General features: G+C 45.4%; 6 protein-coding genes and 1 long non-coding RNA gene across 14 annotated transcripts; 6 read left to right on the forward strand and 1 right to left on the reverse strand.

Annotated features, from left to right (window-relative positions):
* Positions 1–11,519: 11,519 nt before the first annotated feature.
* On the reverse strand, positions 11,520–13,127 carry LOC141585659 (uncharacterized). Its single transcript, XR_012519270.1, has 2 exons — positions 13,042–13,127; positions 11,520–12,297 (listed from the first exon to the last, which is right to left on the reverse strand). It is a non-coding gene; the product is annotated as an uncharacterized LOC141585659 (long non-coding RNA).
* A 1,729-nt stretch (positions 13,128–14,856) lies between these two features.
* Positions 14,857–19,332, forward strand: RPL14 (ribosomal protein L14). Its single transcript, XM_010341471.3, has 6 exons — positions 14,857–14,929; positions 15,448–15,549; positions 16,016–16,110; positions 18,486–18,585; positions 18,684–18,737; positions 19,016–19,332. The coding sequence occupies exons 1-6, from the start codon at positions 14,927–14,929 to the stop codon at positions 19,292–19,294; spliced, it is 633 nt and encodes a 210-aa protein (XP_010339773.2). The 5' UTR covers positions 14,857–14,926; the 3' UTR covers positions 19,295–19,332.
* A 4,233-nt stretch (positions 19,333–23,565) lies between these two features.
* On the forward strand, positions 23,566–39,870 carry ZNF619 (zinc finger protein 619). The gene is made up of 4 exons (XM_074406068.1): positions 23,566–24,360; positions 28,908–29,061; positions 29,533–29,649; positions 33,556–39,870. The coding sequence occupies exons 1-4, from the start codon at positions 24,337–24,339 to the stop codon at positions 34,959–34,961; spliced, it is 1,701 nt and encodes a 566-aa protein (XP_074262169.1). The 5' UTR covers positions 23,566–24,336; the 3' UTR covers positions 34,962–39,870.
* Positions 39,871–39,971: 101 nt separating this feature from the next.
* ZNF620 (zinc finger protein 620) lies at positions 39,972–54,472 on the forward strand. Its single transcript, XM_074406073.1, is given in 4 exon segments — positions 39,972–42,346; positions 47,408–47,534; positions 48,337–48,444; positions 50,965–54,472. Coding segments are annotated over 4 exon segments (1,269 nt in total). The 5' UTR covers positions 39,972–42,322; the 3' UTR covers positions 51,975–54,472.
* Positions 48,362–70,635, forward strand: LOC101033600 (zinc finger protein 621). Of its 3 annotated transcripts, none has more exons than XM_074406069.1 (5): positions 48,362–48,450; positions 58,401–58,485; positions 64,128–64,281; positions 65,331–65,438; positions 68,475–70,635. In XM_074406069.1, exons 2-5 carry the CDS (start codon positions 58,462–58,464, stop codon positions 69,551–69,553), a joined length of 1,365 nt encoding a protein of 454 aa, XP_074262170.1. In that variant the 5' UTR covers positions 48,362–48,450; positions 58,401–58,461; the 3' UTR covers positions 69,554–70,635. The 3 variants fall into 3 exon arrangements, with proteins under 3 accessions (XP_074262170.1, XP_039317718.2, XP_039317717.2); XM_039461784.2 differs by lacking the exon at positions 48,362–48,450 and adding an exon at positions 57,667–57,941 and having other exon boundaries at positions 64,155–64,281; XM_039461783.2 differs by lacking the exon at positions 48,362–48,450 and adding an exon at positions 57,668–57,941.
* Positions 70,636–74,741: 4,106 nt separating this feature from the next.
* Positions 74,742–84,960, forward strand: LOC101033284 (uncharacterized). Its single transcript, XM_074406072.1, has one exon. The coding sequence runs from the start codon at positions 81,038–81,040 to the stop codon at positions 81,752–81,754; it is 717 nt and encodes a 238-aa protein (XP_074262173.1). The 5' UTR covers positions 74,742–81,037; the 3' UTR covers positions 81,755–84,960.
* Positions 84,961–90,033: 5,073 nt separating this feature from the next.
* Positions 90,034–108,464, forward strand: ZNF621 (zinc finger protein 621). 6 transcript variants are annotated; one of them, XM_039467313.2, is made up of 5 exons: positions 90,059–90,363; positions 90,823–90,907; positions 97,096–97,249; positions 98,312–98,419; positions 100,502–108,464. In XM_039467313.2, exons 2-5 carry the CDS (start codon positions 90,884–90,886, stop codon positions 101,560–101,562), a joined length of 1,347 nt encoding a protein of 448 aa, XP_039323247.1. In that variant the 5' UTR covers positions 90,059–90,363; positions 90,823–90,883; the 3' UTR covers positions 101,563–108,464. The 6 variants fall into 6 exon arrangements, with proteins under 6 accessions (XP_039323246.1, XP_039323252.1, XP_039323247.1 ...); XM_039467315.2 differs by having other exon boundaries at positions 97,123–97,249; XM_074406070.1 differs by having other exon boundaries at positions 90,080–90,146.
* The last annotated feature ends 33,321 nt before the right edge of the window (positions 108,465–141,785 follow it).

The following is a 141,785-nucleotide window of genomic DNA, read 5'->3' on the forward strand; positions in this document are numbered from 1 at the left end:
CCAATAAATAAAAATTACTTTGCACCAATGTACAATGCTATAAAATTTCACAACATTAAAAGAAAAAGAATACCCCTTATAAAACTTCCATGAACCCATATCATGCTGAAAAATGTCAGAAAAACAACAACAACAACTTCCAGAGAGAGAGGAAAAAACCAAACAGGCCACATACAAATGATCAAGATGAGAACAGACTTAGTTTTCTCAACAGTAACTCTGGAGGCAAGATGCCAAGGGAGTAATGGGAGTAATGCCTTCAACATTCTGAGGGAAAATCACGTCCAAGCTAGAGTTCCATATCCAGCCAAATGATCAATTAGGTGTGAGAACAGAGGAGGCATTTTCAGACAGCTTCGTTTTACAGGGAGCTAACTGGAGGATGTGTCCCACCAAAAGAAGAGACTAAACCAAGAAAATGAAAGGCATGGACTCCAGGAAAAAAGATCTAATGTGGGAGAAGAAGGGAAGGAAGTCTCCAGGATGGTGATGAAGGGGAAGCAGGAAACAGCCAGAATGAAGCCACTCATCATCTCTAAGGTAATTATCTTGAAGAAGATGAAGTTGATAGAATTTTACATCTGGGCAAGGAGTGGGGGCTCATACCTGTAATCCCAACACTTTGGGAGGCAACCTAATGAGACCCCTGTCTTTACGAAAAAAAAAAAAAAAGGAAAAAGAAATTAGCCAGGCGTGGTGATGTGTGCCTGTAGTCCCAGATCCTCAGGAGGGTTATCTGGAGCCCAGGAGGTTGAGGCTGTAGTGAGCCATGATTGCACCACTGCACTCCAGCCTAGAGGACAGAGTGAGACACCATCTCAAAAAAAAAAATTATGATATATTCATGCAAAGGAATATTACTCAGCAATAAAAAGGATTGAACTCCTAATACCTAGAATAACATGGGTGATTCTCATAGATATAATGTTGAACTGAACAAAGCAGACCCAAAAGAACACACACTGTATGATACAGTTTATACCATGGCCAAGAATAAACGAGATGAGCCTATGGTGAGATAGAGGCACAATAGTGGTTGACTCCAAGAAATGAGGTGAAGAAGGAGGAAACTTAATTCAGCCACAGAAATGTTCTGTATTTTGGTCTGGATGGTGGTTATGAAGTGGTTCATGCCTGCAATCTAGCACTTCGGGAAGCTGAGGCAGGTGGATTGCTTGAGCCCAGGAGTTTGAGACCAGCCTAGGCAACAGGTGAGACCTCACCTCTACAAAAAAATACCCTCCAAAAAATTAGCTGGGCATGGTGGCTGCACCTGTAGTCCCAGCTACTTGTGAAGCTGACGTGAGAGGATAGCTTAAGCCTGGGAGGTGGAGGTTGCAGTGAGCTGAGATCATGCTACTCCCCTCCAGCCCGGGTGACAGAGTGAGACTCTGTCTCAAAAAAATAAAAAGTAAAAAATAGAAGGGTAACCTCTTGACAAGAACTTCCAGCCCAGGATTTTATAAGAGAAGGTTGTTTTCTATGTAAGCAAAGCAGTTTCTTTCAACATTTTATGGTTTCTCCTAGGAATATGCCATTGATGAAATTATAGGAAAGTTTTAGGCCAGGCACAGTGTCTCACACCTGTAATCCCAGCACTTTGGGAGGTCGAGGTGGGCGGATCACCTGAGGTCAGTTCAAGACCAGCCTGGCCAACATAGCAAAACCCCATCTCTACTAAAAATGCAAAAATTAGCTGGGTGTGGTGGTGTGTGCCTGTAATCCCAGCTGCTCAGGAGGCTGAGGCAGGAGAATCTCTTGAACCCAGGAGGAGAAAGTTGCAGTGTACTAAGATTCAGCCACTGCACTCCAGCCTGGGAAACAAAGCAAGACTCCACAAAAAAAAAAAAAAAAAAAAAACAAGATACTTGGATGGGTTCAGTGGCTAATGCTTGTAGTATCAGAACTGTGGGAGGCCAAGGTGGACAGATCACTTGAGGCCAGGAGTTCAAGAACAGCCTGGCTAACTGGTGAAACCCAATCTCTATTAAAAATACAAAAATTACCTGAGCATGGTGGTACATGCCTGTAATCCCAGCTGCTCTGGAGGCCGAGACAGGAGAATCACTTGAACCCAGGAAGCAGAGTTTGCAGTGAGCCGAGATCATGCCACTGCACTCCAGGCTGGGTGACAAAGTGAGACTCCATCTCAAAATATATATACACATATATATATATGAAAATGTTTTAGACCCACATTTATACTCTCCATGTATACCTCTGCTTAGGCTAATTTGTTCCTCAGTTTGGTTTTTTTTTTTTTTAAATGTTGATTCTAAGAGAACACTATCTGCTCTAAAATAACATTTTTTTTAGTTTTGAACACAATCCCCAGCTGGAGTTTTGTGACATTGCAGGAACAAGCCCATGTTTTCCTGTATACGTTTCAGTGACTACTTATGACTCTCACTTCCACCCTGTTTCAACTGTGCTATTCCATATAGTCTTATGATTTACAGTTTCATTTCCTATAGCTTGCTGCTGCCCACATAACAGGTGTAAAGCACTACGAACCCATTTCCTGATATTTGCTTTTGCTTTTTTCCATAGCAATAATTCTAGAACATCTGATTTTTAGCAAGGCTCACAGCCGCCAGAAGTGGAGGCTTCATTTCCCAGCATTGCTTGTTGGTGTGGTAATGAGTTCTGGCCAACAGGAAGGAAGCGGAAGTGTCCTGATGCGGCATCCAAGACCCTTCCTGAGAAAACAGTGGACACTCACCTTTTGCCCTTTTCCTTTATCCTGCTGCGAAGCGTAAGGGCAGGATCTGTAGGCCTGAAGTAGTGAGAATAAGAGCCACCTCACGGATGCTAGAAATGTAGAAAGAGTGAGGTGCATCCCTTAGCTGAGGGACCAGGCCAGCCCAGGACCCCTACAGAAGAGGAAAATAAATGTTTAAGCCACAGGTATTGGGAGACTCTGTAACTCATTGCTAAAACTGATGCACACACCGGGCACAGTGGCTGAAGCCTGCAATCCCAGCACTTTGGGAGGCCAAGGTGGGTGGATCACCTGAGGTCAGGAGTACAAGACCAGCCTGACCAATGTGGTGAAACCCCGTCTCTACTAAAAATTCAAAAAATTAGCCAGGCATTGTGGTGGGTGCTTGTAATCCCAGCTATTCAGGAGGCTGAGGCAGGAGAGTTACTTGAACCTGGGAGACGGAGGTTGCAGTGAGCAGAGACTGCACCATTGCACTCTAGCCTGGGCAACAAGAGTGAAACTCCATCTCAAAAAAATAAATAAATAAAATGAAATAAAATAAAATAAAATTGATGCCCACTAACTCCCCTCTGTGGTTGTTTTCCAGATGCCTTTTCTTGGTCTGATGCCACCTCTAATGTGCCAGGTAACCAGAATTGAATGTAATCAACTTTTTGTTCAGATGTGACTCTGTGGTTTTTTTAAGTTTCCTGGGCTCTCCATGTCCTGCTCATGCTGAAGCTCCAATCGTGAATATATCTTTGAACTCATTCTTTCAAAATGGTCAGTAGAGATTTGTATTTTCAAATGCCCAAGGAGGGGCTGAAAGAATGGACTATCAAGAGTTACTAGCCATTAAAATAATATTTAATTTTTAAAGTCTTAAGTTTAAAAACCTAGATTTTCTTAAACCTTTTATTTCAACTTATAAATTTATTATTCTATTTTATAGGTAGTAATTTTCATGTAAATTAGAAACAATAACTTTAGCTTGCTCTATGATGAATGTTCAAATAAGTTTAAGAGATTAAATTTCCAGAAACATTAGCACCACTAAAAGTCATGATTAATTAAGTCCTCTGAAAACTTTAAATCTACTTCATTAATGTCATATTGGTGGCAGCAGTGGCCCATCTAGAGTGGCCACTGCCAAGACATCAGCTGCAGTGGGGAGGCACGGCTGGGATTACTCACTCCACCCGACAGGCAGAAGCCCCGCCCTTCCCAGGTGCCGCTGCAGCTGCCCAAGCCCGGCTGCAAACCCAGGCGTCTTTGTGCTCCAGGCTTCTCTGGGCCCAGGAAGGTCCTCCTGCGAAGTGCCTGCTCCCGCTGCCTGGCCTCTCCCTGCTCCCAGTGCCCGCTCCAATCATGGAGCAAGATTGGGGCCGAGCCTGGGTACTGTCCAGCACAGCCAGGTGGGCAGACACACTCAGGGCAGCGCTGCCACCTCGCCCCTCCCGGACTTCGGGCACCGACAAGTAGAGGAGGCAAGCCAAACAGGGGCTGAGGACAGATGAAACATGATGACGGTGTTAGATGCTCTTAAACATTAGAAATACTTCAGTAAGGCCGGGCGCGGTGGCTCAAGCCTGTAATCCCAGCACTTTGGGAGGCCGAGGCGGGTGGATCACGAGGTCAAGAGATCGAGACCATCCTGGTCAACATGGTGAAACCCCGTCTCTACTAAAAATACTAAAAAAAATTAGCTGGGCATGGCGGCGTGTGCCTGTAATCCCAGCTACTCAGGAGGCTGAGGCAGGAGAATTGCCTGAACCCAGGAGGCAGAGGTTGCGGTGAGCCGAGATCGCGCCATTGCACTCCAGCCTGGGCAACAAGAGCTTAACCCCGTCTCAAAAAAAAAAAAAAAAAAAAAAAGAAATACTTCAGTAAAAAATACTCAGAGATTGGTTACATTTAACAACAAAATGTTATTATTATGGGTTTGATTTACTTAACGATGGCTATGTTTTCCTCTCACCTAACTTTAGAAGTATAGCCTGCATCACAGGTGAGCTGAGACGAATGGGTCAAATATAACTGCCCACAGGTCAGATACCTGAGTCCAGGACACAGGACCCGGTTCCACATGCACCATGGACACAACTTAAAACACAGAACATCTGTTTGCTATTTCAACAAGCTGCTCTACACCTTTCAGATGGGATTCAGTTTCACAGTTAATAAACTGCTTAACCCACGTAGTCAACACATGTGACTAAGGGCAAGCAATTAATGAGGCAACGTTCGAGGCACTTGGGTTACAAGAACAAGACGTTTTCTCCTTTCCCAGAGATTAAGTTTTAGCGGAAACAGAAGGAGGGAGGACAAGAAAACAAGGGTATAATAAAGGGGTACGCTACTTTGTGTTAGAATTCAAACAGGGTGGCCAGGATGGGCCTCACTGAGAAGGTGACATTTGAGCAGACTTGAAGGAGATGTGGGAGCCAGCCAGGCAAGATGCAGGAAGCCTTGTCTGAGGGAAGAGTGTCCTAAGACAGGGGACAGTCACTGTGTGGACTCTGGGCAGCAGGTTGCTTGCCATACTGCACAGGAGGGACGCCAGCATGCTGGAAAAAAATTTGCAAGGGGAAGAGTGACAGGAAATGAGGAAAGAGAAAGGATAGGGAATCAGACTGAAAGGGCTTGCAGGCCACTGAGTAGGGAGGTGGGTGTCATGATGATCTGACTTATGCTTTAGAAGGATCTCTGACTGCTGTGTGAACAACACACTGTAGTGTGAAGGTCGAAGGAGGGAAACCATGTAATATACTGTATCAAGTATCCGTTGCTGCATTAACAAATACCTCAAAATGTTGTGGCCTCAAACAACAGCATTTCTTATCTCACTGCCTCTGTGGGTCAAAACTCTGGGCACAATTTTGCTGAGTCCTCTGGCTCAGAGTCCTTCACAGGCTGCAGTCAAGTTCTCAGCCAGGGCTGCAGACATCTCAAGGTTCCACTGCGGAAAGATCCACTTCCAGCTTTACTTGGGCAGTTGTCAGCAGGATTCAGGGTTTTTCAGGCTATTGTATTACCGTGGGCCTCAGCTCTTGTCTGGCCAGGGGCCCTTCATTTTCTTGCCCTGTGGGCCTCTCTACAGGAGAGCTCCCAACAGGGCAGCTTGCTTCATCACAGCAAGCAAACAGAAAAGAGAGGGAGGCAGAGAAATAGAAAGACAGATGCAGAGACAAACAGAGGTGTCACAGTCTTTTATAAACTCATCTCAGAAGTACATCCCACAACTTTTGTCATAGTCTATGCCTTAGAAGAAAGTCACTGGGTCCAGCTCTTTCTGAAGGGGAAGGGATGATGCAAAGGTGTGAATACAGAAGGCAGAAATCACTGGAGGCCATTTTAGAAGTGTCTACCACAGAGGCTACTGCAGTTATCCAAACAAGAGATGGTGGAGGCTTGCACAAGGTTGGTAGCAACAGGGGAGGAGAGTAGTCAGGTTCTCAATACAATTTTAAAGATAGAGCCAACAAGATTTTTTGTCTGACTGGATATGGGGTGTGAAAGCAAAAAATCAGTCAGGTGCAGTGGCTCACGCCTGTAATTCTAGCACTTGGGGAGGCCGAGGTGGGAGGATCCCTTGAGTTCAGAACCAGCCTGGCCAACATGGTGAAACCCTGTCTCTACTAAAAATGCAAAAAAAAAAAAAAAAAAAATAGCTGAGTGAGGTAGTGAACACCTGTAATCCCAACTACTTGGGCTGAGACAGGAGAATCACTTGAACCCAGGAGGCAGAGGTTGCAGTGAGCAGAGATTGTGCCATTGCACTCCAGCCTGGGCAATGAGCAAAACTCTGTCTCAAAACAAAAACAAAAACAAAAACAAAACAAAACAAACAAACAAAAAAACAAAGAAAAAAGCGAAAGATCAAGGGTGACTTCAGGATGTCTGCTCTGAAAACTGAAAGGATGGAGTTGCCATTGACACAGATGGGGAAAACAAAATAAGTAAGGTTTAGTGGATGAATAGGGAGGGGCTGCTGAAGATCAGGAGCTCTGTGTCGGTGTACTAAGTTTGAGATCACCAACAGATGAATGGATAAAGAAAATGTAGTACTTATACACAATGGACTGCTACTCAGCTATCGAAAGAATGAGATTCTGTCATTTGTAACAGCATGCATAGAACTGGAGATCATCATGTTAAGTGAAATAAGCCAGGCACAGAAAGACAAACATCACATGTTCTCATTCACTTGCGGGATCTAGAAATCAAAACAATTAAATGCAGAGAGAGAACAGAAGGATGGTTACCAGAGGCTGGGAAGGGTAGTGGGTGGTGTGGTGGGGGGAGGTAGGGATGGTTAATGTATACACAAAAAAATTAGAAAGAATGAATAAGATGGTATTTGATAACACAACAGTGGGACTATAGTCAATAAAAATTTAATTGTACCTTTAAAAATAACTAAAAGTATAATTGCATTGTTTGTAACACAAAGGATAAATGCCTGAGGAGATGGATACCCAATTTCCCATGATGCAATTATTATGCATTGCATGCCTGTACCAAAATATATCATGTACCCCATATACACCCACTATGTAACCACAAAAATTAAAAATAAATTTTAATAAAATTAAAAAATAAAAACCGTTTGAGACCACTATTTGACAACTAAGTATATCACAAGACCTTGAGCTGTCTTTCAAGTTCCCTTTAATTATTACCATAACTTCTTTCAACTCTTAGGTTTGAGTAGATGCAATTTTATTCCTCGACTAGGATCGGTGCTAATTTCTTCAACCTATTTGGATCAACCTAACAACGTTACACCCTCAGTGGATTCTGCATGGTTAAGAGCATGGACTCTGGGTCTGAACCATGTCACTGATTAGCCATCTGAGGGGGCACGTTATTTAGCCTCCCAGTCCCTGTTTTCTCACCTGAAAAGTCGGGACAATAATATCACCTCTATGCTAGAGGTTACACCTTGAGCGTTTGCAAGGATTAAACGATTTAATATTTGCAAGGCACTCAGAATGGTGGCTATTGTTAGAAGTGCTATAAGGATTAGCTAAACAAATGTTCTATTTGAGTATGTGTGTGTGACTGGTTCTCAGCCACAATTCTGTAGTTGTTTGATAAAAATTTAAATAGTGATCTTCCCCAACTGATGTTGTCTCTTGGAAGGCTTTTGACCAACTACAGATGCTCAGAAAATATGGATAAAGGGGCAAGGATGCCGGGCGCGGTGGCTCAAGCCTGTAATCCCAGCACTTTGGGAGGCCGAGGCGGGTGGATCACGAGGTCATGAGATCGAGACCATCCTGGTCAACATGGTGAAATCCTGTCTCTACTAAAAATACAAAAAAAATTAGCTGGGCATGGTGGCGCGTGCCTTTAATCCCAGCTACTCAGGAGGCTGAGGCAGGAGAATTGCCTGAACCCAGGAGGCGGAGGTTGTGGTGAGCCAAGATCGCGCCATTGCACTCCAGCCTGGGTAACAAGAGCGAAACTCCGTCTCAAAAAAAAAAAAAAAAAAAGGGTGCAAGGACCCCTTCAAAACTGGAATAAGTATTTGAAGACAATAGGGAATTTTTGTTAATTTTCAGGTGTGATACTATCGAGGTTATATTTCTTTTAAAGAAATCATCTTTTAGATACACATTGAGGTATTTATGGCTAAAATATCTTGAATTGGCTTTAAAACAAAACAGAAGAGAGGGTAGTAAATGAGCAGAAATGAAATAAGATTGGCCCTGTGTGGATAATTGTTGAGAAAGTGTAATGTGTACACGGGATTTTATTACATATTCTATTTTTGTATATGTGGAAATTCTTCATAATGGAAATGTTTTTGATCCAGGATCTATGCCAAGAGAAAAAACAAGCCCTAGTACTGCTTCCCATGGTAAATATTTGGTACAACTTGAGTTCCTAATATTTGTTTATTAGTACCAAGGTGACCTCTGAGACAGTGTCCTGCTGGTACAGAGATATACAAAGCTCAGGTTTTCAGGCCCAACATTGTCCTTTTTACATATTGCTATTGCATTTAACAAATGTTAATGCATTTAATCCTTAAAAAAAAAAAAAAAGCCAAGAAGTAACACCTAACACCCATCCAACTTGTCTCCAGCTACAATCTTGCCTCCTACAGTCTTAACCCAACACCCTGTATAATCTTTAAAAACATGTCAGATCAGGCAGGCGCGGTGGCTCAAGCCTGTAATCCCAGCACTTTGGGAGGCTGAGGCGGGTGGATCATGAGGTCAAGAGATCGAGACCATCCTGGTCAACATGGCGAAACCCTGTCTCTACTAAAAATACAAAAAATTAGCTGGGCATGGTGGCACGTGCCTGTAATCCCAGCTACTCAGGAGGCTGAGGCAGGAGAATTGCCTGAACCCAGGAGGCAGAGGTTGCGGTGAGCCGAGATCGCGCCATTGCACTCCAGCCTGGGTAACAAGAGCGAAACTCCGTCTCAAAAAAAAAAAAACAAAACATGTCAGATCATGTCACAGCTCCATGTAAAGCATCCGCTGGCTCCCATCTCAAGAGTAAAAGTGAGTCCTTCCAGTGGCTTCCAAGGTTCTGCATGCCCTGGCTCCTTCACCTCACACTGCCTCCCCCTCAGTCACCCACTCCAGCCTCATGGGTCTCCTTGCTCTTCCACACGCACGCTGAGAGAACCTGCTGTTCCCTTTGCCTGGAAGTGCCATCGCCCAGACATCCACATGAATTGCTCACTCATCTCCTGAAGTTCTCTATTCACATGTCACTTTTTCCTCAAGGCCTTCCTTCACGTTTCTATTTAAAATAACTACCTTTTCCTCCTAAAGCAATTCCGCCCTAGTTCTCTCCATCCTCCTTTTCATTTTCCTGTGGCATTTACCACCATAGGACACACTATTTGTTTATTTTCTGTATCTACCCACTAGAATGTCTGTTCCACGGCGGTAGAACTTTTGCCTGTTTCCTTCACTACTATGTCTTCAATGCCTTGAATAGTTTCTGGCACACGGGGCATTCAGTATTTGCTACATAAAATTTTTTTTTTTTTTTTTTTTTTTTTTTTTTAGACGGAGTTTCGCTCTTGTTACCCAGGCTGGAGTGCAATGGCGCGATCTCGGCTCACCGCAACCTCCGCCTCCTGGGTTCAGGCAATTCTCCTGCCTCAGCCTCCTGAGTAGCTGGGATTACAGGCACGTGCCACCATGCCCAGCTAATTTTTTTGTATCTTTAGTAGAGACGGGGTTTCACCAGGTTGACCAGGATGGTCTCGATCTCTTGACCTCGTGATCCACCCGCCTCGGCCTCCCAAAGTGCTGGGATTACAGGCTTGAGCCACCGCGCCCGGCTGCTACATAAATTAATTCACATTCATTCCTTTTAGATGGCACCATGTCAGCATCTCTCCTCCCTGAATGTCCTTGTCCCTCATTATGCATTCTTGTTTACCACCATGTTCACTATGCTGCATCATCCAGCACCTGTCCCTGTAGTCATTCCTTTTGGGGAGAGTCGTTTCCATGGTGATACAGGAGCATTTCACTACTTAGCAGGCCTCTCAGAAAGCTCTTTGCAGCATGCTTCTATTTCTAGTGTAATTAAAACTCCAACACACATGGAACTTTCCATTCCTATCCTGGAAAGCATTCTCAATCAGTACAGCTAGTGATGTGATTTGCCTGGTGCTTTTCAGCAGTTCTGTAGGCAGGTTTATTTAAACAGACCTCTTTTGATGGACATTTAGTATGTTCTTTTTTTTTTTTTTTTTTTTTTTGAGACGGAGTTTCGCTCTTGTTACCCAGGCTGGAGTGCAATGGCGCGATCTCGGCTCACCACAACCTCCGCCTCCTGGGCTCAGGCAATTCTCCTGCCTCAGCCTCCTAAGTAGCTGGGATTACAGGCACGCGCCACCACGCCCAGCTAGTTTTTTGTATTTTTAGTAGAGACAGGGTTTCACCATGTTGACCAGGATGGTCTCGATCTCTCGACCTCGTGATCCACCCGCCTCGGCCTCCCAAAGTGCTGGGATTACAGGCTTGAGCTACCGCGCCCGGCCCATTTAGTATGTTCTAAAGCTTTGCCTTTTTAGTCAGTCACTCAAAATATTTATGGAGGGTCTATTCTACTCCAGACACTGTTTTAGTCACTTGGCATACAGTGATTCAACCCTGGGTTCCTAGTTTTATTACCCCACCTATTGTTTATGTTGTTGTGAAGAGTGTCAAAGATCTTGATTTTGCTTGCTGCTCTCTAGCTACTGACTTTGCAGTCCACTGATGTGAAACAGGTATAGAAAAAAAAAAAAAGTGGTAGGGTGCAGTGAGAGGCCAAGGTAAGAGGATCCAGGAGTCTGAGACCATGCTGGACAACATAATGAAACCCTTGTCTCTACAGAAAATGTAAGAATTAGCTGGGCATGGTGGCATGTGCCTGTAGACCCAGCTACTTGTGAGACTGAAGTAGGAGGATGGTTCAAACCAGCAAGTCAAGGCTGCAGTGAGCTGTGGTTGCACCACTGCACTCCAGCCTGGGTGACAGAGCCAGATCTTATCTCAAAAAAAAAAATTACAGAAACCAACATTACCTCCTTGTTTGGTAAATAAAAGGGAAAGACCACACACACACACACACACACACACACACACACACCCTATCTAGGCATTTGGAGTGTTGGACAAACTTGTACTACTGAGGAGTTGGGCACTGCATCCCAAGAGTGCTGACCCATTCCCGAGTCTATCAGCCTCTTTGGGAACAGGAAGTTGGAAGTGGGCAATCACTGAGTTGCTCAGATAACCTTCATTTGCATCTCACTCAGATTTCTGTAATAGGCCAATGTTCCTCTTCATTATTATTTCTTATTCCAGAGTGTGTCATTGCCTATGGTTTGTGAGTTTACCTCCTGCTTTGCAAAAGGAAAGCTCTAGAACTTCCTCATTGATATAATGCTCAGAACATCTTCTTGCTATACCATCAGCATTCCTGAGTAAATACAAGTTCAGTTTGAAAAGAAAAATCTGCCTGGTTATTCGTCAGATTATATACAAATACAAATAAAGATAACTGCAAAGTTAACAAGAAACTATTGCTGCCAAGGACATGCTTAATCTAGAGTGTCATAATAACCCTCTTTGAGTGACTACGGCTTTCTCACTTTCTCACTGAGAAATGCTGTTCTCTAAAATCAAAGACCCTCAGAAACTTGCTGTTTGAAATTTTGTCAGTAAGAATAAAACAGCTTGCTTGGAGGGTCTAAGTCACTTTAACACAGAGACATAGCTTCAATTTACAAGCCAGTTGCAAAGGTGCAGAAAAGAGGTTTTCAAAGAAACAGGACCATGGGTCCACTCTGCAGACTAGGCCTGATGCTGACCCTTTTTCACAGTCCTGCTTTGCTCTGAGGCTATTAAAACTCTGCTTTATTGAAGTTCCATCTAAACTTTACAATTCCTCAAAATCCTGTAACTTTATCTTTTCCTTCCTTTGGCAAAATGCCCCCGTGGTGTCGCTGGTGTGCAATCTCCCTCGTTAAAAAAGTTCGACAAACCTGGTTTTGTTGACTACAGGTTTGTCCCTGGTGGTCTTAGGCTGACTGGGCTTGAACAGTCTCTTCAGGATGCCTCAGACTGCAAATTTCAAAAACAGAAACAGCAAACATCTGTCACTCCTAAATATAAATGCACCTGTCCACGTTGCCAGGTAGTTATGCACATGGCTACTACGTCAATTTGGTCAAACTAGGGTTGGTTCACATCTCGGGAGGGTTATAGGAACAAGAAAGTCAGGGTTCTGCACAGCTTTTAGTTCGATTCCTGCACTGGCTTAGATTTCTTTTTCTTTGGGGCTTCAGGTAAATACTTTGGCTGCTAAATTGACGCCCCCATCCCCAGTGCCTGAACAACGACAACAAAAAAGCCAAGACACAACTAGTCAGCTGAAGCTGACAGAAATACAGGGGTCAATCTGGTTACAGGTAGGCAGTCCTGGCTACGTCGACACCGCAGAGACCGTGGGACAAATGGACGTGCTACTGCTGTCCCTCGCATCCCCCATCTGGGCCCCGGCACCAGTGCCCCAGGTGTACGCCCCACAGCGAGAACCCGAGGCTCGACGCCCTCCCAGCCCTTCACATCCGCAAGAAGAGGGGCGCGGATTCAGGGGACGGGCGACGGCTTACAGGACAGCTCGCACACAGCACCAGCCATCTCCTAAGCCTGAGCGCCTCCACATTTAAGAGCGGATCGCGCTCCTCGGTGACTGCACGTCCGCCTGCACCCTAGTAGGGCCGCAAACTACTGAGCGCGTCCAAAACGCCATATTTGTGCCTGACGTCATGCTCATGCTGCCCTTCCTGTGACTGAAGAACCAACCGGTTGGGTGTAGCAGACGGGATGTGGTTCTTCAGGTAGAGACCGAAGTAGCTGAGAGCGGACTCGGGGCGCCATCTTGATTCCTGGCATTACCCTCAACGTGCCCTCCCTCTCGGTGATTGGACGAGCAGGGCGGGCCTTCCGGAGGCACACAACCGGAAAGGCTTGAAATACATCTGGGAACTGTCCCATGACCTTAATCAAGAGATAAAAGGTAACATCTCTCTACATTGGCATGGGTAAAATCTAAAAAATAGAATATCACCACGATATTGGGAACCCGCGTGTGATGGTGTGTCCCTGTAGCCCCAGCTATTCCGGAGGCTGAGGCAGAACTGCTTGAGCCCCTGAGTTCAAGGCTGTAGTGGGCCCCAATCAGACCTGTGAATAGCCACTGCCCTCCAGCCTGGGCAACAGAGCCAGACCCTATCTCTTTTAAAAAGGCATGGCCTGGTGCAGTGGCTCACACCTGTAATCTCAGCACTTCGGGAGGCTGAGGCAGGTGGTTTATGAGGTCAAGAGATCGAGACCATCCTGGCCAACATGGTGAAACCCCGTCTCCACTAAAAATACAAAAATTAGCTGGGTGTGGTAGTGCACACCTGTAGTCCCAGCTACTCGGGAGGCCGAGGCAGGAGAATCGCTTGAACTTGGGAGGTCGAGGTTGCAGTGAGCTGAGATCACCACTGCATTCCAGCCTGGGTGACAGAGCAAGAATCTGTCTCAAAAAATTAAATTAAATAGAATGTGTGTGTGTGTGTGTGTGTGTGTGTGTGTGTGTTTAGATAGGTGTGTTCTGATGTGATGCACAAAGGACATAGCATTTCTACCAAAAATTCACTATTTTAATCGAATGAGGAAAACTCCAACAAACCCATGTTACAAATTTAATGGTTAAATCTACAACTATCAGTTATAACACTAGAGATCTGATAATTAAATGCAATTGTAATCCTCCATTAGATCAAGAATCTGGAAAAAAGGTTTTTTTCCCGTTTGCTAAAAAGAACATAAGAGGGACAACTGATAATTTGAATAAGGACTGCAGGTTAGATAAGTAGATTTCCTACTTTTGATAAGTCTATTGATGATGTAAGAGAATCTCTGTTGTTTGGAAATACCAATTTTAAGAATGTATAGATAGGCTGGGCATGGTGGCTTACGCCAGTAATCCCAGCACTTTGGGAGGTCGAGGCAGGAGGATCGTCTTTGCCCATAAGTTAGAGTCTGCAGGGAACCGCCACTGCACTGCAGCCTGGGCGACTGGGCGAGACCGTCTCTGAAAAAGAATGTAGAGATAAAGGGACATCATGTCTGCAATTTTCTCTCAAATGGTAGAATGACAGAGCAAATGCAAAATGTGACATTTGTAGAATCTAGAAGGACTTATGGAAATTATTTGTAGTAGTTTAGCAATATATTTATAAGTGTGAATTACTTTAAAAGGCTAACAAAGTTACTGAGATCAATTAAGAATGTGAGGAGCCAACAGACCTAGTACTAAGCTATGAATAACCAACATTTAAATAAAACTCCGGGAAAGAAAAAGGAAGTCAAATGGCATGCGATCAACGGAAGACATAGCTTCCGTACTCTTAATCCTAAATTACTAAGAGGTGACGTTCCTGCAGCTCTCCAATCCAAATCACCAAAAACAATCTCGCCGCCCAACTCGACGAAAAGGCAATTTAGCTCCAGCCGGCTCCGCCATGTTTTCCTAGCGAGCTTGCGTGCGCAAACGCACGCACGCACACACGCACGCACGCACACACGCACCAACCAATCGGTGCTCACGTCAGTGCCTCGTTACCGCAGGGGCGGTGCATTCTTCTACGCATGCGCACGGTTGCGTAGGCCTTCTTCCTTCTCGCCTGACGCCGCCACCATGGTAAGTCTTACTCTTGCGGGCTCCGGGGATGGCTATCTTTTCTCTGTCCCTCCGCCTCCGCTGGGAAGCTTAGGCGCCGAACGGCTCCCGGAGGGTCCTGGGAAGCACATGGTGAGGGTCCCTGGGCCGGCTGTGCCCCGGAATCGGGCACTTCCCGGACTTAGGGCTGACGAGCGCGTGGAGGACCCGGCAGGCCTGGCGCTCCTCGGGCCCCGCGTGCGCGCGTCGGCCGCTGGAGCTGGACGGCTGAGGCTGCCCGTGGTCCGAGGGCCTTGTCCCGCCGTCCCGGCCTTGCGGAGCTGGGAGCTGGCAGGCGGTGGCTACGGGAGCCGGGCTTTAGTTACGGCGGCGCCCGCCGATTTCGTCCATTGATGGTGGCGCCTGGCTCTCGCGCGTGTGTTCCCTGCAGCATTCTTTTTCGCCGAATTTAACCATGTCGTCTCTAGCTGCAGAAAGTGACACGTAAACTAGCGAGTATTTTTAGGTAAGTCTCACTGTCCTTTCTCCCCAAATTTTAGGTGTTCAGGCGCTTCGTGGAGGTTGGCCGGGTGGCCTACGTCTCCTTTGGACCTCATGCCGGAAAATTAGTCGCGATTGTAGATGTTATTGATCAGAACAGGGTAAGTGTCACAGCTTTTTACTAAACATGGCAGTGGACGTGTGCACTGCAGATGGCAACCATAATTGTCTCGATGGCTGTGTAAGGGAAGTATGCTATGGGTAGTAACTTCATTTTACCATTGAGGAAACAGGCAATGTAGGGTAAGGGTTTTAAGCACAGCCTCAAGTTAGCTATTCATATTGAATTTTAGTATTATCCCAGCCACTTAAGCTAGAGCCAGTTATGGGCTGAAACGTTGGTTAGGTTTAAATGAGTTACTAGATCACGTAAAGTGAGTTTAGAACAGATCCAGCGCATACAAAGCACGTGACTCAAATAGAGTAATTATTGTCTTTTCTAAGCAGTTTATTTAAATAGTAGTGTGGGTTTGATGACCCTGAACAGATAAGTAATTGTACAGAACCATCTGACCATTTTAATTGCTATTAGATTTTGCACTGAAGTTCTTGATGTTGGCGTTCTAGGCTTTGGTTGATGGACCTTGCACTCAGGTGAGGAGACAGGCCATGCCTTTCAAGTGCATGCAGCTCACTGATTTCATCCTCAAGTTTCCACACAGGTAACTATTCACCAATCATCACCCCTTCCTAGCATCCCCAGATATGTTTATACTAGTAAAAACTTTGTTTTAGAGTAAACGGTATGAAAGATTCAGAGCCATCCTGAAGAGGGTTTTACATCGTAGAAGTAGACAGAGGTTATTTACTTTTAAAATGTCCTGGGCATGCACACCTTTAATCCTAATACTTTGGGAGGGAGGCTACGGTGGGAGGATCTCGAGCTCAAGAGTTAAAGGCCAGCCTGGGCAACATGATGAACCCCCCCCATCCCTGCAAAAAATACAAAAAAATTAATTGGGCATTTGGCACTCACCTGTAATCCCCAGCATGGGAGTGGGGGCAGGGGTGTGCTGAGTTGGGAGGGTGGCTTGAGCAAGATTGAGTCTGCAGAGAGTCCTGATCATGTCACTACACTCCAGCTTGGATAACAGTGAGACCCTGTCCCAAAAAAAATAAAATGTCCTAAGGTCACCTCTCTACCTTGATAATTTAGGGCTTTGCCTCTGTTCAGACTTGCCATCCTCCTTTCTTATGGTCTCTGCCAAACGTTTAGCTTAAAGTAAACAAAAATACAACATCATTAGGTAAGCTCTTAGTGTGTGTCAGTTGTACAGTATTTTACATGAGAGGCTGTATCCCTGGCTTACATTCAAATGAGGCAGCGAGTAGCGTAGCCGTTCTTTTTTGACTTATAAATTAAACCACTTTAGTGGTTGCTATACAGTTAATTCAACCCACAATGATGGTTGCGGTGGAACGTGTACTGAACGTGTCCTATCACATGGCCATTACAGATAAAGTAGATATAATGTAATTTTGCATGCTTTAAAATAGTCAAAAACTTGTATGCTGAGCACTACAGACACTGTCTGATGTATATTAACACATAATGGACTTTCAGGGACTGGGGGTTCGAAAGCATGCCACTTGAACAACCTGAAGTGATCATGGCCATGCTGCTGCTATGACATACCACTTGTTTGAAAGCACAATTGGGGTGAAGCTTGAGGATACATCAAAGTTCAAAGCAGTAGAAAATACCTGGTAACTTAGATTTTCACTGGGTACTCTTGTAATTCTGCCTTGGATCCCTGGACACCCTGGATTTTATTTTTAGGATGTTTGGCCATAAATTGTTACTGTAAAATTAAAAAATTAATTACCTTCTTAGGAGAATGAATGGGTTGGCTGGGTGTAGTGGCTCATACCTGTAATCTCAGCACTCTGGGAGGCCAAGGCTGGTAGATCACTTGAGGACAGGAATTAAGGCCAGCCTGGCTAACCCCAGCTCCACTAAAAGTACAGAAATTAGCCAGGTATGATGTGCAGTCCTGTACTCCCAGCTATTTGGGTGACTTGAGACAGAATGGCTTGAACCTAGGAGGCAGAGGTCGCAGTGAGCCAATGTTGCACCAGTGCACTCTCACCTAGGTGACAGAGCAAGACCCTGTCTTTTAATAAAAAAAGAAAATGAAGGGTTTTCAACACATTCACTGCCAAAGTGGAATTAGGTATGGTTCGAAGTGGAGTGGTTTTGGTTTTGGGGGATTTTTTTTTTTTTTTTGAGAGACAGTGTCTCACTTGGATGCCCAGGCTAGAGTGCAGTGGTTCCATCTTGGCTTACTGCAACCTCTGCCTCTTGGGTTCAAGCGATTTTCCTGCCTCAGCCTCCCAAGTAGCTGGGATTACAGGCACCTGCCACCATGCCAAGCTAATTTTTGTGTTTTTAGTAGAGATGGGGTTTTGCCATGTTGGACAGGCTGGTCTCCAACTCCTGACCTCACGTGATCCACCCACCTTGGCCTGCCAAGGTGCTGGAATTACAGGGGTGAGCCACCACTCTGGGTTGAGAGGTAGTTTTTAAATTCATAAAATGGACTGGGCTGGGTGCATTGGCACACGCCTGTAATCCCAGCACTTTGGGAGGCGAAGGTGGAGGGTTGCTTGAGCCCAGGAGTTGGAGACCAGCCTGGGCAATGTGGCAAAAATTAGCTGGGTGTGGTGGTATGCACCTGTAGCCCCAGGTACTCGGAAAGCTGAGGCAGGAGGATGGCTTGAATCCAGAAGGTTGAAGCAGCAGTGAGCCATGATCACTCCACTATATTCCATCCTGAGTGGCAAAGCAAGATCCTCCCTCAAAAAAAAAAAAAAAAAAAAAGGTGGGACGATTACAGTTTAGATTAAAATATGCTTGAAGTTACAAGCTATTCTGGCTTATGAAACAATAAAAATTTAGGTACATACTGTGCCAGATGTTGTCTTATGCAGACAAAGAAGTGTCACAGGAAGAATGGTTTTTGAGGAACAAAGGAAGTGTCCTTACTAATGAGTGACTTCAAAGCTGATTCCTGACTCTGGTCTTGGCTTGTTCTAGTGCCCGCCAGAAGTATGTCCGGCAAGCCTGGCAGAAGGCAGACATCACTACGAAATGGGCAGCCACTCGGTGGGCCAAGAAGATTGAAGCCAGAGAAAGGGTAATGTCTTAGGGGCGTTCGAATTCTGGCTTTGTCTTTTTTTTTGGAGGTTTCAAGGTATTGTGAGAGGGATAATTTTTATTTTTATTTTTTAACAGAAAGCCAAGATGACAGATTTTGATCGTTTTAAAGTTATGAAGGCAAAGAAAATGGTAAGATTTAAGATCTGTACTTTTGTGTAATTTAGCTTTAGAATAACAAGGGAACAGTAGCCGTATCTTATTCCAAGCTGCCAGCCTCTTGGGAGGTTTCTGTGAAAAGGGAGAATTTATCCTCTTTGTATTTCATGATGTTCTAATGGAATTGTTACCTTTATTTAGATTAGTTGTAGGGGAACAGACCACTTAATGGCCCTTTCTAAAACCAGCATAAGTTGAAGTTTATTTTTTGTATACACAATTAAGTGCTTTCATATATTGATAATTTTCAGAGGAACAGAATAATCAAGAATGAAGTTAAGAAGCTTCAAAAGGCAGCTCTCCTGAAAGCTTCTCCCAAAAAAGCACCTGCTGCTAAGGGTGCTGCTGCAGCTGCTGCTAAAGTCCCAGCAAAAAAGATGACCACCGCAGGCAAGAAGGCTCCTGCCCAGAAGGTTCCTGCCCAGAAAGCCACAGGCCAGAAGGCAGCGCCTGCTCCAAAAGCTCAGAAGGGTCAAAAAGCTCCAGCCCAGAAAGCACCTGCTCCAAAGGCATCTGGCAAGAAAGCATAAGAGGCAGTTACACAAAGTAATAAAAGTTCTTTTCGATATGTTGGCAAATCTATTTAAGTCTTTGGATTGAAAGCCTGTTGCTGAGGTTGGGGTTAGGAGACAGATTGATAGTAGGATTATAATAAACATTAAATAATCAGTTCCTTAATCTCACTCTCTGCCCATACTTGGATGGATAGTGCAAAATCATTGCAAAGTCATAACTGATCGTGTCATGGGAAATCATGATTACTTTAGAACACCAAGTGGCATTTTTTTCCTTAAGGTCACTTTAGCTTCAGAACATTTTTTTCCATTGTACAAATATGTTCGCCATAAGTAGGTGAAGTGATAGCCTCTTGATGCCCAATAATCTAGCAGATTTTCTTTATTTATTATTATTATTATTATTTTTTTTTATTTTTTTTTTTTGAGGCAGCCTTGCTGTGTCACCCAGGCTTCTTTTGCATTTTTAGTAGTGATGGGGTTTTGCTGTGTTGGCCAGGCTGGTCTTGAACTCCTGACTTCAGGTGATCCCCCTACCTCGGCTTCCCAGTGTGCTGGGATTACAGATGTGAGCCACCACGCCTGGCCTTTTCTTTTGTTTTCTTGAGGCAGTCTTGCTCGGATGCCTAGGCTAGAGTGCAGTGGCATGATTTTGGCTCACTGCAACCTCCACTTCCTTGGTTCAAGCCATTCTCCTGCCTCAGCCTCCTGAGTAGCTGGGACTACAGGTGTGTGGCAGCATGCCCGGCCAGGTTTTGTATTTTTCGTAGAGAGAGGGTTTTACCATGTTGGCAATGCTGGTCTTGAACTCCTGAGTTCAGGTGATCCACCCACCTTGACCTCCCAAATGTTAGGAATTACAGGCGTAAGCCACCATGCCCATGCAAATTTTCTTACAAAAATAAGTTAGGAAAATAAGCATAAAAATTACACAACACAGCCCCAGGGGATTCTGAGATCGTGTGCTCAAGGTGGTCTGGCCATATCTTGGTTTCGTATGTTTTTAGGAAGATGTAAGATAACAATACGTGGAAGATGTACATTGGCTCAATCCACAAAGAGGTCCAAGCCCGGAGTGTGGAGGGACCTTCCAGGTACATAGGTTGAGCATATTTCTAATCCAAAAAGTTTCAGCGTCTGGAACTGAGCTGTGACACTGCAATTGGAAAATCCCTAGCCTACCCTCTTGGTGGATTATAGTCATTGCAGTTACACAACAGTGTCTCTGAGGAAGACATAAGGATATGTGCATAAATGGATTTCCTGTATAGACCTAGGTCCCATCCCCAAAATGTCAACATCAGAATACGTCTCATCCCAAGCATTTCGGATAAGGGATAGTCAGCCTGTATATCATAGGCTGGACTTCTGGTTCTGTCTACTACAAGATTTAGGTGATCTGGGGCAGTAAAATATCCTGGATAGATTGGAATACTACAAAGCTGTACACGAAACAGCCTCGCTGTGTCTCCCAGGCTGGAGTGCAGTGGCACCATCTGCACACTGTGACCAACTCCCAAGTTACAGCGATTCTCCTACCTCGGCCTTTTGAGTAGCTGGGTTTACATGCATGTGCCACCACAACTGGCTAGTTTTGTATTTAGAGACGAGCTTTCGTCACATCAGCCAGGCTGATCTCAAACTCCTGACCTCAGGTGATCTGCCTGCCTTGGCCTCCCAAAGTGCTGGGATTGCAGGCGTAAGTCACCACACCTAGCCAGGAATATGTTTTAAATGAAGCTCATTTTCTAACCAAAAGCTGACTTCCAAGTTTTACTGAGGTAAAGGAAAAAGCACATTGAGTTGCTTGATAATAGGCAAGTGGTATGGTGTAATAAGGAAAATACGGGCAATTTGGGATTACTTGTTCTATACTGAGAAGCGAAACCCCATCTCTACTAAATAAAACAACCAGGTGTGGTGGGTGCCTATAATCAATCCCAGCCACTTGGGAGGCCAAGGCTGGAGAATTGCTTGAACCCGGGGGGTGGAGGTTGCAGTGAGCCAAGATTGTGCCACTTCACTCCAGCCTGGGTGAAAGAGCAAAACTCCATCTCACAAAAGAAGAGAAAGATTAGCCAGGTGTGGTGGTGCGTGCCTGTACTCGAAGCTTTTCAGGAGGCTGAGGTGGGACGATTACTTGAGCCTGGGAGTTAGAGAATGTAGTAAGCCATGATGGTGCCAGTGTACTCCAGCCTGGGTGACAAAATAAGACACCCCCCCCTTTTTTTTTTTCCTAAAAAAAAAAAACAAAAACTTAGGGGCAGCTATTCTCGAATCTGAAAAGTTAAGGGAACATAGCTAAAAGATACAGGTGCTTCTGAAGGGTTTTACAAAGCAGAACAATTCACATTCAGACTTGAATTTTAAATCATCCTGTCTGCAGTGTGGAAAGAAAGGATTTGAAGGGGTCTATACGGGAGACCAGAGAAATGGTTAGGAGGCCGACACAGTAATCCAGGGAAAAGAAGATGCAGAGGAAGAGTCAGTGATGACTACCAGATGACTGAGTGGCTTGGTTGGATGCAAACTGCTGCATTCACTGAAGTGGGGAACCCTAGAGGAGGAACGAGGGGTTGAGGGAAGGATGATGAGATTAATTTGGAACATTTCAAATTTTAGGCTCTTGTGGAATAATCAAGTAGAAATCAACAGGCAGTTTGAAATCCAGACCTCTAGCTCCAAGCTATCTGCACAATGCCTGGCCAATAGGAGGCACTATTGCCATGACTATTACTAAATCTGGACTGCAGAAAGAGATATGGGAGTGTCTTACAGGAGAGAGGCGAGATGCAAGAATGATAATGTCAGCAATAATAGCGCTTATTTTGACTTAGTTTGGTACAGAACTGGACTCTGTCCATAAAAAAAGAGTCAAACTAAAATATTTAAAGGATTTGTTCTGAGCTAAATATGAGGACCAGTGACCCACAACACAGCCCCAGGGGGTCCTGAGATCTTGCGCTCAAAGTGGTCAGGTTACAGCTTGGTTTTATATGTTTTAGGAAGATACAAGAAATCAATCAATACATGTAAGAGGTACATTGGCTCGATCCACAAAGGAGGGACAACTCCAAGTGGGGAGTGTGGGGGCACCTTCCAGGTCATAGGTGGATTCAAAGATTTCTAAATGGCACTTAGTTGACAGTTATTACTGAAAGACCTGGGATCAATAGAAGGAAATGTCTGAGTTAAGGAGTTTTAGAAACCAATGTTCTTATTATGCAGATGAAACCTCCAGGTAGCAGGTTTCAGAGAGAAACGATTGTAAATGTTTCTTATCAGACTTCAAAAGGTGCCAGACTCTTAGATGATTCTTTCCTGGATCAAGGAAAAGACCTCGAAAGTGAAGGGGATTCTTTACAGGATGTAGATTTTCACCACCAGAGACAGCTTTACAGGGCCATTTCAAAATATGTCAAAGAAATATATTTTAGGGTAAAATACTTCCATTTCTTTCAGGGCCTGCTATCTGTCCTGTGAGACTATAGAGTCAGGTTGGAATTTGGTGTCTTATTGCTATGTAGAGTTTGTTTTAGAAAGCCTCAAGATCTCTGTTTTAATGCTAATGCTGGTCTGTAGTGCCAGAATTCCAAGTCCAACCTCTCTACTTCCCATCAGATTTTCTTTGGAATGCTTTTGGCGGAGAGGAGTGGTCCGTTCAGTTAGTTGGGGGACTTAGAATTTTATTTTTGGTTTACAAAACTGTTGCATGAATTGACTCAGTTAATGCACTGAGTTTATAAATTACAAACTTTTACCATTCTCAATTGAGAAATTGAGGCAACGAGTTGAGTATGACTTGAGCAAGTCCATACAGAGTGGAGCCAGGAACGCAGACCATGAGAGTGCAGACCCCGTGGTCTTAGGTCGCAGTCATTAAGTGGGAGACAGAGGCTATAAACCATTAGGTTAAGTTAGGAATTAAGTAAATTAGGTAAGGACTTAGAAATTAAGTTAATTACGTTAGGAATTAATTGTTAAATATGGAGGAATTTATCAGGTAGTTGGGGTACCAAGACGTAAGAGAAAATGAAAAACCAGGCGCGGCCGGGCGCAGTGGCTCGCGTCTGTGAGGCCGAGGTGGATCCGCTTGAGCCCAGGAGTTCGAGACCAGCCTGCGCAACATAGCGAGATCCCCAATTTCAATAGAAAATAGCAAACAAACCAGGCGCAGAGCGGTTGTGGTGAAGGCAAGAGTAGGGTGGGAGTTTGGCCTCGGGGGAACCATAGAGAAGGGCCAGCCTCCCGGCTTCCTAGAGAGGCAGGAGGGCTCGGCTGCCGGCCCGCTGGTGCTTCCGCCTTGGCCGCCCGGCGGGCGCTCGGCCACGTTTCCCGGGCCTCCGTCTCTCGGCTGCCTGTTCTGGAGGTCGGGCGTCGGGCCCTGCAGAGGTCGCCGAGGGGCCGCGCGGCCGCCCAAGCCTGGGCCCAGCATCCCGTCCTCAGAGACGCGGTCGACCTTGCTGCTCCGAAGAGCTGGCCTGATGTCCTCGGGGCGGTATTCATGGGGAAGATGGGAGCTGTGACTGTGGGGTCCCCTGCTTCCCGGGGCGGAGCGTTCAGATCCCGGTTAGGTCTTAGGTCAGCATCACCCACTGGGACATTGAGCGTCCTACCCTTGTCACCCAGGGCCAGGTCACCACTTAATTTTGTGTGCAGCCTGTGGTTTGTTTAGGGGTCCCCATTATATCCTGCTCTCTCTCCAGAGGCTTCTTTTGGATTGCCATGATCACTAGAAGCATTCAGTACAAACTATTTAGCAATATATTCATAGTGGGGCCAAGAATATTTTTTTCTAGAGTTTCCAGTGTCACCAAGCAGATCCACAGGAGAATATGCAGAGGGAGCGTTTGCAGCATCCCATGAATCAGTGGAGAGGGTGAATGGGGGCAGCTAGTGTGCTAAGAATATCTGCAGTGCTAGTGGCAGGAGACAGAGGGAAGAGGTGGAACCACGTGTAGGAGACAAGACAGTCTCATTGCGGTTCTCTCTTAGCTCCACAGGTTCTTGCTTTTCCAAACCTAGAGGGCAGTGCATGAAGCCAGGGGTCATCAGCCATGCTCCAGACACTGTGGTTCCAGGTGAGCAGAGCTTGCTTTCTGCTTTCCATACTCAGAACAGATTTGGAAAGTCAGCACAGGCCTAGTAGCCTGACTTGGCCGGTCCCATGCTTAGTTTAACATCCTTCATAGAGTATGGCAAAAGAGTATGCGAGGGGTGTTGATGAATGAGAGTCGGTGAATTTGGGAGGGTCAGGTAGGTTGGAAAAGAAGGAATGAATTATCCTAGAAAGTGAGAGTCTGCATCCGTGAGAACTGAAAGTGTGGCCTGGAGATGAGCAGCTTTTGCGTTATAGAGGGTGCTTGATAGGCAAAATGTCTGATCTCCTGAATCAGAACCTACATTTTTACTAGATCCGGAAAATTTAGGGGCAAATTAAAATTTGAGGAGTCCTTGTCTGCGTGACGATACACAAAGAAAAGACACTTCTGAGGTCAAATAGACACTTCCAAGGGAGGAGTTTGCCCCGCAGACCATTCAGTTAAGGTACAGTGAAGGCAGAACTGGAAGCATTTGGAAGGTATGGATTGATGAGGCAGGTGTATTTTTGGAGGAATGATGAGTTTGGACCTGAAGCCAGAGACTTTAGCTCAGTGCAAAGACATCAGTCTAACTTCTGTGAGAATCCGCATCCTTTCTTGGCACAAATTCATGTAGCATTGGGAGCACTTGTCCCTCCAGAGTTTTCTTGGTGGTAGTTGATGGTTTTACTGGGTTTTTCTCCAGTGTCCTAGATTGCGTAATGAGAAAGCTGAGTTTATCAAGTAGTGGATGTATCACGTAATGAGAAAGCTCCATCCCAAGGACTGAAAAGCAATGTGTATGTCCTTCTTTTTGTGGATATTGGACCATCCACTACTGTTGGAGCACTTCGGCGAAAATTCATTTCTACAAGTCAGGAAGTGTTTAAGTATCTGGGGGTAGGCTGTGCTCTCCTGGTGCTTTGCCTGAAGTGCAGTAATCACTTAGGATTAGATTCCACAGAGAGGACCCCAAGTGACAGTGGATTAAACAACGTAAAGGCTTCTCTCTCATACAGAAGTGTCTAGAGCCAATCCAGGGCTAGTGTGGATGCTCTCAGGCTCTGTCTTTCTGCTCTACCATCCTAGCAGCATTTCATATGTTCTAGGCGACTTTATTGTTCAAAGTAGCTGCTTGATCTCTAGCCATCGTGTGTGCCTTCCAGCTAGAAGAGGAGCCGTCAAAAGAACGTGAACCTCTCTTGTAGGAACCTTCCCATAATTCCCCAACAATATTTCTACTTGGATTTCATTGGTCCCACTTTGTTGTCAGGGCTGAGTGCAACCTCAGGTAAAATTAGGGTTCCAATACTAAGAAAGAAAGGGGGCACACACACACACACACACACACACTCACCTGTCAGTCTTTGCTACAATCTCTAAGAGGAACATTGGTCACTTAGAATCTTCTAGGAAGTTCCTCCAATCTCATCTGTGGTTGTAGTAAGAGCTGAGATTTATATGATATGATGTGCCAGGTGATATCTCAGTGCTTTACAGATAATAACTTATGCCATCCTTGTAAGAGTCCTTTCAAATAGTTATTATTATTATCTCAGTTTTACAAATGGGGCAGCTGAGGCAGAGAAAGTTTTTAATTGTTTCTTCCAAGATTAACGGCTAATGAGTATTAGAGATGCAATTTGAACCTAGGGAGTCTGACTTAGAGCAGGATTTTTCAACCTTGGCAGCATTTACATTTGGGCCAGATAATTCTTTGTTTGTGTATTATAGGATGTTCAGCAATATTCCTGGCCTGCTATCTCCTGGATGCCAGTAGCACTACTGTTACCACCACACTGCAGCTGTGACAACTAAAAATGTCTCCAGACATTGCCACATACTCCCTGGGGGGTAAGATGGCCCCCATGTTGAGAACCACAGCTTTAACATCTGTGCCATTTGCCACTGTGTTGTGCTGCCTCTGTAACCCACTTCCATAGAAGGGAGTCAGCAGCCCCACTTAATGAAGAAAATGCCTGCAGGTAAAGGACAGAAGAAGAGTGACCACAGACAGAGCAGGATCTGAGTAAAGTACAGAAGAAGAGTGACCACAGACAGAGCAGGATCTGAGTAAAGGACAGAAGAAGAGTGACCACAGACAGAGCAGGATCTGAGGAAGCTAAGTGTTTCCGAAAACAAGGAACCAAAGAATGTGCTGATAATCAGAGCAGTGTTTCAGAGGCATGGAAATGTAGAGCACAGTGTGAAGAAAAAGTGAGGTCCACATTCCCAGCTGCTGCTTCTGAAGAAAGGCAGGCAAGGGTATTGACAGCTGTATCTATTCTGCACTGTCCAATAAGGTTCTCCTAGCTACATGTGCCTATTTAAATTAAAGTCAATTAAAGTTAAAAATTCAGTTCCGGCCGGGCGCGGTGGGTGGCTCAAGCCTGTAATCCCAGCACTTTGGGAGGCCGAGGCGGGTGGATCACAAGGTCAAGAGATCGAGACCATCCTGGTCAACATGGTGAAACCCTGTCTCTACTAAAGGTGCAAAAAATTAGCTGGGCATGGTGGTGCGTGCCTGTAATCCCAGCTACTCAGGAGGCTGAGCCAGGAGAATTGCCTGAACCCAGGGGGCGGAGGTTGCGGTGAGCCGAGATCACGCCATTGCACTCCAGCCTGGGTAACGAGAGAAACTCTGTCTCAAAAAAAAAAAAAAAAAAAAAAAAAAATTCAGTTCCTCAGTCATGCCGGCCACTTGAACTTCCTGGTTAAGGGGTTATCTGATTACTGTATAATTACTGTTTTCCTTTTGGAACTAATAAGCAGTCTATGAGAAGACATTTAAGATCATGCAAATATTCTGCTTCTTATCAAAATTTCCTCCTAGGTTTAGCATCCATTGATGATTTTTGCCATTGATGATCTTTACAATGAGGACTGCAAATCTTCTAATACTTTCATGTTATATTTCTTCACTCAGAAGAGACTTAAGTACAAAGGGAAGCTTGTTGACGTGATGGACTGAGAAGGACTACAGTGTGAGTCAGAGAGGTGTCATAGTGGGACTAATTTCTATAAAAGTGGTCAGCTCATTTTGACATTTTTGCTTCTGTATACAACCTTGTAATAAACACTCAAAGCGGACTCCTTTTAGTCTATTTCAAACTGCTTAATATTGCTGATTCCCATCATCTGAAAATGGAAATAATTCTTATTTCACAGATGTGCTGTAATGATTGAGCAAATTGGTTTAAAAGTGACTGACACAGGGACAAAGCTCTAAACAGCTTGTGATGGTTTCCTTCTTCCTTGAGAAGCTTGAGGTGGTTTTGGTGGGAAGCAGAAAAAGACAGACACAGTGATGAGGACAGTATTGGCCGGGCGCGGTGGCTGAAGTTTGTAACGTAATCCCAGCACTTTGAGAGGCTGAGGCGGGCAGATTGCCTGAGGTCAGGAGTTTGAGATCAGCCTGGGCAGCATGGTAAAACCCCATCTCTACTAAAAATACAAAAATTAGCTGGGCGTGGTGGCGGGCATCTGTAATCCCAGCTACTAGGGAGGCTGAGGCAGGAAAATTGCTTGAACCTGGGAGGTGAAGGTTGCAGTGAGTGGAGATGGTGCCACTGCACTCCAGGCTGGGCGATGAAACTGGACTCTGTCTCAAAAAAAAAAAAAAAAAAAGAGGACAGCAGTGGGCACATCTCTGCAGAAGGATGGTAGATTGCCATCCTGTCCTGGAGTGAAGTGCGTTAGGAGACAAAGAAGTAACACTGCACGTCACCTTCAAGGGAGGGAGAACTATTTTTTTTTTTTTTTTTTTGAAATGGAGTTTCAGCCTTGTTTCCCAGGCTGTAGTACAATGACACAGTCTCGGCTCACTGCAACCTCTGCCTCCTGGGTTCAAGCGATTCTTCCGCCTTAGCCTCCCGAGTAGCTTGGATTATAGGCATACACTGTCACACCCAGCTAATTTTGTGTTTTCAGTAAAGGCGGGGTCTCTCCATGTTGGTCAGGCTGGTCTTGAACTCCTGACCTCAGGTGATCTGCCTGGCCCGGCCTCCCAAAGTGCTGGGATTACAGGCGTGAGCCAACATATCCAGGCAAGGGAGAACTATTAATAGCTTCTGATAAGGCAAGATGATAGAAAGGGGAGAAATGTCCAGGATGAAAGGAACCTTATCCCCGTGAAATCACTCCCCTGTCTATAGCAGAAGACGCAGAGGAGGAAGACCAGAAAGAAGCTGAGTGGAAGGCCCTGATAGGTGCTTCAGGATGGATGGAGGCAGGGTGAGAGATGGTTACCTGCTATGGCTGACTTAGAAAGCATGTCAGAAAATCTGCCTGGCCTGTGGAACCAGACATGGGTTGACGCAGCCACCAGGCAGAGAACAGCAGGTGCTGGGCTGTGTGCTTAGGATGGTAATATTAGGGCCGCAGAGGTATGCTCATGGAAAGTTGGAATGGTGACTCAGGGCTGCCCCAACTGGGGTGCTGTGTGGCTCTCCTTGCCAGTAGAAACCTTCCGTGGGGCTCAGTGCCATGGATTCCAGTAAATTTATGCCTTTCCTGGAATTCAGGCCTCTCTCTGTGTTCTTACCTAGGGCTTGAGCCGGAACATGTCGTTTCAGGAGCCAGTGACCTTTGAGGATGTGGTTGTGTACTTCACTCAGAATGAATGGACCAGCCTGCAGCCTTCTCAGAGGGCCCTGTACAGGGAGGTGATGCTGGAGAATTACGCAACTGTAACTTCCTTGTGTAAGTCCTTCTTCCTCCCTGAAACTCCCTAATCCCCAGTGCCAGGAGTAGCTGGATGGAGAAAGAGCTGGGCTCACTTAGGTGTTGGACAGCACTGTCCTCTTCTCTGATTCCTAATGGAGACTTAATTGCAAAGGGCTTTCCTCTGGGTACAGAGAGAACTGAGAAGGTTCCTGGTGCACTGCCTTCATTCCTTCCATCTTCCAGTTCCCGGGAGGTGATTTTGGCCCTATCGCCCATCTGTGAGTCCCCTAGGGCCGTCGTGTACACACCTCCAGTGACTGTGGGAGCTTTCTGTCCTCTTAGAGGCCAGAGCAAGCTTCAGGCCCTCCTTAGATTCTGCAGATTCACTCCTCTCGGATTTCACTTGGTCTCCTGGGGCATCCTCTTTTATTTTTACCTGGCAAAGCAGAGAGAGGGAGGTTACTGGGGATTCTCCTCAGCTTCCTGTTCCTTTTCTTTCTCCTCCAGCAGCATTTCCATTCTCCAAACCTGATCTGATATTCAGGCTGGAACAAGGAGAAGCAGCCTGGGGCTCAGACCCCTGGACACTTGCTGGGGAAGAAGCCCCGAGAGGCCTGTGCACAGGTGAGCAGGAAAACCCACCATCCTCCTTTCCAGCTTTGCCTCCACCTTTCTGTTAACAATTTAGCATGAAAAGGGTTCTTCTTTGTCTTGTGATGGTTGTGGGATGAAAATAGTCACTCCTATTCAGAGAAGTGTTGCTTACCAGAACTTCATCCCCAAACTAGAAAAGACCAGTCCAGCCATTTTATTTTCTGCTATTTTTCTTTGTAAAGCTAAAGGATTTCAGGCCGGGTGTAGTGGCTTACACCTATATCCTGGCACTTCAGGAGGCCAAGGTGGGAGGGTGCTTGAGGCCAAGAGTTCAAGACCAGCCTGGGCAACATAGCAAGACCCCGTCTCTACCAAAAAAACAAACAAAAAAATTAGCTGGACATGGTGGCGTGTGCATGTAGTGCCAGCTACTCAGGAGGCTGAGGCTGGAGAATCCCTTGAGCCAGGAGTTTGAGGTTGCAGTGAGCTAGGATCACACCATTCTACTCCAGCCTGGGTGACAGAGCAAGACCCTCTCTGTAATCTATCTATATATATATGTACACATATACATATCTAGATAGATATCTATCTATCTCTATATACATATATATACATACACACACATATATGTATATGTATATATTTCAAACAGACTTCTGTTGGTTGGTCAGCTCAGGAATATAAATACAATATAGTAAGAACTTGGCTTTCTTTTTTTTTTTTTTTTTTTTTTGAGACAGAGTCTCCCTCTATTGCCCAGGCTGGACTATAGTGGTGTGACCTTGGCTCACCACAACCTCTGCCTCCCGGGTTCAAGTGATTCTTCTGCCTCAGCCTCCTGAGTAGCTGGGACTTAAGGCACACGCCACCATGCCTGGCTAATTTTTGTATTTTTAGTAGAGACAGGGTTTCACCATGTTGGCCAGGCTGGTCTCAAACTCCTGACCTTGTAATCCACCTTCCTTGGCCTCCCAACATGCTGGGATTACAGTCATGAGCCACTGCACCCAGCAATGAACTTGGCTTTTGATTGATTGATTGATTGATTGATTGAGACAGAGTCTTGCTCTGTCGCCCAGGCTGGAGTGCAGTGGCACTATCTCAGCTCATTGCAAGTGATTGTCCTGCCTCAGCCTCCCAAGTAGCTGGGATTACAGGCGCCCACCAGCATGCCCGGCTAATTTTTGTAATTTTAGTAGAGACAGGGTTTCACCATTTTGCCCAGATTGGTCTTGAACTCCTGACCTCAAGTGATTGACCTGCCTCAGCCTCCCCAGTTGCTGGGATTACATGGGATTACAGGTGTGAGTGACCGTGCTCAGCTGGAAGTTTTTTTTTTTTTTTTTTTTTTTTTTTTTTTTTTTGAGATGGAGTTTCCGCTCTTGTTACCCAGGCTGGAGTGCAATGGCGCGATCTCGGCTCACCGCAACCTCCACCTCCTGGGTTCAGGCAATTCTCCTGGCTCAGCCTCCTGAGTAGCTGGGATTACAGGCATGCACCACCATGCCCAGCTAATTTTTTGTATTTTTAGTAGAGACGGGGTTTCACCATGTTGACCAGGATGGTCTCGATCTCTCGACCTCGTGATCCACCTGCCTCAGCCTCCCAAAGTGCTGGGATTACAGGCTTGAGCAACCGTGCCCGGCCGGAAGTTGTTTTTGTAAGAACATTGTGTGTGTGTGTGTGTGTGTGTGTGTGTGTGTGTGTTTGTGTGTGTGTGTGTATAAAACTATGTATGTAATTGGAATTTTTCTGAATTCCTAAACACTGAATTTTACATTAGCTTTTGAAAGAAAGCTTGTTTATATATTGGGGAAGAATGGTTTTCTTTTATGAAAGATACTGAGTTGAGATAAATGTAAAGACCAATCAGAGATTTGGTATATAGCCTTCCTCATTCGATTGCTCGGTTCTCATATTCTGTCGATCTTTTATGGTATTTGGAGCCTCTATAAGGCAAATGCTCCTTTCTAATTCCCCTACTTCTGCCTTAATCAGTGCCTCAAAGTGACTTCAGCATTTGAGGTCATCTAGAGGCTTTCCCGGCATCCTTCCTGTGGTCCTTAGTGTTGCCCCCTTGCCACAGGTGCACATGGTCTCTTTAGCCAGAAGAATCACATGAGCACCTCAAGTGTGCCAAGGGCAACTGAGGAACTCAGTTTTTAGTTTTATTCCATTTTAATTCATTTAAATTTAAACAGCCACATGTGGCTAGTGGCCACCTTTTGGGAAAGTGCAGCCTTAATCAATGAAAAGAGCAGCCTCAATCTGTCTTTTGTAGTTTATAGAGTAGTAAATTTCAAACTCTGGTATGTATCAGAATGACTTGCAGAGCTTGTTAAAACACAGTTGCCAGGTGCCACCTCCAGAGATTCAAATTCAGTAGACTGGGGTGGGCCTGAGAATTTGCATTTCTTTTTTTTTAAGATAGGGTCTTGTTATTTTGCCTAGGCTGGTCTCAAATTCCTGGGCTCAAGTGATTGTTCCACTTCAGCCTCCCAGTTAGGTGGGACTACTGGCACACACCACCAAACCCAGCCCCAATAATTTGCATTTCTAACAGGTTCTCAGATGATACTGGCTCAGGGACCACCATTTGAGACCACTGTTCTTGAAAATCTAGAACCATATTCTTTAAACTCTGGGTCGCAACTCATCAATAAGTTGTTACCAGCATTTAAAAATTAAATTAGACTGTACTAGCTATAAATAAAGACTAAAATACTATAAAGCCTATTGTGAATGCATCACTTTTTTTTTTTTTTTTTGAGACAGAGTCTTGCTCTGTCCCCCAGACTGGAGTGCACTGGTGTGATCTCGGCTCACTGCAATCTCTGTCTCCCAGGTTCAAGCGATTCTCATGCCTCAGCCTCCCAAGTAGCTGGGATTACAGGCACCCGTCACCACGCCTGGCTAATTTTTTGTATTTTTAGTAGAGACGAGGTTTCGCAGGGTTGGCTAGCCTGATCTTGAATTCCTGACCTCAGATGATCCGCCCACTTTGGCCTCCCAAAGTGCTGGGATTACAGACATGAGCCACCGCGCCCGGCATGAATACATCACTCTTATTAAGGACATTGTTTCTGTTTCAGGTGTGTGTGTGTGTGTGTGTGTGTGTGTGTGTGTGTGTGTTTGTCTGTATTGGTTTAGGATCTAAAATGTGAGTCATGGTCAACAAGGCTTAAAAAACATGAAAATGGAAGTTTCATTTGTCATACTTTCGGTGCTTGACAAGGCAAAGAAGGTTTCTGTGTGATGGTGCTACCAGTGAAAGCATGATCCCCGTATCCCATCTCCAACTGCCGTCTCCATTCTGGGCAGGTTCTTGGCTGGGCCTTTTTTTCTTTCAAAGGTTAGTCTCGCAGAGGACAGCACTTAGGTTCTAAAATTGTGGCCTTCTCATGAACCCTCCATAAACAACAGTGTTACAAACTGCTTTCTGTCCAGCCAGGCTTGTGATAGAGAAGTAGAGAACGTTTCTTTAAAAATTACAGAGTATTTTAAAGTATTTTGACAGGGTTTATGCCTTGATTGGGCTTTGAGGTCCTCTGTCGTAGACAGCTCCCAGACCTCTGGATACTATGTGGTGCTAGAGCTGCCTACCCATCTTTCTCTTCTCTGGTTTAGAGATCGCTTTTCTCACCTTTGACTTCCTCCGCTTTTCTTCATTGCTTCCCCTTCCTGCAGTGTCACTCCATTCCCATTTTTCTCTATCCATTTGCCTCAATCAGTATCTTCTGCCATCCACACTGTTTTTATCATTCATATGGGACGGCTTACCTTCTCCACCTCCAGTTTTTTTTTTACTTTCCCTTTGAGGTACCCTCAGGTGGCTATGTCTCTCTCAAAAAATTAATGTGTCTAGGGCAAGTTGATACTGATTCATCCCTTTCCCTTCTGGCATTCTCTTGTGTTTTCCTTTTATCATGCTAGGTGGTAAAACCAAGACTAAGACTGAGGAACAAACTGCACAGCTAAACATTTCTGAAGAATCAGAGTCCCACAGACTGATAGTGGAGGGACTGCTGATGGACATTCCCCAGCACCCTGACTTCAAGGACAGGTTAGGGAAGTCACAGCTACATGATACAGGGAAGAAAACAAACATAGGAGATTGCACAGAGTTGACAGTCCAGGATCATAAATCTTCCACCATTGAAAGGGAAGAGAGAGCCAGGAAATTGGAAGAAAGTAGTGTCAGCACACATCTCATTACAAAGCAGGACTTTGCTAAAGAACGGGTGTTTTATAAATGTGGTGAGTGTGGCAGTTACTACAACCCACATTCAGACTTTCACCAGCATCAGAGAATTCACACTAATGAAAAGCCCTACAAATGCAAAGAATGTGGGAAAACCTTCAGATATAACTCAAAACTGTCACGGCATCAGAAAATCCACACTGGAGAGAAACCATATTCATGTGAGGAATGTGGACAAGCCTTCAGTCAAAATTCCCACCTTCTTCAGCATCAGAAACTCCATGGTGGACAGAGGCCCTATGAATGTGCTGACTGTGGAAAAACCTTCAGCTACAATTCAAAACTGATTCGGCATCAGAGAATCCATACTGGGGAGAAGCCCTTTAAATGTAAGGAATGTGGGAAGGCCTTCAGGTGTAGCTATGACTGCTTCATCCATGAACGAATTCACACTGAGGAGAAGCCCTATGAATGTAAGGAGTGTGGGAAGAGTTTGAGCTCTAATACAGTGCTGATTCAGCATCAGAGAATCCACACTGGGGAGAAACCTTATGAATGTAAAGAGTGTGGCAAGGCCTTCCGCTGCAGTTCGGTGTTTCTTCAGCACCAGAGGTTCCACACTGGGGAACAACTCTACAAATGTAACGAATGTTGGAAAACTTTCAGTTGTGGCTCCCGCTTCATAGTGCATCAGAGAGTCCACACTGGGGAGAAGCCCTATGAGTGCCAGGAATGTGGGAAGACATTCAGTCAGAAGATCACTCTGGTTCAGCATCAGCGAGTTCACACTGGAGAGAAACCTTTTGAGTGTAAGGAGTGCGGGAAAGCCTTCAAATGGAATGCGAGTTTCATTCAGCATCAGAAGTGGCATACTAGGAAGAAAGTCATCGCTGGAACAGGGCCATCTGCAGTTAAGCCCTACTGCCCCTCTGCCATCCTCTCTCCTCTGCCTCTCCAACATGCCTGCCCTACCCCGGCCCCACCAGAGCCTCCCTTATCTTCTTCGCATGCAGTGATACTTCCTCCCTCTGTGCCTTTCTTCCTGCTGCTTCCCTCATCTGAAAAGGCCAGCCCTTCACCTGTCCAAATAGTACATTTCTTTCAGGATCTCGCTTTTCCTGGGAAGTCATCCCTGTGAGCCCCCTCATGTTCTCAACATCCATTGCGCCTCACATTAAGGATTCCACTGGGCTCCTGGTTGTGTCATACTGATATTCTCCTGGTCTTGTCTTGTGTAAGTTGTTATTGTTTTCCTAACTTCATTTTAAGTGCTCACACTTGAGGACCATATTTGATTAGTTTCTTTTATCCCCCGAGTAGGAAAGGGCAGTACTTCCTCTTTTTCATGTCCACACTTGGGCTGTATCATCACTCTTCATCTGTCTTCTGGGGCTACTGGAGTTGGAAGAGTTGGCAGAACATTTTGGGGTTTAGGGCACATGGCATTGTGATTATGATGAGATGGGGCATTATAGTTAGACACTAGGAGAAATGTAAGGCCTGTGGGAGAAGATAATCACTTAAAGTGTCCAATATTGCTTTCAGGATTTTTTTTTTTTAGCTGGAGTTTCACTCTTGTTGCTCAGGCTGGAGTGCAAGGGTGTAATCTCAGCTCACTGTAACCTCCGCCTCCGGGGTTCAAGCAATTCTCATGCCTCAGCCTTCCGAGTAGTTGGGACCACAGGCATGCACCACCATGCCTGGTTAATTTTGTAGTTTTAGTAGAGACAGGTTTCACCATGTTGGCCAGGCTGGCCTTAAACTCCTGACCTCAGGTGATTCACCCACCTCAGCCTCCCAAACTGCTGAGATTGCAGGTGTGAGCCACCACACCCAACCTGCTTTCAGGATTTAAGGAGGGCCATTTGGTGGACCAGTGGCAAGGCTCACTGAAAGAATTTAGGACTTGAAATTTTTTATTACCTTAATAGTAATAAAAAATTATAAGGGTCCCGTTTATGCAAAAAGAAAATGAAGTGATGAGTTGGCAGCGTGCAATAATGTAAAATTATGTCTTTGAACTTTATTGGGAGGGGATTTGGTTTTTCAGTTTGGGTTCCTTTTCTACTTTCTTTTTGCGTTTTCCTATTTTTTGAGACAGGGTCTTGCTCTGTCACTCAGGCTGGAGTGCAGTGGTGTGATCATGCACCGCTGCAGCGCTGACCCTCAGGTCTCGAGCCGTCCTCCCAGCTCACCCTCTGAGAAGCCAGGAGGCTGGGGCGGGAGGCTGGCTTGTGCCCTGGGGCATACGCCAGCACACCCGGTGAATTTCCGTATTCTTTAGAGACAGGGCTGCTCCTCAGCCTGCTGGATGTGCTGCGGTGCTCCCGCTGCTCACCGGGCCGGTCCTCCAGACCCGGTCACTTCCTGTTTCTTCTTCCATGCTCTCGCCGCTGCTTCCCCACTTCCCCTCACTCTTTGGTAGCCTCCTTCCCATCCTGAAGGGACCTGCCCCATCTCCCTCGTCACTCTATTCTTGTCACCCCACTTGTGGGAGGAAACAGCTCCTCTTTTGACCCGCCCGTTCATGACCTGCGTCTTCAGTTTTCTGTCCCTGTTTCCTCTGGCCCTTATGCAGCCATTGTAGAGTCTGTTGGGAAGAAACCATACATTCAGAAAGTAAGCTAGTAACACTTGATTGATTTTCTCCTCTAGTTCAGCTAATGATTGAAATTTGGCTTTTTCTTTTTCTTTTCATTTTTGAGGCAAAGTCTCACTCTGTCATCCTGGCTGGAGTGCAGTGGCACCATCTTGGCTCACTGCAGTCTCTGCCTCCTGGGTTCAAGTGATTCTCAAGTCTCAGCCTCCCAGGTAGCTGAGACCACAGGCATATGCCTCCATGCCCAGCTAATTTTTGTATTTTTAGTAGAGACAGGGTTTTGCCATGTTGGCCAGGCTGGTCTCAAACTCCTGACCTCAAGTGATCTGCCCACCTCGGCCTCCCAAAGTGCTGGGATTACAGGTGCGAGCCATCATGTCTGGCCTTTTCTTTTCTTTTTGTTATATCACCAGATAAGACCAGAATTGTCATTAAGAAACTAACTCCACAATTGCCAACCTCTAAAGAAATAGAACCCCAAGGACAGCCATCAACAATGGGTACAGCCTGGCATCCTAACCACAGGGCAGCTTTGAGTGGCAGCAGGGCCATTGCACAGGGAAGAAAAACACAGAAGAGAGACTTCATAGATGTATCAGTCAGGTGCAGCCTGGCATCCTAACCACAGGGCAGCTTTGAGTGGCAGCAGGGCCATTGCACAGGGAAGAAAAACACAGAAGAGAGGCTTGATAGATGTATCAGTCAGGCAACATAGATCCCTCCACTGTTAGGAAGAGAAGCGTAAGAAATTAGGTAAAATCATTAGTGACAGCCAGCATCTTGTTACAAATCTGAGAGTTCATGTAGACCAGATGTCTAATGAATGTGGTGAGTGTAGCAGATGTTTCAAACTAAGAGCAGTCCTTCACCACCATCAGAGAATATGGGGAGAAACCATACTCATGTAGGAGGTGGACAAGCTTTTAGTCAGAACACCCACCTTCTTTTTTTGTTTTTTGAGATGGAGTCTCGCTCGGTCGCCCAGGCTGAAGTACAGTGGTGTGATCTTGGCTCACTGCAACCTCTTCCTCCAGGGTTCAAGCGATTCTTCTGCCTCAGCTTCCCGAGTAGCTGGAATTACAGACACATGCCATCATGCCTGGCTAATTTTCATAATTTTTGTAGAGACGGGTTTTCGGCATGTTGGCCAGGCTGGTCTTGAACTCCTGACCTCAAGGGATTGGCCTGCCTCTGCCTCCCAAAGTGCTGGGGTTACAGGCATGAAACACCCCGCCTGGCCAGAACCCTCACCTTCTTCAGCATCAGAAAACTTCATGGTGAGGCAGGTGTATAAATGGATGAAGTGTGGAAAAAACTTAAGCTCCAAGATTACCATCACTGTATTTTGATTCATTCTGTACCATAAACAAACATTCAGAAGTCACTTGTTCAAGGCTGGGCACAGTGGCTCATGCCTGTAATCCCAGCACTTTGGGAGGCTGAGGCGGGTGGATCACTTGAGGTCAGGAATTCAAGACCAGGCTGGCCAATATGATGAAACCCCATCTCCACTAAAAATACAAAAATTAGCCAGGTATGATAGCGGGTGCCTGTTCCCAGCTACTCCAGCGGCTGAGACAGGAGAATCGCTTCAACCCACAGGTGGAGATTCCAGTGAGCCAAGACCACACCATTGCACTCCAGCCTGGGTGACAGAATGAGACTCTGTCTCAACAAAAAATGACACTTGTTCAAGAGTAGGGCTGTCCACAGTTAGACCTTGCTAAGGAATGACTGTTCTTTGTCTCAACTCCGAATTACAGTGAGAGAGTGTGGTCTGGTCCCATTCAGATCATATATTCATTTTTGATTAATACAACTATGGGCAGGGGAGCAGGATAACACGGTATTTACGTGGCTATCTGGGACTCACAGCTGTTGGTGAGGAGGGCAGTCAAAGGGGCTGTTATGTACTGATAGATATTCTGCAAAGAATGTACCATGTTGGGCATACACTTCTTAGACTAAGTTCATTTCCCTCCACACTCCATACCAGAGGCTGTTAACCCAACTGCCCATTAGAACCACTTGGGGTGTTGTGTTTTTGTTTTTGTTTTTTAATACCAATGCCTAGCTGAATCCTAGACCAATTACTTCAGAACCTCTGGGAGTAGGTCCCAGGTATTAGTAGTTTTTTTAACTCCCTAAGATGGTTCTACAAAGAACCAAATTTTTTTTTTTTTTTTTTTTTTTTTTTTTGAGACAGAGTCTTGCTCTGTCACCCAGGCTGGAGTGCAGTGATGCGATCTCAGTTCACTGCAACCTCTGCCTCCCAGGTTCAAGCAATTTTCCTGCCTCGCTGGGATCACAGGCATGCACCACCATGCCCAGATAAATTTTTTTGTATTTTTAGTAGAGACAAGGGTTTCACCATGTTGGCTAGGCTGGTCTCGAACTCCTGACCTCAGGTGATCCACCTGCCTCAGCCTTCCAGAGTGCTGGGATTACTGGTGTGAGCCACTGCACCCAGCCAAAGAACCACTTTTTTAGAGCTTTGCTACTCAAATTGTCACCTGAAGACTGGCAGCATTGGCATCACCTGGGAGATTATCAGAACTACAAGCTCATGGAAATGAAACTCTACTCTTTGACAGTGCCACCAGGTGACTTTGTGGGCGCACTAAGGTTTGAGAAGCATTGCTCCAGACCCGGGTCCATGTATGTGTCTTGGCATCTAATGTTGCCAAGAAGTTTGAGGCAACCTGATTTTGCTTCCTTTTTAGTGTGGAAATTTGCAGAACTTTAAATCTTCAAGTTTAGTAATTTCACTAGGCTATGTCTTGTTGCTTGTTCTTCCCCATTAATATTTCCTCGAATTTAGTGAGCCCTTTCAGACCGCAGACTCTCCTCCCTGATGAATGGCTTTTCCTTCAAGTTTGTCCCATCAGGATTAGAACGAGGGTTAGATTTAAGGACACAACCATTTTAAGAGTATGTTGTCTTTCCAGTATGTATTTTTTTTTAATTGAGGTGTCACTGACATACAATAAACCATGCATAAAGTGTATAATTTGATGTTTTGCCATATGTATGCACCTCTCAAACAATAACACAATCAAGATAACAAACATAATCATATCCCAAAAAGTTCCTTACGCCCTTTTATAATCTCTCCATCGCAGCCTGCTCTTTTCCTGCCCCCAGCCCCAAAAAACCACCTGTTTCTTGTACTATAGTTTTCTTTTGCTAGAATTTTATATAAGTGCTATAACACAGTATACACTCTTTTAAAAGTTACTTATTTTTTTGGTGTGATGTCCTCCACTCAACAGAATTATTTTAAGATTCACTGATGTTGCATATATATCAGTAATTCATTCCTTTTTATTACTCATTAGTATTCCACTGTATGGATGTACCACAATTTATTTATCCATTCACCAGCTGATGGCCATTTGAGTTGTTTCTAGTTTTTGGCTATTATAAATAAAGCTCTTATGAAACTTTGTGTGCAAGTCTTTGCAATGTAAGGACATACGTTTTCATTTCTCTTGGGTAAATAATGAGTGAAATGGCTAGATAATAAGGCAGGTATATGTTTAAGTTTTAAAGAATCTGCTGAGTTTTTTCAGAGACTGCCATTGTACCTTTCCATCAGTGTTGTATGAGTTCTACTTCTGATTACATCTTTGTCTGCACTTGATGTTTTCTCTACTTTTAGCTATTCTAATAAGTGTGTAATACTGTTTCATTGTGGTTTTAATTTGCATTTCTCTAGTGACTAACGATGTTGAGCATCTTTTCAAATATTTAATTGATTTCCATATATCTTCTTTGGTGAAGTAGCTTTCAAATCTTTTGCCTATTTTTAAAAGTTGGTTTCTTTCCTTATGAGTGAATTTTGAGAGTCCTTATATATTTTGGAAACAAGTCTTTTATCAAATATTTTCAGTATTTTCTCCCAGTCTGTGGCTTGTCTTTTCATTCTCTTAAAAGTATCTTCTGAAAAGCAGAAGATTTAACTTTTAAGTCCAATTTATCAGCTTTTTTTCCTCTGGCTAATAGTGTTTAGAATTTGTGGTGTATATATAAGTATGTTTATGTGCACCCACATATGTATGTTCGTTCATGGTAAACGTTCATTTCAGTAGGTTTAATGAAGGAGCAGTATGTAAAATGTATGTCCGTGTCATGCCATTGTTGCTGGAAATCTAATTGTTTAAAACTATTGCTGTGCATAAACTTTCCAGTGAAAATACTATGGATTTCATAAAATGAACTGTTTCTGTGACAGGTAAAATCTTGGTGCTAGGTACCCCACAGTAGCCCCCAATGATTCTCGTATCCTGGCATTCAAGCCCTTGTTTATCTCATCCCACACTGAATCATGACTAATTTCTGAGGAGAAAGCATTGAGGAAATGATGGTGCATGACTTCCAAAACTAGGTCATAAAAGCTCTGGCTTGGCCTCTTGGCTTGCTCACTTTGGGAGAAAGCTACATGCCATGTTGTGAAAACACTTGCCTGAGAAGGAACCGAGGCACCACACCCAGCGCCAACGCGCCAGCCACGTGAGTAAACCACCTTGGAGGTGGATCTTCTGAACTCAGCGAAGCTTCAGGTAACTTCAGCCGCACATGACACCTGACTGAGCAGAGACCTCAGCCAGTCCCACCTAGCCAAGCCGCTCTCGAATTCTGTGTCCACAGAAACTGTGAAAGATAAACATGTTTATTATTTTTAGCCACAAATAATACTAGAGTGGTTTATTATGCAGCAATAGATACATAATATACTCTCCACGGCAGGACTTGTGTTGCAGCTGGTGGATAAATCTAATTCTGGCAGAAGGAATAACTAAAATCTGTCTCCAGGCTGAGCCAGGACACACATCGGAGTATAGGGCAGGAAAGGGCTCTAAGGCCAAATGTTAATAGCTCTTTCCCTAAACTTCAAACATGGTCTAGTAAAACAAAAAAGCTATTTCCCTGAAGCATGCCACATTCTGGAGTCCCAGCATCACTTATTTTGTGTCTTCAAAAGCAAATAACACAATTGGAAAACAAAACAATACGATCTCACCAGTACTACTTATGTGCCAGGCACAACTGTAAATAACTTGCCTCTCAGTTAACTCATGTAATGAATGAAACCTGAACAGCCTTTTCAGGTTGGTACTACCATCATACCCATTTAACAGTGAAGGGAACGGGGGCAAAGAAACTTGCAGCTGGTTTTCTGGACCTAGTAGTCCATACACAGTGGGCCTTCTGAGTGATGGGCCCGACTTTTCCCACGCTCGCTCTTCCCACTGCAGCGCAGCCACAGAATCCGGACAGCTCTGGTGCACGTGGAGGGAGCAGTGGTCCCTTCATTACCTGGAAGGACACCCAGAGTGGCACATGCCAGATAACCACGAATAATACCCAAGATAATAACCATTCTGTGGCCTGAGCTGGCCGGACGTCATGCCCCAAAGGAGCTACCAGGAGTGGGCACTGCAGAACCCCTGCCCGGGACCGCCTACTCTGCCCGGTATTGTCTCGGAGTAGAGACACTGGCAGTGCCGGCGGCGGTAGGGAACCACAGAGACCGCAATTTCCCAGGTTCCTAGAGAGGAGGGGTATGGAAAACGCACTTCCGGCGGAGGGCCCAGGCTCCCCGGGTGCCGGCGGCAGGTGGCGTTCCCACGCTCTCTGTGCCTGCTCCGCGTGGGGTTCGCGGTCCGAGCGGAAGAGGCTCGCGGGCCGTGTAACTGATTGCTTTCTCTGGGGCGGGTTCTGCCGGGTTTTCCAACAACTCCTGTGCTTTTGGGGTGAAGGGGTGGCAGAACGGAGAGGGGCCCAAGTCGCACAGAGCGCATTTGCCGGGTGCGAGGCAGCGTCAGTCTCACCGGCGCTTTATTTTCTTTGTCACTTCTCCGACCCCAGAGGCAGTGTGTGAAGCTGGGACTCCAGCCATGCCCCAGACCGCGTGGCGCCAGGTGAGTGAGCATCCTCTCCCTCCCTGCCACCCCTTTGATGTCGAGAGAGAGCAGGTGTCACCTCTGCGTTCAGATCTTCAGTTGTGTAGGCCAGTGGCTTCCATTGTGCATCTGTCACTATGAGAGCGATGGAGAGGCGAGAATGCTCAAATTAAGACTAGAAAACTAGGGGTGTGTGTGTGTGTGTGTGTGTGTGTGTGTGGAAATTTGCGTTATTACATTCAGTAAAGACCCTTTCACTCCTATCCGCAGGCTTGGAGAAGTGTTTACATCTCCAGTAAAGCAATTCCAGTAACTGTTTTGTAGATTCTGTTAGATTTTCTACATAGGGCATCCATGAGTAAAGATAGTTTTACTCCTTTCTTTCCAGTCTGGATGCCTTTTATTTGTCTTGCCTCCCTGCACTGGCTAGAAGCATCATTCAATACTGGAACAGAAGTGGTGAGAGCAAATAACTTTTAAAAATGAAAGCATTCAATCTTTCACCCTGAAGACTGATGTTTACTGTAGGTTTCTTGTTTTGTTTTGTTTTTGTTTGTTTGTTTGTTTGTTTGTTTTTGGTAAATGCCCTTTATCAGGTGGAGGACATTCCCTTCTATTCCTAATTTGGTGAGAGTTTTTGTAGGAATGGATATTGGATTTTGACAAATGCTTTTTCTGTGTCTTTTTAGATAATCATACGGTTTTTCTCTTAGTTTGTTAATGTGGTGAATTATATCATTTTTCTTTCAAATATCAAACCAACTCTGCGTTGAGATAAAACCAACTTCGTCATGATGTGTTAGTCTATGAGTAGTATATGTTGAATTTGATTTGTTAATATTTTATTTAGAATTTTTGCATCTGTGTTTATGAGGTATTGATTTGCAGTTTTCTTTTCTTGTAATGTCTTTGTTGCATAGAATGATAAATATTCCCTCCTCTTTAATATTTTGGAAGAATTTATATAGAGTTGATTACATGTATTCCTTAAATGTTTGGTAGAATTCACCAGTGAAGCTATCTAGGGATGGAGTTTTCTTTCTGATAAGATTTGTAAGTACCATTTTGGGTCCTTTGGTAGTGGCTACTTTGGCTATCTATCTATTTTTATTTACTTATTTATCTTTTGGAACGATTTTCTCTGTGTTGCCCAGGCTGGCTTCAAATTCCTGGGCTCAAGTGATCCTTCCCACTCAGCCTCCCAGGTGTCTGGGACTACAGACATGCATCACTGTGTTCATCTTGAAGGAGTTTTGGGAACTTGTACCTTAAGGAACTTACACATTTTATCTAAGTTGTAGAAATTACTCATGTAAAGTTGCATGTAATATGTCCTTATCTTTTATTATCTACAGTGATGTCACTTCTTTTATTACTAATATTGGTGTTTTGTGTATTCTCTCTTTTTTTCTGGTCAGTCTGGCTAGAGGTTTATAAATTCTATTGATTTGTCTTTAAGAAATAGCTTCTGGTTTCATTACTTTTCTGTTTTATTAGTTTTCTCTTTGATCTTTATTGCCTTTGTTACACTTATTTTGTGTTAAATTTGCTATTTTTTTTTTTTTTTTTAGTTTTTAGGGGGAAGCTGAAGTCACAGATTTGAGACCTTTCTTCTTCTTTTGTTTTGTAAAATGAGCATTTAGTTCTATAAATTTCCTCCCAAGTACCGCATTAGCATTATTAGCATTATCCCACAAATTCTAGTACATGTTGTTTATATTTTCATTCTTAAAAATACTTCATATATTCTCTTATGGAAATGTGTTCCTGAGTTTCCAAATCTTTGGGTATTTTCCAGGAGTCTTTCTATTGTATCAAATTTAATTGCATTATAGTCAGAAAACATACTTTGTTTGACTTAAATCATTTTGATTTTATTGAGCTTTCTTTTATGGCCCAGAATATGGGCTATCTACCTATCTACATTGTCTTACATGAATTTAGCCACTACAGGTTTGTTTGTTTTTTTTTTTAAATTCTGTCTCCCAGGCTGAGTGCAGTGGTGCAGTCACAGCTCACACCCACTGCAACCTCGTCCTCCTGGGCTCAAGTGATCCTCCCACCTCAGCCTCCCAAGGAGTTGAGACTACGTTACAGACCACTGTGCTTGGCTAACTTACTTTTCCTAGAGACAAGGTCCCACTGTGTTGCCCAGGCTGGTCTCAAACTCCTGAATGCAAGCCATTCTCCTGCCTCCACCTCCCAAAGTGCTGGGATTACAGGCATGAGCCACCATGCCTGGCCTTAGAGTTTTCTTTTGACTAATATTGTCATGGTATATCTTTTCCTATCCTTTTGCTTTTAATTTATCCCTGTCTTTATATTTAATGTGCATTTCTTGAAGGTGACAGATAGTAGGTTCTTATTTTTTAAAAAATCCAATATGACAGTGTTTGAGATGTTAATTTACATTTGATGCAATTATTGATGTGGCTAGATTTGAGCCTATCCTCTTTCTACTTGTTTTCTAATGGTCCCGTGTGTTCTTTTTTTCCCTTTTATCCTTTTTTCCCATTTTCTTTCTTTCTTTTTTTTTTTCTTTTGTTTGAGACAGTCACTCTGTCACCCAGGATGGAGTACAATAGCGTGATCTCCGCTCATTGCAATTTCCAACTCCTGGATTCAAGCAGTTCTTATGCCTCAGCCTCCCACGTAGCTGGGAGTATAGGCATGTCCCATGATGCCCGGCAAATTTTTTGTATTTTTAGTGGAGATGGGATGTCACCATGTTGGTCAGGCTGGTCTCGAACTCTTGGCCTCAAGTGATCTGCCCACCTTAGGCCTCTCAAAAGTTGTGAGCCACTGGGGCCTGTCTCTTTTTTTTTCCATTTTCCATAGGATTAATGGGGTGTAAATATCAGGCATTGTTCTTTTCAGTCTTTCCAAATGATACTTTCTCTGGCCTTGGTTAGTTTTCTCACACCTATGTGCTGATCTGTATTTGTTGAATACTCTGAAGGGATCTTCTGCAGATAATTGCGATTCCATCTCTATGCAGCCCTCTCCTCTCTGGCATTCTGTCCTATAAGCTCAAGCTGCCTTGGTCTCTTCGAACTCTACCAGGAAATCTGCCAGGTTCTAACTCGGTTCCCTTTTCCTGTGTTGCAGCCTGGAAACTTCTCAAGGTAGTAGCCTAGGGAATTAGAGGGTTCACCTCTTTTTTTCCCTGTTTCTCAGGGATTGTTGTTTTTTGCATGATATCTTGAAAATCATTGTTTTATATAAATTGTCTGGTTATTTTGTTTCAGGCAGGAGGGAAAATCCAGCCCCCTTATCTAGATTCCATCTAGATAAGAACTGGAAGTTTTCCCTTAGTGTGTTTTTGTTTTGAGACAGCCCCACTGTCACCCAGGCTGGAGTACAGTAGCGCGATCACAGCTCACTGCAGCCTCAACCTCCCTAGCCTCAGCTGATCCTCCCACCTTAGCCTCCTGAGTAGCTGGGAGCACCCTCTTACATGGCTAATTTTTGTATTTTTTTTTGTAGAGATGGTGTTTCACCATATTGCCCAGGCTGGTTTCAAATTTCTGACCTAAGGTTTCAAATTTCTGCCCACCTTGGCCTCCCAAGTTTCTGGGATTACAGGGGTGAGCCACTACACCTGGCCTGAATTTTCAAAAACATTACCCTTTTCCTTTTGCTGTGTAATCTGTTGCCATCCCATCTTCCCAGTCTTCATGTGTGTGTTGTTTTTCCTTCTCTGAAAGCCTGCAGGATGTTTGTATTTTCTTTTCTGAGACTTCTCAGTTACATGGCTTTGTGTAGATAGCTCTCATTCATTGTCCTAAGTACTTGGTTGGGCCTTCCTTCTCTATGTTGCTTTTAAGCAGACATAATATTTTACTAAGTTATGAAGAACAACGCACATTTACAAAACCCTTAGCTCATCCTTGGTTCTGTGGTTTGAAGTGGGCCTTCTCTTCTGCCAGAAGTTGAGTTTCATCTTTGTCTACTTTTCTTTTCTTTTTTTTTTTTGAAACGGAGTTTCACTCTTGTTACCCGGGCTGGAGTGCAATGGCACGATCTCGGCTCACCGCAACCTCCGCCTCCTGGGTTCAGGCAATTTTCCTGCCTCAGCCTCCTGAGTAGCTGGGATTACAGGCACGTGCCACCATGCCCAGCTAAATTTTTTGTATTTTTAGTAGAGGCGGGGTTTCACCATGTTGACCGGGATGGTCTCGATCTCTTGACCTCGTGATCCACCCACCTCGGCCTCCCAAAGTGCTGGGATTACAGGCTTGAGCCACCGCGCCCGGCCCTTTGTCTACTTTCTAATATATTTATCATTCATTCTTTTTCTGCCTTCTACAATTCTGTTTATATCTCTAGTTGGCTTTGACCCTTTTCTATCTCTCTTTTTTCTTCCTTTTTTTTTTTTGAGACAGGGTCTCACTCTGTCACCCAGGCTGGAGTACAGTGGTGCAATCATAGTTTACTGCAGCCTCAACCTCCCCAAGCTCGGGTGATCCTCCCATCTCAGCCTCCCAGGTAGCTGGGACTACACGCGTGCACTACCACACCTGGCAAATGTTTGTATATTTTGTAGAGATGGGGTTTCACCCTGTTGGCCACGTGGCCAGGCTGGTCTCAAGCCATCCACCTGTCTTGCCCTCCCAAAGTGCTAGGGTTGCAGGGCTGAGTCACTGTGCCTGGCCTGCTTTGACTCTTCTCTTAGGCTGCTGTGTTACTGTCACTTTAGTGGGGTCAGGAAGACAGTGGAGATCAGATCAGTATGAAAGTGTTATTCACTGTGTTTTTACAGATGTCCCCTGTGCATGTGCACACAAAACTCACACTGGGAAAAGGAGCCCAGAGGAACAGATGGGCACACAGAACAGGGCACAGTGGAGGCAAGCAGAAATCAGCAGATGAAAATAGAGCTGTTTGCTGGGTATGCCCACAAAGGGGTGCAGTGACCTTTTGGTTCCCCTGTTGGTGCCAGCACAGAGAGCTGCGGGTGGGCTCTGGTGGAGTGCTGGGTCACTGTTCTTGGCAATACCACTAGACCCAGTAGGTCTCTGCCCCACTACTTAGCCTGGCCCTCTGACCCAGGGTTTGAGCAGGAACCTGTTGTTTTAGGAACCAGTGACCTTTGAGGACGTGGCTGTGTACTTCACCCAGAATGAATGGACCAGCCTGGACCCTGCGCAGAGGGCCCTGTACAGGGAGGTGATGCTGAAGAATTATGCAAATATGGCTTCCCTGGGTAAGACTTCTCTTTTTATTTTTGGTCTCTGCCCTTTGAGCATCTTGGCTTTTTTATTCCTTAGAACTTTGTGGGGTATCTTTTTTTTGCGGGGGAGGGGGCGGCCAAGAGTCTTGCTCTGTCACTCAGGCTGGAGTGCAGTGGCATGATCTCGACTCACTGCAGCCTCCACCTCCCAGGTTCAAGTGATTCTTCTGCCTCAGTCTCCCAAGTAGCTGGGATTACAGGTGGGTACCACCTCACTTGGCTAATTTTTATATTTTTCGTAGAGACAGCTTCTCCATGTTGGCCAGGCTGGTCTCAAACTCCTGGCCTCAAGTGATCCTCCTGCCTCACCATCCCAAAGTGTGGGATTACAGGCATGAGCCACCGCTCCTGGCCCAGTAATTTTGTGGGGTTTCTAATAACTCCCTGTTGCCCTGAAGGCCGAGCTGCACGGAGGTTACTGGGTGGAGAGAGCTCTGTGTTCCCAAGTTGTGAAATCGGCTGTCCCTCCAACCCTGAGAGAGACTGTACCCCAAACATGGGACAGAAAGGAGCTCTTAGAAGTACAGCAAAGCCCCCTGTGTCTGTCTTCCAAGTTCTCTGAGGAAAACTTGAGATTCCCCTATGTAAGCGCGGGATTATTCTGGGACTCTGCCCGCTCTGTGGGAAACTTCTGTCCTCCAGCAGCATAGATTCAGTTTCTCCCGGCCTCACAAGTCTCCCACTACTTGGCTCAGCAGAGACAGATAAAGGGGGATGTGAGAGGACCCTGCTTTCTGATCCCGTGACCTTTTCCTGTTTCTTTCTACCTGGGCAGCATTTCCATTCACCACACCTGTTCTGGTCTCCCAGCTGGAGCAAGGGGAGCGGCCATGGGGCCTCGATCCCTGGGAACCTGTGGGCAGGGAGGCTCGCAGAGGTGTCTGTTCAGGTGAGCATGAGAACCCACTAGCTGCCTTTTTTGCTTGGCTTGCTTTCTTGTTTTCACATTTCATTGTGCAAGAAGCGTTTCTTCTCTTGGGAGACTGTTTCTGTTCCTGTGGAATCATTGCATGTGATTCTCTGAGTTCGTGGTGGTAGCCTACCTCAACTGGGGAAGGGCCAGTCTCTTTTGAGCCGGGAATGCTGTAAGATTCCTTTGCCTGTTCAGCTTTGCCTCTCCTCCTCACAACCTCCCAAGGGAGACTGTCTGACTGGGCAGGACTTACACCAGCTCATTTCTTCTCTGTCACATGAAAACATTTTATTTTTCTGCCAGTTTGGTTTTGCAAATATGAGGATGTCAGCCACCTTTAGAGGAAAATAGGCTTCTGGCAGCCTGTCTGGCCATCTGCATATCATAGGGTTCATTGTTTAAGCACCGACTTAGATAATAATAATTTTATTTTTATAATGAAGATATAAAACTGTATGCAAACAGCAGCATAATGTTCTCCATGTGCCCCTCATCCAGCCTCAACAGTCACCAATGTCCTTTCATTCTTATTTCATCTTCCCCCAGAGACACGTAAAAAACTTCTGAAGCAAAATTTATTGTAAATTAAAGGTGGATAACTTCCTCATGTTGATGGCTATTGATATAAGACTTAAAAATAGGGGGGACACGGTGACTCACAACTGTAATCTCAACACTTTGGGAGGCTGATGCAGGTGGATCACTTGAGGCCAGGCTGATACAGGTGTTCGAGACCAGCTTGGCCAACATGGTGAAACCCCACCTCTACTAAAAAAAAACAAAACATAGGGCTGGGTGCAGTGGCATATGCCTGTAATCCCAGCACTTTGGGAGGCCGAGGTGGGTGGATCACCTGAGATCAGGAGTTCGAGACCAGACTGGCTAACATGGTGAAACCCCGTCTCTACTAAAAATACAGAGTATTAGCACAGACGTAGTGGCACATGCCTGAAATCCTAGCTACTCAGGAGGCTGAGGCAGGAGAATCACTTGAACCTGAGGGCGGAGTTAGCAGTGAGCTAGGATTGCACCACTGCACTCCAGCCTGAGCGACGGAATGAGATTCTGCCTCAAAAAGAAAAGAAAAAGAAAGAAAATAAAAAATTAGCTGGGTGTGGTGGTGTGAGCCTGTATTCCCAGCTATTCGGCAGATGGAGGCATGAGAATAGCTCGAACCAGGAGGTGGAGGTTGCTGTGAGCTGAGATTGTGCCACCGCATTCCAGCCTGGGTGACGTGGCGAGACTCTATTTCAAAAATAAATAAATAAAAATAACAACATAGTGTATTTTTAAATCTTTTTTTTTTTATTTTATTTTTTTTTATTTTTATTTTTAAAGACGGGGTTTCACCATGTTGGTCAGGCTGGTCTTCAACTCCCAACCTCAGGTGATCCGCCCGCCTTGGCCTCCAAAGTGCTTGGATTACAGGTGTGAGCCACCATGCCCGGCCCATATTTTTAAATCTTTCTTATTCTGCTTCACCCCTTCTCTGCCAGTGAAAATTTTTTGTGCTCTTCTGCAGAGAATGCCTGTTACTGATGCAGTCCAGGTCTTGATTGAAAGCTGAACCTTTCTGGATGTGACCTCGGTACCCTAGGTCATCTGAGTAGAAATGTTTTCTGAACAATTTTGTGTGAACACATGCAGGCTGAAGATTTTATTAGTCTGCAAAAGGTTTTGATAGTGGAGAGACTATTTCTCTCTGGTTTTCCCTTATGATCGTGTGAGTTTAGTAGTTCACATCTCAAATTGTTGTATTAAACAAATGCACAATCTATGGGACCTTTTTAGGAAAAATGGCAAGCATCATTACCGGGCCTTCTTTGGGACCTACGTTCATTCCTGGAGGAATTCTTCGTGTGTCCAGTGCTCTTTGGTTTTAAAGGCAAGCCTCCGAGCCTTCCTTTCTCCTGGATGCTGTGGTGGTGGCCAGGCATGGCGTCCTCAGCCACTGCCTGGGAGCTGCTGCTTTCCTAGAGCCGGCCTGATGGTAGAGATGAGCTCTGTTTTCATGACGATGACGTGGGTGGTGTCTCCTCACAAGCATCTCTTAGGGAGTCTCAGCCTGTGGGACTGCGGGAGTGCCCGAGCTGCTCCGGCCCTTCTCTAATCTCGGCAGCCCGCCTCTCACTCAGGGGTTTCCATCTGTTAAGTCTCCACGTTTGTCTTTCTCCACCCCATTCACTTTCCTCTTAGTCTTTCTGCCCTCATGAACAGTCTTTGCAGGGTTCGGGTTTTCACACTGCTGGTGGGAATGCCTCCTGGCCTTGCTGCCTCCCTCTCCTAGAGTCTTCTTGTCCCTCGTGAGGCTCTGGTGTGTTGTGATTTAGGCAGCCATCTTGTGAGCATATGAGGAAATATCCATATACTCAGGGCAAATTAGAACCACTTGATTCTGTTTCCTCTTCAGCACAGATTGTGTGTGTGTGTGTGTGTGTGTGTGTGTGTGTGTGTGTGTGATCAGGGACTGACACTTGTATTTTTTTTTTGGTGATGGGGATGAGAGGAGAACTGAGAAGGAAGGATTAACTCCAAAGGAGCACATGTCCAAAGAAACACAGTCCTTCAGACTGACGGTGGCGGGGCTGCCGGGGACTGTTTCCCCGCCCTTTAACTTTGGGAGCGGCTGAGAGCAGCCCCAAGGTCACTGGATAATTAAGACAAAGTCAAAGAGGAGACATTTCACAGATACCTCAGCCAGGCACCATGAGGCCTCTGTGGTCAAGAATGGAGAGAAGTTTGAGAAATTAGGAAAAAATATCAGTGTCAGCACACAATCCACTATGGAGAAGACAGTTCCTAGTGGTCAGATAGCTTATGAATGTGGGAAATGTGGTAGACATTTCATTCGAACGGCAGACTTCCACCGACATCAGAAATGTCACACTGGTGAAAGGTCTTTTGAATGCAAAGAATGTGGAAAAGACTTCAGATATAATTCATTACTTATTCAGCATCAGATAATTCACACTGGCAAGAAACCATTTAAATGTAAAGAATGTGGAAAAGGTTTAAGTTCAGACCCAGCCTTGATTCAGCATCAGAGAATCCACACTGGAGAAAAGCCCTATGAATGTCAGGAGTGCGGCAAGGCCTTCAGTAGCAGCCTGGTCTTCCTCCAGCACCAGAAGTTCCACACTGGGGAGAAGCTCTACGAGTGTAATGAATGTTGGAAAACTTTCAGTTGCAGCTCGAGTTTCACTGTCCATCAGCGAATGCACACTGGGGAGAAGCCGTATGAATGTAAAGAGTGTGGAAAACGATTAAGCTCAAACACAGCCTTGACTCAGCACCAGCGAATTCACACAGGGGAGAAGCCCTTTGAATGTAAGGAGTGTGGGAAGGCGTTCAATCAGAAAATAACCCTGGTTCAGCACCAGCCAGTTCACACTGGTGAGAAACCTTATGAGTGTAAAGTGTGTGGTAAAACCTTCAGCTGGTGTGGAAGATTCATTCTGAATCAGAAACTACACGCTCAGAAGACACGTATCCAAGCATAGGGCTATCTATAGTTAGGCACACTGTGTCTCTCCTTTTTTCTCTTTATTTTTTTTTGAGACAGAGTCTTGCACTTTCGCCAGGCTGGAGTGCTGTGGCGCATTCTTGGCTCACTGCAACCTCCGTCTCCCAGGTTCAAGTGATTGCCCTTCCTCAGCCTCCTGAGTAGCTGGGACTGCAGGCTCGAACCATCTTGCCTGGCTAATTTTTTGTATTTTAGTAGAGATCAGGCTTCACCATGTTTGCCAGGATAGTCTTGACTGACCTTGTGATCCACCCACCTTGGCCTCCCAAAGTGCTGGGATTACAGGCGGGAGCCACAGCGCCCAGCTGTTTTCTCTTTAGTTTCATGCTCTTTACCAGTGTCCCCACCGCCTTTCCTGGGTAGACACGTGGCTTCCATCCTGAAATCTTCTTCAAGTTTTCTGAACCCGTTTCTCCAACATAAAGTCTCTTTATGATTAAAGAAGACAAACAAAACAAAATAAAACAAAACAAAACCCAAACTTAGAAACATAAAAGGAAATGTAAGTTTCCAGATTTTTTTTTTTTTTTTGAGACGGAGTTTCGCTCTTGTTACCCAGGCTGGAGTGCAATGGCGCGATCTCGGCTCACCGCAACCTCTGTCTCCTGGGTTCAGGCAATTCTCCTGCCTCAGCCTCCTGAGTAGCTGGGATTACAGGCACGCGCCACCATACCCAGCTAATTTTTTGTATTTTTAGTAGAGACGGGGTTTCACCATGTTGACCAGGTTGGTCTCGATCTCTCGACCTCGTGATCCACCTGCCTCGGCCTCCCAAAGTGCTGGGATTACAGGCTTGAGCCACCGCGCCCGGCCAGTTTCCAGATTTAAAGGATATGCTGGGTGGCCAGCGAGATGGATTCAGGGGAAACTTACATTAAGGAAAGTTGCTGTGAATTATGAAAACACCAAGTGTGAAGAAGAGGATCATGGAGAAAAAAATGAGACCCTAAAGAGTTTCTAGAGAAGGCAAACAAAAGATCAGAAATGAAAATGGCATCAGATTTCTCAACAGCAACCTTGAAAGTCAGATGACAGGCAATGTGTATGCCTTCAGACTTGTGATGGAAAATATTTTCCCCTGCAATTCTATACTCTGAAGTCTTAAGTATAGAGTGAAGGCATCTGAGACCCTTTAGATCTAAACCCTTTATCTCCCGTGCATCCTCTCTCACATGTGCAACAGTACACAAGGAGTAAACCAGTCAATAAAAAGAGATATGTGGATACCCTATTACAGTCCATATATCAGAAGTCTCCTAAATTCGAAAACAGAGGGGTCTGTCCATGTGGAGCCATATGCGTCACGGAAGACATTCCTAGCAGGGTGCAAAGTTCCAGAGACCTACCTCAGGTGCAGCGTCCACCCACCCGACTTACTCTGCAGTTTGTCTTCAGTAGTGAGTTGTAGTCTGCGCCTTTGCAAAAGTCAGGATGTATGCACTCTGAGCCAGGTGTAAGGCACCATTTGTCTTAAATGTACTCTTCTCATTGCTCTTTCAAGTGACCTCAAAGCAGGAAGCTTTTCTTGCAACTGCATCTAGTTATTTTTTATGATCATGGAAGAACCTATCATTATTGCTGTTGTCTGTGGAAATGAGAAAATATGTAAAGGTATTAGGTTTTGGCATCCCCTCCAGCTGTAAGCTAACCATGCACTAGTTTCCTTATCTGTAAAATAAGGATGACAGTTCATCTACCTCACTGGTTTTTTGTGTGTGTGTTGGGAATTAAGTGCATTAATACTTGTAGAACGCTTCAAACAGTAACTATATATAATAAAAGTATTACCTATTATTGGCTGGGCGTGGTGGCTCAGGCCTGTAATTCCAGCACTTTGGGAGGCTGAGGCAGGTGGATCATGAGGTCAGGAGATCAAGACTATCCTGGCTAATACGGTGAAACCCATCCCTACTAAAAATACAAAAATGAGCTGGGTGTGGTGGTGCGCACCTGTAGTCCTGTACTCGGGAGGCTGAGGCAGGAGAATGGCTTGAACCCAGGAGGTGGAGGTTGCAGTGAGCTGAGATCGCACCAATGCACTCTAGCCTGGGTGACAAAGCAAAACTCCATCTCAAAAGGAGAGAAAAGGGTATTACCTATTATAATCCTATTGATAAGTTTTGGCTTATCAATATACCAGTGAAACAGTTACCACAGTCAAGATGATAAACAGCCACCAACCCAAAACTTTGCTTGTGCCCCTCCATAATCCCTTCCTCTTGGCCCTTCTCAGGCAACCACTGGTTACTTTCTGTCACATGGATTAATTTTCATTTATTTTTTGGTCTGGTGTCTTTCACTCGGCATAATTACTTTGAGATTCACACATGTTGCGTATATATAGTTCATTCTTTTATTGCTGAGTAGTATTCCACTGTATGGATATGCCATAATTTGTTTATTCATTGACCTATTGAAGGCCATTTGGGTTGTTTCCAGTTTTGGGCTATTACAAATAAAGCAGCTATGAATATTTGTGTCCGTGTCTTTGTAAGAATATATGCTTGCTTTTGTCTGGATACCAGGAGTGCAATGGATAGGTCATTCAGTAGATTTGCGTATATCAAACGTTTACACTTTTACTGCGTTTCTGTTTTTTAGAGGTGAGGTGGTTCTTGCTTTGTTGCCCAGACTGGACTCAAACCCCTGGGCTCAGGGTATCCTGCCTCAGCCCTCCCGTCCCACTCTAAGTAGCTGGCACTACAGGTGTGCGCCACGATGCCCTATTTTACTTCTCGAGAATCTTCAAAACCGTTTTACCAAAGAGGTTGTGCCATTGTACATTTCCACTTGCATTGTATGAGAATTGTCCTTCCGATACATGAGTGCCTGCACTTGATGTCAGTTTTCAATATTTTAGCTATTCTAATTGTTAAATGCTATCCCATTGTGGGTTTAATTTGTATTTTTCTAATGAATAATGTGCTGCTTTGTGTTCCTGTTGTCCAGGCTGGAGTGCAGTGGCACCGACTTGGCTTACTGCAACCTCTGCCTCCCAGGTTCAGGTGATTCTCCCACCTCAGCCTCCTGAGTGGCTGGGATTACAGGTGTGCGTCATGACAGTGTCTTTTAAAGAGCAGAAGACATGAGTAGGCATGAAATCCAAATTATCAATTTATTTATTTTTCAATAGAGATGGGGTCTCACTATGTTGCACAGGCTGGCTTTGAACTCCTGGGCTCAAGCGAAAAGTGCTGAAGTTACAGGCGTGAGCCACCCTGCCTAGCCTGCTTTTTTAATGGATCATGGTTTCAGTGTCAAATCTAAGACATTTTACTTTACCCAAATTTGCAATTTTTTTTCCTGTTTTCCTTTTAGAAGTTTTATAGTTTTCCTTTGTTTTGTTTTTTTTTTTTAACAGAGTCTCACTCCGTTGCCCAGGCTTGAGTGCAGTGGTGCAATATAGTGCAACTCTGGAGGTTGCTCACTGCAACCTCTACCTCTCAGGTTCAAGTGATTCTCCTGCCTCAGCCTCCTGAGTAGCTGGGATGACAGGCGCATGTCACCACACATGGCTAATTTTTGCATTTTTAGTAGAGTTGGGTTTTCACCATGTTGGCCAGGCTGGTCTCGAACTCCTGACCTCAAGTGATCTGCCTGCCTTGCCTCCCAAAGTGCTGGGATTACAGGCATGAGCCACCATGCCTGGCCGGAAGTATTATACTTTTAGGTTTTACATTTAATTCTGTCATCTGTTGAGTTAATTTTTGTCTGAGGCATGGATCTAAATTTTTTTTTCTTCATATAAGTATCCTATTGTAGCACTATTTTTTCTTTTTTAAGAGATGGGGCTCACTATGTTGCTGAAGTGCATTGCTATTCACAGGCATGATTACAGTGTACTGTGCCCTTGAATTCCTGATCTCAAATAATCCTCCTGCCTCAGCCTCTGGAGTAGCTGGCACTACATGTCTGTGCCACTGATGTCTGGCCTATAACACCATTTTTTGAAATAGTTATTCCACTAAATTGCCTTTGTATCATTGTTGTGAATGAGATGTCCATATATGTGTGGGTCTATTTCTAGATTCTCTTCTGTTCCATTGATCTGTATGTCTGTCTCGATGCCATTAAGGCACTGCCCTAATTACTGCAGTTATCTAATAAGGGTTGAAGTCATATAGTGTTAGCTCTCCAACTTTGTTCTTTGTCAGAGTGTTTTGGCCGTTAGAGGCCTTTTGCATTTCCGTTTGAATTTTAGAATCAGTTTTTCCATTTCTAAAAAACACCTCCAGGGAGGTTTTTGTTTTGTTTTGAGTCTCGCTCTGTTGCCAGGTTGGAGTGCAGTGGCACCGTCTCAGCTCAGTACAACCTCTGCCTCCTGGGTCAAGTGATTCTCCTGCCTCAGCCTCCCAAGTAGCTGGAATTACAGGCGCATGCCACCACACCCAGCGAGTTTTTGTATTTTTAGTAGAGACGGTGTTTCACCATGTTGGCCAGGATGGTCTCAAATCTCTTGACCTCATAATCCACCTACCTTGGCCTCCCAAAGTGCTGGGATTACAGCTGTGAGCCACTGTGCCCAGCAATCTCCTGGAATTTGATTGGGCTTGCGTGAATATAAAGATTGATTTCTGGAGCATTGACAACTAGTGTTTTGACCCATGGACATGGTAGATCTCCCCACTTATTTAGATACTTAGTAATTTCTCTCAGCAATGTTTTGTAATTTTTACTGTGCAGATCTTTCACACTTTTCCTCAGATGCATCTAAAAATTTCATATTTTTGATGCCATACTTAATAATTTATACTTGTAGTAATAAACATTACATGTCCAGTTCTTTGCTGACATATAAAAACATAATTGGTGGCAGGGCGCGGTGGCTCACACCTGTAATTCCAGCACTTCGGGAGGCCGTGGTGGCTCGATCACGAGGTCAGGAGTTCGAGACTAACCTGACCAACATGCTGAAACCCCATCTCTACTGAAAATACAGAAATTAGACCATAAGGGATTGTCCAGATCTTTATTTGTGGAGATATGAGACATAACACATTTCAACCAGTGTTAACATTTAAGTTATTTAAGTCCCAATTACTGAGCAGAAAAATAGTTCTAACTACGAATTTGTGTAATTGATTGGAAAAAGCTCAATATGAGGCATTTAGGGTGTCCTGCCAAAGTCAACACAGGACAAGACCATTTAACACAGGACATGTCCTGTGTATAGAGGATGCCTGCAGCCACCGGTGTTCTGGTTGCTGAATCAATGTGTCCTAAAAGGCTCCACACACATCTGGGTCCTTGGAAGGGAGAGGGCTGAAAGGGCGAGTGGAAACCCCGGTTTCCCTGGGGACGGCGCCGCTGAGGTCCCGAGCAGGATCCTGGGCCTGGGCCTCCTCGAGATGACACGGCAGGCGCTGTTCTCCCGCCACCCCCAGCGCCCAGGCTCCAGGTGAGCCGCGGGGTGAAGGCGGCCGAAGCTGAGGCTCAGCCCGGGAACTGGGGCCCCACTCGTGCGGAGAGGCCGAGGTCTGGGCAGAGCCAGGCGGCAGCGGCCGGTGACACACCCCAGGCAGCAGGGCAGAGAGCGCCTCAATTCCGCGCGCGCCGCGCAGCGCTCGGCCCCGCGGTCGCCAAACCTGGTCTCTTCCGCAGGGCGGGGCCTGCCGCGGGGCGACCGAGACGGCGGCCTCCGGGGCCCTAGAGCGGCCCGGGAGGGGGGGGAGTCGGGGGCGCGCTCGCCCTTCCGGCCAGTTCTTCCGTTAGCTGGCAGGTCCGGTGTTTAGCAGAGCGAGGGGTTCAGCCGGTTCACGTGCCAGGTCCACCCGGCGCCGGCTTCCTCGCCGCACCCCTTCCCCCGCATCGCGGGCATCCGCGCCTCGCCGAGGCCGCCCAGGTGTCTGCGCGGGCTTCCAGAGCCCGGGTCCAGCCATTCGCCGCCGAGACCTGAGCCTCTTTTCTGCCCTAAGGAACTTGTCCCGACAGCCTCTCGCTCCCGGTACTGACGTCTCTGATGTTTGGGGTCGCCTGCTTTCTTGGGGGACCTGTTACGATCCCGTGGGGTGGGGTCTCCGGGCGGCAGCACCTCCTGGGACGCCGAGTCCTTCACCCTCGTCCGCATTCGGCCGCCCGGTCCGTCCTCGGAGGCCGGTTCGGGGACCGTCAGCGTCCGTGTCAGCGTTCCGCGGAGACGCTGCGTCTGCGGCCCGACCCCGTCGGCACGGGGCTCTGCTCGGGGCCCTCGAAGCTCCTGGGACGGCGCCGGCCGTGGAAGGGCGCCCCGGGGAACAGGCAGGACAGTCCTGAGAAGGTTGGGGTGCTCGGCGTGAGAACAAGCAGAGGGAGCCCGAGCGCGATATCCGTGCGCCCGGCGCCGCGCAGGTGGAAGCCGGGAGGGCCACGGGTGCGCTGCCGGCGCTGCGCGGGTCCTTGGCACTCACGGCTCTTTCTGTCTTAGTTCCTGAGGATCTTGCTTGTCCGAACCCAGAAGACAGTGCACGAAGCCGGGGGAGATCGCCATGCTCCAAACAACTTGGCCTCAGGTGAGCTGAGCTGCTTTCCTCTTTTTTTTTTTTTAAACTCACATTATCTGTCAGATAACAGGAAAGGATGAGGAAGGCCTCACTTGGCTCGGCTATGTTTTCTTCTTTGTATCCATCCCTAGTGCTATGGCAGGTGGAAATACGTGCTGGGGGAATTAAAAGTTTTGTGTGTAGAGAGTGGTGAGTTTGGATGTATAGATTTAAATGGAAGAAAGGGGACCCATGCCAAGAAATTCTTTGTGAATGTGGAAGTCCAGATTATGTTCTGTAAACGAGAGTCACCTGCTGAAATTGGAATTTTTTTTTTTTTTTTTTTTTTTTTTTTTTGAGAGAGCGTCTTGCTCTGTTGCCCAGGCTTGGGTGCAGTGGCATTATGATCTTGGCTCACTCGCTGCAGCCTCTGCCTCCCGGGTTCAAATGATTCTCATGCCTCAGCCTCCTGAGTAGCTGAGTAGGTGTGTGCTGCCAGGCACGGCTGATTTTTGTATTTTTAGAGACAGGGTTTACCCCATGTTGGCCAGGCTGGTCTCAAACTCCTGAGTTAAGGTAATCCACTGACTTCAGGCTTCCAAAGTGCTGGGATTACAGGCATGAGCCTCTGCTCCAGGCCTGAAATAAGAAATTCTTTATTGGAGAGGTTGCTCCACAAATGTGTTCCAGAGAGACTAGTATTGTTATTTTAATCTACATTTTGTAAACGCAGACACAAGGACTCTGACATTGGAGAGAAAGCTGGATGTTCTCTACTAACAGGAAGGGGTCAGAGAAAGTGGTTCAATATGAGATGGAAGAAGTGGATAACGGTGTTATAGGTCTCGGTGAGGACAGTGGTTTCTGTTCTGGTTCACTGGGAAGGCATTGAAGAATTTTAAGCAGGGGGATGACGTGGTTGGATTTCTATATTAAAAAGATGTTTTCCAGCCTTTAGTGGCAAATTGGCTGTAGCAAGGCGTGGATCAATTAAGAGGATATTGCAGTCAGGTAAGATGTTAAGTGTTGTCCATTTTAAAATTTAATTAATTTATTTATACTTTTTATTTTCTAGAGCAGTTTTAGGTTCACAGCAAAATTAAAAGGAAGGTGCAGAGATTTTCCATGTATTCCCTGCCCCTACACATGCAAATTCAAGTTCTGATAGAAGTTCAAATACAAGTCTGGTATCAGCCCAGTACCATGTTAAAGTCTTTAAAAGAATAGAAATGCTTTTTTTCTTTCCTTATTCTCTGATGTGCCCTAAGTAGCCTATGAGGTTTGATTGAGACATAACTTACCCCTGAAACAATGTAACACTGGTACTTAAAACAGTTCATTTTTTAGAGCAGTTTTAGATGCTAACAAAATTGGGCAGAGAGTAGAGTTCCTCCGTATCTTCTGCCACCCCAAAACACACAACCTCCTTCATCATTAACACTCCACAGCAGAGAAACACGCTTGTTACGGGGAATGAACCTATGCTGACACATGATTGTCATCCAATGTCAATAGTTGACTTTAGGGTTCACTCTTGATGGGTGACATGTATCCACCAGTATATTATGATGCAGAATAGCCTCACTGCCCTACAAATCCCTTATGCTCTTCTTATCCGTCCTTACTTGCCCCTTCGTCCCATCCTAGGTGACAACCATCAGTTGATGTTTGCACTCTCTCCATAGTTTTGACATTTCCAGAATGTCATACAGCTGGAATTACACAGTTATGCAGCATTTTCAGATTGGCTTCTTTCACTTAGTGATAATGCATTTCGTTTCCTCTATGTCATGGCTTGGCCGATCATTTTGTTTTAGTGCTGAATAATATTCCATTGTCTGTATATGCTATAGTTTATCCATTCACCTACTGAAGGATATCTTGGTTGCTTCCAAGTTTTGGCAATAATGAATAAAGCCCCTATAAATGTCCACGTGCAGGTTTTTGGGTGGACATAAGTTTTCAGCTCCTTTAATGAAGTACCAAGGAGCCATTAATGTTGGATTGTATGGTAAGAGTATGAAATGGACAAACTCTTCCAAAGTGACTGTCCCATTTGGCATTCATTCATTCCTACCAGCAACGAATGCGAGTTCCTGTTTGTTTCACATCCTGGCCAGTGTTTTGGGTTTTGGCCTTTCTAATAGGTGTGTAGTGGTGTCTCATTGTTTTTATTCCCTAGGGACGTATAATCTGGAGCATCGTTTCATATGCCTATTTGCTATCTGTATATTTGCTTTGTTGAGGTGTCTGTAGAGGTCTTTTGCCTGTTTTTTATTCGGCTTGTTCATAAAGAGTTCTTCGTATATTTCAGATAATATTGCTTTATCAGATATGTCTCCTGCAAATACTTTCTCCCAGACTTTAGCGTGTCTTCTATTTTCTTAATCTTTTATCCTTTTAAAATACAACCTAATTTGCCCTCATTTTTTTCTTTCAATTTTTTTCCCCCGAAACATTGTTAGCTAGTTTTTCACACACGCTTTTTTAGATGACTTTAAATGATCTCCCACTTCTGCACACATTTCATGGATATTTTTGGTAGGAGAGTGGATTTTATTGAATTCACGGGTAAATTTGGAGATAACTGACTTTGTTACAAGTTTGAGTCTTCCCATCCAGAAGCACTTTATGTTCCCATTTATTCAGTTCTTTTTAAATGTATCTTAGTGAACATTTAGTGTTCTTCCATCATTTTCTCACCGATTTCTCTTTGGTCCATTGTTAGCAATTTTTTGTGTGAAAGGCATCATAGTTCCTTTCAGTGTATTTTCCAGTTGTTTATGATGGTACTTAGGAAAGCTAATAATTCTGGTTTACTTACTCTATATCTAGATAACTTAGTGAATTGTTTTATCAGCTCTGTAAATGTTTTGAGTTTATTTTCATGGTTCTTAGATATCTTTAGGCAGGTAGTTATTTCATCTGCAAGCAAAGATATTTATGTTCATTTCCTTCCTATATTTATGCTCCTTTTCCCATCTTTTTTAAAAGCAGAACCTCACCTTGTGGCAAATTGTCAACTATCAACTTTAATGGATTTGCTCTGGCATTTTACTCTTTAGGTGGTGTTTGCTGTTGGTTTCTTACTCTCTTCATAAGTTAAAAAAATTATATTTATGGTTAAACCATTTTTGAAATCAGTTCACTAAGGAAATGTATCTTAAGCATCTAGTACATATCAGGCACTGTACTGTGTGCTAAACCAATCATGAGCAAACAGTTCTTGCCTCACGGAGTTGCACCCTGGTTGGGGAAGATAGATAGTAAACCACATCATGTGACGTGATGAATAACACTGTGGAGAAAAAGAAAACAAGGCGAGGTACATCAGGACCAACCACAGGAGGAACAAAAAGATATCCCAAACCTGGCTGCCTTCAAACAAGGTTTTTTCTTTGATATTAGGCACTTTCTAGGGCTCATGAAACTTGAGGATAGTAGACGGCAGGAGAGACAGACAATTTATGGAAGAAGAGCTGATGGATGTGGGCTGGGAGAGGAAAGTTATGAGAAGCTCTGGAGATGTCAGGGGTGAGGCTTGACTTGCTCTAAGTGGAGGTGAAGTTTGGTGTTCCCTGTGCGCCTGTGGTTCCTGTCCTCAGAAGCCCTTAACACCATGACAAAGCAGTCATTATACACAGGACAGCACGATCCAGCCTGCTGTCTGGATTTTTGGCTTACATTATATTGGGGGCCCTTTGGACCTCATCATTGCCCAGATTAAAGGCTGGCTCTCCCTTTGAGGCATGTCTAAATTTGTTTATTTTTTCCTTTCAGTTTCTCCTTTAGAGCTGAGTTCTGTAACTGCTCTTGTTTGAAAAGCCTCCTCTCATAAGGACCTGCGTATAGAGCCAGTAGAGCTGCTGTGAGCAGTCTGAGTTGCCAGAATTGATCCTTGATGCACAGTGCTTCCCTCCTTCCTTCAAGACTAGTTAGCGACATGTTCCCTTCTCTCTTTGCCCTGTGCCCACGCCAGTGCATAGGCTGCTTCAGGGCCGTGAGGAGTCAGAATATAGAATGTGACATGCAAGAGTTAGGAGCTTGGCTGTGCCCCTGTGATAGGTATTTTCATTTTCAGCGTCTGCAAAGAACAAATCTGACTGCACGGGGTAATGAGACTCTCCTGGGAGGTGGAGTCATCAGTGGGAGCATCAAGATGAGAAGGCATACAGCTCATGAAACCGCCTCCAAGCTGAGAGCCTGGTCTCCGTAGTGTGCCCTATGCTGACTCTAGAAGCAGAGAAAGGCTGGGTGCAGTGGCTCAAGGCCTGTAATCCCAGGACTTTGGGATCCACTTTCAAGTGGATCACCTGAGGTCAGGAAATCGAGACCAGCCTGGCCAACATGGTGAAACCCCATCTCTACTAAAAAGACAAAAATGAGCCTGGCATGGTGGTGTGTGCCTGTTATCCCAGCTTGAACTTGGAAGGCCTTGCTTGTAGTGAGCTAAGATTGTACTACTGCACTCCAGGCTGCCTGGGTGACAGAGCAAGACTCCATCTCAAAAAAATAAAATAAAATAACCAACCCGAAAGCCTCGTGCATAGGGCTAATCGACAAGTATAGTTGTCTTCATTCTTGGGAAGATAGAGGTGGCCCAGGGGAGGGAGTCAGAGAGAGGAACGCCTAGTGAAGAGACAGTCGTTGTAGATGGGCCGGAGCTCAGAAAATTGGGGGACAGGTCTGTGCCCAGGAACTTGGCACTGCCAGCCTATCTTTGAAGACTGATGATTCAGAGAAGAGGGTCAAAACAGGATGACTAAAGGTTTCTTTCAAGAGAGCCAGCTTTCTGATAGGCAGAAAGCAAGTGCAGGAAGCAGATGAGTCTGTACGTGTGCACCTCGGATGTGTGTATACAGGGTGGATTCAGAGATGCCAGGTGCAGGGAGCAGACGGGGCCGTGCGTGTGCGCTTTGGATGCGTGGATACAGGGTGCATGAGTCCATTTTCATGCTGCTGATAAAGACATACCCGGAGAGTGGGAAGAAAGTGGTTTAATTGTACTTATGGTTTCACATGGCTGGGGAGGCCTCAGATTCATGCCGGGAGGCCACAGGCCCTTCTCACATGGTTGCAGCAAGGGAAAAACGAAAGAGCTCGTGCAGGGGAACTCTTTTTAAAACCACGAGATCTCCTGAGACTTATTCACTATCATGAAAACAGCACGGGAAAAACTTGCCCCCATGATCCAATGACCTCCCACCAGGTGCCTCCCACAACACGTGGGAATTCTAGATGAGGTGTGGGTGGGGACACAGCCAAACCATATCACAGGGTGAGTCGCAGCTGTTGGTAGTGATTGGGGTATAGAAAATAAGGACACAGGAGTATGGAGTACATGAGGGTAGGAGGTGCCAGGGGACAGATCTGTGAAGCCAGGAACCTGGGAGATGATGCAGATGCCAGGGAGAAAGCACCTGGATGCCAGGCTATAAGAAGCAGTAGCAGTTAGGGGCTCCAGAGCTGAGCAGATAGGAGAGCGCTGGGGCTCCCCATGTGCAAGTGGAACTGCCGGCTGAGGGCTCGCCCTGTCTGTGTGCCGGCTGCTCTTGCTTGAGAGGCTGCACCTCTGGGGCCGCTCCGTGGGCTGAGTTCAATGTGGACTCAGGCAGGTTTATCTCTTCCCTGAAGCTCAGGCTGCTCCCTTCTCCCTTCTGCTTCTCACACAGAGACTGAGCAGAAACCTGTGGTTTCAGGAGTCAGTGGCCTTTGAGGACGTGGCTGTGTACTTCACCCAGAACCAATGGGCCAGCCTCGACCCTGCGCAGAGGGCTCTGTACAGGGAGGTGATGCTGGAGAATTATGCCAATGTGGCTTCCCTGGGTAAGGCCTCCCTCTGTGGCCGGCTGTAACAGTTTGCTATCTTTCTTAGATATTTTGGGGATTCTGGTAGCCCCAGGGTTTGATGACTTCAGAGGAGAGTTTTGCAATCACCAGCCTCCAGAAATACTGGGTAGGGAAATTCTTGCCTCTTTTTTTTTTTTTTGAGACAAGTCTCACTCTGTCACCTTGGCTGGATGGCAGTGGCACAGCCATGGCTCACTGTGGCCTCAAACTCCTGGGGCTCAAGCAGTTCTCCTGCTTTGTCCCCCCACATAGCTGGGACTATAGGCATGTGCCACTGTGCCTGGTTTCTTTTTGGTTTTGAACACTAGACTTCCTTATACTCCAGGGAACAGTGTGGTTCTGGGCCCTGAGGGAACGTGTTCTTTTTTTTTTTTTTTTTTTAAGGTGGAGTTTCGCTCTTGTTTCCCAGGCTGGAGTACAATGAATGGCATGATGTCGGCTCACTGCAACCTCCTTCTCAGGGGTTTCGGGCGATTTTCCTGCCTCAGCCTCACGTGAAGCTGGGATTACAGGCCTCTGCCACCACGCCTGGGTAATTTTTTATATTTTTAATAGAGATGCGCTTTCTCCATGTTGGTCAGGCTGGTCTCGAACCCCAACCTCAGGTGATCCGCCTGCCTTGGCCTCCGAAAGTGCTGGGATTACAGGCGTGAGCCACTGCACCTGGTCGGGAAAGCATTCTGTCTGGCACCCTAGGTAAGCCCTTTGTTCCTTCATCCATCCCATTTTCTGGCGATGTTGAACTTCCGTTTGTGGAAGAGTCTCCCCAGGGAGCAGCACATACCTAGTTCCTGACAGAGTTTCCCTTCTTGAGTCAGGGCCAGCTTGCAGCTTCTTTCGGAGGAGAATCGTACCTCCTCGGCTTAATTGTGGAGCACAGTCTGGACCTCCCTGTGGAACTCTCACTTGGTCTGTGGTGGTCCATTTCTCTCCCAGGTGACCTGACGGAGGGTGGGCTGAGAGAGATCCCAGGAGCAGCTCTAGATGTCTCCCCTCAATTTGTCTTTCTCTTTTTCTTCCTGAAGTCGCGTTTCCATTCCCCAAACCTGCTCTGATCTCCCACCTGGAGAACGGGGAAGCACCATGGGGACCGGATCCCTGGGATGCCGAGATTCCGAGCGGCATCAGTCAGGGTGAGTGTGAGAATCCAGGGCTGCAGTTTCTTGCTTTGCCTCCCTGCTTTACCAGGAGAAGCGTTCTGTCTGCCTCCGGGAACAGGGCTCCCAGTCATTTACAAGTTGATGCTCACTGCACTCTGACCTGACGCTGAGTTCTGACCCTGAGCTTCGAAAGACCACCTGTAGGAGTCCATGGCCTCATGTCATCTGCACATTCATGTGGCTGTCCTCCCAGGCAGAAAAACTGACCCCGTAGCTACTAAACCACTCTTTCTTACTTAGCAATGGAAAAGTTCTATTTGTATGCCACTTTTCATTGCAAAGAAGTGGGGTTTCAGGCAGCTTTAAAGAAAATATGATTTTGGGGGCCCAACTGATTTATTTGTGCTATAGCTGTGAATTTTACTTTCGGCCTTCAGCCCTAAAAGACTGGCTTTAATTTGCCTTTTCATTTTTTTATTTTTATTTTTTTTTTGTGAGACGGAGTTTCGCTCTTGTTACCCCCGCTGGAGTGCAATGGCGCAATCTCGGCTCACCGCAACCTCCACCTCCTCGGTTCAGGCAATTCTCCTGCCTCAGCCTCCTGAGTAGCTGGGATTACAGGCACGCGCCACCATGCCCAACTAATTTTTTGTATTTTTAGTAGAGACGGGGTTTCAGGATGGTCTCAATCTCTTGACCTCATGATCCACTCGCCTCGGCCTCCCAAAGTGCTGGGATTACAGGCTTGAGCCACCGCACCCGGCCTAATTTGCCTTTTTAGTATCTAAATCACTTAAGAGTTTCATTTGCTGTAATCTTTGTTATCTACGTTATATTTACCATAGGTGGGACTATAGAGGAAAGGGCTAGAAATATTCTCCCATCATAACCCCCTACACACATACACACACACACACATACACACACACACACACACACACACACACACACACTCGCATCCACACGTCAAGGGCTAGGAATAATCTCCCATCATAGCCCCCTACACACACACACACACACACACACGCACACACACAGTAAAGGGCTAGGAATATTCTCCCATCATAATCTGCACGCATGCACGCGTGCGCGCGCACACACACACACACACAGATGAAAGGGCTAGGAATATTCTCCCATTATAACCCGCACACGCGCGCGCGCCCGCACACACACACACACACACACACACACACACACACACAGGAAAGGGCTAGGAATATTCTCCCGTCATAACCCCCACGCATGCGCGCATACACACACACACACATGAAAGGGCTAGGAATATTCTCCCATCATAACCCCCTACACACACACACGCACACATGCACACACGTCAAGGGCTAGGAATATTCTCCCATCGTAGCCCCCTACACACGTGCACACACACACACACACAGAAAAGGGCTAGGAATATTCTCATAACCCCCCCCACACACACACACACACACACGAACACACACAAAGGGCTAGGAATATTCTTCCATCATAGCCCCCTACACACACAGACACACGCACATACGCACGCACGCACACACATGGAAAGGGCTAGGAATATTCTTCCATCATAGCCCTCTAAACACACACATGCACGCACGCAGACACACGAAAGGGCTAGGGATATTCACCCATCATAACCTGCTACACACACACACACACACACACACACACACGAATCTGCACACACCACCTAAAATATCCCTGAGATGGCTAACCAGCCCTGGAAGGTTTTGGTTACTTCTGTCTCCTTTCTTTCCAGAGGAGAGTTTTCAAGCCTTGTCACACATACATGCTTTTGTATTCAGTGGTTCCTTTAGCACTGGTACCACAGTGGCTTACTGTTCTGATCCAACTTCTGTTACAGCTGACTTTCTGAAAGTCATCATCTTTTTTTTTTTTTTGAGATGGAGTTTCCCTTTTGTCACCCAGGCTGGAGAGCAATGTCGTGATTTTGGCTCACCACAACCTCTGCCTCCGGATTCAAGCGATTCTCGTGTCTCAGCCTCCCAAGTAGCTGGGGTTACAGGCATGCACCACCATGCCCAACTAATTTTTTTTGTATTTTTAGTATAGATGGGGTTTCACCATGTGGCTCAGGCTGGTCTTGAACTCCCGACCTCAGGTGATTTGCCCGCCTCGGCCTCCCAAAGTGTTGGGATTACAGGCGTGAGCCACTGTGCCCAGCAGTAATCGTCTTGTATCTCAGAATATTGTGTGGGATATATAAATCTAGGCTAATTAGAACATCGTTTAGAATCTGATGTGATTTCCTGGGTTACAGGTAGGGGATTGGGATCGATTTTTTCCTGGTTTGTGTTTCTCTACAAGGCCTCTTGTAGTGCTGGAGCTGCTTCTCTGTTCTCCCCAGTCCCTCATTCCTTTTTCCTCTTCTGGGTTTCTGTCCCTCATGTTCCCATTTCTTGCTGTTCTTTCTTACTCTCTTCTCTTTTTTTTCTCCCTCATGCCTTCTTTCCTTCCCATTCTTGATTCTCCTTCCCATTTCACTTACCTTAGTTCATTTTCCAGCCTTTCTCATTGGGAGCACTTCCTGGCTGTCTTTCCTGTTCTGTTTTGTGTCTTTACCTCTCCAATTGTATGTCATTATTTTTCTGGGGTTTTTTTTTGAGACAGGATCTGGCTCTACTGCCCAGGCTGGAGTGAGGTGGCATGATGTGCACTCACTGCAACCTCTGCCTCCTGGGCCCAAGTGATCCTCCCGCCTCAGCCTCCCAAGTAGTTAGGACCACAGGTGTGCGCCACCACGCTCGGCTACGTTTTGTATTTTTTGTAGAGACAGTGTTTCACCACGTTGCCCAGGCTGGTCTTGAACTCCTGAGCTCACCTGCCAGCCTCAGCCTCCCAGAGTGCTGGCGTTGCAGGTGTGAGCCACCACAGCTGGCATGCTGTTCTTTTTCTTTGTCTGTCTCATCCTCCTTTAAAGATGCTTGTGTGTAACCATGTCACATGGATATCTGTAACAGTTGCCTTCTACAGGAGACAATTAGGACCACTGGATTCTACTTTTCTTCCAGTTTTGTAACTAGGGACACTTGTGGTTTCTTTGGTCAGGTGATGAGTCCTGCATCAAAAATGAAGGGCCAGTTATAAAGCAGGAAGCCTCTGAAGAAACAGAGTTGCACAGAATGCCAGTGGGAGGACTTCTCAGGAACGTTTCTCAGCACTTTGATTTTAAAAGTAAAGCCATGAAGCAGACTTTCAGTCTAAATCCAAATCTGATACTTCGAGGTGGAATGAAGTTCTATGAATGTAAAGAGTGTGGGAAAATCTTCCGATACAACTCAAAGCTTATTCGGCATCAGATGAGTCATACTGGGGAAAAGCCCTTTAAGTGTAAGGAATGTGGCAAACCTTTCAAGTCCATCTACGTCTGTATTGAACATGAGAAAAACCACATTGGAGAAAGGCGCTTTGAATGTAAGGAGTGCGGCAAAGGTTTGAGTTCCAGCAGAGTCTTGACTCAGCATCAGAGGATCCACACTGGAGAGAAACCCTATGAATGTAAAGAGTGTGGAAAGGCCTTCAGGAGGAGAGGGGCGTACCTTCAGCATCAGAGATTACACACGGGGGAGAAACTCTATAAATGTAAGGAATGCTGGAAAGATTTTGTTTGCAGGTCACTTTTTATTGTCCATCAGAGAATTCATACTGGGGAGAAACCTTACCAATGTAAGGAGTGTGGCAAAGCCTTCACTCAGAAAAAAGGCTTCATTCAGCATCAGAGAGTGCACACTGGGGAGAAGCCTTATGAATGTAAGGTGTGTGGGAAAGCCTTAAAATTGTATAGGAGTTTTGTTCAGCATCAGAAATTGCACCTGAGAAATTGCAGAGAAATTGCAGAGAAGAAGCCGGTCAAGGTTCTCAGGCCATCCCTGGTCGGGCCCCAGTGCCCCTCTTCGGCCTTACCTCCTGCTCTTCTCCAGGGCTCCCACGCTGCTCCAGCCGTGGCTGTGCCTTCGCTGACCTTCCCACATGCTGTGCTCCTTCCTCCCTCTGGGAATTTGTTCATGCTGCTGCCTACATCTGGAATACCTTCTTCATCTGCCCAGATAGTACGTGTCTTCCCGGGTCTCACTCCCACTGTGAAACCCCCCCCAGTTGTTCTCACCCCTTCTTCTCACTCCTTATGAGCTTTACCTTGGCAGCCTTATGGCTCTTAGCCTAGCAAATCTCCATCCTAATTTTATTTTGTTTTTGAGACAGGCTCTCGCTCTGTCTCCCAGGCTGGAGTGTGGTGGTGGGATCTTGGCTCACTGCAACCTTGACCTCCTGGGTTCAAGTGAGTCTCCTGCCTCAGACTCCCGAGTAGCTGGGATTGCAGGCATGCATCACCATGCCTGGCTCATTTTTGTATTTTTGGAAGACAGGGGGTTTCACTGTGTTGACCAGGCTGGTCTCAAACTCCTGAACTCAAGTGATCTGCCTGCCTTGGCCTCCCAAATTGTCGGGATTACAGGAATGAGTCACTGAGCCCAGTCTACAACCTAATTTGAATTCCATTTGTATTTTTTACCTCACCTTACAAATGTTAAAGTTGTTTCAACGTGAACTCCATTATAATCTATATACAGTTGAAGACCGTGTTTATGTAATCTCTTCTGGGTGGAAAATGGAAACACTTAACTTTTGCGTTGGTCCCTTTTAGGCTTGAACAGCAGTGTTAAGGAAGTTTGGAAGAGAGGCTATCCCTGTATTCAGCCACTCTGATTAGAGATAAGCAACCTGGGAGAAACAGGAGGGGCATACAAGACCTGTGGCTACTAACAGAAGTGGAATAAGCTTCCAGCAGTGGACCGTAGAGATTAATGGAGATTGTTTAGTGGGCCCGTGGCTGGATGGGGTGTTGATACAGCTGAAGTTATGCTGCCCTTGGCACAGACCTTCGAGGATCTCAGACACCTATGCAAACGATAATGTGAAGTAAACAGTGAAAAAAGAGTGATAGCAATCTTGTCTTTAAACATGAGGGTTTTTTTTTTTCTTTAGTTTTGCTCTTGATAGCCAGAGGTTTCTTTTAACCTTTATTTCCTAAGTAAATATACACAAATGCATCTATCTTCGTTGCATCTGTTGTGATTTTTCATGATGAGCATTTTGTTTTTTTTTATTGGCAAGCACTGGCTTCTACATTTCATATTTATGAATTGTAAATATGAATTTGATGAACTACTAAAGAAATAAAAGTAATGGTGTAAAGCCAACTCAAGGGGAATCTGAATCAGCCTCCGAAATGGATTTTAGAAGTGAAGGGAGCTGTGTAGCGGGTTACTGGCTGGACTTATGTGGTAGTTTCTGACCTGGAATTCGGGGCTGCTCTTGGGTTTGGCCTTGATAAGGATCCTTTACAACTGTTCAAAGGACTGTGTGACATAGTTACTGGAAAAAGAACTTGAATTGTGCATTTTGTTGGCATTAGTGTAAACGTTAAGCCCTAAGCATGGATGGAAGGAGCCATACCTTTTTTTCTTTTGTGCTGCTGTTGCTATCTAGATGTTTCTCTATAGCAATTAATAGCAAAACCTTTACAATCTTGGTTTTTAAAGATTACCATGTGCCTGAATTACATGGTGTGCTTGTAAAAGGAAGAGTTTTCTGTCTTGCGGAAATTCTGATTTTGGATATCTGTGTATGTCTGTAAAGACCAGATCGTTAGTGTGGACCATACTTTGTGAGAGATGCTTTGAACAGAAAATGCCCATGCCTCCTTTTTTACCCAGCTTAAACTCCATAGTGAGTTCTTAAAATAATTCCTTTGTAGTCTCCCTTAACACCCTGCGGTCTCTTGCTTTGTCATGCTCGCTTGGCAAAACCTCATCTCAGACTAAACGCAATTCTTTGCCTTCTCTGTTCCTGGACCTGTGCTACCAAAAACGATCAGGAGGAAGCATACTACCTGCTGCACTGCCACTTTAAATTCATGACCAGTCATTACATGGAGGCCCTTATAGTTTCCCGATGGTCATACGACATTTTTGGAATCCACTTTACTCCTCTGCTTTCCTAGGCCACTACTTTACAGTTCCTCTCTGTCTGTTTTTGAGATGGAATTTTGCACTCAATGCCTAGGCTGGGTGCAATGATGCAATCTCGGCTCACTGCCACCGCCAACCTCCTGGTTCAAGTGATTCACCTGCCTCAGCCTCCTAAGTAGCTGGGATTACAGGCACGTGCCACCACACACAGCTAATTTTTGTAGTTTTTAGTAGAGATGGGGTTCTCCATGTTGGTCAGGGTAGTTTCGAACTCCCGACCTGAGGTGATCCACACACGTCTTCCTCCCAAAGTGCTGGGATTACAGGTGTGAGCCACCGAGCCCAGCTACTTCCTGTCTGTGTAACTTCCAAAACATCCTTCTCAGTTATGCTCGGCTGATGGTTATGTTTCTGCCCTCTGCGGGAGAACAGCAAGCTCCAGAAGGTGGCTGCGCCTTCAGCCCCGTGCCAGAATGAGAACATATGGAGCCAACTTGAGTCCAGAAGAGCTTTGGCCACATCGTCTCGCCCATCTGCTTTTCAGCTTCCAATACCTGACTTTACCACCGTATTCTCAGGCACTTCCAGTAAGCAGTGGCACTGTTTTAAGGTTCTGTCGCACTCAGTAACCCACTTCTGGTTCCTAATTCTCTGTCAGTGATCAGTAGCAGACTGCAGAATCCACCTTAGATTAATCCACCTATTAATTAGCTTACAAAATGTCTTAAGAGGAACTAAGCTGGGATGCCACATAGGCAGAGGCCAGGAAAAATGACCACAGAACCAAGTGGTTCCAGTGGAAACCCAGCATCTGCTGGTGCCTGCTACTGGACTGCCACCCCCAATGAAGAGAGAGACTGACCACCAGGAAGGTCGTTTCACATTCTATAGCAAAAATGTTCCTGCAATCACTTTGTTAGGATCTCTGTTTTCAGCTAGGGTGTACGTGCTCAGTGGGAGTTGGTTATATATGTATGTCCAAGTTGCAGGGGATTCTGGGAAATACAGTTTTTGGATTCTGCCTGGAAAGACAGTCCTAATATGGAGAAGTCTAAAAATAGGGAAGGGATTTTCAAAATATGTTTGGCATCTGTAAAATATCCGATACCCATTATAGGCATTGAGGGAGGCCTGACTGATGGAAGGATGCACTATATTCATGGTAGGAAAGATTAGTCTCACCAAGATTTCGATCTTTATCAAATGAATTTGTAAATTAAAAAGAATATCAAAATTCCAGAGGGGCGTGTGTATAGAGAGGCAGAGGGCACAGTAGCTAACCCAATTTGGAAGAACAAGGTTGGGAGTTTGATGCTACCAGATATTGTATACAGTGATCATCAAAAACAGAAGAAAGCAAAAAGCAAACTCCCCAAACCCAATCTTAAAAAAAAAAAACAACAAAACCTTACACTGTAATAGTAGTAGTATATTTTTTTTGAGATGGAGTCTTGCTGTCACCCAGACAGGAGTGCAGTGGCGTGATCTTGGCTCACTGCAACCTCTTCCTCCTGTGTTCAAGTGATTCTCGCCTCAGTCTCCTGATTAGCTGGGATTACAGGTGAGTGCCATCACGCCCAGCTAATTTTTGTATTTTTAGTAGAGACATGGTTTTGCCATGTTGGCCAGGCTAGTCTTGAGCTCCTGGCCTGAAGTGATCTGGCTGCCTCAGCCTCCCAAAGTACTGGGATTATGGGTGTGAGCCCCTGCACCTGGCTGTAACATGATTTGTTGAAATTTTAAAAAATCTAAAATAATGTACTGTTTAGGAATATATTCATTTTATACAAAATTATAGAGCAAGCATAGAGAGGCACAGCTGAGAATATGTAAAAGGTGTTTCTGTCCCCATCCTGTCTCCTTTATTCTGCTACTGCTCTCATTCTATGTCATCCCAGGGGTCCACGCCCACTTGCTGCCCGCCAGTTGTCCAACACCCTCTACCCTTGCCACCTATTTCTTGGTCTAAATCAGATGTTTGTTTCTAAAATAGAATGAATTAATAATTATCGAAGTACAGGCATACCTCATTTTATTGCACTTCGTTTTATTTTGCTTTCAGATACTACATTGCGAGGCTGCAGTGAGCTGTGATTGTGCCACTGCACTCTAGCCTGTGTGACAGAACAAAACTGAGAAAGTGCAGCAGCGTTCTTACTGATAGGGAGGAAGTTTGAGTGGTCTGGATAGCAGATCAGACCAGCCACAAATTCCCTAAAGCCAAAGCGTAATCCAGAGCAAGGCCGTACTTTCCACTGTCTGAAGGTTGAGTGAAGTGAGGAAGCTGCAGAAAAGTTTGAAGCTTTTCAAACTTTTGAGGTGGGTTCATGAGGTTTAAGAAGTTATCATACAAGTGCAAGGTGAGGCAGCAAGTGCTGGTGTAGACGCTGTAGCAATTCATCCAGGTTGAGCTAAGTTAATTGATGAAGTGGCAACACTAACCGAGATTTTCAGTGTAGACAAAGCAGCCTTCTTTTGGAAGAGGAAACCGTCTAGGGCTTTCATAGAGAAGATGCTAACGCCTGGCTTAAGAGCAGCAGAAGGCAGTTCAAGTCTCTTGTTAGGGGTTTGTGCAGCTGGTAACTTTAGACTAAAGCCAATGCTCATTTGCCGTTCAGAAAATCCTAGGGCATTTAGGAAGAAAGCTAAATTCAAGGCCATTCAAAAGTGGGTGAAAGATATTAACAGACACTTTACAAAAGAAGACATACAGGAGGCCCACAAACATATGACAAAATGCTCATTATCACTGGTCATTAGAGAAATGCAAATCAAAACCACATCTCATGCTAGTTAGAATGGCGATCATTAAAAAATCTGGAGACAACAGATGCTGGAGAGGATGTGGAGAAACAGGAACACTTTTACACTGTTGGTGGGAGTGTAAATTAGTTCAACCATTGTGGAAGACAGTGTGGCGATTCCTCAAGGACCTAGAAGTAGAAATTCCATTTGACCCAGCAATCCAGTTGCTGGGTATATATCCAAAGGATTATAAATCGTTCTCCTATAACGATACTTGCACACAAATGTTCATTGCAGCACTGTTTACAATAGCAAAGACCTGGAACCAACCCAAATACCTATTGATGATATACTGGACAGGAAAAATGTGGCACATATACACCATGGAATATTATGCAGCCATCAAAAACGGTGAGTTTGTGTCCTTTATAGGGACATGGATGAACCTGGAAACCATCATTCTCAGCAAACTGACACGAGCAGAAAAATACCGCATATTGTCACTCATAGGCAGGTGTTGAACAATGAGAACACATGGACACTGGGAGGGGAGCACTACACACTGGGATCTGTTGGGGGGGGGAAGGGGGAGGGACGGGGGTGGGGAGGTGGAGAGAGCATGGGGAGAAATGCCAGATATAGGTTAAGGGGAGGAAGGCAGCAAATCACACTGTCGTGTGTGTACCTATGCAACAGTCTTCCATGTTCTTCACATGTACCCCAAAACCTAAAATACAATTAAAAAAAAAAAAAAAGGAAAAAAGCTAATTCACTCTGGCTGTGCTCAAGAAATGGAACATGAAAGCCTGGATGACAGCACATCTGTTTACAGCATGGTTTAATATTTTAAGCCCACTGTTGAGACCTATTAAATATTACGGAAAAAATTTCTGCCAGGTGCAGTGGCTCACGCCTGTAATCCCAGCACTTTAGGGGACCAAGGCAGGTGAATCACTTGAGGTCAGGAGTTCAGGACCAGCCTAAGCAATACGGCAAATCCTGTCTCTAGTAAAAATACAAAAATTGGCTAGGTGTAGTGGTGTGCTCGTGTAATCCCAGTTACTTGGGATGCTGAGGCAGGAGAATCACTTGAACCTAGGAGGCAGAGGTTGCAGTGAACTCAGGTTGCACCACTGCACTTCAGCCTGAGTGACACAGTGAGACTGTCTCAAAAAAAGAAAAATGAAAAAGAAGAAACTCTCAAAATATTACTGCTCATTGATAATGCATCTGGTCACCCAAGAGTTCTGCTGGAGGTGTACAAAGAGATTAATGTTTTCGTGTCTGCTAAACAATATCCAATCTACGGGATCCATTACTCCATGGCTCAAGGAGTCATTTTGACTTTCAGGTCTTATTTCATGAATACGTTGTGTAGGGCTGCAGCTGCTATAGTGATTCCTCTGTACAAAGTAACTTGAAAACCTCCTGGAAAGGATTCATCATTCTAGATGCCATTAAGGACATTTGTGATTCATGGGAGAAGGTCAGGAAAGGTTTCATCATTCTAGATGCCATTAAGGACATTTGTGATTCATGGGAGAAGGTCAAAATATCAACATTAACAGGCGTTTGGAAGACATTGACCTCAACCCTGATGGACAACTTTGAGGGGTTCAAGACTTCAGTGGAGGAAGTAACTGCAGATACGGTAGAAATAGGAAGAGAACTAGAATGAGAAGTGGAATCTGAGTATGTGACTGAATTGCTGCAATATCATAATAAAAGTTGAACGAATGACCAGTTGCTTCTAATGGAACAGCCAAGAGAGTGGTTTCTTGAGATGGAGCCTACTCCTGGTGAAGGTACTGTGTCCATTGTGGAAATGACAACAAAGGATGTAGAATATTATTCAACTTAGTCGATAAAACAGCAGCAGAGTTTGAGAGGATTGACTCCAATTCTGAAGAAAGCTCTAATGTGGGTAAAATGCTATCCCAGCATCACATGCTACCGATAAATCTTTCGTGAAAGGAAAAGTCAGTTGACGTGGCAGCCTTCGTTGTTGTCTCATTTTAAGAAACCTCTGGAGCCACACCAGCCTTCAGCAACCACCACACCAGTCATTCAGCAGCCATCAATGGTGAGGCAAGACCCTCTTCTAGCAACAAAGACTCACTGAGGACTTAGATTATTGTTAGCATCTTTTACCAACAAAATATTTTTAAATGTGTATGTTGTTAGGCATAATGCTATTACATACTTAGGAGACTATAGCATAGAATAACATAACTTTTATATGCACTGGGAAATAAAAATAATGATGTGACTCCCTTTATTGTGTTAAAACATTTTATTATAGTTGTCCGGAAGCAAAGCTGCAGTGTCTCCAAGGTATGCCTGTACTTTGCAAAACGTGGTCTTTTATCATTGCTGTGATATGTATCGGTCATAATGTTTCATGGCTGTCCAGAAAGAAGTTACATAACTTGTCTTAATCTAAACATACCATTTAAAAAGCCTGATGATTTAATATATTTTATAAAGAAAACATTTGAGAATTTGTTTTTAAGAGATAAAGTTTTGCTATATTGCCCTAACAATTTGAACTCCTGGGCTCAAGTGATCCTCCTCCCTCAGCCTCCCAAGAAGCTGGGACACAGGCCATTTGACAATTGTATTACATGACACCCAGTTGTGTGGCTAGCTCATACCTTTCTCTTAAATGAGTCAGCAACCAGTGTTACGATTTCATTTCCACTGAAATTTTCATTTTATTTCCACTGTACTTATTTCTTTCAATGGATTTGTGGTGTTATTGGAAATTTGAATTGGCCCAAAAATTTCAGTCCACTCCATTTTGCTGCCTCCACAAAGACACCTTGGATTTTAATAACAGTAAAAAGATATACTTTCCTGGTACTACTCCCCATTTGACATTTAAGCACAGGGCACTGAAAGGTTAGATTTTTACATTTCAGGTTTGTATAAAAAGAAATGAGACTCCAGAGATAGTAAATGACCTTGGTAACGGTTGCAGTGGTTGGGGACAGGGTTGAAGTATTTTGATGAGCACACTCAGCCCTGATGCTGACTTTCTAACAGTAAGAGTCTCAAATTATAGCAGTAGTTTTCAGTGTATCAAGTAAGTATCTCAATGGGCTAGGGTTTTTTTTTTTTTTTCTTTTTTCTTTTTTTTTTTTTTTCCTGTTTTTGCAGGTAGTCAGCATCAATTGTAATTTGTTCTTCAGTGACTATCAAATTGGTTAATTACGGAAGCAGTGACATCCATTAGATTGTAGAGGTGTAAATAATGAGTGTCAAATGTATAGGCAGCAGAAATCTGAAGACAAATTGTGCCTGTTTTTGTGAAGGGAGGTTCTTTTGACGGCTGCTATGAGATGGGGGCAGAGCAATTTTCTTGTACTTTCCAGATACCTCATTTTCCATAAACAAGGTGCTTAATTGTTTTATAAACAACTCAGAAGAGGTGTCTACCTCACTTGTATAGATTGTCAGTTTTTAATCTCTTGATTATGTAAGCAGGTTTTACATTTAAGAATTGGTTTCCATTCAAGCTGGGAACCACTTAGGGCAAACCTGCCTTCCATTCTATTCAAAGCAACTCCTCTTCTCAGAGATAGATGCATATTTGATCTGCCTCCTTTGGAAAGGCTCATCAGAAACTCTAAAGAATGTAACCCTTTGTGTATCACCTATCTGACCAGGAGGCTCCCTCCCCACTTGGAGTCTTCCTGCCTTTGCTTCATGTTGTCCCACCTTTCCAGACTGAACCAATGTGCTTCTTACATATATTGATTGATGTCTCACATCTCCCTAAAATGTATGAAACCAGGCTGTGCCCGACCACCCGGGGCACCTGTCGTCAGGACTTACTGAGGCTTCGTCCCAGGCATATTCTCAACCTTGGCAAAATAAGCTTCCTAAGTTAACAGAAACAAAATTGTTTTCTAAGTATAAAAGAAATATGTGCTTAGAGCAAAAAACTTACCTAGAAAAGTACCGAGGCCAGGATTCCACCACTTTTAATATTTGGTGATGTTAGAAACAAATGCTTGTTCCTTGGTGCTGAAAAGAACTAGCTCTCAGACAACTTTTCTCAGCAAGGCAATTTTACTTTCTGCAGAAAGGATGGTTGTCAGAAGGCTGATTGTCACCAGAGCACATTGAACAAAGAAAGCAGAGGTTTTTTGTCCTTGATGCATTGGGTCCTCACTGCTGTGTCCTGTCTGCACTGGCTGGAGCTGGACTGCACGATCTAGACTGACCTCAATTGGCTAAAAACTTAAAACTTTCCTAAATAGGTAAATGTGTGATGGATAACAAAGAAAGGAAGGGGATTGTTTACAGAAAACTAGAAGAAGAATAACATTTCCAAGTAAGGAAGAGACATAGACTGTAAGGTGGGAAATGCCCAGGCGTGTTTGAACATGTTTGAGCAGGCTATAGGCCAGAACAAATAGCTTGGCTGAAGTACAAGGACGTAGAATGTACTTCTTCCCTCACTGTATTTAACAGCTACATAGGGCTTAACAAAGAGTTATTAGCAGAAAGCAAGGAAGCTTGAAGGAAGTTAGTTTTTAATAGAGACTATTGTTTGTAACACTAATTATTTATTGTTCAACAAAAAGGGAAACTTCGAAGAGGAACTTTTTCTTTTCACAGGTGAACACATATGTCCACATAGAAATTATAATATGCATATTCTATTGTAAATTTCCATTTTTCAGTTGGCAGAATATCATGTACATGTCCCAATTAACAAATATGCTATAATATGTTTAATGGATGCAGGAGGTGTGAGTCTCCTGGCTCACATCTGCAATCACAGTGCTTCAGTAAGCCAAGGAGGGAGGATCACTTAAGGCCAGGAGTTTGACACTAGCCTGGGCAACACAGCAAAAACTCATCTCACCAGGCATAGTGGCTCAGGCCTGTAATCCTAACACTTTGGGAGGCTGAAGGAGGTGAATCACTTGAGGTGAGGAGTTTTAAACCAGCCTGGCCAACAGGGTGAAACCCTGTCCTTACTAAAAATTCAAAAAAAATTAGCCAGGTGTGGTGGTGGGCACCTGTAATCCCAGCTACTCAGGAGCCAGAAACGGGAGAATCACTTGAACGTTCCCTGGAGGCAGAGGTTGCAGTGAGCCAAGATTGCACCACTGTACTCCAGCCTGGATGACAGGGAGAATCTGCCTCAAAAAAAAAAAAAAAAAAAAAAGGAAAAGAAAAAGGAAAAGAAAGAAAATAAAAAATGAGCTGGGTGTGGTGGTGTGAGCCTGTAGTCCCAGCTACTCGGGAGATGGAGGCATGAGAATACCTTGAACCAGGAGGTGGAGGTTGCAGTGAGCTGAGATTGCGCCACTGCATTCCAGCCTGGGTGACATGGTGAGACTCTGTCTCAAAAATAAATAAATAAATATAACAACATAGAATATTTTGAAATCTTTTTCTTTTTTAATTTTAATTTTAATTTATTTATGTTTTTAAAGACAGGGTTTCACCATGTTGGTCAGGCTGGTCTTCAACTCCCAACCTCAGGTGATCCACCCGCCTTGGCCTCCAAAGTGCTTGGATTACAGGCGTAAGCCAACACTCCTGGCCCATATTTTTAAATCTTTCTTATTCTGCTTCACCCCTTCTCTGCCAGTGAAAATTTTCTGTGCTCTTCTGCAGAGAATGCCTGTTACTGATGCAGTCCAGGTCTTGATTGAAAGCTGAACCTTTCTGGATGTGACCTCGGTACCCTAGGTCATCTGAGTAGAAATGTTTTCTGAACAATTTTGTGTGAACGCATGCAGGCTGAAGATTTTATTAGTCTGCAAAAGGTTTTGATAGTGGAGAGACTATTTCTCTCTGGTTTTCCCTTATGATCGTGTGAGTTTAGTAGTTCACATCTCAAATTGTTGTATTAAACAAATGCACAATCTATGGGACCTTTTTAGGAAAAATGGCAAGCATCATTACCGGGCCTTCTTTGGGACCTACGTTCATTCTTGGAGGAATTCTTCGTGTGTCCAGTGCTCTTTGGTTTTAAAGGCAAGCCTCCGAGCCTTCCTTTCTCCTGGATGCTGTGGTGGTGGCCAGGCATGGCGTCCTCAGCCACTGCCTGGGAGCTGCTGCTTTCCTAGAGCCGGCCTGATGGTAGAGATGAGCTCTGTTTTCACGACGATGACGTGGGTGGTGTCTCCTCACAAGCATCTCTTAGGGAGTCTCAGCCTGTGGGACTGCGGGAGTGCCCGAGCTGCTCCGGCCCTTCTCTAATCTCGGCAGCCCGCCTCTCACTCAGGGGTTTCCATCTGTTAAGTCTCCACGTTTGTCTTTCTCCACCTCATTCACTTTCCTCTTAGTCTTTCTGCCCTCATGAACAGTCTTTGCAGGGTTCGGGTTTTCACACTGCTGGTGGGAATGCCTCCTGGCCTTGCTGCCTCCCTCTCCTAGAGTCTTCTTGTCCCTCGTGAGGCTCTGGTGTGTTGTGATTTAGGCAGCCATCTTGTAAGCATATGAGGAAATATCCATATACTCAGGGCAAATTAGAACCACTTGATTCTGTTTCCTCTTCAGCACAGATTGTGTGTGTGTGTGTGTGTGTGTGTGTGTGTGTGTGTGTGTGATCAGGGACTGACACTTGTATTTTTTTTTGGTGATGGGGATGAGACGAGAACTGAGAAGGAAGTATTAACTCCAAAGGAGCACATGTCCAAAGAAACACAGTCCTTCAGACTGACGGTGGCGGGGCTGCTGGGGACTGTTTCCCCGCCCTTTAACTTTGGGAGCGGCTGAGAGCAGCCCCAAGGTCACTGGATAATTAAGGCAAAGTCAAAGAGGAGACATTTCACAGATACCTCAGCCAGGCACCATGAGGCCTCTGTGGTCAAGAATGGAGAGAAGTTTGAGAAATTAGGAAAAAATATCAGTGTCAGCACACAACCCACTATGGAGAAGACAGTTCCTAGTGGTCAGATAGTTTACGAATGTGGGAAATGTGGCAGATATTTTATTCCAAAGGCAGACTTCCACCGACATCAGAAATGTCACACTGGTGAAAGGTCTTTTGAATGCAAAGAATGTGGAAAAGACTTCAGATATAATTCATTACTTATTCAGCATCAGATAATTCACACTGGCAAGAAACCATTTAAATGTAAAGAATGTGGAAAAGGTTTAAGTTCAGACCCAGCCTTGATTCAGCATCAGAGAATCCACACTGGAGAAAAGCCCTATGAATGTCAGGAGTGCGGCAAGGCCTTCAGTAGCAGCCCGGTCTTCCTCCAGCACCAGAAGTTCCACACTGGGGAGAAGCTCTACGAATGTAATGAATGTTGGAAAACTTTCAGTTGCAGCTCGAGTTTCACTGTCCATCAGCGAATGCACACTGGGGAGAAGCCGTATGAATGTAAAGAGTGTGGAAAACGATTAAGCTCAAACACAGCCTTGACTCAGCACCAGCGAATTCACACAGGGGAGAAGCCCTTTGAATGTAAGGAGTGTGGGAAGGCGTTCAATCAGAAAATAACCCTGGTTCAGCACCAGCCAGTTCACACTGGTGAGAAACCTTATGAGTGTAAAGTGTGTGGTAAAACCTTCAGCTGGTGTGGAAGATTCATTCTGCATCAGAAACTACACACTCAGAAGACACGTATCCAAGCATAGGGCTATCTATAGTTAGGCACACTGTCTCTCTCCTTTTTTCTCTTTTTTTTTTTTTTTTTTTTTTTTTTTGAGACAGTGTCTTGCACTTTCGCCAGGCTGGAGTGCTGTGGCGCATTCTTGGCTCAGTGCAACTTTCGTCTCCTCTCCCAGGTTCAAGTGATTGCCCTTCCTCAGCCTCCTGAGTAGCTGGGACTGCAGGCTCGAACCATCATGCCTGGCTAATTTTTTGTATTTTAGTAGAGATCAGGTTTCACCATGTTGGCCAGGATGGTCTTGATCTGACCTTGTGATCCACCCACCTTGGCCTCCCAAAGTGCTGGGATTACGGGCGGGAGCCACCGTGCCCAGCTGTTTTCTCTTTACAGCTAGTGGTCGCCTAATGACCATGATTGTTTCTGACAGACTGGTCGTAACACGATTTGGTCGTAAGTTGAGTAGGCTATATGTACAGTACTGTGAAATGATGTTATAAAAATCTTTAAGTCATATTTTACCATAATTTTCTTTTTTATATATCATAATTTTCTTTGTTCATTTTATGCCATTTGTATCATCTCTACACCATTTTGTTTCTTATTTTTACATTCGTCAGGTTTAAGTAAAACACTGCACTACCAGTACAACTGGTTTAATATTTGCAAAACATACAAAGTTACAAAATACAGATGCATACAAAAATACAAAACACAGGTGTAAAAAATACCATAGAAAACATTTTCCCAATTGCAAAACATATCAAAATATATAAACATTTTATTGGCTGCTGGTGCTTGGCTGCAGATCATTGATGTCGTCACCTCAGGCAGCAGTTGGTGTTACCGGAGTTGGTTTTGTTCATAAACATGGTGAGCTTTGTCTGAATTGTATATTTCTTTCTTTCTTCATAAATTTCATGATATGGTTGAAGCACATCATGCGCCATCTGTTCAGTCCTTGCAAATCGTTCGATGTTTGGGTCCATTGCTTTGAAATGTATAAGAAGTTTATTCAGTAAAGATAATCCGTCTGATAATCCCTTAGTGGTAAACTTTCTTTCTGGCTTTTCCTCTTCTTTCTCTGCTTCTCTTCTTTCTTCTTCCATCACTCTTTCTTCTTACAGTTCAATTAGCTCTTCATTTGTAAGTTCTCGGGATTCTTTGTCTAGCAACTCTTTGACATCTTCCATTTCACACTCCAAAGAAAGGTCTTTAGCGAATTTTTCTATTTTTTCCCGAATCGTTTCAAGTTCATGTTCACTGTCAAATCTGTCAAAATCATTAACATAGCGCTTAACATGATTTTTCCAGATGCCATTCATGCACTGTGTCGTCACAGCCTCCCAGGCGGTAGCGATATTCTTGGTACACATCAAAATGTTGTAGTGTTTCCATAAATCTTGCAATGTTAGTTCTGAGTCAGCATCTATAGCAGGTATTGCTTGAGCGAAGGTAGTTTGGAGATAGTTGGCCTTTAATGCAGCAATCGAACCTTGCTCCATAGGCTGGAAGAGTGGAGTCGTGTTTGGCGGAAGAAAAACAAATTTTACATCTGGATGGAGATCGCCTAGATGCGGTGGGTGTCTAGGCGCATTATTGAGTAGCAATAAAATCTTGAAAGGAATATCTTTCTCCAAACAATATTCTCGAACTTGAGGAATAAAACAGTTCATAAACCAGTCTTCAAACAATCCTTGTGTCATCCATGCTTTACGTTGAGAACAAAAGTAGACGGGCAGTGTGTGCTTGTTTACATTCTTGACCACATGCGGTTGTCTGAGTGATAAATTAAGAACAGCTTCAGCTTAAACCCTGTGATGTTCCCGCCAAGCAGCAGAGTTAGCCTATCCTTAAATGCTTTAAATCCCGGCATGCTTTTGGCCTCTTTGTGAATATAAGTGCGTGCTGGCATCCATTTCCAAAGTAATCCAGTTTCATCAACATTAAAAATATGTTCTGCTAGATATCCCTCATCTGTAATTAATTCATCCAGACTATCAACAAACTTACGTGCTCCTTCCTCATCCGCACTCGCTGCTTCTCCAGTCACTCGAACACTATGCACTTGGAATCTTTTCTTGAATCTCTGGAACCAGCCAGTGCTTGCTACAAATTCTTGACTGTAATCTTCTCCGGCACGCTCCTTCAGAGTCTGAAATAGACTTCTGGCCTTCATCTGCACAGTAAAAAGACTTAATGGTGTCCATTTTTGAATTTGATCTTCCATCCAAATATATAGCAATTTCTCCATTTTGTGGATGGGCCCGCTTCGTTGCTTTGTTATAACTGTTGATCGCATGGGTGCAGAACCTTTCACAGCTTCACGAATTCTTTCTTTGTCTTTCAAAATCATAGACACAGTCGAGTGTGATAACTTCATATCACGTATGATCACATTCACTTTCTTTCCTCCTTTGTACTGCTTAATTACCTTCGTTTTCGTGTTGAGATTGATGGCCTTTATTTCCTTCTTGGCAGGCTGAGGCGTAGACAAAGACAATTTCCTCTTGGTAGACATCTTGGGAGGGGTTTGATGAAAAATATCCAAGATGCAAAACACAAATTGCTGTACGGAGTCTGGGATAACAGTTGAAACAGTGCACGCGGAGGTGGTAGTGCTGCCGGAAGCTGGTCCACACTGTCATACGCCCAGCTGGGCAACGTTTGCACTGCCAGATGCGGAGCAGTCATGGCTAGCGATTGTGGTCATAAAGTCGAATGGTCGTAAGGTTGCATAGGTCGTAAGTCGATCAGTACCTGTAGTTTCATGCTCTTTACCAGTGTCCCCACTGCCCTCCCTGGGTAGACGCGTGGCTTCCATCCTGAAATCTTCCTCAAGTTTTTTGAACCCGTTTCCCCAACATGAAGTCTCTTTATGATTAAAGAAGACAAAGCCGGGCGCGGTGGCTCGAGCCTGTAATCCCAGCACTTTGGGAGGCTGAGGCGGGTGGATCACGAGGTCAAGAGATGGAGGCCATCCCGGTCAACATGGTGAAACCCTGTCTCTACTAAAAATACAAAAAATTAGCTGGGCATGGTGGCACGTGCCTGTAATCCCAGCTACTCAGGAGGCTGAGGCAGGAGAATTGCCTGAACCCAGGAGGCGGAGGTTGCGGTGAGCCGAGATCGCGCCATTGCACTCCAGCCTGGGTAACAAGAGTGAAACTCCATCTCAAAAAAAAAAAAAAAAAAAAAAAAGAAGACAAAAACAAAACAAAACAAAACCCAAACTCAGAAACATAAAAGGAAATGTAAGTTTCCAGATTTAAAGGATATGCTGGGTAGCCAGCAAGATGGATTCAGGGGAAACTTACATTAAGGAAAGTTGATGTGACTTGTGAAAACACCAAGTGTGAAGAAGAAGATCATGGAGAAAAAAATGAGACCCTAAAGAGTTTCTAGAGAAGGCAAACAAAAGATCAGAAATGAAAATGGCATCAGATTTCTCAACAGCAACCTTGAAAGTCAGATGACAGGCAATGTGTATGCCTTCAGACTTGTGATGGAAAATATTTTCCCCTGCAATTCTATGCTCTGAAGTCTAAGTATAGAGTGAAGGCATCTGAGACCCTTTAGATCTGAACCCTTTTTCTCCCGTGCATCCTCTCTCACATGTGCAACAGTACACAAGGAGTAAACCAGTCAATAAAAAGAGATATGTGGATACCCTATTACAGTCCATATATCAGAAGTCTCCTAAATTCGAAAACAGAGGGGTCTGTCCATGTGGAGCCATATGCATCACGGAAGACATTCCTAGCAGGGTGCAAAGTTCCAGAGACCTACCTCAGGTGCAGCGTCCACCCACCCAACTTACTCTGCAGTTTGTCTTCAGTAGTGAGTTGTAGTCTGCGCCTTTGCAAAAGTCAGGATGTATGCACTCTGAGCCAGGTGTAAGGCACCATTTGTCTTAAATATACTCTTCTCATTGCTCTTTCAAGTGACCTCAAAGCAGGAAGCTTTTCTTGCAACTGCATCTAGTTATTTTTTATGATCATGGAAGAACCTATCATTATTGCTGTTGTCTGTGGAAATGAGAGAATATGTAAATGTATTAGGTTTTGGCATCCCCTCCAGCTGCCAGCTAACCGTGCACTAGTTTCCTTATCTGTAAAATAAGGATGACAGTTAGTTTACCTCATAGATTTTTTTTGTGTGTGTGGTGGGGATTAAATGCATTAATACTTGTAGAACCCTTCAAACAGTAACTATATATAATAAAAGTATTACCTATTATTGGCTGGGCGTGGTGGCTCAGGCCTGTAATTCTAGCACTTTGGGAGGCTGGGGCAGGTGGATCATGAGGTCAGGAGATCAAGACTATCCTGGCTAATATGGTGAAACGCCATCTATACTAAAAATACAAAAAATGAGCTGGGTGTGGTGGTGCGCACCTGTAGTCCTGTACTCGGGAGGCTGAGGCAGGAGAATGGCTTGAACCCAGGAGGTGGAGGTTGCAGTGAGCTGAGATCGCACCAATGCACTCTAGCCTGGGTGACAAAGCAAAACTCCATCTCAAAAGAAGAGAGAAAAAATATTACCTATTATAATCCTATTGATAAGTTTTGGCTTATCAATATACAAGTGAAACAGTTACCACAGTCAAGATGATAAACAGCCACCACCCCAAAACTTTGCTTGTGCCCCTCCATAATCCCTTCCTCTTGGCCCTTCTCAGGCAACCACTGGTTACTTTCTGTCACATGGATTAATTTTCATTTATTTTTTGGTCTGGTGTCTTTCACTCGGCATAATTACTTTGAGATTCACACATGTTGTTGCATATATATAGTTCATTCTTTTATTGCTGAGTAGTATTCCACTGTATGGATGTGCCATAATTTGTTTATTCATTGACCTATTGAAGGCCATTTGGGTTGTTTCCAGTTTGGGGCTATTACAAATAAAGCTGCTATGAACATTTGTGTCCGTGTCTTTGTAAGAACATATGCTTTCATTTGTCTGGATACCAGGAGTGCAATGGATAGGTCATTCAGTAGATTAGCGTATATCAAACGTTTACACTTTTATTGCGTTTCTGTTTTTTAGAGGTGAGGTGGTTCTTGCTTTGTTGCCCAGACTGGACTCAAACCCCTGGGCTCAGGATATCCTGCCTCAGCCCTCCCGTCCCACTCTAAGTAGCTGGCACTACAGGTGTGCGCCACGATGCCCTATTTTACTTCTCGAGAATCTTCAAAACTGTTTTACCAAAGAGGTTGTGCCATTGTACATTTCCACTTGCATTGTATGAGGATTGTCCTTCCGATACATGAGTGCCTGCACTTGATGTCAGTTTTCAATATTTTAGCTATTCTAATTGTTAAATGCTATCCCATTGTGGGTTTAATTTGTATTTTTCTAATGAATAATGTGCTGCTTTGTGTTCCTGTTGTCCAGGCTGGAGTGCAGTGGCACCGACTTGGCTTACTGCAACCTCTGCCTCCCAGGTTCAGGTGATTCTCCCACCTCAGCCTCCTGAGTGGCTGGGATTACAGGTGTACGTCATGACAGTGTCTTTTAAAGAGCAGAAGACATGAGTAGGCATGAAATCCAAATTATCAATTTACTTTATTTATTTTTCAATAGAGATGGGGTCTCACTATGTTGCACAGGCTGGCTTCGAAGTCTTGGGCTCAAGCGAACCTCCTGCCTTGACCTCCCAAAGTGCTGGAGTTACAGGCGTGAGCCACTGTGCCTAGCCTGCTCTTTTAATGGATCATGGTTTCAGTGTCAAATCTAAGACATTTTACTTACCCAAATTTGCAATGTTTTTTTCCTGTTTTCCTTTTAGAAGTTTTATAGTTTTTGTTTGTTTTGTTTTGTTTTTTGTTTTTTGAGATGGAGTTTCACTCTTGTTACCCAGGCTGGAGTGCAATGGCGCCATCTCGGCTCACCTCAACATCCGCCTCCTGGGTTCAGGCAATTCTCCTGCCTCAGCCTTCTGAGTAGCTGGCATTACAGGCACGTACCACCATGCCCAGCTGATTTTCTGTATTTTTAGTAGAGACGGGGTTTCACCATGTTGACCAGGATGGTCTCAATCTCTTGACCTCGTGATCCACCCGCCTCGGCCTCCCAGAGTGCTGGGATTACAGGCGTGAGCCACTACGCCCAGCCTGTTTTTTTTTTGTTTTTTTGTTTTTTTGTTTTTTTTTTCTAACAGAGTCTCACTCCATTGCCCAGGCTTGAGTGCAGTGGTGCAATATAGTGCAACTCTGGAGGTTGCTCACTGCAACCTCTACCTCTCAGTTTCAAGTGATTCTCCTGCCTCAGCCTCCTCAGTAGCTGGGATGACAGGATGGTCTCGATCTCTTGACCTCATGATCCACCAGCCTCGGCCTCCCAAAGTGCTGGGATTACAGGCTTGAGCCACCGCGCCCGGCCATTTTTTCTTTTTTAAGAGATGGGGCTCACTATGTTGCTGAAGTGCATTGCTATTCACCGGCATGATTACAGTGTACTGTACCCTTGAATTCCTGATCTCAAGTGATCCTCCTGCCTCAGCCTCCTGAGTAGCTGGCACTACATGTCTGTGCCACTGATGTCTGGCCTATAACACCATTTTTTGAAATAGTTATTCCACCAAATTGCCTTTGTATCATTGTTGTGAATGAGATGTCCATATATATGTGGGTCTATTTCTAGATTCTCTTCTGTTCCATTGATCTGTATGTCTGTCTTGATGCCTTTAAGGCACTGCCCTAATTACTGCAGTTATCTAATAAGGGTTGAAGTCATACAGTGTTAGCTCTCCAACTTTGTTCTTTGTCAGAGTGCTTTGGCCATTAGAGGTCTTTTGCATTTCCATATGAACTTTAGAATCAGTTTTTCCATTTCTACAAAACACCTCCAGGGATGTTTTTGTTTTGTTTTTGTTTTGTTTTGAGTCGCTCTGTTGCCAGGTTGGAGTGCAGTGGCACCGTCTCAGCTCAGTACAACCTCTGCCTCCTGGGTCAAGCGATTCTCCTGCCTCAGCCTCCCAAGTAGCTGGAATTACAGGCGCATGCCACCACAGCAGGCGAATTTTTTTATTTTTAGTAGAGACAGGGTTTCACCATGTTGGCCAAGATGGCCTCAAATCTCTTGACCTCATAATCCACCTACCTTGGCCTCCCAAAGTGCTGGGATTACAGCTGTGAGCTACTGTACCCAGCAACCTCCTGGAGTTTGATTGGGCTTGCATGAATATAAAGATTGATTTCTGGAGCATTGACAACTAGTGTTTTGACCCATGGACATGGTAGATCTCCCCACTTATTTAGATACTTAGTAATTTCTCTCAGCAATGTTTTGTAATTTTTACTGTGCAGATCTTTCACACTTTTCCTCAGATGCATCTAAAAATTTCGTATTTTTGATGCCATAGTTAATAATTTATACTTGTAGTAATAAACAGTACATGTCCGGTTCTTTGCTGACATATAAAAACGTAATTGGTGGCAGGGCGAGGTGGCTCACACCTGTAATCCCAGCACTTTGGGAGGCCGTGGTGGCTGGAACACGAGGTCAGGAGTTCGAGACTAACCTGACCAACATGCTGAAACCCCATCTCTACCGAAAATACAGAAATTAGACCATAAGAGATTGTCTAGATCTTTATTTGTGGAGATATGAGACATACACATTTCAACCAGTGTTAACATTTAAGTTATTTAAGTGCCAATTACTGAGCAGAAAAATAGCTCTAACCACGAATTTGTGTGATTGGAAAAAGCTCAATATGAGGCATTTAGGGTGTCCTGCCAAAGTCAGGACAAGATCATTTAACACAGGACATGTCCTGTGTATAGAGGATGCCTGCAGCCACCGGTGTTCTGGTTGCTGAATCAATGTGTCCTAAAAGGCTCCACACACATCTGGGTCCTTGGAAGGGAGAGGGCTGAAAGGGCGAGTGGAAACCCCGGTTTCCCTGGGGACGGCGCCGCTGAGGTCCCGAGCAGGATCCCGGGCCTGGGCCTCCTCGAGATGACACGGTAGGCGCCGTTCTCCCGCCACCCCCAGCGCCCAGGCTCCAGGTGAGCCGCGGGGTGAAGGCGGCCGAAGCTGAGGGTCAGCCCGGGAACTGGGGCCCCACTCGTGCGGAGAGGCCGAGGTCTGGGCAGAGCCAGGCGGCAGCGGCCGGTGACACGCCCCAGGCGGCCGGGCCGAGAGCGCCGCAATTCCGCGCGCCCCGCGCGCAACGCTCGGCCCCGCGCAACGCTCGGCCCCGCGGTCGCCAAACCTGGTCTCTTCCGCAGGGCGGGGCCTGCCGCGGGGCGACCGAGACGGCGGCCTCCGGGGGCCTAGAGCGGCCTGGGACGGCGGCTGGGGGGTGGGGAATGGGAGGTCGGGGGGGCGCGCTCTTCCGGCCCGGTATTCCGTTAGCTGGCAGGTCCGGTGTTCAGCAGAGCGAGGGTTTCAGCCGGTTCACGTGCCAGGTCCGCGCGGCGCCGGCCTCCTCGCCGTCCCCCGGCCCCCGAACGTGGCCTCAATGGCGGCCCGCCCCTCCTTCCTCCGCACCGTGGGCATCCGCGCCTCGCCGAGGCCGCCCAGGTGTCTGCGCGGGCTTCCAGAGCCCGGGTCCAGCCATTCGCCGCCGAGGCCTGCGCCTCTTTTCTGCCCTAAGGAACTTGTCCCGACAGTCTCTCGCTCCCGGTACTGACGTCTCTGATGTTTGGGGTCGCCTGCTTTCTTGGGGGACCTGTTACGATCCCGTGGGGTGGGGTCTCCGGGCGGCAGCACCTCCTGGGACGCCGAGTCCTTCACCCTCGTCCGCATTCGGCCGCCCGGTCTGTCCTCGGAGGCCGGTTCGGGGACCGTCAGCGTCCGTGTCAACGTTCCGCGGAGACGCTGCGTCTGCGGCCCGACCCCGTCGGCAGGGGGCTCTGCTCGGGGCCCTCGAAGCTCCTGGGACGGCGCCGGCCGTGGAAGGGCGCCCCGGGGAACAGGCAGGACAGTCCTGAGAAGGTTGGGGTGCTCGGCGTGAGAACAAGCAGAGGGAGCCCGAGCACGATCTCCGTGCGCCCAGCGCCGCGCAGGTGGAAGCCGGGAGGGCCACGGGTGCGCTACCTGCGCTGCGCGGGTCCTTGGCACTCACGGCTCTTTCTGTCTTAGCTCCTGAGGATCTTGCTTGTCCGAACCCAGAAGACAGTGCACGAAGCCGGGGGAGATCGCCATGCTCCAAACAACTTGGCCTCAGGTGAGCTGAGCTGCTTTCCTTTTTTTTTTTTTTTTTTTAACTCACATTATCTGTCAGATAACAGGAAAGGATGAGGAAGGCCTCACTTGGCTCGGCTATGTTTTCTTCTTTGTATCCATCCCTAGTGCTATGGCAGGTGGAAATACGTGCTGGGGGAATTAAGTTTTGTGTGTAGAGAGTGGTGAGTTTGGATGTATAGATTTAAATGGAAGAAAGGGGACCCATGCCAAGAAATTCTTTGTGAATGTGGAAGTCCAGATCATGTTCTGGAAACGAGAGTCACCTGCTGAAATTGGATTTTTTTTTTTTTTTTTTTTTTTTTGAGAGAGCGTCTTGCTCTGTTGCCCAGGCTGGGGTGCAGTAGCATTATGATCTTCGCTCACTGACTGTAGCCTCTACCTCCCGGGTTCAAATGATTCTCATGCCTCAGCCTCCTGAGTAGCTGAGTAGGTGTGTGCTGCCAGGCACGGCTGATTTTTGTATTTTTAGAGACAGGGTTTACCCCATGTTGGCCAGGCTGGTCTCAAACTCCTGAGTTAAGGTAATCCACTGACTTCAGGCTTCCAAAGTGCTGGGATTACAGGCATGAGCCTCTGCTCCAGGCCTGAAATAAGAAATTCTTTATTGGAGAGGTTGCTCCACAAATGTGTCCCAGAGAGACTAGTGTTGTTATTTTAATCTACATTTTGTAAACGCAGACGCAAGGACTCTGACGTTGGAGAGAAAGCTGGATGTTCTCTACTAACAGGAAGGGGTCAGAGAAAGTGGTTCGATATGAGATGGAAGAAGTAGATAACGGTTTTACAGGTCTCGGTGAGGACAGTGGTTTCTGTTCTGGTTCACTGGGAAGGCATTGAAGAATTTTAAGCAGGGGGATGATGTGGTTGGATTTCTATATTAAAAAGGTGTTTTCCAGCCTTTAGTGGCAAATTGGCTGTAGCAAGGTGTGGATCAATTAAGAGGATATTGCAGTCAGGTAAGATGTTAAGTGTTGTCCATTTTAAAATTTAATTAATTTATTTACACTTTTTATTTTCTAGAGCAGTTTTAGGCTCACAGCAAAATTAAAAGGAAGGTGCAGAGATTTTCCATGTATTCCCTGCCCCTACACATGCAAATTCAAGTTCTGATAGAAGTTCAAATACAAGTCTGGTATCAGCCCAGTACCATGTTAAAGTCTTTAAAAGAATAGAAATGCTTTTTTTCTTTCTTTATTCTCTGATGTGCCCTAAGTAGCCTATGAGGTTTGATTGAGAAATAACTTACCCCTGAAACAATGTAACACTGGTACTTAAAACAGTTCATTTTTTAGAGCAGTTTTAGATGCTAACAAAATTGGGCAGAGAGTAGAGTTCCTCCGTATCTTCTGCCACCCCAAAACACACAACCTCCTTCATCATTAACACTCCACAGCAGAGAAACACGCTTGTTACGGGGAATGAACCTATGCTGACACATGATTGTCATCCAATGTCAATAGTTGACTTTAGGGTTCACTCTTGATGGGTGACATGTATCCACCAGTATATTATGATGCAGAATAGCCTCACTGCCCTACAAATCCCTTATGCTCTTCTTATCCCTCCTTACTTGCCCCTTCGTCCCATCCTAGGTGACAACCATCAGTTGATGTTTGCACTCTCTCCATAGTTTTGACATTTCCAGAATGTCATACAGCTGGAATTACACAGTTATGCAGCATTTTCAGATTGGCTTCTTTCACTTAGTGATAATGCATTTCGTTTCCTCTATGTCATGGCTTGGCCGATCATTTTGTTTTAGTGCTGAATAATATTCCATTGTCTGTGTATGTTATAGTTTATCCATTCACCTACTGAAGGATATCTTGGTTGCTTCCAAGTTTTGGCAATAATGAATAAAGCCCCTATAAATGTCCACGTGCAGGTTTTTGGGTGGACATAAGTTTTCAGCTCCTTTAGTTAAGTACCGAGGAGCCATGAATGCTGGTTGTATGGTAAGAGTATGTTTAGTTTGTATGAAATGGACAAACTGTCTTCCAAAGTGACTGTCCCATTTTGCATTCATTCATTCCTACCAGCAACGAATGGGAGTTCGTATTTGGTTCACATCCTGGCCAGTGTTTTGGATTTTGGCCTTTCTAATAGGTGTGTAGTGGTGTCTCATTGTTTTTATTCCCTAAGGACGTATGATCTGGAGCATCGTTTCATATGCCTATTTGCTATCTGTATATTTGCTTTGTTGAGGTGTCTGTAGAGGTCTTTTGCCTGTTTTTTATTCGGCTTGTTCATAAAGCGTTCTTTGTATATTTCAGATAATATTGCTTTATCAGATATGTCTCCTGCAAATACTTTCTCCCAGATGTTAGCCTGTCTTCTATTTTCTTAATGTATTATCCTTTTAAAATACAGCCTAATTTGCCCTCATTTTTTTTGTTTCAATTTTTTGCCCCAAAGCATTGTTAGCTAGTTTTTCACACACACTTTTTTAGATTTTTAGATGACTTTAAATGATCTCCCACTCCTGCACACATTTCATGGATATTTTTGGTAGGAGAGTGGATTTTATTGAATTCACGGGTAAATTTGGAGATAACTGACTTTGTTACAAGTTTGAGTCTTCCCATCCAGAAGCACTTTATGTTCCCATTTATTCAGTTCTTTTTAAATGTATCTTAGTGAACATTTAATGTTCTTCCATCATTTTCTCACTGATTTCTCTTTGGTCCATTGTTAGCAATTTTTTGTGTGAATGGCATCATGGTTCCTTTCAGTGTATTTTCCAGTTGTTTATGATGGTACTTAGGAAAGCTAAAAATTCTGTTTTACTTATTCTGTATCTAGATAACTTAGTGAATTGTTTTATCAGCTCTAAATGTTTTGAGTTTATTTTCATGGTTCTTAGATATCTTTAGGTAGGTAGTTATTTCATCTGCAAGCAAAGATATTTATGTTCATTTCCTTCCTGTATTTATGTTCCTTTTCCCATCTTTTGTAAAAGTAGAGCCTCACCTTATGGCAGATTGTCAACTATCAACTTTAATGGATTTGCTCTGGTATTTTACTGTTTAGGTGGTGTTTGCTGTTGGTTTCTTACTCTCTTCATAAGTTAAAAAAAAAAATTCTGTTTATGGTTAAACCATTTTTGATATCAGTTCTTTAAGGAAATGTATCTTAAGCATCTAGTACATATCAGGCACTGTACTGTGTGCTAAACCAATCATGAGCAAACAGTTCTTGCCCCACGGAGTTGCACTCTGGTTGGGGGAGATAGATAGTAAACCACATCATGTAACGTAATGAATAACACTGTGGAGAAAAAGAAGACAAGGCGAGGTACATTGTGACCAACCACAGGAGGAACAAAAAAGATATCCCAAACCCAGCTGCCTTCAAACAAGGTTTTTTCTTATTGATATTAGGCACTTTCTAGGGCTCATGAAACTTGAGGATAGTAGACGGCAGGAGAGACAGACAATTTATGGAAGAAGAGCTGATGGATGTGGGCTGCTTCAGGGCCGTGAGGAGTCAGAATGTAGAATGTGACATGCAAGAGTTAGGAGCTTGGCGATGCCCCTGTGGTAGGTATTTTCATTTTCAGCTTCTGCAGAGAACAAATCTGACTGCACGGGGTAATGAGACTCTCCTGGGAGGTGGAGTTATCAGTGGGAGCATCAAGATGAGAAGGCATACAGTTCATGAGACCGCCTCCAAGCTGAGAGCCTAGTCTCCGTAGTGTGCCCTATGCTGACTCTAGAAGCAGAGAAAGGCTGGGTGCAGTGGCTCAAGGCCTGTAATCCCAGGACTTTGGCTCAAGGCCTGTAATCCACTTTCGGATGGATCACCTGAGGTCAGGAGATCGCGACCAGCCTGGCCAACATGGTGAAACCCCGTCTCTACGAAAAATACAAAAATTAGCCTGGCGTGGTGGTGTGTGTAAGATTTATTGCCGATGTAAAATGAGGAAACTGAGGCAAGTATGAGCAAATGAGAAGCTAATTTATTCAGCTCCTGGGCGAGGTTCTGTGGTCCAGGAAGGGGTCAACGAAGTCGAGCCCGGCTGTTTATGTCTTCTGTTTTGTTTTGTTTTGTTTTGTTTTGTTTTGTTTTGTTTTTGAGACGGAGTTTTGCTCTTGTTACCCAGGCTGGGGTGTAATGGCGTGATCTCGGCTCACCACAACCTCCGCCTCCTGGGTTCAGGCAATTCTCCTGCCTCAGCCTCCTGAGTAGATGGGACTACAGGCACGCACCACCATGCCCAGCTAATTTTTTGTATTTTTTAGTAGAGACGGGGTTTCACCATGTTGACCAGGATGGTCTCGAACTCTTGACCTCGTGATCCACCGGCCTCGGCCTCCCAAAGTGCTGGGATTACAGGCTTGAGCCACCGCGCCGGGCTATGTCATGGGGTTTTATCGGGAGGGAAGGGGCTTGATTGGCTATTGGGGAAACAAACAAAGGCAATTTTATTGGCTATCAGGAAGCAGGAAGTACCTCAAACTAGTTGTCATTGGTAGGCGGGCAGGACATTGGGTAAGTGGGCGTTGATTGGGTGTTGGGGAAACAAAGTGAAGGCAGTCTTATTGGCTATTAAGAAGCAGGAAATGCCTGGAGCTAGTGGTCATGGGTAGGCGGCTGGGACCTTTGGTTAGTGGGCCTTCCAGCGGCATACAGAGCAGACTGCTACTGGGTAGGGTCTGATGGGTCTTCCTTAAAAAATTTTCCTGCAGCGTTTATCAACAGCAGGCTGAGGGTTGAATGCATAATTTAGTGCTGAATGTGCGCTTGGGTCTGGTATGTGGAGGTGGGTGTGGGAAGCCATGCAGTGAGGCCAGATAATGGGCTTGGGTCTTGGATGGTGACGCGGTTATCAGGAGCGGAGAGGGATGTGTGCGTTCAACCCTCTATGAGGCAGCCAGTCTTATAGTGTGTGCCTCTTATCCCAGCTTGAACTTGGGAGGCAGAGGTTGCAGTGAGCTAAGATTGTACCACTGCACTCCAGGCTGCCTGGGTGACAGAGCAAGACTCCATCTCGAAAAAATAAAAAATTAAATAACCAACCTGAAAGCCTGGTGCATAGGGCTAATCTACAAGCATAGTTGTCTTCATTCTTGGGAAGATAGAGGTGGCCCAGGGGAGGGAGTCAGAGAGAGGAACGCCTAGTGAAGAGACAGCCGTGGTAGATGGGCTGGGGCTCACAAAACTGGGGAACAGGTCTGTGCCCAGGAACTTGGCACTGCCAGCCTATCTTTGAAGACTGATGGTTCAGAGAAGAGGGTCAAAACAGGATGACTAAAGGTTTCTTTCAAGAGAGCCAGCTTTCTGATAGGCAGAAAGGTGGAAAAGAGAAATTTGTATATTTCTAACATGCTCCTCTGCACATAGTGGACAATGTTGGGGGAGAACCAAAAAGATGCCAGGTCCAGGGAGCAGACGGGGCTGTGTGTGTGTGCCTCGGATGCGTGGATACAGGGTGGATTAGTCCATTTTCATGCCGCTGATAAAGATATACCCGAGAGTGGGAAGAAAAAGAGATTTAATTGTACTTATAGCTTCACATGGTTGGGGAGGCCTCAGAATCATGCCTGGAGGCCACAGGCCTTTCTCACATGGTGGCAGCAAGGGAAAAATGAAAGCTCATGCAGGAGAACTCTCTTTTTAAAACCATCAGATCTCATGAGACTTATTCACTATCACGAAAACACCATGGAAAAGACTTGCCCCCATGATCCAGTGACCTCCCACCAGGTGCCTCCCACAACACGTAGGAATTCTAGATGAGGTGTGGGTGGGGACACAGCCAAACCATATCACAGGGTGAGTCGCAGCTGTCAGTAGTGGTTGGGGTATAGAAAATAAGGAGACAGGAGTATGGAGTACATGAGGGTAGGAGGTGCCAGGGATCAGATCTGTGAAGCCAGGAACCCGGGAGCTGATGCAGATGCCAGGGAGAAAGCACCTGGATGCCAGGCTATAAGAAGCAGTAGCAGTTAGGGGCTCCAGAGCCGAGCAGATGAGAGAGCACTGAGGCTCCCATGTGCAAGTGGAACTGCCGGCTGAGGGCTCGCCCTGTCTGTGTGCCGGCTGCTCTTGTTTGAGAGGCTGCACCTCTGGGGCCGCTCCGTGGGCTGAGTTCAATGTGGACTCAGGCAGGTTTATCTCTTCCCTGAAGCTCAGGCTGCTCCCTTCTCCCTTCTGCTTCTCACACAGAGACTGAGCAGAAACCTGTGGTTTCAGGAGTCAGTGGCCTTTGAGGACGTGGCTGTGTACTTCACCCAGAACCAATGGACCAGCCTCGACCCTGCGCAGAGGGCCCTGTACAGGGAGGTGATGCTGGAGAATTATGCCAATGTGGCTTCCCTGGGTAAGGCCTCCCTCTGTGGCCGGCTGTAACAGTTTGCTATCTTTCTCAGATGTTTTGGGGATTGTGGTAGCCCTAGGGTTTGATGACTTCGGAGGAGAGTTTTGCAATCACCAGCCTCCAGAAGTACTGGTAGGGAATTTCTTGCTTCTCCTTTTTTTTTTCCTTCTTTTTTTTGAGACAAGTCTCGCTGTCACCTTGGATGGAGGAGAGTGGCACAGCCGTGGCTCACTGCGGCCTCAAACTCCTGGGGCTCAAGCAGTTCTCCTGCCTCGTCCCCCCAAGTAGCTGGGACTATAGGCGTGTGCCACTGTGCCTGGTTTCTTTTTGGTTTTGAAAACTAGACTTCCTTATACTCCAGGGAACAGTGTGGTTCTGGGTCCTGAGGGAACGTGTTCTTTTTTTTTTTTTTTTTTTTTTTTAAGGTAGAGTTTCGCTCGTTTCCCAGGCTGGAGTGCAATGAATGGCGTGATGTCGGCTCACTGCAACCTCCTTCTCAGGGGTTCGGGCAATTTTCCTGCCTCAGCCTCACGTGTAGCTGGGATTACAGGCATGTGCCACCACACCTGGCTAATTTTTTGTATTTTTAATAGAGATGCGCTTTCTCCATGTTGGTCAGGCTGGTCTTGAACCCCAGCCTCAGGTGATCCGCCTGCCTTGGCCTCCGAAAGTGCTGGGATTACAGGCGTGAGCCACTGCACCTGGTCGGGAAAGCATTCTGTCTGGCACCCTAGGTAAGCCCTTTGTTCCTTCATCCATCCTGTTTTCTGGCGATGTTGGCCTTCCGTTTGTGGAAGAGTCTCCCCAGGGAGCAGCACGTACCTCATTCCTGACGGAGTTTCCCTTCTTCTGAGTCAGGGCCAGCTTGTAGCTTCTTTCGGAGGAGAATCGTACCTCCTCGGCTTAATTGTGGAGCACAGTCTGGACCTCCCTGTGGAACTCTCACTTGGTCTGTGGTGGTCCATTTCTCTCCCAGGTGGCCTGACGGAGGGTGGGCTGAGAGAGATCCCAGGAGCAGCTCTAGATGTCTCCCCTCAATTTGTCTTTCTCTTTTTCTTCCTGAAGTCGCGTTTCCATTCCCCAAACCTGCTCTGATCTCCCACCTGGAGAATGGGGAAGCACCATGGGGACCAGATCCCTGGGATGCCGAGATTCCGAGCGGCATCAGTCAGGGTGAGTGTGAGAATCCAGGGCTGCAGTTTCTTGCTTTGCCTCCCTGCTTTACCAGAAGAAGCGTTCTGTCTGCCTCCGGGAACAGGGCTCCCAGTCATTTACAAGTCGATGCTCACTGCACTCTGACCTGACGCTGAATTCTGATTCTGAGCTTTGAAAGACCACCTGTAGGAGTCCATGGCCTCATGTCATCTGCACATTCATGTGGCTGTCCTCCCAGGCAGAAAAACTGACCCCGTAGCTCCTAAACCACTTCTTTCTTACTTAGCAATGGAAAAGTTCTATTTGTATGCCACTGTTCATTGCAAAGAAGTGGGGTTTCAGGCAGCTTTAAAGAAAATATGATTTTGGGGGCCCAACTGATTTATTTGTGCTATGGCTGTGAATTTTACTTCAGGCCTTCAGCCCTGAAAAGACTGGCTTTAATTTGCCTTGTTAGTATCTGAATCACTTAAGAGTATCAGGTGGGACTGTAGAGGAAAGGGCTAGGAATATTCTCCCATCATATCCCCCTACACAAACACACACATACACACACACACACACACACACACACACACGCGGAACCGGCTAGGAATATTCTCCCATCATAACCCTGTACACACACACACACACACACACACGTCAGGCTAGGAATATTCTTTCATAGCCCACTACACACACACACACACACACGTCAAGGGCTAGGAATATTCTTCCATCATAGCCCCATACACGCACACACACACCTGTGCAAACACCACCTAAAATATCCCTGAGATGGCTAACCAGCCCTGGAAGGTTTTGGTTACTTCCGTTTTCTTTCTTTTCAGAGGAGAGTTTTCAAGCCTTGTCACACATACATGCTTTTGTATTCAGTGGTTCCTTTAGCACTGGTACCACAGTGGCTTACTGTTCTGATCCAACTTCTGTTACAGCTGACTTTCTGAAAGTCATCATCTTTTTTTTTTTTTTTTTTGAGACGGAGTTTCCCTTTTGTCACCCAGGCTGGAGTGCAATGTTGTGATCTTGGCTCACCACAAACTCTGCCTCCGGATTCAAGCGATTCTCGTGTCTCAGCCTCCCAAGTAGCTGGGATTACAGGCATGCACCACCATGCCCAACTAATTTTTTTTGTATTTTTAGTATAGATGGGGTTTCACCATGTGGCTCGGGCTGGTCTTGAACTCCCGACCTCAGGTGATTTGCCCGCCTCAGCCTCCCAAAGTGTTGGGATTACAGGCGTGAGCCACTGTGCCCAGCAGTAATCATCTTGTATCTCAGAATATTGTGTGGGATATATAAATCTAGGCTAATTAGAACATCGTTTAGAATCTGATGTGATTTCCTGGGTTACAGGTAGAGGATTGGGATCGATTTTTTCCTGGTTTGTGTTTCTCTACAAGGCCTCTTGTAGTGCTGGACCTTTTTCTCTGTTCTCCCCAGTCCCTCATTCCTTTTTCCTCTTCTGGGTTTCTGTCCCTCATGTTCCCATTTCTTGCTGTTCTTTCTTACTCTCTTCTCTTTTTTTCCCCTCATGCCTTCTTTCCTTCCCATTCTTGATTCTCATTGGGAGCACTTCCTGGCTGTCTTTCCTGTTCTGTTTTGTGTCTTTACCTCTCCAATTGTATGTCATTATTTTTCTGGGGGTTTTTTTTGAGACAGGATCTGGCTCTACTGCCCAGGCTGGAGTGCAGTGGCATGATGTGCACTCACTTCAACCTCTGCCTCCTGGGCCCAAGTGATCCTCCCGCCTCAGCCTCCCAAGTAGTTAGGACCACAGGTGTGCGCCACCATGCTCGGCTACGTTTTGTATTTTTTGTAGAGGCAGTGTTTCACCACATTGCCCAGGCTGGTCTTGAACTCCTGAGCTCACCTGCCAGCCTCAGGCTCCCAGAGTGCTGGCGTTGCAGGTGTGAGCCACCACACCTGGCATGCTGTTCTTTTTCTTTGTCTGTCTCATTCTCCTTTAAAGATGCTTGTGTATAACCATGTCACATGGATATCTGTAACAGTTGTCTTCTACAAGAGACAATTAGGACCACTGGATTCTACTTTTCTTCCAGTTTTGTAACTAGGGACACTTGTGGTTTCTTTGGTCAGGTGGTGAGTCCTGCATCAAAAATGAAGGGCCAGTTATAAAGCAGGAAGCCTCTGAAGAAACAGAGTTGCACAGAATGCCAGTGGGAGGACTTCTCAGGAACGTTTCTCAGCACTTTGATTTTAAAAGTAAGGCCATGAAGCAGACTTTCAGTCTAAATCCAAATCTGATACTTCGAGGTGGAATGAAGTTCTATGAATGTAAAGAGTGTGGGAAAATCTTCCGATACAACTCAAAGCTTATTCGACATCAGATGAGTCATACTGGGGAAAAGCCCTTTAAGTGTAAGGAATGTGGCAAAGCTTTTAAGTCCAGCTACGACTGTATTGTACATGAGAAAAACCACATTGGAGAAGGGCCCTATGAATGTAAGGAGTGCGGCAAAGGTTTGAGTTCCAGCACAGCGTTGACTCAGCATCAGAGGATCCACACTGGAGAGAAACCCTATGAATGTAAAGAGTGTGGAAAGGCCTTCAGGAGGAGCGCGGCGTACCTTCAGCATCAGAGATTACACACGGGGGAGAAACTCTATAAATGTAAGGAATGCTGGAAAGCTTTTGGTTGTAGGTCACTTTTTATTGTCCATCAGAGAATTCATACTGGGGAGAAACCTTACCAATGTAAGGAGTGTGGCAAAGCCTTCACTCAGAAAATAGCCTCCATTCAGCATCAGAGAGTGCACACTGGGGAGAAGCCTTATGAATGTAAGATGTGTGGGAAAGCCTTCAAATGGTATGGAAGTTTTGTTCAGCATCAGAAATTGCACCCTGTAGAGAAGAAGCCGGTCAAGGTTCTCAGGCCATCCCTGGTCGGGCCCCAGTGCCCCTCTTCGGCCTTACCTCCTGCTCTTCTCCAGGGCTCCCACGCTGCTCCAGCCGTGGCTGTGCCTTCGCTGACCTTCCCACATGCTGTGCTCCTTCCTCCCTCTGGGAATTTGTTCATGCTGCTGCCTACATCTGGAATACCTTCTTCATCTGCCCAAATAGTACGTGTCTTCCCGGGTCTCACTCCCACTGTGAAACCCCCCCCAGTTGTTCTCAGCCCCTCTTCTCACTCCTTATGAGCTTTACCTTGGCAGCCTTATGGCTCTTAGCCTAGCAAATCTCCATCCTAATTTTATTTTGTTTTTGAGACAGGGTCTCGCTCTGTCTCCCAGGCTGGAGTGTGGTGGTGGGATCTTGGCTCACTGCAACCTTGACCTCCTGGGTTCAAGTGAGTCTCCTGCCTCAGACTCCCGAGTAGCTGGGATTGCAGGCATGCATCACCATGCCTGGCTCATTTTCGTATTTTTGGAAGACACGGGGTATCACTGTGTTGACCAGGCTGGTCTCAAACACCTGACCTAAGTGATCCGCTTGCCTTGGCTTCCAAATTGTCGGGATTACGGGAGTGAGTCACCGTGCCCAGCCTCCAACCTAATTTGAATTCCATTTGTATTTTTTACCTCACCTTACAAATGTTAAAGTTGTTTCAACGTGAACTCCATTATAATCTATATACAGTTGAAGACCGTGTTTATGTAATCTCTTCTGGGTGGAAAATGGAAACACTTAACTTTTGCGTTGGTCCCTTTTAGGCTTGAACAGCAGTGTTAGGGAAGTTTGGAAGAGAGGCTATCCCTGTATTCAGCCACTCTGATTAGAGATAAGCAACCTGGGAGAAACAGGAGGGGCATACAAGACCTGTGGCTACTAACAGAAGTGGAATAAGCTTCCAGCAGTGGACCGTAGAGATTAATGGAGATTGTTTAGTGGGCCCGTGGCTGGATGGGGTGTTGATACAGCTGAAGTTATGCTGCCCTTGGCACAGACCTTCGAGGATCTCAGACACCTATGCAAACGATAATGTGAAGTAAACAGTGAAAAAAGAGTGATAGCAATCTTGTCTTTAAACATGAGGTGTTTTTTTTTTTTAGTTTTGCTCTTGATAGCCAGAGGTTTCTTTTAACCTTTATTTCCTAAGTAAATATACACACATGCATTCATCTTTGTTGGATCTGTTGTGATTTTTCTCGATGAGCATTTTGGTTTCTTTTATTGGCAAGCACTGGCTTCTATACTTCATATTTATGAATTGTAAATATGAATTTGATGAACCACTAATGAAATAAAAGTAATGGTGTAAAGCCAACTCAAGGGGAATCTGAATCAGCCTCTGAAATGGATTTTAGAAGTGAAGGGAGCTGTGTAGCGGGTTACTGGCTGGACTTATGTGGTAGTTTCTGACGTGGAATTCGGGGCTGCTCTTGGCTTTGGCCTTGATAAGGATCCTTTACAACTGTTCAAAGGACTGTGTGACATAGTTACTGGAAAAAGAACTTGAATTGTGCATTTTATTGGCATTAGTGTAAACGTTAAGCCCTAAGCATGAATGGAAGGAGCCATACCTTTTTTTCTTTTGTGCTGCTGTTGTTATCTAGATGTTTCTCTATAGCAATTAATAGCAAAACCTTTACAATCTTGGTTTTTAAAGATTACCATGTGCCTGAATTACATGGTGTGCTTGTAAAAGGAAGAGTTTTCTGTCTTGCGGAAATTCTGATTTTGGATATCTGTGTATGTCTGTAAAGACCAGATCGTTAGTGTGGACCATACTTTGTGAGAGATGCTTTGAACAGAAAATGCCCATGCCTCCTTTTTTACCCAGCTTAAACTCCATAGTGAGTTCTTAAAATAATTCCTTTGTAGTCTCCCTTAACACCCTGCGGTCTCTTGCTTTGTCATGCTCGCTTGGCAAAACCTCATCTCAGACTAAATGCAATTCTTTGCCTTCTCTGTTCCTGGACCTGTGCTACCAAAAACGATCAGGAGGAAGCATACTACCTGCTGCACTGCCACTTTAAATTCATGACCAGTCATTACATGGAGGCCCTTATAGTTTCCCGATGGTCATACTACATTTTTGGAATCCACTTTACTCCTCTGCTTTCCTAGGCCACTACTTTACAGTTCCTCTCTGTCTCTTTTTGAGATGGAATTTTGCACTTGTTGCCCAGGCTGGGTGCAGTGATGCAATCTCGGGTCACTGCCACCTCCAACTTCCTGGTTCAAGTGATTCTCCTGCCTCAGCCTCCTGAGTAGCTGGGATTACAGGCACGTGCCACCACACACAGCTAATTTTTGTAGTTTTTAGTAGAGATGGGGTATCTCCATGTTGGTCAGGCTAGTTTCGAACTCCCGACCTGAGGTGATCCACACACCTCAGCCTCCCAAAGTGCTGGGATTACAGGTGTGAGCCACCGAGCCCAGCTACTTCCTGTCTGTGTAACTTCCAAAACATCCTTCTCAGTTCTCATGCTCGGCTGATGGTTATGTTTCTGCCCTCTGCGGGAGAACAGCAAGCTCCAGAAGGTGGCTGCGCCTTCAGCCCCGTGCCAGAATGAGAACATATGGAGCCAACTTGAGTCCAGAAGAGCTTTGGCCACATCGTCTCGCCCATCTGCTTTTTAGCTTCCAATACCTGACTTTACCACGGTATTCTCAGGCACTTCCAGTAAGCAGTGGCACTGTTTTAAGGTTCTGTCACACTCAGTAACCCACTTCTGGTTCCTAATTCTCTGTCAGTGATCAGTAGCAGACTGCAGAATCCACCTTAGATTAATCCACCTATTAATTAGCTTACAAAATGTCTAAGAGGAACTAAGCTGGGATGCCACATAGGCAGAGGCCAGGAAAAATGACCACAGAACCAAGTGGTTCCAGTGGAAACCCAGCATCTGCTGGTGCCTGCTACTGGACTGCCACCCCCAATGAAGAGAGAGACTGACCACCAGGAAGGTCTTTTCACATACTATATCAAAAATGTTCCTGCAATCACTTTGTTAGGATCTCTGTTTTCAGCTAGGGTGTACGTGCTCAGTGGGAGTTGGTTATATATGTATGTCCAAGTTGCAGGGGATACTGGGATATACAGTTTTTGGATTCTGCCTGGAAAGACAGTCCTAATATGGAGAAGTCTAAAAATAGGGGAGGGATTTTCAAAATATGTTGGGCAGCTGTAAAATATCCGATACCCATTATAGCCATCGAGGGAGACCTGACTGATGGAAGGATGCACTATATTCATGGTAGGAAAGATCAGTTTCACCAAGATTTCGATTTTTATCAAATGAATTTGTAAATTTAAAAGAATATCAAAATTCCAGAGGGGCGTGTGTATAGAGAGGCAGAGGGCACAGTAGCTAACCCAATTTGGAAGAACAAGGTTGGGAGTTTGATGCTACCAGATATTGTATACAGCGATCATCAAAAACAGAACAAAGCAAAAAGCAAACTCCCCGAACCCAATCTTAAAAAAACAAAAACAAAAACAAAAACAACAACAAAAAAAAAAACAAAAAAACTTTACACTGTAATAGTAGTACTATGTTTTTTTGAGATGGAGTCTTGCTGTCACCCAGACAGGAGTGCAGTGGCGTGATCTTGGCTCACTGCAACCTCTTCCTCCTGTGTTCCAGTGATTCTCGCCTCAGCCTCCTGATTAGCTGGGATTACAGGTGAGTGCCATCACGCCCAGCTAATTTTTGCATTTTTAGTAGAGACGTGGTTTTGCCATGTTGGCCAGGCTAGTCTTGAGCTCCTGGCCTGAAGTGATCTGGCTGCCTCAGCCTCCCAAAGTACTGGGATTATGGGTGTGAGCCCCTGCACCTGGCTGTAACATGATTTGTTGAAATTTAAAAAAATCTAAAATAATGTACTGTTTAGGAATATATTCATTTTATACAAAATTATAGAGAAAGCATAGAGAGGCACAGCTGAGAATATATAAAAGGTGTTTCTGTCCCATCCTGTCTCCTTTATTCTGCTACTGCTCTCATTCTATGTCATCCCAGGGGTCCAGGTCCACTTGCTGCCCGCCAGTTGTCTAACACCCTCTACCCTTGCCACCTATTTCTTGGTCTAAAACAGATGTTTGTTTCTAAAATAGAATGAATTAATAATTATCAAAGTACAGGCATACCTCATTTTATTGCACTTCGTTTTATTGTGCTTTCAGATACTACATTGCGAGGCTGCAGTGAGCTGTGATTGTGCCACTGCACTCTAGCCTGTGTGACATAACGAAACTGAGAAAGTGCAGCAGCGTTCTTACTGATAGGGAGGAAGTTTGAGTGGTCTGGATAGCAGATTAGACCAGCCACAAATTCCCTTAAGCCAAAGCGTAATCCAGAGCAAGGCCGTACTTTCCACTGTCTGAAGGCTGAGTGAAGTGAGGAAGCTGCAGAAAAGTTTGAAGCTTTTCAAACTTTTAAGGTTGGTTCATGAGGTTTAAGAAGTTATCATACAAGTGCAAGGTGAGTCAGCAAGTGCTGGTGTAGACACTGTAGCAATTCATCCAGGTCGAGCTAAGTTAATTGATGAAGTGGCTACACTAACCGAGATTTTCAGTGTAGACAAAGCAGCCTTCTTTGGAAGAAGAAACCGTCTAGGGCTTTCCTAGAGGAGACGTTAATGCCTGGCTTAAAAGCATCAAAAGGCAGCTCAAGTCTCTTGTTAGGGGTTTGTGCAGCTGGTAACTTTAGACTAAAGCCAATGCTCATATTTCCTTCTGAAAATCCTAGGGCCCTTAAGGAAAAAGCTAAATTTAAGCCCATTCAAAAGTGGGCAAAGGATATGAACATCCGCTTTACAAAAGAAGACATACAGGAGGCCAACAAACATATGAAAAAATGCTCATCACCACTGGTCATTAGGGACACGCAAATCAAAACCACATTGAGATACCATCTCACCCTAGTTCTAATGGTGATCATTAAAAAATCTGGAAACAACAGATGCTGGAGAGGATGTGGAGAAATAGGAACACTTTTACACTGTTGGTGGGAGTGGAAACTAGTTCAACCATTGTGGAAGACAGTGTGGCGATTCCTCAAGGTTCTTGAAATAGAAATTCCATTTGACCCAGCAATCCCATTGCTGGGTATATATCCAAAGAATTATAAATCGTTCTATTATAAGGACACATGCACATGAATGGTCATTGCAGCACTGTTTACAATAGCAAAGACCTGGAACCAACCCAAATGCCCATTGATGATATACTGGACAGGAAAAATGTGTCACATATACACCATGGAATATTATGCAGCCATCAAAAATGATGAGTTCGTGTCCTTTATAGGGACATGGATGAACCTGGAAACCATCATTCTCAGCAAACTGACACAAGAGCAGAAAATCAAACATGGCATGTTCTCACTCATAGGTGGGTGTTGAACAATGAGAACACATGGACACAGAGAGGGGAGCACTACACACTGGCGTCTGTTGGGGGGGAAATGGGGGAGGGACGGGGGTGTAGAGAGTTGGGGAGAGATAGCATGGGGAGAAATGCCAGATATAGGTGAAGGGGAGGAAGGCAGCAAATCACACTGCCATATGTGTACCTATGCAACAATCTTGCATGTTCTTCACATGTACCCCAAAACCTAAAATACAATTTTATAAAAGAAAAAAGCTAAATTCATTCTGCCTGTGCTTGAGAAATGGAAGATGAAAGCCTGGATGACAGCACATCTGTTTACAGCATGGTTTACTATTTTAAGCCCACTATTGAGACCTATTAAATATTAGGGAAAAAAATTTCTGCCTGGTGCAGTGTCTCACTCCTGTAATCCCAGCTCTTTGGGGGGCCAAGGCAGGTGAATCACTTGAGGTCAGGAGTTCAGGACCAGCCTGAGCAACATGGCAAATCCTGTCTCTAGTAAAAATTAAAAAATTGGCTAGGCGTAGTGGTGTGCTCATGTAATCCCCATTGCTTGGGAGGCTGAGGCAGGAGAATCGCTTGAACCTAGGAGGCAGAGGTTGCAGTGAACTCAGGTTGCACCACTGCACTTCAGCCTGAGTGACACAGTGAGACTGTCTCAAAAAAAGAAAAAGAAACTTTCTTTCATAATATTACTGCTCATTGATAATGCATCTGGTCACCCAAGAGTAATGATGGAGGGGTACAAAGAGATTAATGTTTTCGTGTCTGCTAAACAATATCCCATCTACAGGTTACATTACTACATGGTTCAAGGAGTCATTTTGACTTTCAGGTCTCATTTCATGAATACATTGTGTAGGGCTGCAGCTGCTATAGTGATTCCTCTGTACAAAGTAACTTGAAAACCTTCTGGAAAGGATTCATCATTCTAGATGCCATTAAGGACATTTGTGATTCATGGGAGAAGGTCAGGAAAGGTTTCATCATTCTAGATGCCATTAAGGACATTTGTGATTCATGGGAGAAGGTCAAAATATCAACATTAACAGGCGTTTGGAAGACATTGACCTCAACCCTGATGGACAACTTTGAGGGGTTCAAGACTTCAGTGGAGGAAGTAACTGCAGATACGGTAGAAATAGGAAGAGAACTAGAATGAGAAGTGGAATCTGAGTATGTGACTGAATTGCTGCAATATCATAATAAAGTTGAACGAATGACCAGTTGCTTCTAATGGAACAGCCAAGAGAGTGGTTTCTTGAGATGGAGCCTACTCCTGGTGAAGGTACTGTGTCCATTGTGGAAATGACAACAAAGGATGTAGAATATTATTCAACTTAGTCGACAAAACAGCAGCAGAGTTTGAGAGGATTGACTCCAATTCTGAAGAAAGCTCTAATGTGGGTAAAATGCTATCCCAGCATCACATGCTACCGATAAATCTTTCGTGAAAGGAAAAGTCAGTTGACGTGGCAGCCTTCGTTGTTGTCTCATTTTAAGAAACCTCTGGAGCCACACCAGCCTTCAGCAACCACCACACCAGTCATTCAGCAGCCATCAATGGTGAGGCAAGACCCTCTTCCAGCAACAAAGACTCACTGAGGACTTAGATTATTGTTAGCATCTTTTACCAACAAAATATTTTTAAAAATGTACGTTGTTAGGCATAATGCTATTGCATACTTAGCAGACTATGGCATAGAATAACATAACTTTTATATGCACTGGGAAATAAAAATAATTATGTGACTCCCTTTATTGTGTTAAACATTTTATTACAGTTGTCCGGAAGCAAAGCTGCAGTGTCTCCAAGGTATGCCTGTACTTTGCAAAACGTGGTCTTTTAACATTGCTGTGATATATATCAGTCATAATGTTTCATGGCTGTCCAGAAAGAAGTTACATAACTTGTTTTAATCTAAACATCGTATCATTTAAAAAACCTGATGATTTAATATATTTTATAAAGAAAACATTAGAGAATTTGTTTTTAAGAGATAAAGTTTTGCTATATTGCCCTAACAATTTGAACTCCTGGGCTCAAGTGATCCTCCTTCCTCAGCCTCCCAAGAAACTGGGACACAGGCCATTTGACAATTATATTACATGACAGCGAGTTGTGAGGCTAGCTCATACCTTTGTCTTAAATGAGTCAGCAACCAGGGTTACGATTTCATTTCCACTGATGTACTTATTTGTTTCAATGGATTTGTGGTGTTACTGGAAATTTCAGTTGGCCCAAAAGTTTCAGTCCACTCCATTTTGCTGCCTCCACAAGGACACCTTGGATTTTAATAACAATAAAAAGATATACTTTCCCGCTACTACTCCCTATTTGACATTTAAGCACAGGGCAGTGAAAGGTTAGAGTTTTACATTTCAGGTTTGTATAAAAAGAAATGAGACTCCAGGGTAGTAAATGACCTTGGTAACAGTTGCAGCGGTTGGGGACAGAGTTGAAGTATTTTGATGAGCACACTCAGCCCTGATGCTGACTTTCTAACAATAACAGTCTCCAATTATAGCAGCAGTTTTCAGTATATCAAGTAATTATCTAGATGGTCTAGGGCTTTTTTTTTTTCTTTCTTTCTGTTTTTGCAGGTAGTCTTAGTAGTTCAATTGTAATTTGTTCTAAGTACAAGGATGCTGTTGTTCCAGGGACACTGGAGACAGTTATACCAGGTACAACTGAGGGACTATGTTAAAGAAAAACTCTTCCCGGCCCATGAGGGGCGTAGTTTCAAAGGCAGGACTTTCTCGGCTCCACGCCTCCATCCTGGACGTAGAGTTCTTTGTCTGGATTTCCTGCACTGGGGCTAGGTAGAGAAATCCAAGTGAGGCTCCTTTCACTCAAACAAACAAGGGCTGGGCGCGGTGGCTCAAGCCTGTAATCCCAGCAGTTTGGGGGACTGAGGCAGGCAGATCATGAGGTCAAGAGAGCTAGACCATCCTGGCCAACATGGTGAAACCCCGTCTGTACTAAAAATACAAAAATTAGCTGGGCCTGGTGGCTCAGGCCTATAGTCCCAGCTACTTGGGAGGTGGAGGTTGCAGTGAGCCGAGGTCGGGCCATTGCACTCCAGCCTGACGCCCGGCCAGGGAGCAAGTCTCTGTCTCAGAAAACAAAAAATAACCCAAAACAACAACAACAACAAAAAAAAAACAAGTGTGGAAAGCTCTGGGAGGAGGGGCTCTAACTCAGAGTTGTGGACCAAGTAGCCAATCTGGTATCAGAGTCAAAGATCAATCTCTCCAGAGGAGGTTTGAAGGAACTCCTCTCATTGGAGGAGAACAGGAAAGGGGCGGGAATAACTCAAGGGTTAAAGTCCCGCTGCTCCCTCCTAGACGGATTCCTTCTCTGGGAGCTGTCTCTCTCTTTTCCCTGTTTCTGTCTGATAAATCGCTCTCTGCAAAACTCTTTGGCTCCAGGATATTTATTCCAGCGGAAATCTCACCTCACCTCTTGGGCCCCTTTCCCCATTCTTCGGGGTAAGAGGCCAAGAACCTCATCGGGGAACTGGGAGTGTCTTCAGGGCCACCCCTCCCCACCTTACACGACTATGTACTGAGATTCTATGTTAGTCTTAGTGTATCAGGTAGCAACTTTTTTCTGTTAACAAATTGCTTGAGACAGTACTAGAGAACATGTGGTTCAGCACCATGAGGGAATAAACCAAAAAGGGAAAACTTCGTGCCCAGGAAATGGAGGATTAAATATTCAGAGAAAAGTGAAGGGACAGAAAGACAATTGTGCAGCTGTCTTAGGAAAAGAAGGTCTCCAGGAAAAAAGGACAAAAAAATTTTAAAATCCCAGTACATTATTGTACAATGTCAGCACACGAAGGCTAAAGAAAAGATTACACATCAGGCAGCTGGATTCACAATGGCACCAGACTTCCCAATAGCAACATGGAATGCTGAAAGATAGTGAAGGATTGCCTTCAAAATCCTGAGGAAAATTATTTTCAACCTAGAATTACATCCGTAGTCAAATATCCATCAAAAGTAAATTAATGTGAGCAGAATGCCATGCACTGACTCATAAATGTACTGACAAAGCTGGAGTTGGAAAAATAATCATTTTGCAAGCATTATAGTAAAGACTGGTTTAGGTAAGAATCATTCATGTATGCTAAATCTAGGGGGAAATTTAATGAGGAGCAGAATGTTTGTATGCTCTTAAATTTCTACCCATGGAAAGCTTATTAGTTGCAAGAGAAAGCACTATCTAGAGATTGTACATCTTGACTGGACACAAAATTAACATCACCAATGAGGAATATATGGAAATTGTGTCTTCCATATGTGATGGATCTGAGAAAGGCACATGACTTGAATGGATGTTCTAACCAGAGAGAAGATCTGGGTCTAACTACAAGGATGCAACAGATAAGCCCAAAGCAGAGAGTGTGTTGTATTAAAAAGCTATCTGTCATGCCTGTAATCCCAGCACTTTGGGAGGCTGATATGGGCAGATCACGAGGTCAGGAGATTGAGACCATCCTGCCCAACATGGTGAAACCCCGTCTCTATTAAAAATACAACAATTAGCTGGGTGTGGTGGCACGTGCCTGTAGTCCCAATTTCTCAGGAGGCTGAGTCAGGAGAATCGCTTAAGCCTGGGCGGTGGAGGTTGCAGTGAGCCGAGATCGAGCCACTGTACTCCAGCCTGGTGACAGAGCGAGAGGCTATCTCAAAACAAAACAAAAACCCAAACAACAGCAACAAAAAGCACAGATTACTGGGTCCTATTCACAGAATTGCCACACCGCAGGGCTCCCAGCCCAGTCCTTCCAAGGATCAATGGGCAGATTCATCTGGAGACTTGGCCACCTCAGACCTCCTGAACATTCATGACTCGTGTCTCCACTTTTCCTACTGTTCTCCCAAGTCTTGAGGGTATAATCCCATTCTAGATTATTCTAAAACAGAAAAATGCAGGGCCTACATTGCATCCTCTCCCCAGGTTACTTAATTCCCTCAATAAGCTTGGGCATTTAACAGAAAATGCCTGTTTTTAGTTGATTATTTTCATGTCAGTAAATTCCAATGTGTGGTTTATCTTCCTTGTTTCCTCCTTCCCGCCCTCTCTCCTCCCTCCTGCCCACCCCTCCTTCCATCCTTCCCCTCTCTCTCTTTCCCTCCCTCCTTCCCTTCCTTCCTCTCTCCCTTCCTCCCTTCCTTCCTTCCCTTCTTCCCTGCCCTCTCTCTCTTTCTCTCCTTTCCTTTCTCCCTCCCTCCCTCCCTCTCTTTCTCTCTTTCTCTCTCTCTCTCTTTCTTCTCTCTCTCTCTCTTTCTTTCCAAAGGTTTGTTCTTGTTGCCCAGGCTGGAGTGCAATGGCACAATCTCGGCTAACTGGGTTCAAGCAATTCTCCTGCTTCAGCCTCCCGAGTAAATGAGATTACAGGCATGCACCACCACGACTGGCTAATTTTGTATTTTAAATAGAGATGGGGTTTCTTCATGTTGGTCAGGCTGGTCTTGAACTCCCGACCTCAGGTGATCCATACACCCCAGCCTCTCTAAGTGCTGGGATTGCAGGCATGAGTCACTGCATCTAGGCTCATTCATTCTTTTTAGAAAAGAAACATAAACACGTATTAACTGCTCCCATGAAAAGAGAAAAATCCACGTTTTTAGTACCTGAGATACTGTCTACTCTCCTGGGAGAGGAAAAGAAGAGTAACTCACTTCTTGATGGTTGGCAGCAGTGAAATAAGCAAACCTTAAGTCACTTTCTTAATTGTTCTCCCACATCCACGATTTGCCAGTTGCTGCAGCAAGCTCTGGTAAGACCCATCAGGTGAACCTTTTCAAGATGCTTTCTGCCTGATTTACCATGCCCTGAATACTTTCCCTGCAAATGAGCGCACGCGCATTCTGTCTGATTTTCTTTTTTCTTTTCTTTTTTTTTTTTGAGACGGAGGTTCGCTCTTGTTACCCAGGCTGGAGTGCAATGGCGCGATCTCGGCTCACCGCAACCTCCGCCTCCTGGGTTCAGGCAATTCTCCTGCCTCAGCCTCCTGAGTAGTTGGGATTACAGGCACGTGCCACCATGCCCAGCTAGTTTTTTGTATTTTTAGTAGAGACGGGGTTTCACCATGTTGACCAGGATGGTCTCGATCTCTCGACCTCGTGATCCACCCGCCTCGGCCTCCCAAAGTGCTGGGATTACAGGCTTGAGCCACCGTGCCCGGCCTTCTGTCTGATTTTCTACCTCCCTGCAAACCTAGGCTCATTACAAAGATACTGAGAGACAGGCTGGCAGAAACCTTCAGGGAACATGAGCAGACTTAAATCTAAAACGATAACTGGGCTGGGCACAGTGGCTCAAGCCTGTAATCCCCGCACTTTGGGAGGCCGAGGCAGGCGGATCACCTGAGGTCAGAAATTTTAAACCAGCTGGCCAACATGGTGAAACTCCATGTCTACTAAAAATACAAAAATTAGCGGGGCATGGTGGTGGGCACTGTAATCCCAGCTATTCAGGAGGCTGAGTCGGAAGAATCGCTTGAATTGGGCAAGTGGAGGTTGCAGTGAGCCAAGATCGCGCCGTTGCACTCTAGCCTGGGTGTCGTAGCAAGACTCCATCTCAAAAACAAACAAATGAACAAACAGACAGACCAAAAAAAACTGTTGGCCGGGCGTGGTGGCTCATGCCTGTAATCCCAGCACTTTGGGTGGCCGAGGTGGTTGAATCACAGGGTCAGGAGATTGAGACCATCCTGGCCAACATGGTGAAACCCTGTCTCCACTAAAAGTACAAAAATTAGCTGGGCATGGAAGCATATGTTTGTCATTCCAGCTACTCGAGAAGCTGAGGCAAGAGAATTGCTTGAACCCAGGAGTTGGAGGGTGCAGTGAGCCGAGATCGTGCCACCACACTCCAGCCTGGCGACAGAGCCGGACTCCGTCTCAAAAAAAGAAAAAAGACACAACAAGGAAATCTGGTCACCTGTATGGCACACAACAATTGAATGTAACAATTATAAATGTTACAGATAACAAACTGAGACATATTAGAATTATAGAAATCTTAAATAATTTTGGAACACATACTAATAATATGTTTATATAAATATAACCTAAAGAAAGTTAAACGCCATTTTATATTTGACAGTGTTTTCTGTATGGTTTTAGTATGTCAAAGGTGACTATGTTTCTTTTGGACATTAAGGGACCCAATACTTAAAAAGTGAGATCAAAAAAGACTGAATTTAGCAATTGATTTTGGAAAGTTTTTCAAATATCAAAGGCTTAAAATACTTGATATCACAAAATAGGATTATAGGTCATTTAGCTGAAGTGACTAAAGAAATTTTAAGGCCGGGCGCGGTGGCTCAAGCCTGTAATCCCAGCACTTTGGGAGGCCGAGGCGGGTGGATCACGAGGTCGAGAGATCGAGACCATCCTGGTCAACATGGTGAAACCCCGTCTCTACTAAAAATACAAAAAATTAGCTGGGCATGGTGGCGTGTGCCTGTAATCCCAGCTACTCAGGAGGCTGAGGCAGGAGAATTGCCTGAACCCAGGAGGCGGAGGTTGCGGTGAGCCGAGATCGCGCCATTGCATTCCAGCCTGGGTAACAAGAGCGAAACTCCGTCTCAAAAAAAATAAAAAAGAAATTTTAAACTGCAAAATCCTTTTCTCATTGGTAGAAGGGAGACTCGGCTTTCCAAATAAGACCCAGTGAAGACAATGTGAGGCCAACTGAGCCTGTCTCTTTTCTTTCCCCTCTTTTCCCCTTTTTTCCTGCAGATTATTTAAAATGTAAAGAAAAATATTTCATCATCTCTCAACAATACATGAAAATATTGTTCAAAAGAGAAAACCAAATTCTACCTTTTCATTGTATTACTAATGTTAAACCTAATTTTTAATAAAACCTTATAAACAAATCATTCTTTTTTTTTTTTTTTTGAGACGGAGTTTCGCTCTTGTTACCCAGGCTGGAGTGCAATGGCGCGATCTCGGCTCACCGCAACCTCCGCCTCCTGGGTTCAGGCAATTCTCCTGCCTCAGCCTCCTGAGTAGCTGGGATTACAGGCACGTGCCACCATGCCCAGCTAGTTTTTTGTATTTTTAGTAGAGACGGGGTTTCACCATGTTGACCAGGATGGTCTCGATCTCTCGACCTCGTGATCCACCCGCCTCGGCCTCCCAAAGTGCTGGGATTACAGGCTTGAGCCACCGCGCCCGGCTTAACAAATCATTCTTAATCAGTGTGATTATAAGACAAGATTTCTGTAAGCCCTCTATAATTCGTTATAATTTTCTGTCAAAGAACAGATCAATGTTCCAAAGAGACCCAGTGATTCTGACACATGGGCCCAGATGCTAGTCCTGCATCAGTACGTTTTCATTTTAATGTTGAATTTATAAAGAACTAATCTTTTTCAAGTTTTAGCCAACTGGCCTACACTGTAGAACTTTCTTTACAGTCTTTTACAAATCTTTTACAACTTGCTTAGTCTTTCAGTTTTGCCCTATAATTTTTTAACGTAAGATAATCCTTAAAAGCTCTAAACTAGAAAAAATTACTTTCTCTTTAATAAAAACCATATTTCCATTGCTTCCTATAATCTTTTACAAAAACACATTCTACTTTCCTTAAATACCTCGCCTGGAGAACTATTTCTCACTCGTCTCAATTGTGTATGTTACAATGTTAACTGTTAGCAACTTTCATTTTTTGGAGAGGAAGCTAGTAAATAAGCAGGTTTAAGCGTGTATCAGATTGCAGAGCCCAGGGTAAGGACGGAGAAGGGGATGAGTCTGACCCTTCCCAGCATAGCCAGGGGGCATGGCTAACTCCCTGTCTCCAGGCCTTACCTAGGATTTAATGGTTATAAAACAGGTAAGTCAGACAATCATAAAAAAAAGTCATACAAGCAGTTTATGACCTTAAAACTTAATAGCAATCACCATATATGATCTGTCGAATTCAGACCAATTGTCTAAATTCTGAAAAAGTTTCCTATTTTACCAATAATTTTTAAAATTATATTTACCAAAGATTATAAAGTGATTAAAGTTTCTATTTTTCTGGCAAAATATTTAAGTGTTTCTTTTCTTTTCTTTTTTGAGACAGGGTCTCACTCCGACACCCAGGCTGGAGTGCAGTGGCATGATTATGGCTCACTGCAGCTTTGACCTCCTGGGTTCAAGTGATCCTCTCGCCTCAGCCTCCTGAGCAGCTGGGACTATAGGCATGCACCACTGTGTCTGGCTAATTTTAAAAATATTTTTTATTTGTACTTTTTTCATTTTTGTATTTTTAGTAGAGATGGAGGTTCGCCATGTTGCCTAGGCTGGTCTTGAACCTCTGGCCTCAAGTGATCCACCCACCTCAGCCTCCCAAAGTGATGGATTACAGGCATGAGCTACCATGCCTGGCCAAAATGTATTTTTATTTAACTTTTAAGTTCAGGGTTGCATGTGCAGGTTTGTTACATAGGTGAACTTGTGTCATGGGCATTTGTTGTACAGATTATTTTATCACCCAGGTATTAAGTACCCATTACTTATTTTTTCTGACCCTCTCCCTTTTCCCGCCCTCCAACCTCTGATAGGCCTCAGTGTCTGTTGTTCTCCTCTGTGTGTCCATGTGTTCCCATCATTTAAGTCCCACTTATAAGTGAGAACATGTGGTATTTGGTTTTCTGTTCCTGCATTAGTTTGTTAAAGATAACCACCTCCAGCTCCATCCATATGCCTGCAAAGAACACGATCTCATTCTTTTTTGTGGCTTCATAGTGTTCCATGGTGTCTATGTACCACATTTTCTTTATTGAGTCTATCATTGATGAGCACTTAGGTTGATTCCATGTCTTCATTATTGTGAATAGTGTTGCAATGAACATACACATGAATGTGTCTGTATAACAGAATGATTTATATTCCTTTGGGTATAAACCCAGAAATAGAGTTGCTGGGCTGAATGGTATTTCCATCGTTAGCACTTCGAGGAATTGCCACACGGTCTTCTACAATGGTTGAACTAATTTACACTCCCACCAACAGTGTATAAGCGTTCCTTTTTCTCCACAATTTTGCCAATGTCTGTTATTTTTTGACTTTTTAATAATAGCCATTCTGACTTGTGTGAGATGGTATCTCATTGTGATTTTGATTTGCATTTCTCTAACGATCTGTGATGTTTAGTTATTTTTTCAAGTGATTTGTTGGCTGCATGTATGTCTTCTTTTGAAAAGTGTCTGCTCATGTTCAATTTATTTTTTTGTAGAGACAAGGTCACAGTATGTTGTCCAGGCTGAGGCGGGATAGGTACTCAAGGAAGTACCCATGTCCTTAGGATGCAGCAACCGTGGTGACCATGCTCTTACAAGTATAGCAATCTCTAGTAGGGCATTTCTCCTGTAGAGAGCATGTGCCTTTTGATTTTTACAGGACCTCAGACTGACCTTTTGCTCGTTATAGTAGTAAAAAACACACCCCTGGGTGGAGACTTAATGATGCTAATGAGACGTGACGATTAACAAGCATTTACAGCTGCTACACATGTGTCCAGAGGACAGTGCGGAACATGCTTGTAAGCCACGCTCCTCCCACCCCCTTGGGAATAACCATGTAAGACTCCCGTAAAGGGAGTTTTTCCAGTCACAGCCAATGCTGTCTTATCCTCACGAGCAGCCTGTTCGTTGTTTACTCTGCCCCTAACTTTCAGAGTGTTCTTTCTCCTTTGTAATACATTGCTCTGGGCTGCATCTCCTTTGCCATGTGTCTGTTGTTTAAATTCTTTTAAACTAAGAAGACAAGACCTGAGCTTTTACAGCAGCCATCAACAAGGCTGGTCTCGAACTTTTGAGCTCAAGCGGTCCTCCTGCCTTGGCCTCCCAAAGTGCCAGAAGTATAGGCATGAGCCACCACTCCCAGCCTGAGTGCTTATTTTTCTTAAAGCCAATTAAGTAGAGCTCTTTTATATATTTTGGGAGTGAAACATCACACACCTTCCACATGTGAATACACAGACAGACAGATAGAAGTAGATCTGGTAGAGTTATGAGATTCTTCATTTGCCAGTTTTTAAGTTTCTCTTCCCTTTTTAATACTGTCATTCTCTTGATTAGCTGTTTCTTGCCCTAAATGATTGTCAGCTAGGCAATTGTAAATTTGCATTCTTAAAGGGACAATTCTTAAGTGAAATAAGAGTATTTATATTTGACTCAAACTAAGGAAAAATGGTGTGAGTAAAAGTCCAGTTGAGAATGCCAGGAAAAGCAAACACCTTTCTTTAAAGATTTAAGTTTTTAAATTGGATTAGCGGCTTTAGGGTGGAGCCTTTTAAGGAATGGGGCCAAAAAGGCATGCAGATTCTAGGGCCTAATAAACAGGAGTAGCTGGAAGGCAAAACGGAGCCTCCAAAATCAAGGATCTCATTTTTACACTGGATCCTGGAGCCCCCAAAAGAGGAAACCTCTATAGGGTGAGACAGTGCAATGCCTTTACCATCCACTTCACTGCAAGGACATTCGAGGCCTGTGAGCAGCCCAGAGCCAATCAGCCCATTCTGCAATCAGCCCATCCCCAGTCCTTACCCACCAGGTAACCAAGAGCATGATTTTTGTATCCAAACAACCAGGTATTGCCCTGTAGTAATACTCACTCACAGTAAGCAACTGCCATTACATTAGCCATCCCTAAAAGTATACTTTCTAGCTAGCTATGACACACCAAGGCTAACAATCCTTTCATAATGCAAAGTAACTTCTGATGCCCTCAAAAGTCAAAAACGCTGGGTAACGCAATGCAAGACAGAACAGGGCCTTAGATTTCGAGAGGAATCTGTCTGCTTGCACTTTTTGAGTATTCCGTGAGGAACCCAAAAAGTCCCATGCTCTCTGGCATTAGCTTAGGTCTCCTTATGTGGGCATTGAGGGTGGCAAGGAGACAGGCAGACGTAAATAGAGACACACTTCAGTTCACTGAGAAGAAAATGTTTTTTCTCTAAAAACAAGACCCAAGAAGAGACAAAAGCATAAAGGCCTTTTGAATATGTGTGTGATTTGCATATCCACTTTTAATTAAGATGACTTTTAGCCATAGAACTCTTTTTTAAAAAAATCATTTTAGGCCGGGCGCGGTGGCTCAAGCCTGTAATCCCAGCACTCTGGGAGGCCGAGGCCGGTGGATCATGAGGTCAAGAGATCGAGACCATCCTGGTCAACATGGTGAAACCCCGTCTCTACTAAAAATACAAAAAGTTAGCTGGGCATGGTGGTGCGTGCCTGTAATCCCAGCTACTCAGGAGGCTGAGGCAGGAGAATTGCCTGAACCCAGGAGGCGGAGGTTGCGGTGAGCTGAGATCATGCCATTGCACTCCAGCCTGGGTAACGAGAGCAAAACTCCATCTCAAAAAAAAAAAAAAAAAAAAAATCATTTTAAATCTCTTATTACTAGACTCTAGCCAGGACAATCAGCCAACACCTCCAGCTTTAAAGCTTTTTTTCTTCCCCAAAGGCATTTTCCTAAATGAACCCCAAAATCCTTAACTAAGGTTATGACTTATCTGTGGACACAGGAAGTGCTTCCAAAGAGATGAGAAGTGGTTTTTATAAGATCTAGAATCACCACTAAGGTACCTCAGAGAAAGGAAAACTCAAGACAGAAAATCAGAAGCTGTCCATGGAGGGAAAAAGAATCCATAGACAGCAAAAGCCCCCAAGTATTAAACCAGAGAGAACTAATTCCCTGAGCCAGAAATGGAACCCAGGCCACCATTATGAAAGGGAAATGGCTTGGCTGCTTGAACGGCAGGATGAGGTGACTACCATCTTCTTTCCCAGAAGGAGTCTAGAGCAATATTTTCAAGCTTGCAAAGGATTTTAACTGCTCAAGAGAATTTTCTAAGACTAGCTGTGACATTATTATGTGTCCTTTTAATTCAAACCTTTAAAAAAATGTTGCAAGTAAAAGTTCTCTGAAATCCTTTTTTAAAAATGGCATACTTAATTCCAGTAGCATCTCAATCCTAAAGCCAGTTTGTAATTTTCCCAAATTTTACCATGTAAGCAAGAAGTATTTCTACAGATAGGGGTAGAGGAGACATGTCTGTGGTCCCCAAGAATTTACTCTCAGAAATGGGGTTAAGACAGTAAAAGATGACAAAAGCCCCATAGGAATGGGGCGTTTTAAGACAAAACTCACCCGAGGGCTTGACACATTTGGGAAGAGGAGTGTCCTGACACATTTCAGACTGGCTGCCTGATGAGAACTTGAAAATGTCTCCCTTCCAGACGGTAGAGACAAAGAGAGAATGCTCCCACACAGTTGCAAAGTCAAGTTCTCAGGGACATAAAACAAGATGAAAGGGAAACCTCATCTGGTTTTTGTTTCAGGGACCTGCGGCAAAGTTTGTAACTGACCAGTCTTCAAGGCCAGCTTGAACAGAGGGCTTATAGGGGCTCTACAGCAGCATTTTATCCCATAGCACCCTCTTTCTGACAGAATGACACAGAAGGAGAAATTTATAGCACAAAGTACACCAGATTTGCTACAACCTAAAATTTGTCACAGAAATCCTTTTTTGCATTAATCAAAACTTTGCAGAGGAGACAAGTGGTGATTTTTATCATTCACTCAGCCAGTTTGCACAGAGAGAGAGAAGTCAGCAGCCTGGCTGGTAAAGCATCCTTACCCTTTTGCCAGCCTGCCAGGTTTCTGGGTTCCCTTTCTCTCAGTGGCTTTGATAACCCTGTTTGCTGTACCGTAGCAGTGGGGGCCAAGCTGCATTACAAAAGAAAATCATCTTTTTCTTTTCCTGGAACCACAGGGAAAAGCCTCTCAATTTTGTGTGACGCAGCCCAAGGGGCCACATGGGGATTAAATTAACATCTTTCATTCTGGCCAGAGCAAAACACGTGTGATAAAACACAGACACCAGTCACTCAACTCAGCACCCAAGTATCCACCTGGCAAGGCTCAAATTGGCCCCTGTTGGCTCCTGCTGACTTTGATCCACTAAGTGGGCTGAGATGACCTCCAGCCAGGTTTATCAATGGGTGGCCCCCAGGTAAGATGGAAGAGTGGGCGGTCACCACGAGTTAGGCCTGTTGAGCTTCCTTCAGAGCTCACTGAATGTGACCAATCAAACAAACAAGGAGACCCTGCTAGACTTCTGTCAGCAATTTTTTGGGGAATCCTCTTCATACATACAAACATGTACAACAAGGTAAAGACAAACAAAAAGGCCTTCCAAGCCAAGATTCCAGACCAGAATTCTTCCAAACGAACCTTGTATTCTCTGTCTAAATGGGGAGAAATCTTCCCAAACCAAGGCTCATTGTACTATTTAGGGAGAGCCAGTGAAGACCTTGGAAGGAGCCAAACTGAGACCCTCCGTAGGTGCTGAACCAAGACCCCTGAAGGAGTTGAACTGAGACTCGCCCTAAAGGAGTCAAACTGAGACCCCCATAGGAGCTGGAACAATTGGGAGAAGGAAGGAGGTGCTAGCTGGGCTTAGAACATTCACCAGACCAATTTAAACACATCTTTCTAGGGCCTAATGTGGGGGCTCATGCCTGTAATCCGAGCACTATGGGAGGCCAAGGCAGGCAGATCACTTGAGGCCAGGAGTTTGAGACCAGCCTGGCCAACATGGCAAAACCCTATCTCTACTAGAAACACAAAAATTAGCTGGGTATGGTGGCACGCACCTGTAACCCCAGCTACTTGGGAGGCTGAGGCATGAGAATTGCTTGAACTCGGGAGTTAGAGTTTGCAGTGAGCCAAGATCACACCTCTGTACTCCAGCCTGGGTGACAGACCAAGACTCGGTCTAAAAAAAAAAAAAAAAGACATCTTTCCAGGAACTATTTCTTCATTGCATTGCAATTGGGCTGAAGCACCATGGTCAAGAGCACCTTATTGTTACGGAGAGCCCCATAGATGGCCTTCACTGCAGGAGAAATAAGCGGCCATCAGAGCTCACCTCCAGGTCCATCATGCCAGTGGGAGGCTAACAAACCATGAGCAGGTACCACAAAGGTGGATCCTAGATGAGCCCCCAAATTTGTAATTGCTTGACAGGTTCTTCCAGCTCACTACACAGACAAAATCATTTTCCTGAGACCAGGGCACTGAAGTAAAGTAAGAGCTTAATTGTCACAAGATGGGCCATGCCACATAGAGATGAAGCTACTACTGAAAATCAATCTCTCCAAAGGCTTAGAGGTTAGGGGTTTTCAAAGGTAGTTTGGTGGGCAGGGGGCTAGGGAATGGGGAATGCTAATTAGTTGGGGATGAAATCACAGGGTGTGGAAAATGGTCCTTGTGTGCTGAGTCTGTCTCTGACTCGGGCCTCCGGACCAGCTGAGTAATGAGTCATAAGCCCAGGTGAGGTCAGTCTGAAAAAAATCTCAAAAAACCTGTTATGGGCTCTACTGCAGAGATGTTATCTTTAGGAGCAATTGGGAAAATCATAAATCATGTGGCTTCCAGAACAGCGCTGGTTATTGTTTAAGCCTATGTGTTAGCAGAATTCAGGGCTTTCTCATAATTCTAACCTTGTGGCCTTCGTTAGTTTTACAGAGGCAGTTTAGTTTTGGGAGAGGCTGTTATCCCTTGCTTTAAGGTTAAACTATAAACTAAATTTCTTCCAAAGTCAGCTTGGTCTTCATCCAGGAATGACCAAGGACAGCTTGGAGTTTAGATGCCGGATGGAGTCAACTGTCAGATTTCTCTTACTCTCATAATTTTGCAAAAGCAGTTTCATATTTAAGGGTTTCAATATGCGCTTTTAAAATAAATAAATTACAAAAACATCTTTGTATAAATAGTTATTGCCTTTATCATCATTCAAGCTGCAGCTCAGCATCACCCGAAGATTAAGCAGTAAATATACAGAGGCTCACAAACTACAAATTGTGAAACAGCTATCACTGTTAATTAGAATACAGATAAATAATTTCTACAGATATTTCTTTATAAAGTGAAGAAACTGCTCCCATAATTATAGAATTACTTTAAGGACATGTAGCACAAAAAAATCTTAAAAATTAAACGTATTGTATTGACTTGTGTACTGGTTGGTAAATGTTTGTTATTAGTGTAAGGGAAGAACATAATGTGAAAATCAGCTAGTTTGGTCTTTCCTTATTTGTAGGGAAAGGGGCAAAATTAGGCATTGTTTACAACTTCATTTGACCTGACCCAGATTTTGAGAAAATTGTCTTTCTGCCTTTCATTCCTATATTGGTAATTGTCAAGTGAGAGAACACAGCTTAATCATGGAAACAAAGACATTTTGAGTCATTTCAATTCATCTATCTGGACATGCATAGACCCAAAACATGGTTCCATTTATTTCTATTCCAATATACAGTTCAATTTATTCCTCAGGAACCAACTGAGAAGTCGTCTGACTTTGCTGGTAAGCTAGTGCAAACCAAAAAGGATCTGAGACAGGTCTCAATCAATTTAGAGGTTTATTTTGCCAAGGTTAGGGACCACGGCCCATGACTCAGCCTCAGGAGGTCCCGAGAATGTGTGCCCAGGGTGGTTGGGTTACAGCTTTGTTTTATACATTTTTGGGAGACAGAAGTTATAGGTAAAGATAGAAGTTGCTATAGGTAAGTTGGGCATTAGTTTGGGTCAGAAAGGCAGGACATCTCCAAACAAGGGTGGGTGGTGTAAGGGGTTTCCAGGTCATAGGTTGATTTAAAGACTTCCCAACTGGCAATTGGTTGAAAGAGTTGAGCCCCGCCTGAAGAGTGGAATTCAGCATGAAGAACTGCTTCAGTTTAGATAAGGGGGTTGTGGAAGCCAGGGTTCTCACCACGGAGATGAAGCCTCCAGGCAGCAGGCCTCAGAGAGAGTAGATGGTGAATGTCTTTTATCAGACCTTAAAAGGTGTCAAACTCTCTGGAAAGCATCTAGTAAGGGAAAGAGATTCTCTACCAAAAACAAATTTATCTCATAAGAGGCAGCTTTGCAGGACCATTTCAGAATATGTCAAAGAAATATATTTTGGGGTAAAATACTATGATTTCCTTCAAGCCTGTTATCTGTCATGTGATGCTATGCCAGAATCAGATTGGAATTTGGTATCTTATTGCTACAAAGAATCTGTTTTGTCAGTTTTAAGATCTCTGCTTTAGCTGGGTACAGCAGTTCACACCTGTAATCCCAGAACTTACAGAGACCAAGGTGGGTGGATCACCTGAGGTCAGGAGTTTGAGATCAGCTTGGCCAACATGGTGAAACCCTGTCTCTACTAAAAAAAAAAAAGAAGAAGGGAAAAAAAATCTCTGTTTTAATGTTAATGCTGGTCAATTGTGTCTAAAGGAAGGAGGGTGCAGTAAGACTTGTCTGACCTCCCAACCCCCTTCCCATCATGGCCGAAACCAGTTTTTCAGGTTTCTTTGGGGTCCCATTGGCCAAGAAGGGGGTCCATTCAGTCAGTTGAGGGGCTTATTTTTGATTTACATTACTAATCCAGAGAGGGGATAAAGCCCTGTTTAAATCTCCACCCTCATTTTCACTTTGTCTGAAAAAAGATTCACACGGATTCACCAATTATTATTGTTGTTATTGTTATCATCATCATTTTCGAAGCACAGTCTTGCTTTGTCACCCAGGCTAGAGGGCAGTGTGGCACACTGCAACCTCTGCCTCCTGGGTTCAAGTGATTCTTGTGCCTCAGCCTCTGGAGTACCTGGGACTACAGGTGAGCTCTACCACACCTGCCTAATTTTTTGTATTTTTAGTAGAGACAAGGCTTCACCATGCTGGCCAGGCTGGTTTTGAACTCCTGTCCTCACGTGATCCATCTGCCTTGGCCTCCCAAAGTGTTGGGATTACCAGCGTGAGCCACCACACCCACCACCAATCATTATTCTTGTTAATTTTTTCTTTTAACACACTGTTGCTGGCTTGATTTTTTTTTTTTTTTTTTTGCCAATTGTGTGTGTGTGTGTGTGTGTGTGTGTGTGTGTGTGTGTGTGTGTAGAGATGGATTCTTGCTATGTTGTCCATGTCCCGAGCTCACGCAATCCTCCCACCTTAGCCTCCCAAAGTGTTGAGATTAGAGACACCTTTTGTGTTTTTTTCAGAACGATTTGAGAGTAAGTTGCAGACATCATGTCCCTTCACCCCTGAATGTTTTCATGGCTATATCCAAGGAGCAAGAACATTTTTAAATTTATGTAACCTTAATATAGTTACCAAATTTAGGAAATTTAACATTGATCCAATATTATTTTCTAGCTTACTGTCTATGTTCCAGTTTGCCAGTTTTCCCGTTAATATCCTGTATAGCTGTTTTTATTTCTAAGCCAGGACACACAATGCATTTAGCTTTCAAGTCTCTTTCATCTCTAATTTGGAGGACTTCCTTAGCCTTTCTTTATTCTTCATGACTCTGGATTCTTTAACCTCAGCTTGTCTGATGTTTTCTTATCTTTGAATTCAAGTGTATGTTTTGGATGGTATATCTTAGAAGTAATGTTGTGTACTTCTCAGTGTAGTATACCATGAGACTGTCCCATTTTCCATGATAGGAATGGATAAGGTGGTGTCCATCAGGTTTCTGCACTGCTAAATTACTGTTTTTTTCTTTTGTAATTAATGAGCACTTTTGTGGGCGATAGTTTGGGTATATGTTAATATCCTGTTCCTCACCAAACTTTCACCTATTCTTGCCTGAATTATCACCCTAATTTTTAAATATAGATAATACATAGATATATAGAGATGTCTATATAGGTACGTATATCTGTTTAATCAGTGGAACATGTGACAGAAACTGAATCAGGTTTTAGAATTCTACTAAGTTATCCTCGGCAGTTAAAGTCGTTGCAGAATGCCAGCGAACTTCCATTTCTTCAGTAGATTCTCAAACAAACCAGCCAGGTGAAGGCTGCCAGGTATTTTTAAACAGAGCTCTAAGCAACCCCAAGAAGAGAAAGAATAAATTCAGGCTGAGACTGAAGCCTGCCAAGTCCACCGGTTACATTCTCCTGCTACTCAGAGCCAGATAAACCTTGCCTAGTGTGACCCTCAGGCAATCCACCACTAATCTCAGGGCTGGGAAAACCCTTGATTTCTCTGCAGAGTTCCCCAGTGCTCATTTCCACAATGTGCTTAGTTTCCAAGGCGGAACGTCTTTCCTGGGGAGGGGCTTTCCTTGCAGGTGACGAATCTTGACTTGTAAAGGAGTGTGCAGGCCACACCCACCTGTATTCCTCCTGTGCCTGGCGATGAAGGGCAGAGAGGTCCGTCACTTTGGGGACAGCTGGGTTTGGGCTTTCTCTGGCTCCTTACACGTGTGGTTCATTTCCGTCTTTCTGAGGAAATCATTTGTCTTATATTCATTGGTTCTGTATGTTCCCTGACATACATCGTATGAAAAAGTGACGATTCAGAAAGAAGACCCGAAATCGGATGGTCGATCAGTGACAAAGTTCTGCTGGGCTCATCTAAGCACCTGTGGCTTCAGGATGGAATTCTCACAGCCAAGTAACTGTACAGTTATTTTCATTCATCTGTTTACTTGGAAACAGAATTAATGTCTATGGGTTTATACAGAGATTTATGTATAAGGAGAGTTTCCATAGCATTATCATAAAGAAAACTGATGATCAGAATAAGTGTTCTTCAAGCAAAACAGAAACAAAAGCAAAAAACAATGTACTATGATGGCAAGAGACCGAACTTAGTTTTTATTCAAATATAATTAACATGAAATGTGCGTATCTTGAGCATCCGATGGATTTTGACAGTTGTATATATGATGCACCACCACCAAAACAAGGTGTATAGAAAATTCCCATCACCTCAGAACGTTCCCTCCTGTTTCCTTCCAGTCCTGCCCACCACCCACAGACTGCCACGGTGCTGATTTCTGTCACTACCTTCCCCTCCAAGGTAACCACTGTCCGAACTTGTATCTCGAAAGGTTGGTTTTGCCTGTTTTTGACCTTCATATGAAGGGAATCATACTGGAGTCATTTACACGTGAGATTCATTTACATAGTTGTAATGTTTTATTGCTTCGTAATATTCCCCAATATTATTTTGAAGCAAATTTCAGACATCATATCATTCCATTTATAAACATTTCAGTAGATAACTCTAAAAGATGAGGGGTCTGCAAAGACCCTACGTTGTTATATCCAAAAGGAATCAGCACAAATGCTGTGGCACATTCTGGCTTTCAGTCCAGTGGGGATGTTAGAGGTTGTGGCCCAGGCTGAGTCAGGAACAGGCAGGGAGGCTGGGGCCTGCTGGTGGCAGAGGAGAGAGAGGAGTGGGAGGAGGGCATTTATGAACCTTAGAGGGGTGCTGGGGAAGGGAAAGGCACAGAGAATGAGCGAGAAGGTTGGATGATGTCACAGCGCTTACTTGGGGCTTTTGATAAATGTATGTGGAATAAATGTCAACATCAAGGACCCTGGAGGGAAAAAGACCCTGTTTTCCACTGCTTTTGTCTTTTAGTCCTGGGTTTCCAGCCCCCCGAACTACGTAAGTGAAGAGACGTTTATAAGGAGTTATGTGTATTTATTATGCTTAAAGTTTCAATTAGCCTGCCTTAAGGTACGTAATCTCTCTCAACCCCAAATACCTTTTCTTCTCTTTGTTTAAAATGCATCTTCATCCATATACCCAATTTTTCGTTTTGTTGGAATTTGATTTTGACTAGAAGAGACTGGTTTCATTCCCAGGTTACCATGAATATGCCTACATATCATCTTTTTTTGTTCATTAACAACATTTTTTTTTTCCCATTATAGTTTTCTATTCCAAAAAAAAAAAAAAAGTGTGTATCAACCCAACCCTCATGCAAATCAGTAAGAGCACATCACATTTCCCTGAGCCTGCCTCTGTTTCCGCAGCCCTCCTGCTGTTTTCCTGCCTGTGTGCTCTTTTATTCTGTTGATAGCTTTCATTTTGGTCTTCCCTTCGCATCTGGCCCTGCAAGCTGGGCTGTGGTTCTGTGCTGCGGTTGGGCCATTCAGTGATTGGGCTCTCTCCAGCCCCCACCAAATGCTGTCTCTTTCTGCAGCAGGAAGATGAGCTTAAGATGTCTTTCTTATGGTGTCTCAAATGATGTATTTTGCTTTGGGTGCAAAAGCCCGTACCCACTTGAAATGCTGTGTCTGCTCTGTGTTTAGTAATAAATACGATAGCAATAGTAACAATAACAGCAGAAACAGCCTTACGCTTTGGGAGTCATTGTTGAGCACAGCCCACCCCTTAGCTATTATTTTTCAATAATATTCAGAAAGGTCTATAGATTATATTGCAAAATATCTTCATGAATGTTTTGTTGTTTCCACATTTTCCCCTGTGCTGTTATGGACTGTATCACAGTCTTCTCAATAGAAGTGAAAATTTAAAAATGAGAGTTATCCTAGCTGATGACCAGAATAAATATTCTTAGGAATAAAACTCTTCTTTTTTTTTTTTTTTTTTTTTGAGACGGAGTTTCACCCTTGTTACCCAGGCTGGAGTGCAATGGCGCGATCTCGGCTCACCGCAACCTCCGCCTCCTGGGCTCAGGCAATTCTCCTGCCTCAGCCTCCTGAGTAGCTGGGATTACAGGCACGTGCCACCATGCCCAGCTAATTTTTTGCACTTTTAGTAGAGACGGGGTTTCACCATGTTGACCAGGATGGTCTCGATCTCTCGACCTCGTGATCCACCCGCCTCGGCCTCCCAAAGTGCTGGGATTACAGGCTTGAGCCACCGCGCCCGGCCCAGGAATAAAACTCTTCTATAATGGCAAGAGAGTAAGCCTTATTTTTTATTGAAATACGATTAGCATACGATGAAATGCACATCTTAGGAATTTGATGAGTCTTGGCAATTGTATACACTCATATACCTCCACCGAAACAAGACCACAGATCACGCCCATCACCCCAGAATGCGCCCTCCTGTTCCCTTCCAGGTGCTACTCACCCTTCAGAGGAAGCCTCTATTCAGATATTTATCACCGCAGAGAGGTTTTGCCTGTCCTTGAATATTGCATAAATGCAGTATGAGTGCTCTTATAGCTGACTCTTTTTTTCTTTTCTTTTTTTTTTTTTTTTTTGAGACGGAGTTTCACTCTTGTTACCCAGGCTGGAGTGCAATGGCGCGATCTCGGCTCACCGCAACCTCCGCCTCCTGGGTTCAGGCAATTCTCCTTCCTCAGCCTCCTGAGTAGCTGGGATTACAGGCACGTGCCACCATGCCCAGCTAATTTTTTGTATTTTTAGTAGAGACGGGGTTTCACCATGTTGATCAGGATGGTATTGATCTTTTGACCTCATGATCCACCTGCCTCCTCATGATCCACCCGCCTTCTTTTTTTCACTCTTTACTGTCTGTGAGATTCATTCCTGCTGTTGTGTGTATCTGTCGTCCATTCCGTGTCGTAGCTGAGGAGTATTCCGTGAGGTGTTGTGTCATTTGTTTATCTGTCCACCTGCTGATGGGCATTTGGATTGTTTTCAGTTCTGAACAATTTTGAATAAAGTTGCTATGAACATCTGCGTGCAGGTCTTCACGGGGGTGTGGCGGAAGTCTCTAAAATGTCTCCCAGTGTTCCCTGCCTCCTGGTGTTCTTGCCCTACCTTGTGCAATCACCTCTCCTTGAGTGTGTGTGAGGGGGACTTTGGGACTCCTTCTAACTAACAGAATAGAGCAAAGGCGATGGGATGTCATTTCCATGATTGTTACATGTGATTGTATCTTCCATCCTGTTAGTAGATGCTGTTGACTCTTTTGCTGACTTCTATGAAATAAGCTTCCCTATGGAGACACCTACATGGCCAGGAACTATGGGTGACCTCTGATCAACAGCCCGTGAGAAACTGAGGCCCTCAGTGGAGAGTCTGCAAGAAACCGAATCCTACCAACAACTGCAGGGGCTTGGAAGTGGCTCCTTCCCCAGTTGAGTCTCTGATGAGACCCAAGCCTGGGCTGGCAGCCTGGCGGCAGTCTCATGAGAGGTGCTAATACAGAGGACCCAGCTAAGCCAGGCTCAGACTCCTGGCCCACGGGAACTGTGAGTTAATAAATGCAGCTTTTATAAGCTGCTAAGTTTGCATTAATGTTACACAGCAATAGGTTAAAACAAGATAGTTTTTAACTATCTTGGACAAATATCTAAGAGTGGAATGACTGGAACATACAGTAAGTGTACATTTAACTTTTGAAGGAGCTGCCAAACGCTTGTCCACGTGGGTGTATGTTTCTGTAGCACCAGCAGCGTATGTGAGTTCCACCACGCCGCGCCCTCAAGGCAATCTGTGTTGCCAGTCTTTCCGATTTTTCCATTCCGGTTGGCATGGCATTATCTCACTGTGGTTTTTAGTTTGCATTTGCTGGATGACTAATGAGAAATAAACCTGTTTTAACCCATTATGCAATCTGCTCAAATTTTGTTTTTCTTCCAAAAGAAATACAGCTTGTTAGCTTAAGTTTTTTTGGTCCTTGTTATTTGAGATACACAGATGAAAAGATAAGACTTAAAGAAACATTATATAAGAAATATGTCAACATACTGTTGTATGTAGAATATGAAATGGGGAATACAAAACATGAGATATTTGCTATATACCACATATATAAAATGAAAAATGAAGTGGAAAGATGGGTAATTCAGTATACTCACTGCTAAGTGAAATAACATATACTACTAGGCCATAAGGTAGGTGTTTGTGAATTTCATTGTAAGATAAGGAATCTGAATCTTACAGACAATGACCAGTTGAAACGGGCTAGGCTACACTGCAGTAACAAATACCTCTCCCTATTTCAGTTGCTGAAAACAACAAAGGCTTATTTCTTCCATATACACGTCCCTCATGGGTTGGTCTGGAACCCTGCTCCACATCTTTGTTGCTTTCACTGCAGAACTCTGGCTAACAGAGTATGCACCGCATTGCTGAGACAGTGGCAGAAGGAGAAGAAAGCGTCACAAAGACTGCACAGCTCTGGAAGCTTCACCTGGTGGTGACATACTTCCTTTGCTCACTTTTATGGACAAAGGACAAAGGACTCCAGTGGGGCGGGGAAATATAATTCCATCCTCTAGAGGCTAAGTAATTTACCCTAAGGGCAGAATCTTGACTGAAGCCAGACCTTAAGATTCTTTTTTTTTTTTTTTTGAGACTGAGTTTCGTTCTTATTGCCCATGCTGGAATGCAATGGCACGATCTCAGCTCACCGCAACCTCCGTCTCACAGGTTCAAATGTTTCTCCTGCCTCAGCCTCCCGAGTAGCTGGGATTACAGGCATGCACCACCATGCCCAGCTAATTGTGTATTTTAGTAGAGACGAGGTTTCTTCATGTTGGTCAGGCTGGTCTCAAACTCTCTACCTGAGAAGATCCGCCCACCTTGGCCTCCCCAAGTTTTGGGATTATAGGTGTGAGCCACCACGCCCAGCCCAGATCTTAAGATTCTAAACCTAATGCTTTTCCTTCTACATCATCGTTGTCCCAAATGAGCCTTAAAATAATATTGTGTCATTTACTTACTGTTTCCATAGTTTTTTGTTCTATTTCTTAAGGTTGAAATATTCCCTTATTCATTCTTCATCAAAATGAGCCAGACAGCTCATGTAAAAAGAATTTATTTATTTAGCATGCCTGCTTATACACAGATGCATATTTTCAATTTCTTCATTTCCAGTTCAGAAGGCTCTGTTGGTAATGAATTTTCATTAAAGTAGCACAAGATTGGAAAATAAAATAAGTGTCGACACTATTTTCCAAAATCAACACAAACCCAATGTGAGAACCAGACAATTATTACCTCTGGAATCAGCCCCAGATTATTAAAATGCAATTATACTCCGAAAAGTAACCCAGCAGGGGACCACATTTATTTCTCAGTCATTTTCAGCGGAAATTTTCTCAGGGTCTAGTGGTCACCTCCACACTCTCCTCCTAGTATCTGAACAATACTGTAGGTTCACCCAGGACTTAGGAATACCAGAATTTGTCTCTCCCTCCATTGGTTTCACTTAGATACTGAATCAGATATGGCTAGATGTGATCTGGAGATGAGTTTTATGTCGCTCACAGTGTTTATAACTTTAACAAATTAGCTGCCAATACCTGACCATTGTGACTAAGTCTAGATTTGCAGCTTCTCTTGGAAGACCGACAGAGCTGACAACCCTTGCCTGAGGCCGAGTAACAGCTGGCCCTTTAGGAGGGCCACGTGCCACACAGAGCCTCATGGCCCCCACCTGAGGCCTCTTCACTCCTCCGCATTTCCCAACGAAGGCACACAAGACACTGAGGCATTTCTCAGCGTCTCCCTCTTCCTGATCCTCCGAAGTTTTCCAAGTCCCAGCTGTCAGAAGCCCCCTGATGCCTGGAGCTGCTCAGCAGGAAATCTTCCCCAAAAGCTGCCGGTAGGGATAAGAACCAGATGCCACAGCAGTAAGGGCCGGTGAATTCAGCCCAGGAATTTCAGGCAGTGCCTGAGCTTGCCCTGCCTTGGCTCCCCCGCTTGCCTTTCTGCTTGGGCCCCTGTGACACTGACAGCTCTCCCCTTGTCCATTCCTGTGAGGTGTGTAGAGTCTCAGAGCCGGTTGCAGCCTTCTATTCCTTGACAGCCCTCTCCTGGCTGAGACCCGAGTTTCCCACTCACCGGCAGCCTCAGCTTCCAGCCTGGCTGCCTTCACCTGATGCCACAGCTCAGGTCCTCGAGCGGGCGTGGCATTGTGTCGGATTGTTATTGTCTTACATTTGGTTGTTTATGTGCACAGGGTAAATATGCAGCAGGCTCTTTGCCTTAGGAAGCAGGATGATGAACTAACCCATGGGACGAAACAGTCCAGAAACTGGAAAAACGCACGTAGGGCCGCTTGATTTGTGACAAAGGTGACGCTGCAGTATAGTGGGGAAAGCGGTTTTTTACATTTTAAATTAATTAATTAATTAATATGAGATGGAGTTTCGCTCTTGTTGCTCAGGCTGGAGTGCAATGGCACGATTTTGGCTCACTGTAAGCTCCACCTCCTGGGTTAAAGCGATTCTTCTGCCTCAGCCTCCCGAATAGCAGGGATTATGGGCGTGTGCCATCATACCCAGCTAATTTTGTATTTGTAGTAGAGACGGGGTTTCTTCATGTTGGTCATGCTGGTCTCGAACTCCTGACCTCAGGTGATCCACCCACCTCGGCCTCCCAGAGTGCTGGGGTTACAGGCGTGAGCCACTGCTCCCAGCCTATTTAGTTCTCTTTTTAAGTCATTCCACGCAAGGTTGGATTGACAGCCTGTCGTATATTGGGCTTCCTGCTGGGCAGCAGTGATATAAGAGTGAACAAGACACACTCCTTGCACTCAAAGAGCATGCAGTTTAGTTGAGGTGGGTGAGGTGGGTGAGGTGGATGAGGTGGGTGAGGGTGAGGTGGGTGAGGTAGTCGAGGTGGGTGAGGTGGGTGAGGGTGAGGTGGGTGAGTAGTCGAGGTGGGCGAGGTGGGTGAGGGTGAGGTGGGTGAGGTAGTTGAGGTGGGTGAGGTGGGTGAGGTAGTCGAGGTGGGTGAGGGTGAGGTTGGTGAGGTGGGTGAGGGTGAGGTGGGTGAGGTAGGTGAGGTAGGTGAGGTAGGGTGAGGTGGGTGAGGGTGAGGTGGGCAAGGGTGAAGTGGGTGAGGTGGGTGAGGTGGGCGAGGGTGAGGTGGGTGAGGTGGGTGAGGGTGAGGTGGGTGAGGGTGAGTTGGGTGAGGTGGGTGAGGTAGTCGAGGTGGGTGAGGTAGTCGAGGTGGGTGAGGGTGAGGTGGGTGAGGTGGGTGAGGTGGGTGAGGTGGGTGAGGGTGAGGTGGGTGAGGTGGGTGAGGGTGAGTTGGGTGAGGTGGGTGCGGTAGGTGAGGTAGGGTGAGGTGGGTGAGGGTGAGTTGGGTGAGGTGGGTGAGGTAGGTGAGGTAGGGTGAAGTGGGTGAGGGTGAGGTGGGGTGAGGTGGGTGAGTTAGGTGACATGGGTGAGTTAGGTGAGGGAAGACTCTCTGGAGGAGGCAGTGCCTGAGGGAGGAGTTAGCTGGGAGGAGTGGTGATAAGCGCATGTTTGGCAGAGAAGCCAGCATGTGAAAGGGAAGGAAGAACAGGGCGCACAGATTGCTACCCATTTCTGAAACATGTGTAAGAAATCTCTTAGACTGTATTCTGGCCTCTTGCTGAGAAGTATCACGTGTCAGTCTAGCACGTCTGCCCCACCACGTGATGTCAATGACGGGTATTGTTCTTCTAGTTTTACTGATGGGGCAGGTGGATCTGGGGCACTCGGATGACTTACCCAAGTCCATCTAGCTCTCTAGTGGAGATGGTGGAATTAGAACTCAGGTCTTTGTACCCCTACTTTTGCATTCTTTCCATTGTGCCATGTGGCTGCTCGTTCATGCCTTTGGAACAACACGGAGCCGAGGCTTTATGGGAGGCAGGAAGGCTGCTCACACGGTATCGGGCTGGATTTACAGTTGGCCGGGTTAGTGCCTTCAGACTGTCCGGCATACAAAAAGCTAAGGGACTAGCAGAAGGAAGGCCATGTGAACATGGTCACAAAGGGTCCGGGTCACAGAAGGGTTGAATCCAAGTGTCTCTCACACCTAACGGCTCTGAGTGGAGGTGTGGTCCTGAAAGAACGCCATGGCCAGCACCGGCCACCAGGTGGTGCTCAGATGCAGGCTTGAGCGGCCAGGGAAGGGTTTGGCAGCGGCTGCAGCGGCAGAGGGCAGGTGACTGTGCTCCCACCGCTGCAGAAACCGGGACGGGCAGGAGGCCCACGTTCAGGCCTGCTGAGCTCTGCCCACGCCCGCCTGCAGACCCTGGGCTGAATGTCGTTGTTGGCTGCAGGGGGTCTCAGTGCCTGAAACCGTCAGGGAAGCTGGAATTAGGAGCCTGGGCAATTCCCTTGCTCTGCCTGTCTGTATCTGGGGGGTACACAAACAGTTGTATTTGGGCTTTGAAAAGACTGCGGTACCCCACCTTTTCCCACATGTGTAAGACGCAACTCTGGCCCTGCGAGACCCCCAAACGTGCATGACGTCAACCGGCAGGGAAGCATCTTTCTAAATTTCCTCCTGGCGACGTTCTGCTTGGGCTCATCAGAGCCATTGTCTTTTTCTCCTTTCCTGGCGCCTTGTTTTGATATCCATTGAGAAATCCATGTGGATTTCACAACGCCAGTGTTTTCATGTGTGCTGTGGGGACAGCTTGTGCCTTGTAGGGCTGCTGTGAGCCACACATGTAAGAACAGAACCAAGAGGGCTTTGCAAACTGTGAAGTGCTCTATATGCTTACTCATGGTGCCAAGTCCTCTGTTAGCTATTTACGCCTCCTCCTCCTCCTAGATAGCATTTTTCACGTACTAGGCATGGTTCTAAGGATTTTGTCATGTCCTATAAGGCAGGTGCTTCCATATCCCTTGCAGGCTAGTTTGTGGCAGAGGGAGCTTGAAATGCAGGTTTGTGGCTTCAAACTCTGAAACCAGGGGCCTCGCTGCTATCCCCAGATGGCCTCTCCTGCTCAAAGACACGTTGCTGCAATGGAAAGCCTTGTGCCTGACTTTCCACATTTTCATTTGCTACCAGATGGAGGCTTAAAAGTAGTTCTCCCCGTGGTTCTCGCCTCCTTTGTACTCGCCCCCAGCCTCAAGGCCCTTGCTTGGGCCCAGCTGTTCCCTATCCCCATCGACTTCTTTCTTCTGGGATGGAGCAGAGGAAAGAGGAGGGTTAAGGGGAGCTGGGAGAGCAGAATGGGTGAGCCCTGCTCTCTGTGTGTCTTGCTGCAGGGAGGGTGGGGGTTGCCTTTGCAGGTATGAGGAAAAAGGGGTCGCTCCACCCCCAAGCAGCATTAGGCTTCTGTTAGGCACAGGGACACTTCCAGGGTATTGTCATTGATCCATCTGGGTGCTGTTCGTTGAAGTCACACTGGGCGTGGTGAATTAGAACATGCAAGACACTTTTCTTCACGGTAGCAGCCCTGTCATCGCCTGAGGGTCATCACCCCCAACCTTGGGCCAGTGAGGCAGCTCGTGATGCAGCCTCCCTCCCTTCTGTCGAAGGCCCAAAGGGTGTCCAGCAGCCTCCCAGGTCACAGAGCTTCATCCAGGAGCTTGGCAGGTAACGGATGGCATTGGACCTGGTGCCTTTTCGCTTCTTGTAATTTCATGAAGAGATGCCTGTTTTCACAAGGTTGTGGTTAGTGCTCAGATTCAACATGGACTAGAATAGCTAGGGGCTGTGCAAAGGGGGCGGGGCAGGAGCTGTGTTTACTAATGTATCAGGCTGTAGCACCTGCAGCGAAGGAAAGGCAGGAAGCCAGCTAGACAGAAAGGGCATTGGTCGGTCAGGCCCCCTTTGCTCCTGAGATCTGGGATTCAAAGCCTGGATCCTACCCATTTGTTTTCACTGAGGTGTAAATGACTGATACCTTGTGCTGCTGTCCCTGTGGTTTACTCAAGAATGATAGACACACTTCTCTGAGCCAGATCCTCCAGGCAGCCATTCCAGGGGCAAAGAAAAGAAGCTGTGCCTCTGAGGAGCCCTCCTGGAGCTCCCAGTTACATGCAGGAATAACCCCGGCAGCCCTCTCAGGAGGAGGAAGCTCTAATGGGTCAGCCTGCAAGGGTGGACCTGGAGCCACAGCTCAGTGACACTTCCTTGGGCCTGTCACTCCACTCCGGGTCCCCATAGGCACTTCTGGCCAAATCACACTGGAATGATAGAACTGGCTTCTTTCCCTGGCTCCCCTGGGCAGGGAGTGGGGCTGGAAGGGAAATTCTCCTCCCAGAACAAACCCAAAGGCAAACATTTAGTCCTGTAGACAGGTCTGAAGCACCAGTTTCCAGCGCAGCAAGTGGAGACACGGGGTGGTCACGTGCAGATGAAAAGCAGTTAGGGAATCAGCCACATCTTAGCTGAGTGTGTTACACCTGAGACAGGCCAGTGGGGAAGTCAGAGTCACGGGAATGCACGGGAGGGGTGAGGTGGGAACTCAGGGCAGGGGCGCGCAGGACGGGGAGGGAGTCACAAGAGTTGTCTGACAAGTCCACTAAGCCAAGTGAGGAGGCGGCAGAAGATCTTCCAGGCAAAGGAGCAACTCGTACAAAAGCGTGGAAGGGGGGCCGGGCGCGGTGTCTCACGCCTGTGATCCTAGCACTTTGGGAGGCTGAGGCAGGTGGATCCCCTGAGGTCGGGAGTTCAAGACAAGCTTGGCCAACGTGGTGAAACCCCGTCTCTACTAAAAATACAAAAATTAGGTGGGCATTGTGGCACATGCCTGTAGTCCCAGATACTCGGGAGGCTGAGGCAGGAGAATCTCTTGAACTTGGGAGGTGGAGGTTTCAGTGAGCTGAGATTGCGTCACTGCACTCCAGCCTGGGTGACAGAACGAGACCCTGTCTTAAAAAACAACAACAACAACAACAACAACAAAACCCCCAAAATTCAGAGGTGGAAGGCGGCAAAGCAGCTTTGCCTTGCTGGGGAAGGAGCTGTTTGGGAGATGAAGTCAGAGAGGTGAGTGGCCCACCTTGGAGGGTTCAGAAAAGGAAGGAAAACCCAAAGGCACACTACAGAGTCTTAAGCTAACAACACTGGCAGAAAACCAAACGGCCTCAGGAGTGTCTGGTCTTGTTCCCGTGACAGCCAGGACTAGGCAGGCCAGAGGGCCCAGAGCAGCAAGGCCGGAGGCCCTTCAACACGAGATTAAGCAGGCCACTGGGAAGGCCCTTGCGTGCCCTGGGCCCTCTGAAGGTCACGGATCCTGAGTGTCTGACACTGATTTGTAGCTGCAGCCGAATGGGAAGGGCCTGCTCAGAGGTCGTGCTGGCTTGGTGTTTAGACTCAGTGCCTGTGTGAGGAGACACAGCCCCAGACTGCCGGGGCTGGTGCAGACAGGCAGGGCCTTCACGAGATTCCAGAGGCCAGAGTGCGGTCAGGATGTTTCTCGCCCTACAAACTCTCCTGAGCCCTGACTCAGGGCCTGGCCCTCTGCAGGGCCTGGGAACAAGAAGCCCCCCCTAACTCCTCAGCAGGGGTGAAGACCCCTCATTCAGGACCACACCCAGCCCGAGGCTTGGGAAGAGCCCTCCTGCCGCCCTAGTCCCAGCCTGGCCCTGCGGACCGGGCGGGCTGGGCGTCTTCCTGGCTGGTATGGGTCAGTTTGGTATTAGAGCTGCAGCTCTATCATTCCGTCTTCCCCAAGGCGAGGATCGTGGTGTTGATGGCCAGCTGCACGTAGCGCCATGGAAGGGACACTGGTGTCAAATACCGAAACTGGATAAGCCAGTTGGATCCAGCGGGTAAATCTCTCAACGTCCCAATTTTTCATCTGTGAAAGGGGTTGCAGTCTCTACCTTGCAGGGTTAATGGTAGCAGGAGACAACGTGTGTGACGCTGAGGCCCAGGCCCAGCTCAGTCCTTCCAGCCAAGGCTTGTCACCTTGTGGAGGAGCATTCTTCTGCCACCCTGAGCTGGATGGACAGAAAAGGCCTCCACTGATGTGCAGAGGCCTGGCGGAGCCCTGGGCCCGGGCCTGGCTGGTTTCCTGGCTAGCCTGGGGCTCACAGCCTGCAGGGGGCAGGAGCGGGACGCAGCGCCCGGTCAGCCTCCTCCCGCCCCGCTAGCGCTCTCTGCAGCGTCTGGAATGGAAAGTTCTTTGCGCAGTGAATGCAGCTTGGGTCGATTTGTTTTTAAATGGGTAATGTTTGCGGTTCTTTTATGCAAGCCCTTCACATCTGGCATTCAAAGAAAATAATCAGTCTAGACTATCAGACCCGATAGCAGCTTGTGTGAAATTTGGGCCTGACTTTGCAGTCAGAGTGCCTTCCCTGCTCCCTCCCGCTCCCCCCGTCTCTCCTCTTGACCTTTTATCTCAGCGGGAGCCCTGACTAGAAAGAGGGTTCTGGAAATGTGGTGTGTTTCTCATTAAGTTTCTGCAGCATAAAGTCACGTGATGCAAAGCTCTTTTTTTTTTTTTTTTTTTTTTTTTTGGCTCCTTTCTTTCCTGTCTGTATCTACAGTGACTCCTGCTGCTTAGGCTCTATTTAATTTGAGATGATGGAAGGCCGAAATCTTTTCGATACAAAGATTTTAAAAAATCTGCTTCTAGGGTGCTGGTGGTATGCTTGGTTTATTTTTCCTTGGCAGTGAGGTGGTCAAGTACTTCCGAATAGAATCGCTCCTCTGCTCTGGATCAAACGTCCCCTTTTTCTTTTCTCTTTGCACATCTGTAAATTTCTTTCTCTAAAACATGAGGCTCTGACTTGGGAGATTTTCATGCTGGGTGGGCCCAGACTTCTGAGGGGGCCCAAAGGAACCTTGTGGGGCTGTGAGGAGTCTCAAAGCACGGCCGTGAGCAGCGGCTCCCTTCCGGCATCGGCTGAGAAGCTCTCACCTGAGCCCAGTGGTCTGTGGCAACAAATGGAGACAGACAGAGAGCAAGAGAGAGCGAGGGGGTGTGGGGGTGAGGGAGAAAGAGGGAGGTCGGAGAGAGACAGAGAAGGAGCGGGGAGAGAGAGGGAGAGGACACCGCAGATCCTGAGTGCCCTGACAGCTGCCAGGTCTCCTTTATCTTCTCCTGGGCCCGGCAAGGAGGTGGCAAGTCCCACATGGCCTCTCTGAGTAGAAAGCCACAGGTGACAGTTTGTGCAGCTGATGTCTCAGAATAGGCCCCCAACTTCATGCCTAAAGCACAGCTCTGTGAGAGCCTGAATTGAGCCACCCTTGTGCAAGTGAGCATTACAGTCACAGTGCTGGTGGAGACCCAAGGTCCCGTCCTACTCACTGCTCTGCAAGGCTGTCACTGGCCTCCTCTGCCCTTGTCTCTTGCCCTGATCTTCAGCAGCTGGAGGAGGGGCCAGCCTTGCATCTTCCTTTGAAGAACAATGGGGTATTGGAGGTCAGGGTCAGTATCATCCCTGCCTCATAGTCACTGAGGGTTGGAGGTCAGGGTCAGTATCATCCCTGCCTCATAGTCACTGAGGGTTGGAGGTCAGGGTCAGTATCATCCCTGCCTCATAGTCACTGAGGGTTGGAGGTCAGGGTCAGTATCATCCCTGCCTCATAGTCACTGAGGGTTGGAGGTCAGGGTCAGTATCATCCCTGCCTCATAGTCACTGAGGGTTGGAGGTCAGGGTCAGTATCATCCCTGCCTCATAGTCACTGAGGGTTGGAGGTCAGGGTCAGTATCATCCCTGCCTCGTAGTCACTGAGGGTTGGAGGTCAGGGTCAGTATCATCCCTGCCTCGTAGTCACTGAGGGTTGGAGGTCAGGGTCAGTATCATCCCTGCCTCGTAGTCACTGAGGGTTGGGGGTCAGGGTCAGTATCATCCCTGCCTCGTAGTCACTGAGGGTTGGAGGTCAGGGTCAGTATCATCCCTGCCTCGTAGTCACTGAGGGTTGGGGGTCAGGGTCAGTATCATCCCTGCCTCATAGTCACTGAGGGTTGGGGGTCAGGGTCAGTATCATCCCTGCCTCATAGTCACTGGGGGTTGGAGGTCAGGGTCAGTATCATCCCTGCCTCATAGTCACTGAGGGTTGGAGGTCAGGGTCAGTATCATCCCTGCCTCATAGTCACTGAGGGTTGGAGGTCAGGGTCAGTATCGTCCCTGCCTCGTAGTCACTGAGGGTTGGAGGTCAGGGTCAGTATCATCCCTGCCTCATAGTCACTGAGGGTTGGAGGTCAGGGTCAGTATCATCCCTGCCTCGTAGTCGCTGGGGGTTGGAGGTCAGGGTCAGTATCATCCCTGCCTCGTAGTCGCTGAGGGTTGGAGGTCAGAGTCAGCTTCTTCAGCTTCTTCCATTAGGTAACGCATGTCATCTGCAACATGCTGACCCAGGATGTACTTCGGATGTGCATTCAATGTCTTGCTTTCAGTATCATTGCCGCCTCGTTGTCGCTGAGGGGTGGACTTGCCCTTTGGGGTCAGAGCCTCGGGCGGGGATGCTGAGGGCTGTCTCAGTACCTGGCTCTTTGCTGACTTCTGTCCTTCCCTCCCCCCCTCAGTACCCTTCCAACATTCATAGAACCCTTTACGGTTTAGCCCCACCTGCTTCAGGTTTGGTTCTGAACCACAGAAGAGACTTGAGGAGTGGGGGTGTCCATTTCTAGTCTGATGGCCATGAGCTCCCTGGGAGGCCTTGGGGAGCCCCACCCACCCTGTGCGCTTGTCCTCGTCTTCACTATCTGGGGTGGATCTGAGGTCTGCTCAACTCCCTTCCAGCTCAGAGTTGGTTGTGCGGGTCAGGAAACCTGAAGAAATCTGCTTTTATTTCCTTCTTTTTCTTTTTTAGCAGCTTAGTCAATAAATTTATTGTCTTTATCTGAAAAATTCTCTTAGGAAATTCAGTGTAGCTCCCAGCAGCCCGTTCTTGAGCGCTGATGAAGCTTGCCTTCCTTTGAATGATCCAGGCGCTTGTCCTCGTCTTCACTATCTGGGGTGGATCTGAGGTCTGCTCAACTCCCTTCCAGCTCAGAGTTGGTTGTGCGGGTCAGGAAACCTGAAGAAATCTGCTTTTATTTCCTTCTTTTTCTTTTTTAGCAGCTTAGTCAATAAATTTATTGTCTTTATCTGAAAAATTCTCTTAGGAAATTCAGTGTAGCTCCCAGCAGCCCGTTCTTGAGCCCTGATGAAGCTTGCCTTCCTTTGAATGATCCAGTGTTTCTTCTAGGCAGGGACATTTTGGGATGGTTCCTCCTTTCCTCTTTAGCCTCTTTCTTGGGTCTCTTCTCGTAGCCTAGATTCCCTCGTATAGCAGCCTGAGCTTTCTTCTACAGCTCCTCCGTGATGTCTGGAGTTACGCTGTTCTTTATGTACTGGGAGAACTGTTTCTTGTAGGCATCTTCAGCTTCTTCCATCAGGTAACACATGTCATCTGCAGCATTCTGACCCACAACGTACTTCCGACGTGCATTCAGTGTCTTGCCTTCAGCATCATAACCAGGGAATCCGTCGTGTGCTGTGAGACAGAGAGGCCTCCTTCCACAGCTCCCTTCAGGGCTCCGACAGCTTTATCACCAGTGCTGGTTCTGGCAAGCCCTGCATCCAAATAGCAGGTGGAGCCACCAGCCGACCACCAGTGCTTTCCATATGGTGTTCGTCCCGATGGTATTCACCTGCCC

The sequence above is a fragment of the Saimiri boliviensis genome, chromosome 9 (assembly GCF_048565385.1).
Source record: "Saimiri boliviensis isolate mSaiBol1 chromosome 9, mSaiBol1.pri, whole genome shotgun sequence".
Taxonomy (NCBI): domain Eukaryota; kingdom Metazoa; phylum Chordata; class Mammalia; order Primates; family Cebidae; genus Saimiri; species Saimiri boliviensis.

Coding starts and splice junctions, on each gene's coding strand:
- LOC101033600 (XM_074406069.1), top strand. CDS start 58,462: ATGCTCCAAACAACTTGGCCTCAG. Junction 58,486..64,127: donor TCCAAACAACTTGGCCTCAG/GTGAGCTGAGCT, acceptor CTTCTCACACAG/AGACTGAGCAGAAACCTGTG. Junction 65,439..68,474: donor TCCGAGCGGCATCAGTCAGG/GTGAGTGTGAGA, acceptor TTCTTTGGTCAG/GTGATGAGTCCTGCATCAAA.
- LOC101033284 (XM_074406072.1), top strand. CDS start 81,038: ATGGAGAAGACAGTTCCTAGTGGTCAGATAGTTTACGAATGTGGGAAA.
- ZNF619 (XM_074406068.1), top strand. CDS start 24,337: ATGCTCCAGACACTGTGGTTCCAG. Junction 29,062..29,532: donor CGCAACTGTAACTTCCTTGT/GTAAGTCCTTCT, acceptor TTTCTCCTCCAG/CAGCATTTCCATTCTCCAAA. Junction 29,650..33,555: donor CCCGAGAGGCCTGTGCACAG/GTGAGCAGGAAA, acceptor TTATCATGCTAG/GTGGTAAAACCAAGACTAAG.
- ZNF621 (XM_039467312.2), top strand. CDS start 90,048: ATGGGAGGTCGGGGGGGCGCGCTCTTCCGGCCCGGTATTCCGTTAGCT. Junction 90,147..90,822: donor TCAGCCGGTTCACGTGCCAG/GTCCGCGCGGCG, acceptor TTTCTGTCTTAG/CTCCTGAGGATCTTGCTTGT. Junction 98,420..100,501: donor TCCGAGCGGCATCAGTCAGG/GTGAGTGTGAGA, acceptor TTCTTTGGTCAG/GTGGTGAGTCCTGCATCAAA.
- RPL14 (XM_010341471.3), top strand. Junction 15,550..16,015: donor ATGTTATTGATCAGAACAGG/GTAAGTGTCACA, acceptor TTGGCGTTCTAG/GCTTTGGTTGATGGACCTTG. Junction 18,586..18,683: donor AGATTGAAGCCAGAGAAAGG/GTAATGTCTTAG, acceptor ATTTTTTAACAG/AAAGCCAAGATGACAGATTT.